Source organism: Lagenorhynchus albirostris, chromosome 1 (assembly GCF_949774975.1).
Source record: "Lagenorhynchus albirostris chromosome 1, mLagAlb1.1, whole genome shotgun sequence".
Classification (NCBI taxonomy): Eukaryota; Metazoa; Chordata; class Mammalia; order Artiodactyla; family Delphinidae; genus Lagenorhynchus; species Lagenorhynchus albirostris.
This window is the reverse complement of record NC_083095.1, coordinates 82860270-83004448: the sequence shown is the minus strand read 5'-3', so window position 1 is coordinate 83004448 and position 144179 is coordinate 82860270.

Here is a 144179-nt window from a genome sequence, read left to right as displayed (position 1 = left end):
CCTTGGACATAGTAGGCCTGTATAGTGTTGTTGAATGAAGAAATGGGGAAAATCACAGAAATGATTCCTTAAACGAGTATGTCTGTAGGTGGGAGCTTGTGGGTTTACTATGGCAGAAATCTGAAACCTAGACAGGGATTCCTAGTAAGTTAGAAAGAAGCATCGAAATCAGGCCTAGAAATAAGGCTATGCATAAGTGAAACTGCTTTTCCTACTAGTGGAAGAGCTCTCTTGGGTTTTGTCCTAAAATTTTTTAGGGAAAGATCTTTACATATGTTTTGTAACACTATTTGAGTTTAGTTATTGTAAGAAAGTAGTCTTTGTGATGCTACTTAAATATAGTAAGTGGAAAAGATATTCATTTTTAGTTCAGTTCATCACATCAATGATCTGTGCAGTGGCAAATATGCTAATTACAGTCAGTTCTGTTACAATGCAGTATATGTGTTCCTATAGCACTCTGCAGAATTGCACAAGAGCCACAGGGCTTGTGGGAAAAATGTGGTTAAGGGCACAATAATCCAAAACTCCACCAGTGACATACAAAGAAGACAAGCCTAATACAAATGGTAATATAGTTTTACGCATGTTAAATGGTTAAGAAATACATAAACTCTACAATAAATGTAGCACTTTACTGTGAAAAAGATTGAAGTTTGCTTGTGGAAGTGGGTGTTAGAAAGGTGGCAGTTGACGAATTACTGTGAAGGGGTAGGATGAGGTTACTGAAGTCAGACCAAAAGTTGTAACAATGGATGTGGATGAATGTGGTTCATCACACACATGGTGAACTGCAGCAGCTGGTAGATATTTCTAGGCATACACTAGGTATGTGCATAAGTGTGTTTTCTGTATTCTTACATAGCTCAGTTGAGCTGGGTGCACATAGCAAACTTAAATTTTGCTTTATGCTCAAATTGTTCCCTGATATGTCCGTTATGTCAGGATGAATACACATTTTCGAAACAAGTGAGTATAGCAGAACCAATTTTATAAACAAAGCAGCTAATGATGATTATAGCTTACACATCATGAGCCCTTGTTACATGCCAAGCTTTTGACATGTAATACTTAACTCATTAAATTTTATTAACAACCCTATGAAGTAGGTACTATTATTACTCCTCGTTTGTAGATGAGGCCACTGAGCCACAGAGGGGCGAAATAAATTGCCCAAATCCACAGGACTAAGCGGGCAGGACTCCAGCTCCTGTTAGGTTAAACTTCTGTTCTTCTTCCCTCTATGCTAAAAGGAAAGTAATTACCTTTGAATTCTAAACCTAAACCTTACAAAGCAGCAAAAACTGCCAGATTTTCCTGGCATATCATTTGCCACCTGATATTAATAGCAGAATGGATGAACTCCTTCAAACCAGTAGGACGGTCACTGAATATGACCTAAGGGGCCTGATGATGGAGGAACTGTTTAAGCTATGTCAGAAGAATTCAATTAACTCACCTTGTGCTTTGTTCTGCCTTATTTCCTAGGCAGAATCTTCACAATGTGATAATGGAAGGCAGTGGGCAGGGGAGGGGCAAATAAACTATTATACAAAGGAACATACCTGTGCTTGGCTAGGGGTAGGTCTCTATTTGGTGAGATTAAACCCTATTACGTTTTCATGATTAACCGTTACAGAATTGAAACTTGTCCCTCAGGACAGGAATTCTCCATTTACATTCCAACATTCTTTGTTTCCCGAGCAAAACCACTGCACTGATGTCATTTAATCCCCCTGTTTTTATATTTTCCCTCTTAGCTTGATACTGGCTTCTTTCTTCTCTAGTCATTCTGCTATACTGTAATGGGGGCTGTTTTTATTTTGTTTTGTTTCCTCCTTCCCTTCCCTTCCCCCTCTTTTGTTTTTGCTTTTGTTGGGTTTTTTTCTTTTTTTTTTGCAAATGAAGAGTGATCTTGGTAGGAAGTGGTATGCAGAGAAGAGTAGAAAAGCAAAACCACTCTAGGCTTTGAGATAATTATAAATAAGTGGTCTTTTCTCACTTACTCTTACTGTTAAAAGTATATCTATCTTTGCAACTGTTATGTAAGTCTCAAATTATTTAAAAATTAAAAGTTACAAAAATTGCATTTTAATTTTATCAACTGAATGTTTATTTCTTTAAAAAAATAAAGATTCTCATGTGCAACCAGAATTGATAACAATTACTCTAGTCCAGTGGTTCTCAACTCTGGTTGCATGTTAGGATCAATACTTGGGGAGAGTTTTTAAATTACTTAAAAACAACAGCAAAGCCCTCTCCATGCCTTCTCTCCACAAAAGAACAAGAAGCTGCAATGAGTGGACCAAGGCAAGGATTTCCACCTCTGTTACTATGTAAGGACTATGCTATATAGCATAGTCATTCATTCATTTATTCATCCATTTATTCATTATTATTTATTTACCTACCAAGTGCCAGGCATGGGGGAGGAATAACGTGGTGATTAAATATATGTTCTGGAGATAGAAGACCCAGAGAGCTGAAGAGTGTGTAGGAATGATTTGGGTATAGGGAGAAGTGGGATGAGGGACTATTATGGAAAGAATTATCTGGACAGAAGGTCAACCTGTGGTGGGAAGGAGACCAAGACTTCGAAGGAAGTTCTCAGAAGGCTGGTGAGGCTGGGGGATGGATGATTGACAGAGACAGTTCTTGTGTGACCTTCCTTTCTAACCTTGGGCAGCCTGAGGCTATGATCTATTGGATATTCCACCCTCACTCTGGCTTACCCCTACCACCTGGCTTCTCTAAGACCCTCCTGCCCACAGCCACTCTCTTCAGTGAATTTACCTCAGTCTTCTTCACTGCTCTGTCTGTATTGGGTTTTCTCTGTGGTCATTTCTGTACAGTGGCATCTTTTCCGTGGCTCTTCAAGAAACTTTGGTCAGTTTAAGGCAGAGAGGAAGGGAATGAGGTCAAGGAAGGCTCTGGGGATTTAGGTTCTGGTCTTGGCTTTGATACTAAGTACCTCTAGCAACTCAGGCAAGTCTTTTCTCTTTCTGGTCTTCAGTTTCCTCACCTATAGGATGAGAAAGTAGGCCACGGCATCTACAAGCCTCCTTCAAACTGAAACCTTATCTTCTTTTTTTAAAAAAACTTATTTTACCGAAGTATAGTTGATTTACAATGTTGTGTTAATTTCTGCTGTATAGTGAAGTGATTCAGTTATACATATATACATCATTTTTCGTATTCTTTTCCATTATGGTTTATCACAGGATATTGAACATAGTTCCCTGTGTTATACAGTAGGACCTTGTTATAATAGTTTGCATCTGCTAATCCCAGACTCCCAATCCATCCCTTCTACATCTGTTAATCCCAGGCAACCACAAGTCTCTTCTCTATGTCCGTGAGTCTGTTTCTGTGAAAACTCACCTTCTAAAGAAGCCCTTTAAGACAAATATCTTCATCTTGAGATACCAGACTGGCTGTTTAGTTAAATTACTCTTTATAAAAGCTATTGCTAGGGCATGATACCAGTTGAGAAATAAACATTTTACTGCAGATAGACTCAGATAAATTTGGGATGCCCTATTTCTAGCTAATAGTATAAATATGAATAGTGTAATCCAGTGACCCTAATTTCACTTTACTTCCATAGATCCAGATGCTGCATTTGTTAAAGTTAAATAATAAAAATTTCCTCAGACATATAGTATGAGAATATGAAATCTTAATGTGTGGTGATATGGTGAGCTCTGAGGTAAGAAGGATCCAGTCACTCAAAATAATGATGATCAGTTTTCACTAAGAAGTAATTTATCTAACTACATTTTTTTTAGAAAAACCTGAAAATACCAAATGTTGGTATTTCTCAGGCATTACTGAGGGGAAGATAAATTGGAACCACTATTCTGGAAAGCCGTTTGGCATCATCTCCTGAAGCTGAATATACATACACCCTCTGAGTCAGCAGACACACGCCCATTGTATATCCAACAGAAGTGAGTACATGTGTTCACTAAAAGACATGTACCAGCATGTTAATAATTAGTAGTAGGCCAAAATTGGATACTATTCAAATGCCCACCGACAGTGGAAGTGATAAATAAAATGTTACCTATTCATACAGTGGGGTCCTACAAAATGAGAATGAAGAACCTACAAAAGCACATCACAATGTGGATGAAATCCACAAACGGAATGCTGAACAACAAAAGACACACACAAAAGAGCGTATGGTGTATGACTCCATTTACATAGACAACAGAAACAACCACAGTGAATCTAGACTGTTAGAAGTCAGAATGGTGGTTACCTCTGGGTGGGTTGGTGGCCATTAGGGAGCATGGTAGGGGCTTCTGGGTCATATTCAGTGTCTTGGACTGTTTGGTGGTTACACTGGTGTGTTTAGTTTGTGAGAATGTATCAAGCTATACACTTAGGTTATGAGATTTTCTGTATGTACATTTTAGTTCAGGAACAACATTTTTAGAAAAGGTTTGCCATTTATTAGTTCATTTGATCCACACGACAATTCTAGAAGATAAGAAGCACAGGTAACTTTTCTCGTTTTGTAGAAAGAAAACATACTCAGTTAAGTCCAAGTTCTCCGGGCCAATTAGTGGTAGAGTTAGGTCAGGTATGTAAATCTCCTGGCCGGGGGGAGATAGTCCCTGTGGGAGGAACCTGCCCAGTGCCTGATGCAGAGTAGGTAGGTGCTCAATAAATGTCCTTTGAAGCTGGATCGTAGACTGGTCCTGTCCAATCTCACAAGGCCACCATCTTGCTCTGGGAGTGATCATTTGCTCTGATGGTCTGATGTCCCTGATGGAGTGAGTGCATTCTCTCCTCAGAGAGGAATGGAGATGAGACATTTGTGTCAAATGTCCCAAGAAACTGCCAAAATACCTGTGGAGAATTGCAGAACTTTGTCCCTCTAGGGCTTAGAAGAGAATGAGTCAGACACTCAGTTCTCAGACATGGTGTCTAGTTAAATGGGAGGAAGGTTAACCTGGGCAGAAATCCATGTATGTGACCTTGGATAAATCACTGAACTTCTTTGGGGGCAAAAGTTTGAAAGACACTTTTGATACACCCTACTTAGGACCATGTGATCCTTCTGTGGTTAACCTTCTGAGACCCCTGAATCTTATGCCCTCCCAAATGTCTAATCAGATTCTCTTTATTTTCAAGGCCATTTGACTATTTTTTTCAAATTTGGGAGTTCCCTTGGTGTTATTTAAAATCAAATTTTGATTAATTTATAATATAAATGCAGATATGCCCAGTTTTCTGCTTGTCATCATAGTTCAGAAAGGAGATGCACCAACAATTTACATAGAGTAACCAGGGTCCTATTCAACTTGTTGACTATGTTTCTTCCAAAAATGTAAAACAGAAGTTTCCTTGTCAACATAATATTCCAGTTATTTATGATGTGGCTCTTAAAGAAAAGAAGTCCTAGAAATGGAGTCTGTTATTACTTGGATAATAAAAACTCAGGACCTTCTTTGGAAAAAATAGAGAATGATAAAATGCTTTGATTTAGGGTTTGGCTGTGATGTCAAGGTCAGCCAATGAGCACAGAGGGAATATGAGAAAAATAAAGAGATTAAAAAAAAAAAAGATAAAGAGAAGCAGATGTTTGGAAAATCTGGACTATCACTAGTGAAGCTGTATGGTTAGCCATCAAAATTTCAGGGTTAGATCTATCATCCTAATAAGGTTATAATGAAAACCATTTAAATTGGTGTTCAAAAACTTTGTTAGAACTATAGTCAACTGTACTTTACCATGAAGTGGCATTTTCCAAATTATGCTAAAAACTTTGTGGTACTTTTGAGCTGAATCCTTGTCAGGGTTTTTCTCAAGGAGATCAGTTGCCATGGACTCCTGTTAACTCAATCTTTATTTCAAATTAATGTAAGACAGAAATCTGATGGGAAGGGGAAAAGAAGTAAATAAAGTTGAGAAGTTTTGGCTTCTGATTGGTCAAGCATCTATGTTTTCAGAAGCAAATTTCTTTTTTACCTTTAGTTGTTTTTGAGGGCAGGAAATAGAACAGTTCTTACATTTAGAGTTACCAAAGGCTGTCATTTAAAAAGTTTGAATAGCCTAACAGAGGAAACAGATCACTAATAACTGAATCAAAAACAAAGAAAGGAGACAGCTTAGAGAAAGGACCCTTGGAGACCCTCAGATGAAAGGCTGGTCAATAGCGTAAGTACAAATGGCTGAGAAGAGCTGTTGACTCCAAGCCAAGATTCAGGGATTTGAGAAAGAAAATGATCAAGATTAGTGAGAAGGGTTTAAAACTAAAATATTGATATTTACTTGACAGTTTGCTCCAAAAAATCATTATGTGATTTACTGATTACTTTTCAAAAAGGGCAACATTTCATAATAGAAAAAGTGAAGAAACCATGATTATTACCATCTCGATATAGAGCCTTGACTTAATTCAGTTGAATTCCTGCCTTAGTGCTACTTGTGCAGCCTTGGGCACATTACTTAGTCCCTCAAAGCCTCACTTTCTTCATCTGTAAAATGGAGAAATAATAGTGTTTACTTCATGGCATTGTTTTGAGGCTTCCATGAGATGGAGGATGTAAATTGTTTATTTTAGAGCCTAAATTATATATTAAGAGCATTAAATGTTTTTGTCTATGGTAGTGATGATGATGAACACCTCTTTCCTTTTCTCTTTCCTCTACCTTGATTTAATCTCTACCTCATTTTAGAAAAGATCTGAAGTTGCTTGAAATGTTGCAAATAAGTAAAATCTTGTTTTGTCTATTTTGTTTATACTATACCTCACTTAAAGGGGAGATTGAAAGAAAATTGTGAGGGTTAAAGTATATTTATATACTATAAGTAATAGTATAAAATATATTTAAGGTTATTTTACTTTATATATACTTTATATAATAGTGTAAAGATATATTTAAGGCTATTTTTTAAAAAGAAGTAGAATTAGAAAGTTTTTAAGAAGAGAGTTGGAACCAGAATAAAAGAGAGCAAAGATGTGAATTAGTGGTCTGTACCAATCAAAGTCTTAATGGAAAAACAAAGATTAATTCAAAACAGTATAATTTGAGGAGAGTTTATTTATAAAGGTGGGGTTGCATGTAAAATTTAAGATAGTATTTACTTAGAGGCCTGAAGGTTTGAGAGAAGGAAGAGGTCACGGGAACCCAGAAGAGAGAGTTTTAGGGCAGGCTGCCTAGGGAGGTCCTTGAGAGGACCGGAGACCTATGTTGAGGGACACAGCCAGCCTGAGGTGACCTCATGGGGACAGAACTGGGGAAATGAAGATACTGAATTCACTCTCCTTCCTTCCTCCCATATCCTTCTGGCTCTTCCCATCGACTAAAGAGAATTGGAGAGCCATTCATGTTATCCCACAGGCCCATCTGTCTTCAGAAGAAGCAAGAGAAATGGGCAAGTGTGTGTGTGGGGTGAACATTTTAGGCAGAGAGGAACATAAAGTTGCTAAATGTCATTGAAATCTTAACTAAAATCCAAAGCAAAGAGGGGATAGAATCAGTTATAAAATCCATGTCATCAACAAACAATAACAAACCATGTCATTTTTCTTTGAAGCTTTTCTAGACAATTCCAGTTTTAAGTGACAGTCTGCAAAACTGTCCAACTTGCTAAACATTTATCTGTTATATGAGATTGTTGGATGTAGATCAATTAAATTTGGGAAACATCTGGGAAAAATAATAATTTTGGTTTTAGAAGTTGGCCCAATCTCTTCTTTCTGAAAATAAATAAAAAAGATAATAAAATGATCTGTAAAGGCAACTCTTAGGTTGAGACAATAAAACGCTTTCATTTTTGTCAAGGAGATTTTTAAAAATCTTCCATCACGAGTGCAAGTAGACACTTTATAAAAAAATTAGCTACAGACCATTGAGATAGGTTTAAAAGAAAGGGGACCAAAGCATATTGATTTATCCCACTCTGAATTATTTACTGATGTGTCAGGAAAATATTCCAGGGCCCCAGTTTCATGGTAGTGAAGTGCAAGAAAAGTATCAGGAATTGGCATTCTAAACTGAGCACACCCAGCTTGGCCCATGAATGGTTCTTGTTCACAGAGGTGGAATCTAAGAAAAGGTGAGGAAAAGCTACAGGTCATCTTATACTGGTCTTGACAGATCTTTCTTCTGGGTGAAAAGACTGTAGGAGGAATTAGTTGTGGAAGCAATATTTCCTGTATCTGTTTTGATATTTTGAAAGCCAAATAGGACAAAGGACACAGACAGTAGTGCAGAGATTTGCATGACTCTCTTTGGAGAAATCTCTACTTTTTTGTAAATATAATTGGATAAAGTGGGGAAAATATGGTACTAGACACATGATTGTTAATAGCATTAACAAACAACTTTGCATATTGTGTCACACTTTATAAACTTCCATGGATGGAATCATGGAAGCCTCACAACAATGCTGTGAGACACTACCCTCTTTGTAGGTTACAAATGGAAAACCAGGGAGATTGAGAGCATGCTCCAGGTCACCAATTGGTAAATATTCTCATGGGGATAGTGATTGGAAGGGGTGAGAAGCAAACATGGGAACATAAAGTGTCCTAAATACATTTTGAAATCAAATCAAACATCTTGGTTTACTAATTTTTATTGAATGCCTTTGGCGTCCATGGTGTGAGCACATAATAAATATTTGCTGATGAATGAATGAGTGATTGCAGGAGAGCAATGATACACACGAGACCTTTGTCCTTTGCTCATTCATCTCTTGAGAATGCATGTTCTTGAGACAACACGCACAAATTTAGAGGGTGTACAGGGTGGGATGCCATGTGCATTATTTCCATCTCCAAGGATGTGTTTGAGTAGGTGGGAAAACTGTGGCTATGGCTCCCTGGTGGCTGGCGGGGTGTGCCAGCTTGCAGGAGTCAGCTTTCGTGGTAGTTTAAGGAAAGTCTACATCTCAAACTGCCTGGGAGGCCTGGAGGCCTAGCCACCCAGGATGACAGGCCTTGACATCTCAAACTGCCTGGGAGGCCTGGAGGCCTAGCCACCCAGGATGACAGGCCTTGACATCTCAAACTGCCTGGGAGGCCTGGAGGCCTAGCCACCCAGGATGACAGGCCTTGACATCTCAAACTGCCTGGGAGGCCTGGAGGCCTAGCCACCCAGGATGACAGGCCTTGACATCTCAAACTGCCTGGGAGGCCTGGAGGCCTAGCCACCCAGGATGACAGGCCTTGACATCTCAAACTGCCTGGGAGGCCTGGAGGCCTAGCCACCCAGGATGACAGGCCTTGACATCTCAAACTGCCTGGGAGGCCTGGAGGCCTAGCCACCCAGGATGACAGGCCTTGACATCTCAAACTGCCTGGGAGGCCTGGAGGCCTAGCCACCCAGGATGACAGGCCTTGACATCTCAAACTGCCTGGGAGGCCTGGAGGCCTAGCCACCCAGGATGACAGGCCTTGACATCTCAAACTGCCTGGGAGGCCTGGAGGCCTAGCCACCCAGGATGACAGGCCTTGACACTCATAGGCAGGCCTGGAGCATCCTTAACCTGAGGGTATACAGCCTCATACTCGTATGTCAAAGGTCAGATGACACCTTGGCAGCCTTGGGCATGCAGTTATCCCTGATGAGTCCTCTGTGGAAGGCATCTTCTGCAAAAGGATCACCCAGTGTCCTTGCCCTTTTCAGAATCTTTGCCGGTGTTAACAGGCCAGTGGGGGTCTACTGAAGCCTCCAGATTTCCTCTGGGAATCCCTCTGCTCCTTTAAACTTGGAACATGCCTTCAGTGACCGGAAATCTTTGGAGAAGAGTTAAATATCTGTCTCAATTAATCCAAAACACTGTCTCTAATGCCCCCATTGTGGATTCAGACATTTCCTTTATGACTCTCAGACTCAGCTTCTGAAGCCCCAGAAGGAGACGACCTGGGAATAGGACAGTGCCTCCTTCACTGTGCTTGGCAAAGCCCGTCTGAGGAACTAAAGCTCTACAGAACCCACAGAGGCCTCAGATCCATTGCCGGGGCCTCCCTAACTCTAGTGTGAATGAGAATGACCACAATGTGACAAAAGTCTGTAGCTACCCCACTGATGTCTCTGGAAGGCCCTGAACCCATGTCAGCCTGAGGAACACACTCTGGGCTCAGTGCAGGCCCTAGACAGGGAACACTGCCACCAGCCCTGAGGGCAGGATTCCAGGAGCCTCACCTGAAACCTTCACCAGATGGAGAGCGCTTTGATTCTGTGACCCTGGAGGACTTGGTTTCCTCCATGGCATGAACATAGGGTTTGGAGCTGGGCTGATCTGAGTTTGAAGCCCTCCACTGATACGTGAGAGGAGTAGGGTTTTAGATGAGTTTTAAAATTTCTATGAGCTTCAGTTTCCCATCTAAACTGGAGGTAATAATAACTACTCGATATGGTTGCTAAGGTGATTATGGACTCAAGTGGGCTCCCTAGGCATTCATAATTATGAAGATAATCTTCTGGATTCCTGAAGCATCTTTCTCGAGGTGCCCAAATGGCTCTGACCTGTGTGGTCTCCGTGCCTCGAAGTAGTCCTGTGAGGGGGTTATGTGAAAAGAAGAAGTATGATCCTGGGAAGCTGTGACTTTTGTCTAAAATCACGCCATCAGGTAGAATCAAGACTAATTGTTCTGTCCAATACTTTATCCAGGAAACTTTGCCAAATCCTATTTCGTAAACATTCTTACAGTGTCTGAACAGAAGAGATTCAGGTGAGACACAAGGAAGAAGAGCTGTTTGTTCTCCCTGTGACTGGTCCCCCAGGGGAAATTACACAATCTCTGGGGCTGAAGGATTTAGGGGATACTAATCACACAAATAGTACTCCTGCTGGAAAAACAATACGTCTACCACCACACCATTAATCTAACTAAATGATGTAATCAGCTTCACTGTTAGAGTCATCAGCTGTGATTGTTGGAGAGAACAGCGTTATGAAATACTTTGAAACCGTTGAAAACAATGAGGCAGCTCTACCTGTAAGTGCTGAGATATGGTTTATCAAAAATGTGCAGAGCAATATGTATAATATTGCATTTTTGAAAAATAATAATAAATGCAGTTTATATGGTATACATACCATATGAGATGAGTAAGATTGCAAATCAAACAATAGACTGAGTTTGTCTCTGAGAGTATATTTGGAAAGGGGAATAGGTAAAGAGCTTGATATTTTTTTTTTGCACATCCCATTTACATTTTTATAATTAAAGTGTATTACTCTTTAAAAATTACAGAATGCCAGAAATTGGGAAAAAGACAATATCTAGTACCATACATACTATCTATCATATACTTAGATAGATATTGAATAAGAACTTGGTGAGTTCCATAATAATTTCCTTACTAAATACTGATAATAATAAATCTCACATTTATATTCTGCTTTATAAAATATAAAGTCATTTATATGCATTATGACATTTGGATTTATCACAAACCTCTGAGCTGGGCCGAGGAAAGCACTTTACAAATTGGGATTTTGAGACTCTCAAAGATAAAATCATTTTCCCAAAGTCATATGTAAGTGATACTGGGACAGTACTCTTGTTACTTGATTTTTCATCTGTTGTTTTACCAAAGATTTTTTGAGTCCCCCCTGTGTGCTACATCCCCTGTTCTCTCTGCTACAGCACAGCCACTGCAACTTGCAAAGAAAGAAATGAAAATATAGACGCACCAACTAAGTCAGTGCCTGAAAATGATACTAAAACTCCCTAACCAATAGATCACTCTCAGATGCAAATTTTATTTTGTTTACTTGCACCATGTGCCTTTCTAATACTTAATAAGCTATGGCAGACTTTATTTACTAAACCGAAGTTTCAGCTTGCTTTTCTGAAGAATGGACTTGCTGGTTTCAACTTCAGCTTTTCTTCCCTATATCATTTACTTAAAGAGAAGGTTATTGCATGGTTTTTTGTTCATCTTCCACTTTACAAAATAATCAAAAGTCCACACAATCCTTTGTTTCTATCTTCCACCGCAGACCATTTTTCCCTCATTGTTTACAGAAGGAGAGGAAAGGATTGAGCTTAAAGGATGGAGCAATCATCCCCAAGACTGGAGAACTCATCCCTGAAGGAAAATTCTTTTTCCATAATGCCTCAATTAGCTACATTTTGTGGTCTGGCCTTGCAATCTGAAACTCAGTCTATGGATGTGCTCAAAGTGAAACACTGAGAAACCGCAAACAAGTGAGGTATAGGTTATTGACTAGCGAGGTATGCACATTCAGGGGCTGGAGGGAGACCTCTGTCCAGAGTTCTCCAAGGGTGAAAGACAATACAGGCTAATGTGATCCCTGAGTGGGGAGTGCTCCAGCTGCAGAGGGATGAGTGGGTAGAGGATAGAGTATTCCAAAGCAACAGAGTAGAGGAGAAATTGATCCTATGGATGGTATCTGTTTACACTTTTATTTTTTCATTCTCTTTACATTTATTGAGTACCTATAGGTACTACCTGTGATACAGATATAAAGATGATTAAAGAGGTAGGTTTCCTTCCTCCCTGGACAGTACTTCTGGGTGAAGATGGGGCAACAAACCAATTTTAAAAAATTAATTACAGATTGTGATAAATGTTAAGCATAAAATAAACACAGTGCTATGATGGTTAACAACAATGGTGGAGTGAAGGTAGAAACACACATAGATAGGGAGATCAGGAAAAACCTACAAGGCAAAAATGATAAGCTCCTGCCAGGAGTCATTCCAATCTCTGCTACAAAGTAGACATAGCCCCATCCCTCTGCCAGACCACAATACTGGTCCCTCCCAAAGACTGGAAGTAAGATGCCTAAAAGAATCATTCCTCCAAGGCCATGCAATCAACTCATTAGGGACATGTTAGCTAATTTTGTGGGTGCCATTGTCATGGAGTGCTTTCTCTAGCCGAGAAAAGGCAACTTCCTACTTCTTGACCTTGACCCTTCTCCTCTCTTCTGAACTGTGGCCCCTTCAATTCCCACTCACCACGGTGGAGACCGCTGTGCAGTTGTAGACATTGGGAGAGCAGCAGGAGGCTGCAGAGTGTGTCACTTTGTCTAGTGGCCTTGTGCCCTGGGAGAAAATAAGGGGCTTAAATGACAACAGGAAGGATTCAAGTTATGAACAAAGGAAACCTTCATGGCTGCAAAGAATCACTGGGACACATGATCACTGTCAGTATATAGAGTTCCTTTACTTAATATTTCAGGCAGTGAACATTCTGGAGTCGTTCCAGTACAGTCCTAACTTGGGGGCAGGGAGCAATTCCCAGCAGACTTCAGATGTCCATTCAAGTCCTAGGAAGCTGTAATATGGAAAGTGTTTTGTTATTTTTTCCCCTCTCCTTTCTTAACATATTATTGTGTTCAAAAGCTTTCTATTAGATATAACCAACAATGCAAAAACTGTGTATATTTGGAATTCCTTCCAATAGAATTTTCTTGGACAAACTATTTAATTGCATGAGCTTTTCCAGATGTGAGATTCATTCTGTGAAAAATAACAAAGAATTTGGGAATTAAATAACTTATTCTGCCTTTGTTATTTTTTCTGCATGGTGTATATCAAGACAGAATTTTGAGGTTAACTGTCAGAATTCGTTAGAGAATGCCCTCTCAGAATTGTTTTGCTTAATGGAAATCAAAATTCTTAAGGATAAAGAAACCAGCTGTTTTACATTTCTGACAAGATTGGGGTTAAATAGTTAAGATGTCTTAAATAGTTATTGAGTCAGTAAAAATAAGGTAAACAGCTCTCTTAGAAGTAAATTGTATATACAAAGCTACAGTAATCAAGACAGTATGGTACTGGCACAAAAATAGAAATGTAGATCAATGGAATAGGATAGAAAGCCCAGAGATAAACCCACGCACATATGGTCAACTTACCTTTGATAAAGGAGGCAAGAATATACAGTGGAGAAAAGACAGCCTCTTCAGTAAGTGGTGCTGGGAAAATTGGACAGCTACATGTAAAAGAATGAAATTAGAACACTCCCTAACAACATACACAAAAATAAACTCAAAATGGATTAAAGATCTAAATGTAAGGCCAGACACTAGGAAAACATAGAACACTCTGTGACATAAATCACAGCAAGACCCTTTTTGACCCACCTTCTAGAGAAATGGAAATAAAAACAAAAATAAACAAATGGGACCTAATGAAACTTAAAAGCTTTTGCACAGCTAAGGAAACCATAAACAAGACGAAAAGACAACCCTCAGAATGGGAGAAAATATTTGCAGACAAAGCAACTAACAAAGGATTAATCTCCAAAATATACGAGCAACTCATGCAGCTCAATATCAAAGAAACAAACAACCCAATCCGAAAAAGGGGAAAAGACCTAAATAGACATTTCTCCAAAGAAGATATACAGATTGCCAACAAACACAGGAAAGGATGCTCGACATCATCAATAATTAGAAAAATGCAAATCAAAACTACAATGAGGTATCACGTCACACCAGTCAGAATGGCCATCATCAAAAAATCTACAAAAAATAAATGCTGGAGAGGGTGTGGAGAAAAGGGAACCCTCTTGCACTGTTGGTGGGAATGTAAATTGTTACAGCCACTATGGAGAACAGTATGGAGGTTCCTTAAAAAACAAAAAATAGAACTACCATACGACCCAGCAATCCCACTACTGGGCATATACCCTGAGAAAACCATAAGTCAAAAAGAGTCATGTACCACAATGTTCACTGCAGCACTATTTACAATAGCCAGAACATGGAAGCCACCTAAGTGTCCATCAATAGATGAATGGATAAAGAAGATGTGGCACATATATACAATGGAATATTACTCAGCCATAAAAAGAAACAAAATTGAGTTATTTGTAGTGAGGTGGACGGACCTAGAGTCTGTCATACAGAGTAAAGTAAGTCAAAGAGAGAAAAACAAATACCGTATGCTAACACATATGTATGGAATCTAAAAAAAAGAGAGGGTTCTGAAGAACCTAGGGGCAGGACAGGAATAAAGACACAGACGTAGAGAATGGACTTGAGGACATGGGGAGGGAGAAGGGTAAGCTGGGACGAAGTGAGAGAGTAGCATTGACATATATACACTACCAAATGTAAAACAGATAGCTAGTGGGAAACAGCTGCATAGCACAGGGAGATCAGCTTGGTGCTTTGTGACCACCTAGAGGGGTGGGATAGGGAGGGTGGGAGGGAGATGCAGGAGGGAGGGGATATGGGGATAAACGTATGCATGTAACTGATTCACTTTGTTATACAGCAGAAACTAACAAAACATTGTAAAGAAATTATACTCCAATAAAGATGTTAAAAAATGTAAATAGTATATTATCCCCAAAGCTATAATATGTAGTAAACACTTTAAAGTAAATGATAGATCTTCAGTTTAAAAAGATTTTGACTATTATCAATTTTCCTTAGAGACCTGTCTGTTTTATCAAAAATTCTGCTCCAGACAAATTTTACTGTATACTACTGACTTGCTTGAACTTTTTTGGCCTGATGTGATGCTAATACTATTAAATTCAGATTTGAAATATTGACATGTTCCTGACCTAAGCCATGATAAATCCTTATTGACCATTCCAAAGAAAAGAGTATTTGGAGCTCTTTCCGTGTGAATTATCCACCCACCTGCTCTAAGCTGTTCCTCCCTGTACTGAGGCTTCTCTTCTCCTTTACCAAGGGCATCTGCTTCCCTTGGATTTTACCTGGAGGCTTTATACTACAATTGGAATCGGTAGCCTATTCAAGCAACACCTCCTTTACAAGAATGCCCAGGTCTTGGGACAAAGGCTTAGTCTCCTGTCTCCCAGGGAGAGGATGAATTCATTCTATGTCATTCCTTAGAACCGTGAACAGACGATCAGCCTGGAGCTGATGCCTTATGGCCGGCTGCTTCCTTCACGCTGGGTTCTGAGAAATATCGGAGAGGTAGAGAAAACATGTGGTCTGCACATACTCCACGAGGAACACTGTTTAGCCAGGGCTGTGATCATGGTTCTAAAAATTTACATTTGCCTGGTGTGGGGATCCAAGTCCTGGCAGAAATCCCGAAGCACCAGCGTAGAGACTATAGGTATAAAATACCCTGATCCACTTTTATACTTTCTCCAGTGTGTTTGCTTGGAGACCTGTATCTGGATATCATGCTCCTGTCCATTGTAATAAGAAATAGAAAAAAGAAGGAGAAGTGGTATCCTTGGTAAAATGGTTAAAAATAAATGCAAGTTCTTTGAATAGAAGATAAGATGTCTGCAATCTGGAGTTTGAGATTTAGATAGAACTGCTGTATTGGAGCTACCCCATGGCAAATATATTCCTGTACCTGCAACCATGTCTTTCTATAGTTTCCTGAGTTTTCTAGTCCCATGAAGGTAAACGTGTCGGCATGTAGTTTAACTGAGGAAAAATGAAAACATTTTTGAGCCATGTTTTTTTTTTTTTACATTTAAAAATAAAATAACTTTATTCAATTCTGTGAAAAAAATGAATATTCTTATAATTTAGATTACTAACTCAATGAATGTGAGAACTTGAATGAGAAAACATTTATTGCTCTTTATTTACAAAATATTAACATTTGGGCAGCTTTAGAAAGAAGTGGTGTAGAGGCAGATTTCTCATCCTTCCTCCTTGTGGCTGGGAGAAGTGCAAACAGCTACATGTGTTCAGGTCGCTCGTTGCCATACTAGCCTTTTCTCCTGTTTCTTTGGTTTACTCCTTTCCTCTCCTGCTCAAGGAGAACTTATAGTCAGACCATTCACTTCACCTCTCAGGACCTCAGTTTCCTCCTCAAAAAAAATTCTTGAGTCCCTTCCATCCGTAACGTTTAGTGCTTCTATAGTTTATGAGGAAAATCCAAGCCATAATGGCCATCATTAGGGCGAGCTGCCTCAACTGGTGTTTACTGAGTGCTTCTTTGGACCCAAGCAAAACAAAGCCCATCTAATTGGGCAAAGAGGGATTAACTGAGGGAAAGTCAGAGAAGAGAGGCTGCCAAAGACCTGCCCAAAGTTAAGGCTAGGACTGTGATGGCAGCCTAACCTTGTCCAGACTCATCAGACTGCCTAGAAGGCAAGCAGACTCACATCCTCCTCCCTGTGCCTGCCTCCCCTGACCCCAGTCCACAGCTTGCCTTGATGATGGTACTGAGATAATTAAGGAGAAACGATATTTTAAATGTCCAGCGATTTGTCGAGACTTTACATATCCATGAATGAGGTAACCTCGATTATTTTTTTACATCTTGAGATGGCAGAAGATGACCAGTGAAATGTTTAAGTGTAGTGCGAGGAAGTGAAGAGAGATTTTTTAATGCTGGAAATGAAGAGAGAGAGCCCTGAAGGGGGAAGTAAAAGGAGATTGTAGTTTGGGACTATGGATAAAGTTACATTTTAGGATACGACTCAATTACGGTGAGAAATTCAAATTGATTACTTAAGACGCATGTAAAACGGATGGTTGTAGTACAGTACATGTGTCCAGCCAGCATCCCTTGAAACATTACCACATGCTGGTTTTTTGCTAGACTCTCGGAAATTAACGACAAAAATCTCTGCCCTAAAGGAATCCCAAGTAATGGAGGAGACACATGAGCAACTGAAGTGACAAGGTAGCATGAGAGGCTAACGTGAAATGCTATGGGACTAGAAGGTTGATACCCAGCTCTGACTGAGTGTTACAGCACACAGGTCTACCAGAAAATAAGAGAGGGCATTCCAGGCAGGGAGAATAGCATGTGGAAAGAAGGAGGCGGGGGATGTTTAAGAAGGCATTCAAGATACTGCAGGCATATCCATGCTTCTTAAATCTATGATATATGTGAGTAAGTGAAGGGATATGCAGTTACAGAGGATGACAAGGTGTTGGTTTGGGAGCCAGGCTCCTGAACTGGGTTGTTTTTGAAATGGTTGGGGTTTTATGGTTTGATGTTTCTTAGGATGATCACACTGACTCACAAGGTGCTGGTTTGACTAAATAACTTGACTTTCTGGGATGTATCCATTGTAATGAGCAGCTCACAGGGTTGCAGCTGTGCTGAGAAATAGGTGAAGGCAAGTACCCGAGAGTCTAACATTAATCCTTCATCTCTGCACACCTACAATCTCAAACAACCTCAAACATAAGGGAAATAAGATGATTCTGAAAAAATGATGATAGGAAGTGGTCCTCTCTCCATCAGGACAGCATGCGTATGCTTTGTCATTGAAAATCCACTAGGGTTGCATGACCAAAGCATAGTTTCTAAGCCCTTATGCCATTGAAATAGAAAAATACTTCTTCCTTTCCTTTCTTTGTAACTGGATAAATAGGATGCCCTTGTAACACTCACACAATAGGCATAACTCATAGAAGCCCACCCAGGGTGAGAAACAGAGTCAAGCTCTTGCCCCAACATGAACTGGAGAAATCACATGAGTCAACATGGCTTGTGCCTGCCTGGTTGGCAGAGTCATGCTCAGATGGCCTTCCACATGCTCTGCTTGTTGGCAAGTTCAAAAAGGCTTGGGATGAATCAGTTATTTTTCACTATAGCTTTCAGCGTGGGCTGGGCAATTCCTTTGAAAAACCTAGGTCTGACTTTTTCCGCATGTCAGTCTGATAAGGTGTTAGGTGCGAACTTGGAGACTTCCCTGCTCATTCAGAGTTAACATGTGCTATGAACTGAATCACTAGAGGAGAAAATCATCCTGAATAGTATTGTCGTTTGAAGTATTACTTATTCAGTTAATGAGGGGAAGACCTGCCTCACCCCTTTACACTCCTGTTTAGCTTTGATTATCTGAAAAGCTGTTTAGCAAAATGACACTTTACAAACTTTTCTAAAATTACTTCCTCTCTGTCGTTGGCTGGTCTTGGTTGCTGAGAGAGTCACTAAATGGATCATTTAGTGACAACCACCACATACTTAGGATAAATGACTCCTTTCTTTACTAGCACTGTGTAGGTAGCCTTTGCAGTGACCAGAACTGATGAGTCACAAGAATGCTTTAAAAGACAAAATTCATTTGACTTGCGATCATTTCTTTTAGAGATAGCACACTGCTCTTGAAGTAGTGAAAACATGCAAAGGTGGGCTTTTTAAAAACAGTGAAATCATGAATTGGTTTAGGCTGTGGGCTGAGCCCCTTATTTCACTGTAAGCAAACCACTAGGTCTCTAAGTTAACTTCTATTTTAGTGGTACTCAGTGTTTTGTTCACAAACCCCTGGATGTCCCAAGCTGCTTCTGCGTGGTTCAGGAGGTCAAAACTCTTTTTATAATCATATTTACATATTATTTTCCTTTTTGACTCTGTGGACTTTTCTACTGACAGTGTGAAAGCAAGGATGTGGGTAAAACTGCTGGCGCCCAAGCAGAAACCAAGACGGTGATACCAAACCATGTTAGCAGTCATTGTATTCTTAACCACTGCAGACTTGCAGTAGAAAATAATTCTGTTTCACACAAAGTTGTTCTAATGCAGCAGGAAGAATGATTAATTTTATTGTCTCGATCTTTGAGTACTTTTCTTTTTTTACTACCTATGTGACAAAATGAGAAGTAACACGTAAAGCACTTCTGTTGCATATTGAAGTATGGTGGTTGTCTGAAAAAGAAAGCATGTGGTACATTTATTTGAGTTCAAGCTAAATTAGACGTGTTTTTAATGCAACACCATTTTTATTGAAAGAATGACAAGTTATAGCTATTCAGACTTGGGTATTCGGCAGACATTTTCTTGAAAAAAATAAAGTCAGTGTCACTTCAAGAAAAACAACTGTGGAATTTGTTGCCAGTGATAGAATCTAAGCATTCAGGTAAAATTAAATTTTTGAAAATTTATACTTGTCACCAGGAGCTTGGCAGCTTCTCAATATTAAACGTCTTTCTTGATAAGATTAGTGGTGATGTTAATTTTTTCCTCTTTAAAACACTTATTATTTTATTGAGATATAGTCGATGTACAATATTATGTAAGTTTTAGGTGCACAACATAGTGATTCACAATTTTTAAAGGTTGTATTCCATTTATAGTTATTGTATGAATGTGATTTTTTTGATATGGTATAATAAAATGTGTCAAAATTTGGAAAACCTACACAACTCAGTGAAAGGTTATTTTCCAAACGACCACTGCATTGTGTTACTCAATCATGCAGGAGTAAAAGTTCCATTCAAAGTGCAAAAGAGACTGATGAATTTTAGTGCTTCAGAGCACACAAGTTTCATTGATATGGTCTTACATTCCATATTGCAACTGATCTTTAAGAAACTACTACTTTTTTCAAGTTAATATATAGTGTCATGATTATCTGAAAAAGGCATCAAAACACTCCTTTTTCCAACTACATATCTGCATAAGGCAGGATTTTATTCATAGGTTTCAACCAAAATAACACAACAGCTTAAATGCAGATGAACTATTAAATAGAGTAAATACCAGATTACACTGATATGAGAACCAGCTGTCTTCTACGAGAATTTTTCTTTTAGAAAATAGTTATTTTCACAAAATATGTTAAGTATGTTAATTAGTTTATTATTGTTATTTTAAAATATATTAATAAATATTTTTTAAAATTTAAGTTTTAGTTTCTAGTATGGTAAATATTCACAGATGTAACCCACATAAACAAAAGTTCTTTGAAGTTCTTAATAATTTTTCAGATTGTAAAGGGTCCCAAGTCCAAAAAATTTGAGGAGCATGGTTTTATTTTAAAAACCAGTTAGAACTAAATTCTACCACAACTATTATCATCAACCTGATAGGAATAACTTGTATTGAGCTGAAATCAGAGGCCCTCTATTGATTGATCATGTTGTATGTAACTGATTTTTTCCAGCTGGTTATGTGACATCTGTTCATTGGAATGTGAAGAATAATCATTTGGGAGACAATTATTGGAAGTAGGGAATAACAAAAAACTCTGATTGCACTTACTTAAAACAGACATCTAAACATAGTTTAAGGCATCTTTGAAACAACTTTCTTAAATTATACAATGAATAACTAGAACTTTGCTGTGGAAGTACAAATAGTTACTAATTTGATATTAAAAATTTTAAAGACAGAAGGTATGTTCTTGATTCAACCCTCATTCTGCATTTCTGATGCTTAATTTCTCTGCTTAATCAGATTCTCTCCACATTGACAGAGAAATGCTGGTCTAAGTTCCTCAGCATGCATTCAAGGACCTTTGCAACCAAGACACAACCCTCACCAGCCTTATTTGCTGCTTTTCTTCTCTCCCTCATCCATCTCCCGTCACTCACACGCTGGCCATGCTAAACTCTCTCTGAACACACCCTTCCCTCGCATGTCCTGTGACTTTTGATTTCCCTATTTCCTCTCCTGGAATGCTTTTATTCCTCCTTTCCTCCATCCAACGAATTCTCACTCATTCCTGAAACATCAAGGTTATATCAACCTCCAGTGAGAAGCCATTTTTCAACTCATTCATTCAGTCAGTCTACTCAACAAATGGGAGCTGCTAGGCAATGGTGAATGGAATCACACATAGTCCATATTTTCGTGTGACATATATATGATCACACAGATGAAAAATGGCAATTGTGATGCCATTTTAGGAGAGATTCAGGATGCTGTGAGAGCCTGTAATGAGAAGATTTGTCCTGGTCAGGGAGGTCAGAGAAGGCCCCCCATGAGGAAGTAGCACTGAATAATGATAGGGATCAAAAGAGAAGAGGGGGGAAAAGTGCCAAACATGGGCAAAGGCTTTGTGGCAAGAGAGAGCATCTGGCTCATCGGGACTGGACAGAGAGCACTGTGGCTGGAGTGGAATGAGGAAGGGAAACCAGAGCAGAGCACACGTGGATTTAGAGGGGAGGGAGGTCCCAAGACAGGCAGGACCCTGTGCGCATGCTAACGAGCTTTGTCCTTAACCTAAGAGATTTATGAAGCCATTAAAAACGGGAGGGATGATCGAGTCTCATATCTGCAATTTGGAAAGATCACTGTGGCTGCTCTGTGGGAATAGACTAAACAGAGTCTGGGGTCCATGGAGGGGAATCAGCCATGAGGATGATATAATAGTCTAACAGCACAGTGGTGGTGGCTGGGATTAGGAAATTGAAGTTAAGTGGATGGATTTTAAGTGATGGGGAAGCAATGAAACTGAAAGGTGATGTACTGGAGGTGTGGGTAAGGGAGAGGCAGGTATCAAGGATGACACCTGGGATTCTAAATTGTGCACCCGCTTATGTTTGGAATCTAAAATATGATACAAATGGACTTATTTACAAAACAGAAACTGACTCACAGATACAGAAGACAAACTTATGGTTACCAAAGGGGAAAGGGGGGGGAGGGATAAGTTAGGACTTCGAGATTAGCAGATACAAACTACTATATAAAATAGATAAACAAGGTCCTACTCTATAGCACAGGGAGCTATACGCAATATCTTGTAATAACCTATAATGGAAAAGCATATGGAAAGTGTATATATATATATATATATATATATATATATATATATCTGAATCACTTTGCTGTATACCAGAAACACAACATTGTAACTCAACTATACTTCAATAAAAAAATAATAAGTAGTGAATGCTGTGGCCCTAACTTCATAGTTCCACTACTGAACCCTCATTTGTATGGATGTTTATCAATTGCTATTGTTGTTGCTGTTTTGGTTGTTGTTGTTGTTATCAGTGTTGCCCTTACTACAGTGGAGCAGTCCACCAACGTGAGAGCCTTCATAGGAGACCGAGAACAACCTCCCAGTACAGAAAAGAGAGTAGACCAGATGTGACTTCTGCCTAACCCTGCCGTCTGCGTCTCAAACAGGGAAACTGAGCTTTGGCACTTATTTGCTTCCATACAGGACTTTGAATTTGGAGCAGGTAGAAAACAATGAGTTTAGAGTTGATTGCCTGGTAGCAGCGTTCAGTGGTGGCCATCGGAGGGACCAGCCGGGGTGGCAGTGCTGTCTAACGTGAGTAGCGGCAGTGGGGCCAGAGCAGCATTCTAATCAGGCTGTGCCTGTGGCATAAACTTTTCTATGGATCCTGCTTCTCAGCCCCTCTTGGTGCCTGGCCATTTTCTGAATCTGCTTCCATGGCTTTTTGGTTGAGGATAAATTGATAATAGTGATTCTCCTGAAGGTTAAATATGAGTCAGGCAATACCCCGATTAGTTCCCATGGATTCAGCATTTTAATCCTTACAAATGGTACATACTAATGAAGCAGCCCTCGTTTGACAAATGAGAGTCTAAAACATAGAGTGGTTAAGTAACTGTTATGCAGGTCCTCCGGCTAGTAACTGATAAAGACAGAATGGAGACCTTAGAGCCTGGCTCCCAGACAGAGCCAGCTGTCTCATTAAAGATGGATTCAGCAGCTTGTAACCAAGAACCTTGACTGGTACCTTTGGTTCTGTGGTCTCTATCCCCCTGGGGGGGGATGTTAAGGGGATGTCCCAAACATGTTAAGGACAAAGATCGGGTGCTGCTCTCAGTGCCTGGCACAGTACAAATGCAGTAGATGTTCAGAGCACGCAGCCTGGCTGCAGGAATGGTTCTCCCAAGGTTCATCTTCCTCCTTTCCCTGCAAGCATGCATATTGCTTCTACTTGCCTCTGCTCAGCTGTTGCATGGGATGGGGTCCCCAGCACCACACTCTGCGAAATGCTTTCTCTATTCCATGGCACTCTTAACCCAGGGGTGCATGTGCCAAAGCAGGAATGAAAGGTCCTATTATGTACCATGCAAGCGAGGGATCTGTGTTGAGGTTTTTGTGGGGACAGGGCAATGCTGAAAGGCAGCTGCCAACACAACAGGACAGAGTGAAACTGTGTAGTTTCAATTCCCTGAGGATGGGAACTTGTTTGTTCAGAGCAGCTGAAACAGCTAAGAAACCATGCAGCGTCCGCATTCCAGAAGAAAGCTCTGTGCACGCAGAGCCAGCAGAGAGGTAGCCCTTGAAGGTGATATGGGCCAAGCCAATTCTGCCATTGCCTGGGGACTTCCTATTGCACAGGAAGCCTTTCAGTGCCAGGTTGGCTGAGTTTGGGATGAAGTCTCTTCAAGGCTTCAGAAGCTCCTGAGGATTGAAAGGCTGGGAAGCAGGGGTCTGGGGTTACTCTGTGGCCTCTAGCTTACAAAAGTGGGACGTCCTACAGCATTGAAGTTTCATCATCAGAGAGTCAGTGTGTAGCTGCCAAGTTTCCCTGACATCCTTGAGTAACTTGTGACCTACAAGCCATTCAAACTGTCTGGAGAGTCGCATTTTTCCTGGCCTAAAATCTCTGTGCAGTCCACAGGGTCCCCTGACTTTAATGTAGAGACTCAAGGCAGTGCTGAGCTGTCCTGCAGGTTTCCTTTTGTTTGTAAGACTAAGGATGGTGTCTGAGAGGGGCCAGACACATCTGTGATCGCAGTTTTTTATTCTCTTTCACCGCCCCCCTCACTACTGTTCCTGCAGGAGGCACAGGCCTTACATTTTAGTGTCTGTGGTGCTCTCTGCTGGCAGCTGCAGTCTTTTTTGCTCCTTGGAACAGGATGCCTCTGTAATCCTGTTCAGGTCTCTCACCCTGATTCCATGTCCCACAGAAAACGACTCAGAGGGGATTTGGCCCACAGCCAGTGTCTAGACACTCCCACTCTCTGAAGCACTTCTCCTGCCTGTTTTTGTTTTTGTTTTTTTGCGGTACGCGGGCCTCTCACTGTTGTGGCCTCTCCCGTTGCGGAGCACAGGCTCCGGAGGCACAGGCTCAGCGGCCATGGCTCACGGGCGCAGCCGCTCCGCGGCATGTGGGATCCTCCTGGACCGGGGCACGAACCCGCGTCCCCTGCAGCGGCAGGCGGACTCTCAACCACTGCGCCACCAGGGAAGCCCCTCCTGCCTGTTTAAGAGTCAGTTACCCTCTAAATTCAATCATGATGGAAACTAACCCCTCATGTGCTCCTCCCAGTAGCTTACTCCCTGGGGTGGTAATTCTGTCTCAACTGGGCCATAGCTGCAGCTCCTGTTTTACAGGAAGGCAAGTCAGTCTTATGATTCTCTGTTTTGTTGTTGTTTGTTTGTTTTTCCAAATGGTAGAGCCAGGTGTGGGGGTACCAGCCAGCCAGCAGGGGAAGTGCTAAGGATTGCCTTGATGGAAAGGGGAGAGGGCAGGTCTTGGCGCTTCTCCCCTGTAACTTTCATCCTCAAACAGTCCCACCCTAAGTAGATATTAAATCTAGGTGAAAACAGGGGGGTTACTGTGCAAGTGTGCTCTAAGCCCTCACCCCTGGCCCCACCTTCCCTACCACCCAACCTCTTGATGCAGAAACTCATGGTGCTGCCACTGCCACTGACATCAGAACGCATTTCAGAAAGTCAGAATCTGTACCATCATTTTCCACGAACTGACTTTGCTAACGCCTGTCAGCCCCATGTTGCCCCCAGAATGGCTATTCTTCCTTAATTTCTATCCCCAAAATGAGAAATGATAGAACAGTATCAGGAAGCCATAGATAACTTTCTGTGAGCAAAGAAGTGATATATTGGAAAGGCTGAGAACGGGTTACTCCAAAAGAAAATGTATTCATGGACTTATCTTCTAATTAAAGTTTCGAGACAGTGATGTGAGAAAAGCAAGGTACAGAATACTATTTAAAAAAAAAAAGAGGGAGAGAAAGTGTATATGTGGGTGCATATATGTGTATATCTTGTGTGTGAATAAAATATCTGGAAGGATACAGAAAACTAATAAAACCAATAATAGTAAACACTTATTGGTACCTATTTGGTGACCAGAACTATTCTAAACATGTTACAGAAATTAATTCATTTAATCCTCATAAAAAGTCTGTGGAAGAGCTATCATTATTATGCCCGTTTTTCATACAAGAAGTAAGGCATAGAAAGATTAGTAGTTTGCCCAAAGTTACTTGTCTAGAGAGGGCAGAGCCACAGTAGACTGAAGCTGTCTGTTGGCTGCCTCTGCTTGGCTCAAGGACAATGAAGGGGGAGACGTTCAGGTTTATGCTTCTCTGTACCTTTCGGTTTTTATAAATATATAAATGTAATATCTATTAAATGCATAAAAGACTAAAATTAGTTTAATAATAAAATGATTTTAAAAATATAAAATTAAGAATTAATTAATTTAAAAAACTATCCTAACTTAGAGAGTCAGTAAGAGCATGGTAGTTAATTGCACAGACTCTGGACCAGACCACCTGAGTTCAAATTCTGCTTCTGTCACCAAACTTGGACAAATTTGTATCCACTCAGTGTCTCTGAGGGTTATATTTTGAGGATTAAATAAATTATTATGTGTAAAGTTCCTAGAAAAGTGTTTGACACATGCTAAGTGCTATATATTAGCTATCATCATCTAAAATTTGAGAACTAAACTCATTCAACAGTCAATGAATATTGACCATTTACTATATACTAGGCACTGTTTTAGGCTCTGGAGATACAGCAGTGAACAGAACAACAAAAATCCTTGCTTTCATGGAGCTCTTAAATCTTCAGAGACCTAGAGAGAGTATTATTTGGATAAAAAAAATAAAGAGGTCTAATAAAGTAGGAGAATAGTGTATGAAAAACGACATAGGATAAATATTATGCATTCAAATCAATAGAGTCCTGTGACACATTAAATCTTAGCCAACAAATGAGATTCATTATTCTTAGAATTTATATAAATCCCAAAGTAACTATAATTTCCTATAACATTTATTTATTTATAACGTCTACCTTATCTACTTCATAAGGGAATTTAAAGTAGAATATAACCAGAAAATCCACTTTTAAAAAGCAAAAGATCACTCATATTGTCTACTTAGGAACGAGAGAAGATTCTGAAAACATTCTGGTAGTTACTGAAATGGCCTTGTGAAAACTAATCTTGTTAGACTAATTCCATTTCTTTCTTTCTGTGTTACTCAATGATCAAGAAAACATTTTAATTTTACTGTAACTCAAAACTATGTCCAGAGATTTTCAATGACCTGGCAGAACAAATAGAGACACACATTCATTAATTTCATAGCTGGTGTTCTCTTGGGCATGGTTTCTAAGCCTTGGAAAATGGGAATAAACTTCAAAGAGAAATTGAAAACATCAGGTTCTAAAGGAAGGGGCTGTGGAAGACAATATCCCTCATCCCTCGGTGGAGGAATCAGATGTCCTGGGCACAGGATGGCTTCTTGCTGCCTTGGGTGGCACAGCTGTCACCCAGCCCCCAAAGCCTTTCTCAGGCTCCTTGGTCTCTCAGATAATCTGCTTCATTGGATACCCAACAGGAGCCGTTGTTAAGTAGTTAGTACTTTGTTAGCTCTTACTTACACTTATGTGGCATCTTTCCAGGCAGGAGTAGGTGATTTTACCCATAGTGTATGAAGAACATCACTAACTAAAGCTCTTTTTCCTGTTGTACTTAGCCTGGCTGAGCTCATCTGCGTAGCAAGTTCAAGGTAGAACATAATGAAGATGTATATGCTGGGTGCATGCTAATTTTTATTCTGCTTTAAGAATAGTTCTGAACATGTGTTGCTTCAGTTATTGTTACCGAAAGATAAGGTGAATCTAAGTTACCTATGTAATAGACTGTATTCTCTCCATGGAAGCTCCATGAAGGCAAGAATTTTTGTCTCTTCATTGTTATATCTCCAGTATTTACAGCAGTGTTAGTACATAGTAGGGGCTTAATAAATACTCATTGAATGACTGAATCGATGAATGAATAAAATAATGATAGAACCCACAGGGTAAATGATGTTAAACTCACTTAAGAGTTGAAGATACTGAGACCTAAAGAGGTTGTTTGACCTACCCCCAGACCGCAGAACTAAAATGCATCCCCTGGTCTGTGTGACTCTGAATCCTACCCTTTTCTCTAATGCCAGATAGAATGATATCAATAACCTCTGACTTAACCTCCAGTCTAGAGGACTAGAAAGCCTACATGGGTTGTGATGCTGCACTTGGGTTCAGTTTGGTTGTGCTGTTTCTTCACAGGATTGAGAATTGTTTATCCCTCGGTTCTGCAGTGCCTAGGGGTAGCTCTTCTTTTCCCCTGTGTGTTCTCCTCACCTGCAAGCGGAGAAAATACAGGTGTCATGGAAGAGGGACAGCACTTGTGGACCAAAGCAACAGAACAGGTGCTTCTAGGAGTCCTTGAACTATAGCAGCACTGCTAATGAAACACGCAGGAAAAAGGAGAATGCAGACTCCATGGAGGCAAGGATTTCTGTCTACTTTGATCACTGATGAATTCAAGCTCCTAGAATATCATCTGGCACTCAATGACTATTTGTTGAAAGGATGAGTGAATAGATGAATGGAGAGAGTGGATGAGAAAGAGGAAAAAAAGGGAGGAAAAAAGGTGGGGAGAGTGGATGAGAAAGAGGCAGTAAGGGAGGAAAGAAGGTGGGGAGAGTGCAAGAGAAAGGGAAAAATGGCTGTGTGCAAGAAGAAGGGTGTTAATCGTGGGGGGGGGTGAATCTTTCTTTTTCTTCTGTTTCCTGAAGGACGTGTATTACTGGCACAAAAGGAAAAAATTGAACTTAAAGACTAGGGACAGTTTTTGACTTGAAATTATTCCCTTTGGTTCTACCTCATTTCCATAGCTGAAACAGCCCAGTTGAATATTCACTCCCCCTCTATGTGTCATTGTCCACAAATTGGCATGATTTGCCATGTATTTGTGAACAACAGAGAAAGGGTCATAGAAATAACTAATGGGAAGGAATAGGGAATAAGAAATCCCTTTATGTTGCTGTGATGGATGATCTTGAAGCACCCACACTGATTTGGGTATATTAGTCATTGACAGCATGACCAGTAGGAGTGTTGCTCAATTTGTACATAATATTTGCCTTAGTCCTTTTGGCTGTGTTGCTTCTGTTTCCACAGAGATTCTGTCTTATAAGCCCAGTAGACCCAAGGGAACCTCAAATGTAAAGTGCCTAGGCCAGAGGGTAGGAATTCATGGGTCACAGCCAACAGTCATTACCTTTGGGTAGAAGTCATCGACATGCTTTAGCTTCTGCTTGGCCAAGATCCTATCACACAGCAGTGAGTTGCTTTTTCCAGCTGTGATAACCAGAACAGTTTTTCCATGCTACCAAGTTAAGGTGCAGAGATCTTAAGAAAAACAAGTCAGGTAACATGACCAGGAGGTAACCTCTGAGCCAGCAGGGGAGATGCTCTGGGCTCTGGTCCCAACTCTGATCCGGACTCCATGTGATTCCAACAAAGGCTTTTTACCTCTTACCTGGAAATAAGTGTGTTTGTTGGAAGAGAGGAAGGACACATGAAGAACATGCAAAAGACTTATAAATTATTTACTCAATAATGAAGACCGCAATTCATTTGGAAACAGAGACTGAGTTCATGTCTTTTAATTTGATGTCCATAGTTATTTGTTCAGAAGACTACAGGTGATGGGACTTCCCTGGTGGCGTAGTGATTAAGAATCCGCCTGCCAATGCAGGGGACATGGGTTCGATCCCTGCTCTGGGAAGATCCCACATGCCACAGAGCAGCTAAGCCCGTGCGCCACAACTATTGAGCCTGCACTCTACAGCCCGCAAGCCACAACTACTGAGCCCACATGCCACAACTATTGAAGCCTGCATGCCTAGAGCTCATGCTCTGCAACAAGAGAAGCCACCGCAATGAGAAGCCCATGCACAACAAAAGAGTAGCTAGCCCTCACTTGCCGCAACTAGAGAAAGCCTGCGTGCAGCAACGAGACCCAAAACAGCCAAATAAATAAACAGATAGATAAATCTATTTAAAAAAAAAAGAAAACAACAGCTGATTTGCTGAAAAGAGTCATGCTTGCTGACAACTGCTTTGCTCAGAAAAATGCCCTGTGCTCCCATTTCAAATATTGCATCAGTAAAAAAGAAAGAAAACATTTCATTGAAAATTCCCTTGCGTTTTCTACTCAGTATTATGATTAATTTTCTTCAGAAAGAATGGGGTGTCACCAAAATTTCAAAAATATTTTCCAAATGTTCTTCATAATGCAAAGGCTAATTTTTCTGCAGATTTTATCATGAATAACGCAAGCTAACTTCCAAATGCATTTTTATGTAGTTTTGGGAGTATCTTCCTCTGCTTTTCATTACATTTTTCCAGTTTTTGCCAAACTGATTTTGAAATTAGAGAGGAAAATCCAGCTACTTCAAAATCAGTTAATGTCTGGCAATATGAGTCATGTAGGCAGGATCTGCAGTAGTTTAGGTTATAGATTGTCTTTTCATGGTGTGTTAACCATGTGTAAACTGGGTACTTGTATCTAGAACAAACATTTTAAGAAGGAAATAATGTGATTAATCTACCTTTTGTTTAAGTTTTTGAGAATTATTACTCTATCCTATTTTTCTTTTCCTCATTCCCTTCTCACCACCTGGAAGTGATTGATAATATTGTCTACTATCTGTTTTCAAGATCTTGAAATTGTAAAATTACAACTTTGTGCTTTTCTGTTTGAGCATAAATACTTCAGTAATTGATGGCATTTTGGTAGTTGTGAAAAATAACAGTCCTGTAACTAGTCTTGTCTTATTATAGTCTATCTGAGGGAATACAGTTAGAGAGTTTTGGATAATCCACAATATTTAAATTTAAATATTTAGTTATTTAATTTGTATAATTATATATTATTTATATTAATATTAAATTTAACTATTTAAATGCCTTCTCCCCAATTTATACCCAATTTATGACTTCTTCCTAATCTATAATGATGAAGAGGAAAGTTGGACTCAACCCCATGTATGTAGACATACAAAACAATTTGTAATATGTCTATATTGTGATCAGAGATTTGACTTATTTAATTTTGACCAAAATGACTAGGAAGTTATAAAAGTAGAAAGAGAAAAGTGACATCATTTCACCTCAGCTCATTGGTATCTGTGCATGTATGAATTAGGAGTGCATTTTTGTTTTGTTTTGTCTTGCTTGCCTTTTCTATATGCTGCATAATTGAGCAACAAAGAGATTAAACCCTAGCCCTGAGTGTATCTAAGTTTCAAGTCATTTCAAATAAAATAAATTTTATTCAGTTATTTTCTTCAAATTCTTATGACAAAGCAAGTGGCCCCTGACAGTCCTATTGATGATGGGAAGACAACAAGGGAAAGAGAAGAAAGCAGATGTTACAAAAGAAATTTCAAGGTCACTCAGGGAAGCTTACCTTTCCCATGTCTCACTCTCTCATTATACTTCTCAAATGGCACCTAAAATAACCAGATGATGAGCTAGGCTCAGGAATGAGCCCACTGAGTTCTCACCAAAGAAGACTTCTTAGGTCATGGACCCTGATGGGGATATTTCAAAGACTAAATCCCATCAGACTAAAGGCTGCATCTTCCTATCAGCTCTGACTTTGCTACTCACATCATGGTCACTGCCACCCTTCTTGGAGAAAATATTTTATTAATTTTCAGTTTGTTTTATTTTTTTATGACTAATAGAACATACCTAAAGTAAAAAAGAAATGATCAAGGATATGAGCATATAATTAATAAATGTAAAACTACAAGGGGCTACAGAATTTTTGAAAAGCCACTCATGTCTGGTTTGAAAATGACAGGTTAATATTGGACATTTCCCCATCTCTCAGAAATCATGCAGAAGCCACAGGGGAACAAATACCTGACATGCTAACATCTTTGATTAAACTAATAGACTTTTTTAAAAAATTGAACTATAGTTGATTTACAACGTTGTGTTAGTTTCAGGTGTACAGCAAAGTGATTCAGTTTTATTTACATATGTATGTATGTATATATATGTATGTATTTATATACATATATATGTATGTATATATAAGAATATATATATTCTTTTTCAGATTCTTTTCTCTTACAGATTATTACAAGATATTGAGTACAATTCCCTGTGCCATACAGTAGGTCCTTGTTGTTTATCTATTTTATACATAGTAGTATGTATATGTTAATCCAAAACTCCTAATTTATCCCTCCCTCACCCCATTTCCCTTTTGGTAACCATAAATTTGTTTTCTGTGTCTGTGAGTCTATTTCTGTTTTGTAAATAAGTTCATTTGTATCATTTTTTAAAATTAGAATCCACATGTAAGTGATATCATGTGATATTTGTCTTTGTCTGGCTTACTTTACTTAGTATGGTAATCTCTGTGTCCATCCATGTTGCTGTAAATGGCATAATTTAATTCCTTTTTATGACTGAGTAATATTCCATTGTATGTATGTACCACATCTTCTTTATCCATTCAAGGGATGGATAGGAACACAATGATAGTAGGAGACTTAAATACTTCACTTTCAATAATGGATGGAACAACAGATAGTAGATCAATAAGGAAATTGAACAGTACTGTAGATGACTGGACCTAATAGACATACACAAAACACTCCACCCAACAACAGCAGACTACACATTCTTCTCACGTACACATAGAATATTCTACGAAGCCATGAAAAAACATGGAAGAAACTTAGATTCATATTTCTAAGTGAAAGAAGCCAATCTGAAAAGTCTACATACTGTATTATTTCAACTATATGACACCTTGGAAAAGGCAAAACAATGGACACAATAAAAAAATCAGTGGTTGCTAGGGGTTGGGGGGAAGATGAATAGATGGAGCACAAAAAAGCTTTTAGGGCAGTGAAACTGTTCTGTGTGATACTATAAAGGTGGATGTGTATCATTATATATTTGTCAAAATCCATAGAATGCACAGTACCAAGAGTGAACCCTAATGTGAACTGTGGACTTCGGATGGTGACGTGTCAATGTAGGTTCATTGACTGTAACAAACATACCACTTTGGTGTGCAGCGTTGGTAGTGGGGGAGGCTGTCTGGGGTAGGGGAGCAGGCAGAGATATGGTACGTGGGAACTCTCAGCACTTTCTGCTCAATTTTGCTGCAGATCTAAAACAGCTCTAAAAATTAAAGTAAATTAAAAATGATACATTTCTCTATAATAACACGCAAATATATCCAAAGTAGGATGTACTTGGGTATATACACATAGACATAAACAGTCTGGAATGGTAAACTCTAAACTTTTCCTGCTATTAAAGTGGGGACATCTGGAGAATGAGTAGGGAGAGTACTTCCATCTTTTTACTTCATACATTTTTATAATTCTTGATGTTTCTATAGTATTTCTATATCACCTTTGTAATTATAAATGTAAGTCTGGAAAAAATTGAGTAACCATTGTTCAATGTAAACCGCTGGAAAGTATAAATAAAAATAAATACAAGTCATCATTATTCCACTTTTCCATCCTGAAATAACCACTTTAAATACTCTGGCATATTTCTTCCCAGTGTTTTGTCTACTATGTCTGTCTGTGTGTATTTATGTATATATGTGTACATTGAGGACATAATGTATATGCAATTTTGTATCAGTCTTTTTTTCACTTGATAGAATATTATAACATATCCTCAACACGTTCAGTATTCTGTAAAAAAACATTTTTAATAACAATGCACTATTTTATTCCTATTGATATGTTTTTATTTACTTAATCATTCCTTTATACTTGGAAATTTATGGTGTTTTGTTTGTTTGCTATCGTATCTAATTCTTAGTAGAGGAATACTGAGACAAAGAATTGAGCATTTGTAAGGCTCTTGGTTTATTTTGCCAAATTGCCTCCCTTAAAGGTACCAATTTATGCTTTCGTGAGCATTACATGAGAATGCCCATCTCAACATACCCCTTAACAAAATCTGAACATTTCTGTGGAGTTCGTCACATATGGAAGTCATGGCTGCAAATATTTAGAAAAATGGAGGAGAAAAGAGAGGGTAGCTTCTTTTCCTGTGAAGGATCTCATGGCTTCAGCCCTATTAGCGTCAAAATCGATTCCACCCTTGCTCACAGATCCTCATGATTTCCTTAAAATATCGACTCCCATGTTCCTTATAATCATCGCATTATCTTGATGATATATCTTAAATCAGAGGACACTCGAGACCCAGATATGTCATGCTAGGGTTTTGAGGTTTTGTCTTTGGATTTCTTGGAACATTTTTCTTGCCTGTCACCAAGTTTTACTTGGTATTAAGCATTAATGTTAATAATATTCCTGGTCGCATTTACTTTCGCATAAATAATAAAATAAAATTTAAAAGTTGTCAGATGCAGTCATCTCACTCCCAACTGAGTACCTGTAAATGAAGAAAAGTAACAATAACTATGACATAAAATCAGTGGGACAAGAGATGGTCCATGTCGAAACACTGGGCATAGCAAGCTAGCTTTTAGGGTTAGAGTTATATTTCTCACTTCCTGAGGTAGCTTCACAGTGACGTAAAGACCAGGGAAGCATCTGCTATAGAGAAATAAAGGACCCTTTTGAGATCAGCCCATAAAAATCAGGCTGCCTTGTTTAGGGAGTCCAGAAGAGTTTCATGTTCGATAAAATTCCTTGTTTAGCCCCAAAGACTTGGAATCCATAAACCATTGAAATTCTCACCCTCTAAATGTGGACATGAAAATTCCACTGGGCATCTGCCCGCTCATCTCCATGGAGATGTTATGATTTACATCTGGTTACAGGCAAGCAGGGCTTTTGCATCAAGAGCTTGACCACAGTTTCACCCTTCTCCTAATCTCAATCATATTTCATGGCTGAACTCCAGGAACTTATTAATTTTGTTTTTTATTTTTCTTCTTCATCTCCCTTTTCAAATATAGGCTTTTACATACAAAAGAACTGACGTGGTCATTCAAATCTGCATCATTTTAAAAATCTTTTAATTGTGCATGTGAATTTGTGGTACGTGTGTCAGGGGGAGTGTGGTTGTACTGTTTGCAGCAAAATGAAGGATGTGTTGGTAACACCAAATGCCTAGATTACGTTGGTCTTCACTTACAAAGAGATTCTTCATTATGCTTATTTTGCATGAACAGAAAATGTTGTCTGTCCTCTGCCAGTTCATAATGTGTTGCAGGCAAATACTAGAAGCCATTTCTTTTTTGTTTGCTTGTTTCAACCCAAAGGCCCTATACTAAATGTTTCCTTTTGCTTGTTGAAAACTGTCATAAAAAATGTTCACTTACTCTCTCATTAGAGAGAGTTAACTTTGGTTAACAATGTTGTAGGCACTGCTAGGTTGGGGAGTAGAAAGGGTGGCAGGTAGAATTTAAAAGAAGGCTATGTTTATAGGTGGTTTCTTTGTAAGTCGGTTTCTAGGTAAATAGGAAGGTAGATGCCATCCAGAGAGACCATGTAGACTCAGTGGATGAATAGTGGTTTTGCAGGACCCTTGTGTCTGTTTCCCCATCATTATGCAAACACTGGGTGAGCAGCATTATTTGACACAGGCTGCTGGAAGGGCCAGTGCATGCATGGGTGCCTGTCCTCTTGGCTTCCTATAGAAAAGAGATGCTTGGACTGGAGCACAGTTGGACACACTGAGGATCTGGGCTTCAGCCTCTGACAACCTGAGCTTAGGTGCCAGCTGTTTAAAGGGGAGCTCTGGGAAATGCCAGCTGCCGTGATCTAGAGATCTTGGGACCCTCAGATCTGGGAGAAGTTGAGTTTGGGCATAGAAGGCTCCCACTTGCTGGCTGGTGAGTCTCGGGTACCAGCTAGCTGTTGTCAGTTAACTGAGAGATAACCCTGGGGTCATGAGAGAATCCTGTCTGTCTGCATACCCATCTCTGAATTGAAATCTTGTTGCTATCTTCTTGATGAACCTATGAGTTGGTATAATAGCATACAACAGATAAATATGATTGCTTTTTAAAAAATTGGCTCAGCTATGATTAAAGTAGAAGTCCGTGCCATGGCGTGTTGGTAAATGTTTAACAACTGGTTGGGGGTGGGGGGTATAAACAGAAAAGTTGTGATTTATGGATTTTGCCAGTTTCCTTGTCTAAAAACTCTGATTATGGCCAATTTCAAGCTGCTAAGTAGGATCACTGAATATAAAATTGGGAAGAGACACACATAATCAGCTCCTGCAAGGTGGTGCTAGCCAGTACCCCATTGATGCCATGCATTAGCTGGGTCATTTTTCAGTGTCAGATATCATCAGCTTCAGCTAGTTATATCTTTATTCACTATGATCAACAAGCCAGGGCAATGTGTTTCCATTTGAATTTTGATGACTTATTTTTGGTGCCCAGCTGTGGGACAATATTTTATAGTTTAGCCTTTTAAAGATTCTACTTTTATAAACATTGAGAAAGGAACAAAATAATACCACTGAGAAGAAATGATTCTGTTCTGCCAACTGTGATAAATATCTTTACATGTGTTAGAATAGAATCATCCTATTTTAGTTGCACTAGGATCTTCATTTAAAAAGGAACGTGTAGGCTGAAACTTTTAGCTCTTATTTAACTACAGCATGTCTTTGAGTATTTTTCAGGCCGCCTCTCTTTTCACTGCAAATCAGGTGAACTCCACCTAGGAGATAGAGTATAGAATTATGAAGGAGTGGATGTTAATCTAGTGTCTAATTTGAGAGCGGCACTTCGGAGGTCTCTACAAATCTCCTCTAATCGTAAAATCCCCAGAGAGAAAGATTACATAATTTATGTTGTTCAGTTAGATTTAGCAGCTGTTGGCCTATTGGGTAGTAAGAGACCTTCGGGAGAAGTTGAGCCAGGAAGGCTTCAGCTATGGCCTAATAACCCCAATGCTGGGCCTCAGGTACCAGCTGGCCTCTGGGAAAGAGAGCTTGCCATTTCTTTTAGCATCTGCTCCAGTGTCAACTCACACTGACCAGTCATTTTAGGGGTGTCTCTCTACTTGGGTGGCCTTGTCCTAATTTTTTTCTTATTTAGGGAATTTCCCTTTTTCCCTCCATTTCCTAACAGGGAAACCTCCCTTTATCCTTGCCCAACCTTCACTGACTTTTTGGAGACAGCTTAACCAACCTCCCTTATCGGTTCTCATTGAAATAGCCTCTCTCTGGGTGGTGACTTATTTGCACGTAGAGCTGACAAATGGCTGTTTGATATTTGTATGTTGTAAGTATTCAGCCCGTAAGTGAGATATTTGAGGGACACAAGTGAGTCTGATTCCTTGGACTGTGACCTGTGTAGGCTAGACCTAGGCATCACTAGGGCTTGCAAGGAATCAACTAGTACCCCAAAGAGAAGGTAGATCAGAGTGAATGACACCCTACTTTAGCGAGTACCAGGAATTCATAAGATCTCTGCAAAGAGGAGGATCCTTTCCTAACTTTGAATTCAGAGTGAGAGCTAATGGTCTGGAAGGGCAGGGAGGACGCAAGGAATGAATTGCTGAGGTTCTGGTGGTATACCAGCTGCCAATATTTTCATGTTAACTTTTGCTCTGAGTTTTCCATCTGGTGACTTCCAGGCCTGACCCCTGCCTTCTCAGCTGTGCTGAGCTGAGATTGCTCACCGCCTTTGCCTTTAGTTGCAGTATGTCAAGATCTTGTGCTCTAGTCGCAAGGTCCCTGGAGTCCTCTGAGCTAGCTGCAGAACTATAAAAAGTAAATGAAAGACAAAATTATAGGGAAACTCATCCTTAGACATGCCTCTTGCCCCACCCCGAGAAGGACTTACTTCACCTCTAGTCAGTGATCACATGTGAGAAAGAAAAAAAGGCAACAGTAAAAACTCCCAGTGCTGACAAGGGTCTTGCAGCACTTGCCCTGCTGATGCTGTCTCCACTTAAGAGTTCAGGAGAAATTCATGGTGGCAAAATGACCTTGCAAATCAAACATTATGTCCAATCTGAGGGATGACTGAGTGAGCGCTGGGAATGAGGTATCCATGTTCTAAACCCGTGAGAAAGTCAGTCAGTTGAACACTTTGGTTTATTTCTCCCAAAGGAGCAAGAAAAACCCATCCCAGTGATCTTTACCCTCAAGCAGTTTCATTGCTTTTTATTAATTGAAGGCCACACACTTAAGTTCCTGGCCTCACTGAACTCAAATGGTCCAGCCATGGGACATATTTATCCAATATGGAAGAGTGGACATCTCGACAAGCCTTTCCAAGCTACAGTGGCAGGGAAACAACCAGAATTCAGACAATCTTGATAATCCAGGACCCCAGACAACCCTAGACAAATTGCATTCTCTGTGGCAGTTTTGCTGTCTCTCTCTCTCCCATCTGCGTCTCTCCAGAATCTTCCTTTTCTTATTTTACTTAGAGTTTACATGTGATAATTCTCAAAACCATATAAATTGAGATATAGATCATTCTTCTAGACAAGGTTATTCACACAAGGTTTCAGGAGCAATTTGAAGTTAAATATTAATTCTTTGCTGTGTATTAACATAAGATTGGAAGGGTGCCTTTTACTAATGTAAAAACTGCTACTTCTTTTGACAAACGTCAGCAACATATGCTCTCCTAGACTTCAAAGAAGGCATGAGCTTTATTTTCAGAGATGCTGCCCTGAATCCTTTTGGGAACAAAGGAGGGTATAAGTAAGTAGAATATTTCCAAGAATCATTAGTCCATCTCAGGAAAAGGGTGTGGTATGTCTGCAGAATTTCTTTCCTAATTCTACCCATTCTAGGTAGAACTTTTTGGTTGGAGTTACTTACAGAAATGCAGTCACTTTGTCCACATGGACATTTACTTGGTGCATGAATCCGGGTATGTGATGGAACTGGGTAGAGTGAAGTAAAACCATCTCAAGAGAGAACCAGAGAAAAGTAAAGGCAGGAAGGGGTGACTTGGATAAGAAATGGGAGAGGGTGGGTGTTGTCTGTGCAGGTTGACTGTCACGAAGAAAATGGTTGGAAATCAGGGAGAGCACTTTCCTCCTAGAGGATGAGTGACTATGAGAAAGTGGTACAGGCCTGAGATGAGACTCAGCCAGGGGCACCATTTGAAGTTTGACAAGCCTAGACTCTGAGCCGCATGTGGTGTGGCTGTACCTTATATGGGGGGGCCTCTGCTTCGTGCCCTCTAGGAAAGGGGTTTTTGTTTGAGAAACAGCTCACAGCATGCATGAAGCTCTGAAAACTCATAGAGGAGACTCACTAAAGAGGATAAACAGAAAGCCCAGTCCCAAGGGCAATCCACAGGAGGAAATCTTGCTTTTTCCTTGTTTGGTAGCAATAGAACTAACCAGAAGCTAAAAGACCAAGTTCCAATATCTGCCTCTAGAGACTAAGTCTAGACTTTTTTTTCCCCCCAGAAACCATAGGTGAGAAACACACATTCTATCTAATGCGGCTGTTGTTTCTAACTGAGGCCAGCTACGCTGAGCAAGCCTTTCCCGTCTAAGTGGTAAGAAAAAGAGTTTATATTATCATTGCTTGTCTTTTCTCGAATTTTAGGGACTTACATATTTATTAGTAAGCTTTAATGTACTTCCATTGCCATTTAGAAAAATGTGCTCTTAATATCTCAATCTTGTAGGTGTGGGGATTAGGAAGTTTTAATAATGTCACCTTCCAACCTAACGATATATCGCTAAGCCTCAAGTTTATTCCTTATAAAAGGGTTGGCGTAAACAAAACAATTACAGAGTCTGTGCACCTCTGCCTGTCATGGTGCCAAGAGGAGCAAAGGGAAGAGGCACTGAGAGTCCTGTAGTGGCATCCCTGTCCATTCCTAAGCAAACTACTAGCCCCATGCTGTGCTCCACTTTCTGTGTTCATGGTGTGGAGAAGAGCTTATCTCTCCTGTAGTATCTCTGGAGTTTATGAATAAGAAAAAGGGTAACAGAGAAGCACTCATTTTAAATTTTACATCTTCTACCAAGTGGCCTTAGTCTTCCTCATGTATATTTGGTTTGCTGCATAGATTAGGAAAGTTATCTCTGATCTCTTTGACTTGTCGACAAACACTGTAAGTAAGTACATTTCTTTAGTGGGAGCTGAGTAAGTATTATGGACTTACAAAATAGGAAAACATGTAATCATGGCTACAATTGCGGGTGAGACCTAAGTGTTGTTACAACTAGTATTTGCAGAGTGATTTATAATCTGTAAAGCACTTGTGTATCCTTGTTTGCATTTTGCATTCAGGTTTCCTGAAGGGTACTCATTTTCATTTAATGCAATATTCCTAAGGGAAGCTTGAGAAAAACTTACTGCCCCTAATGAGATCCAACCACCCTTCTGGTTTCCTGTTACTCCATTCCAACAGCGACCGTGTCCAGAAAAGAGCTGGATTTTTATATCAGTCAGGAAAGACTAAGTTAGCTGCACGGTAACAAACCCCCAAGTCTCTGGTTATTAACAACCAAGACTTTTTCCTCACTTAATGCTTTATGATCATCACGGGTCAACTGGGAGCTCTTCTCTACCTGCTAATTCTCAGGGGCACAGGCTCATGGCAGCTCCATACTGTGGAGCATCATCAGTCGTGGTGGCAGCGGTTGGCATTGTGGAAATTCACACAGTGGCTCTTTAAGGCTTCCACCTGATATGACACATGTCGCTTCCACTCACTTTGTGCCCCCGCCTGTCCTGGTACCTGTTGGTTTCATTGGCCACTTAGCCACCCCTAACTTCAAGGATCTGGGGACTCTAACTCTACCATAGAGTTAGAGGAGACTTACTAAATAGGATAAACAGAAAGACTAGTACCAAGGGCAATCCACAGGAGGAAATCTTGCTTATGAAACCGACTTTCATAAATAGGTCTTGTGGATAACCAGAGACTTCGGGGTTTGTTATATTGCAGCTAACCTTTCACAACTTCTCTACTGCTTACATTCTTAACTGGGCCAAGTTAACTACCTATGAAAGTTGCTGTGAGATTAAATCAAGTGTTACTTGTTTGGCCTACAGTATGCCTCAATGCATGTGAAATACAAACACAGATTCATAAGCATGACTACCAAGGGTGTGGCAGTATATACAATGATAATGATGCTTAATATCCACATAGAAATTTATATCTTCCAGAATAGTTTTAATTACATTAATCTCATGTAATCCTTAGTTAACCTTTGTGACATAAGTTAGAGCTAGCAAAGGGCCAAATGAAAAAGAGACTAGAATGAATTGAGACAGGTGTGACTGTCATGACTACCATAGATGGCTTCAAGGAGGTCAAGTGATCCTTGAGCCAATATTTGATGGAAGACATTCACTTCAGTTCAGAAATAACTACTGAATGCAAAGTGTGTATTGTACGTCTACTATGCAGCCCATGCTGTGTCAAGCCTTGGAATGAGGGTTACAAGTGTTGTCACGGAGAAGCATGGGGTATCAGGCAGTAGAGTGGCATTTGCTTGGCTGGCTTAGTGTCCCACCCATCACTCATCAGTGATATCACTTCTAGCAGCCAGTGCCTCGAAGGTTTAATGTTATCTCCTATAGGAAGGTTGTTTTGCAATTTCAGCAAAAACTTTTCTTCATTGTGTTTCCAAAAATGTGAGTATGTCATTGCTAAGACAAGTTTAGGACAGTTCAAATGAAACTAAGAGACGCTGACTTTGAGTGAATATTTATGCTCATGGTTAATTACATGCACTTTCACATGAGACAGACCAGGGTTCAAGCCCCAGCTGCTTCTACATAAACTGTGTGATCCCAAGAAGGTTGTTTAACTTCAGTTTCCTCCTTGTGAAAGGGGACAAAAATAATACTTACCCTTTTAGTTTGTTTTGACAATTCAAATGTTACCCATTATACTAATTATTCCAATCTGGAACTTTAAAAATATATCAGTTTATTAAAATAACTAGCAAATATTAAGATGACATTTCTTTAGAGCAATTTATTAGGAGAGAGTTTTCTGTTCCTTTGCCCTGTTTCTAAAAACTTCTCCACAGCACATTTTCTCTCTCACATATTTCTCTAATATTTATCTTTGTTTCTTTCTGATCTGGGAAGAAAAATCAAGAAATCAAAAGATGCATCCCTTTGATTTCAGGGGTAAAATAAAGGAAACAGAAATGAAACCACAGGGTCTTAGTTTAAAGAAAAACTTTGTTGCTGTTGTTATTTGTGCTTTATTTTGATTTGCTCCTTTTAAAATAAGTTCAAAATCTCTTGTTTAACACAACCTTACCATGTCTTTCAATTTTAGTTTTTCATTCTCCAGATTAGAAGTCCTTTATATGTATCTCCTAACTGGTGCTACAGAACTTCCCGCTCCTGGCTCCCAGACACTTGCTGAACATTTAATTGCTGAAATTCCTCTTTAGATTTGAGGACATCCATGAGTTTGGACTTCTTGCTTCTTTTGGTGCTTCTTCCTCCCCGACTTTTGCTGCTTTTTATGTAAACATTTCTAGGCTGCCTCACATGGATTCCTGTATGGTTTCCCCCTACAAACTTGTTTTGAACCTGAATACTTTCCATTTAGGACCGTTCCATGTTTCCTATCCCTCGGCCAATTTAGACCCAATGCCCTAGTGTTCTTTCCATTCCGTGAGTTGGGTGAAAGCTGACAGGAGGTGACTAATGGATGGGCAGCTCGCTTCAAACCATACTGTTGCAACACTGAGAGTGATATCTTGCAAAAATAAAAAAATAAAATAACGAGCCTTCCATCTTGTGGGAACCCTCTCCTTTCCCTGGACCTCCTCCTGGGCAATGGAAACCCTCCCAGCAGACTGAGTCGGCTAACACAGCAACTTCTCTATATGCTGTTTCCCGAGTTGGGTTCCCTCTGCCCGTTCCTAACAAAATGTCTTTCAGAGACTAGACGTTGCTCACTGCTCTGCCAGGCTCTGTGTGAATGATACTGTGCATGTGTGTGTATGTGTGTGTCTGTGTTTGTGTGATTTTAAGAAGGTAAAAAAAAGAAGAACCAGAGCCCTAATGGCAACTGGGTAAAGCTCAGTTTGGAGATGTATAAAGGGGTCAGAGGTGCTTTATTCCTTAGTTTTGCTTCTGAAGAGTCTCCTCCATGAGCATTTCATACTGAGTTTTGGAGATGATGCCATGTGTTAATGCCTTAGACCAAGCCTGAACTCCATACTTCAAACCTTCCTCCTCAATCCTGTGTGGATAGAACCAAAACTCAGTCTAATCCTCCCAGAAGCCAAAATGTTTGAGAAGATTCACTTTAGAATTGTTCACAGAAAAATATGAAAGTAGGCCATAGTTTTATGTTAAAAATAAAACCTGCTACGTTTTATTTGGGTACAAATGGGTCACAGTACTGTTTGTTTTTAACTGGCTCACCTTTGAAATAAAGATCAGCTCCATCAGAATACCAGCAACTGTCTCCTTTAGGCTATATAATTTCTTTTAGAATTTAGAAAACTATAAAGGATTCCCAAATTTCCCAAATAAAACTACTTGAGCTTTGAGTTCATTGCTAACTATTGAATCAACTGTGGAAGCAAGTCTTGGGGAAATATTAGAGACAAAATTTGGCAGATGAACTCATAGAAAATATGTGACTTGAAATTTATTCAGAAATTAGAGAGAGAAAATATGTGGCATTTCTGTTGTCCTCCACTACCCCTCACTCATGGAGGTCCTAATAACCAAGCTCCACGCATCTCATGGGCATCCTTCTCAGGGCAGTTTGCCAGTGGTCCAGAGAGGACCACTAAACTTCAAGATAGGCCTGAATTGTTCAGCTGAAGACTTGACGTAATTGTCTCCACAGCAGCTACTAGAAGTTTGTCCTGAAGTGACTTTATCTGCCTTTCCCAGGCCATTACATGGCTATCACAACCCATTTCCAGAAACTGGAGCCCCTGTGGCTCTGGGGCTCTATTTTAATTTCTCACATTTCTCTAATTCATCTTGATTGGGAAGGAGAATTTGGCATCATTGAAAATGAAATGAGAATATAACGTGTTCATGCTTTAAGTATCAAACTGGACACCCTGTCTCCCAGGAAGTCCACTGGGAATCTCCAAGTTTAGTTAAATGACTCTTATGATATAATTTCACTGTATCACTTAGCACAGTACATTGGAATAATTGGTCAGTCTATGTGCCTATCACATCTAGACTACATGGCCTTTGAAGGCAGGTAGGATTGTATTGTTAACCAGGGCCAAGCCAGATCTGAAGCTGTGCTCTCCTTAGAAATCAGGCCTGCTTAGAGAACAAAATGTCAGGCTCCTCAGCTATCTGTTTGCATAAGTGACCAAGAGGACCCTTGGGAAAGAACTTGCCCTAAGAAAAGAAGGAACTAAGATATACCCAGTTCATGCCAAGAGCAGTGATGATTCTGAGCACTGTAACTGAACCACAGATTCTCAGCAACTCCAGGCTTTTGTTTGAGATTTAGGATAAATTTGAGTTAAAAAATAAAAGCAAGCTAAAACCACAAAGAGTTGTTTTACTGACATCTCTTAAGAATGTTGAGGGTTCCAGGTTTTGGTAACATGAGTGCTAGAATCTGGGCATGCCTCCTGTAATACTGGGTACTAGAAGTCTCTGTGCAGGCCTTAGGCACAGGTGGAGATGGGGGACCCTGGCTCTGTGGCTCGGCTCTGGAGAGGAGGAGAAGAACAGACATCACATGGTAGCCCAGATGCTCAATACACAAAACACCTGCCAGTCACCTGTAAGGACTTCCAGAAATGTCTGGGAGGAATTTGAGAGATGTTTGAAGTTCCCCCAAAATGTTAGAGGTCAGAACCAGAGAAGTAGTGGTGTTTCCTCATGTTTATCTTGCGGGTAGGATGGCCTAGCAAATACAAATATTTTGTGGTCAGTTCTTTGGTGTCAAGGACAGCATCTTACACATAGAAGTTTAGAGTTTTTAATCGGTTAATTATTGGCAATAGGCATTATTATTATTTTTTTTTAATTTAGAGCTTTTTTAACATCTTTATTGTAGTATAATTGCTTTACAATGGTGTGTTAGTTTCTGCTTTATAACAAAGTGAATCAGTTATACATATACATATGTCCCCATATCTCTTCCCTCTTGTGTCTCCCTCCCTCCCACCCAACCTATCCCACCCCTCTAGGTGGTCACAAAGCACCGAGCTGATCTCCCTGTGCTTTGCGGCTGCTTCCCAGTAGCTATCTATTTTAGGTTTGGTAGTGTATATATGTCCATGCCTTTCTCTCGCTTTGTCACAGCTTACCCTTCCCCCTCCCCATATCCTCAAGTCCATTCTCTAGTAGGTCTGTGTCTTTATTCCTGTCTTACCCCTAGGTTCTTCATGACATTTTTTTTTTCTTAAATTCCATATATATGTGTTAGCATATGGTATTTGTCTTTCTCTTTCTGACTTACTTCACTCTGTATGACAGACTCTAGGTCTACCCGCCTCATTACAAATAGCTCAATTTCCATTCCTTTTATGGCTGAGTAATATTCCATTGTATATATGTGCCACATCTTCTTTATCCATTCATCCAACGATGGACACTTAGGTTGTTTCCATCTCCGGGCTATTGTAAATAGAGTTGCAATGAACATTTTGGTACATGACTCTTTTTGAATTATGGTTTTCTCAGGGTATATGCCCAGTAGTGGGATTGCTGGGTCGTATGGTAGTTCTATTTTTAGTTTTTTAAGGAACCTCCATACTGTTCTCCATAGTGGCTGTACCAATTCACATTCTCACCAGCAGTGCAAGAGTGTTCCCTTTTCTCCACACCCTCTCCAGCATTTACTGTTTCTAGATTTTTTCATGATGGCCATTCTGAGTGGTGTGAGATGATATCTCATTGTAGTTTTGGTTTGCATTTCTCTAATGATTAATGATGTTGAGCATTCTTTCATGTGTTTGTTGGCAGTCTGTATATCTTCTTTGGAGAAATGTCTATTTAGGTCTTCTGCCCATTTTTGGATTGGGTTGTTTGTTTTTTTGTTATTAAGCTGCATGAGCTGCTTATAAATTTTGGAGATTAATCCCTTATCAGTTGCTTCATTTGCAAATATTTTCTCCCATTCTGAGGGTTGTCTTTTGGTCTTGTTTTTGGTTTCCTTTGCTATGCAAAAGCTTTGAAGTTTCATTAGGTCCCATTTGTTTATTTTTGTTTTTATTTCCATTTCTCTAGGAGGTGGGTCAAAAAGGATCTTGCTGTGATTTATGTCATAGAGTGTTCTGCCTATGTTTTCCTCTAAGAGTTTGATAGTTTCTGGCCTTACATTTAGGTCTTTAATCCATTTTGAGCTTATTTTTGTGTATGGTGTTAGGGAGTGATCTAATCTCATACTTTTACATGTACCTGTCCAGTTTTCCCAGCACCACTTATTGAAGAGGCTGTCCTTTCTCCACTGTACATTCCTGCCTCCTTTATCAAACATAAGGTGACCATATGTGTGTGGGTTTATCTCTGGGCTTTCTATCCTGTTCCATTGATCTATCTTTCTGTTTTTGTGCCAGTACCATACTGTCTTGATGACTGTAGCTTTGTAGTATAGTCTGAAGTCAGGGAGCCTGATTCCTCCAGCTCCGTTTTTCGTTCTCAAGATTGCTTTGGCTGTTCGGGGTCTTTTGTGTTTCCATACAAGTTGTGAAACTTTTTGTTCTAGTTCTCTGAAAAATGCCAGTTGTAGTTTGATAGGGATTGCATTGAATCTGTAGATTGCTTTGGGTAGTAGAGTCGTTTTCACAATATTGATTCTTCCAATCCAAGAACATGGTATATCTCTCCATCTATTTGTATCAACTTTAATTTCTTTCATCAGTGTCTTATAATTTTCTGCATACAGGTCTTTTGTCTTCTTAGGTAGGTTTATTCCTAGATATTTTATTCTTTCTGCTGCAGTGGTAAATGGGAGTGTTTTATTGACTTCACTTTCAGATTTTTCATCATTAGTGTATAGGAATGCCAGAGATTTCTGTGCATTAATATTGTATCCTGGTACTTTACCAAATTCATTGATTAGGTCTAGTAGTTTTCTGGTAGCATCTTTAGCATTCTCTACATATAGTACCATGTAATCTGCAAACAGTGACAGCTTTACTTCTTCTTTTCCAATTTGGATTCCTTTTATTTCCTTTTATTCTCTGATTGCTGTGGCTAAAACTTCCAAAACTATGTTGAATAATAGTGCTGAATGTGGGCAACCTTCTCTTGTTGCTGATCTTAGTGGAAATGGTTTCACTTTTTCACCATTGAGGACGATGTTGGCTGTGGGTTTGTCATATATGGCCTTTATTATGTTGAGGAAAGTTCCCTCTGTGCCTGCTTTCTGCAGGGTTTTTATCATAAATGGGCGTTGAATTTTGTGAAAAGCTTTCTCTGCATCTATTGAGATGATCATATGCTTTTTCTCCTTCAATTTGTTAATGTGGTGTATCATGTTGATTGATTTGCGTATATTGAAGAATCCTTGCGTTCCTGGAATAAACCCCACTTGATCATGGTGTATGATCCTTTTAATGTGCTGTTGGATTCTATTTGCTAGTATTTTGTTGAGGATTTTTGCATCTATATTCATCAGTGATACTGGCCTGTAGTTTTCTTTCTTTGTGACATCCTTGTCTGGTTTTGGTATCAAGGTGATGGTGGCCTCGTAGAATGAGTTTGGGAGTGTTCCTCCCTCTGCTATATTTTGCAAGAGTTTGAGAAGGATAGGTGTTAGCTCTTCTCTAAATTTTTGATCGAATTCGCCTGTGAAGTCATCTGGTCCTGGGCTTTTGTCTGTTGGAAGATTTTTAATCACAGTTTCAATTTCAGTGCTTGTGATTGGTCTGTTCATATTTTCTATTTCTTCCTGATTCAGTCTTGGCAGGTTGTGCATTTCTAAGAATTTGTCCATTTCTTCCACGTTGTCCATTTTATTGGCATGGGGTTGCTTGTAGTAACCTCTCATGATCTTTTGTATTTCTGCAGTGTCAGTTGTTACTTCTCGCTTTTCATTTCTAATTCTATTGATTTGAGTCTTCTCCCTTTTTTTCTTGATGAGTCTGGCTAATGGTTTATCAATTTTGTTTATCTTCTCAAAGAACCAGCTTTTAGTTTTATTGATCTTTGCTATTGTTTCCTTCATTTCTTTTTCATTTATTTCTGATCTGATCTTTATGATTTCTTTCCTTCTGCTAACTTTGGGGTTTTTTGTTCTTCTTTCTCTAATTGCTCTAGGTGCAAGGTTAAGTTGTTTATTCGAGACGTTTCCTGTTTCTTAAGGTAGGATTGTATTGCTATAAACTTCCCTCTTAGAACTGCTTTTGCTGCATCCCATAGGTTTTGGGTCGTCGTGTCTCCATTGTCATTTGTTTCTAGGTATTTTTTTAATTCGTTTTTGATATCTTCAGTGATCATTTCGTTTTTAAGTAGTGTATTGTTTAGCCTCCATGTGTTTGTATTTTTTACAAATCTTTTCCTTTAATTGATATCTAGTCTCCTAGCATTGTGGTCGGAAAAGATACTTGATACAATTTCAATTTTCTTAAATTTACCAAAGCTTGATTTGTGACCAAAGATATGATCTATCCTGGAGAAAGTTCCATGAGCACTTGAGAAAAATGTGTATTCTGTTGTTTTTGGATGGAATGTCCTATAAATATCAATTAAGTCCATCTTGTTTAATGTACCATTTAAAGCTTGTGTTTCCTTATTTATTTTCATTTTGGATGATCTGTCCATTGGTGAAAGTGGGGTGTTAACGTCCCCCACTATGAATGTGTTACTGTCGATTTCCCCTTTTATGACTGTTAGTATTTGCCTTATGTATTGTGGTGCTCCTATGTTGGGTGCATTAATATTTACAATTGTTACATCTTCTTCTTGGATCGATCCCTTGATCATTATGTAGTGTCCTTCTTTGTCTCTTCTAATCGTCTTTATTTTAAAGTCTATTTTGTCTGATATGAGAATTGCTACTCCAGCTTTCTTTTGGTTTCCATTTGTATGGAATATCTTTTCCCATCCCCTTACTTTCAGTCTGTATGTGTCTCTAGGTCTGAAGTGGGTCTCTTGTACACAGCAAATATATGGGTCTTGTTTTTGTATCCATCCAGCCAATCTGTGTCTTTTCGTGGGAGCATTTAGTCCATTTACATTTAAGGTAATTATCGATATGTATATTCCTATTCCCATTTTCTTAATTGTTTTGGGTTCGTTATTGTAGGTCTTTTCCTTCTCTTGTGTTTCTTGCCTAGAGCAGTTCCTTTAGCAGTTGTTGTAAAGCTGGTTTTGTGGTGCTGAACTCTCTCAGCTTTTGCTTGTCTGTAAAGGTTTTAATTTCTCCATCAAATCTGAATGAGATCCTTGCTGGGTAGAGTAATCTTGGTTGCAGGTTTTTCTCCTTCATCACTTTAAATATGTCCTGCCAGTCCCTCTGGCTTGCAGAGCTTCTGCTGAAAGATCAGCTGTTAACCTTATGGGGATTCCCTTGTGTGTTATTTGTTGTTTTTCCCTTGCTGCTTTTAATATGTTTTCTTTGTATTTAATTTTTGACAGTGTGATTAATATGTATCTTGGCATATTTCTCCTTGGATTTATCCTGTATGGGACTCTCTGTGCTGCCTGGACTTGATTAACTATTTCCTTTCCCATGTTAGGGAAGTTTTCAACTATAATGTCTTCTAATATTTTTCAGTCCCTTTCTATTTCTCTTCTTTTTCTGGAACCCCTATAATTCAAATGTTGGTGTGTTTAATGTTGTCCCAGATGTCTCTGAGACTGTCCTCAGTTCTTTTCATTCTTTTTTCTTTATTCTGCTCTGCAGTAGTTATTTCCACTATTTTATCTTCCAGGTCACTTATCCGTTCTTCTGCCTCAGTTATTCTGCTATTGATCCCATCTACAGTATTTTTCATTTCATTTATTGTGTTGTTCATCGTTGTTTGTTTCATCTTTAGTTCTTCTAGGTCCTTGTTACATGTTTCTTGCATTTTGTCTATTCTATTTCCAAGATTTTGGATCATCTTTACTATCATTATTCTGAATTCTTTTTCAGGTAGACTGCCTATTTCTTCTTCATTTGTTAGGTCTGGTGGGTTTTTATCTTGCTCCTTCATCTGCTGTGTGTTTCGCTGTCTTCTCATTTTGCTTAACTTACTGTGTTTGGGGTCTCCTTTTTGCAGGCTACAGGTTTGTAGTTCCCGTTGTTTTTGGTGTCTGTCTGCAGTGGCTAAGGTTGGTTCAGTGGGTTGTGTAGGCTTCCTGGTGGAGGGGACTAGTGCCTGTGTTTTGGTGGATGAGGCTGGATCTTGTCTCTCTGGTGGGCAGGTCCACGTCTGGTGGTGTGTTTTGGGGTGTCTGTGGACTTATTATGATTTTAGGCAGCCTCTCTGCTATTGGGTGGGGTTGTGTTCCTGTCTTGCTAGTTGTTTGGCATAGGGTGTCCAGCACTGTAGCTTGCTGGTCGTTGAGTGAAGCTGGGTGCTGGTGTTGAGATATAGATCTCTGGGATATTTTCGCCATTTGATATTATGTGGAGCTGGGAGGTCTCTTGTGTCCTGAAGTTGGCTCTCCCACCTCAGAGGCACAGCACTGACTGCTGGCTGCAGCACCAAGAGCCTTTCGTTCACACGGCTCAGAATAAAAGGGAGAAAAAGTAGAAAGAAAGAATTAGTAGAAGTAGAAAGAAAGAAAGAAAGAAAGAAAGAAAGGAGAGAGGGAGGGAGGAAGGAAGGAAGGAAGGAGGGAAGGAAGGAAAAAAGAAAGAAAGAAGATAAAGTAAAATAAAATAAAGTAAGATAAAATAAAGTTATTAAAATGAAAATAATTATTAAGAAGAAGAAAAAAAATTAAAAAAAAAAAACACGGATAGAACCCTAGGATCAATGGTGGAAGAAAAGCTATACAGACAAAATCTCACACAGAAGCATACACATACACACTCACAAAAAGAGGAAAAGGGGAAAAAAATCATAAATCTTGCTGTCAAAGTGCACCTCCTAAATTTGGGGTGATTCGTTGTCTATTCATGTATTCCACAGATGCAGGGTACATCAAGTTGATTGTGGAGCTTTAATCCGCTTCTTCTGAGGCTGCTGGGAGAGATTTCCCTTTCTGTTCTTTGTTCTCACAGCTCCCGGGGGCTCAGCTTTGGATTTGACCTCTGCGTGTAGGTCGCCGGAGGGCGTGTTTTTCGCTCAGACAGGACGGGGTTAAAGGAGCAGCTGCTTCGAGGACTCTGGCTCACTCAGGCCGGGGGGGGGGGGGGGGGGGGAGGGGTACAGAGTGCGGGGCGAGCCTGCGGCGGCAGAGGCCGGCATGACGTTGCACCAGCCTGAGGTGCGCCATGCGTTCTCCTGGGGAAGTTGTCCCTGGATCCCGGGACCCTGGCAGTGGCGGGCTGCACAGGCTCCTGGGAGGGGAGGTGTGGATAGTGACCTGTGCTCGCACACAGGCTTCTTGGTGGTGGCAGCAGCATCCTTAACGTCTCATACCCGTCTCTGGGGTCCGCGTTTTTAGCCGCGGCTCATGCCAGTCTCTGGAGCTCCTTTAAGCAGCGCTCTTAATCCCCTCTCCTCGCGCACCAGGAAACAAAGAGGGAAGAAAAAGTCTCTTGCCTCTTCGGCAGCTCCAGACTTTTTCCTGGACTCCCTCCCGGCTAGCCGTGTCGCACTAACCCCTTCAGGCTGTGTTCACGCCGCCAACCCCAGTCCTCTCCCTGTGGTCTGACCGAAGCCCTAGCCTCAGCTCCCAGCCCCGCCCGTCCCGGCGGGTGAGCAGACAAGCCTCTCGGGCTGGTGAGTGCCGGTAGGCACCGATCCTCTGTGCGGGAATCTCTCCTCTTTGCCCTCCGCACCCCTGTTGCTGTGCTCTCCTCCGCGGCTCCGAAACTTTCCCCCTCTGCCTCCCGCAGTCTCCGCCCGTGAAGGGGCTTCCTATGGAAACCTTTTCTCCTTCACAGCTCCCTCCCAGTGGTGCAGGTCCCGTCCCTATCCTTTTGTCTCTGTTTCTTTTCTTTTCTTTTGCCCTAACCAGGTACGTGGGGACTTTCTTGCCTTTTGGGAGGTCTGAGGTCTTCTGCCAACGTTCAGTGGGTGTTCAGTAGGAGTTGTTCCACATGTAGTTGTTTTTCTGGTGTATCTGTGGGGAGGAAGGTGATCTCCGTGTCTTCTTACTCTTCCGCCATCTTCCCCTCGTTCCTCTAAAGCATTTTAACAACTCCTGCTCCAGCCAAACGCCTACTGGCAATAGGCATTATTATGTAAAGCTTTTGTTACTGCTTTCCATTTTGAATAAAGACAACTTATTTTATTTCCAGAGTGATTTCTCTCATGCTCTAGGCAAAGGGATCATGTATATGCATTATGCTCACATTGGGAATATTCTTGGGAGTCAAGACTGCATGACGACTCTGTCAGAAATCCCATTTTCAGAAAGTACATGAAGATTTTCATAAACCTCTACTGTCAACAAGGAAACATCGTTTATTCATAATGTTGGCAAGTGAAATCATTATTTTCATTAAACTACCTCTTTGAATACAGGAACATTTCTGTGCTTGGAACAATCTCACATTACTTTTCAAGGGTTAACTGTAGCAGAGTGAGTCCTCTCATTTTCTGAAGAACTTTGGGTTCTGAAGGTTAAAATACATAGAGATGGTATACTTCCATGTTTTAACCTGACCTTGACTGAGAAGAATGAAGGAAAAAGTTTTACAATTATAAACAAATGTTGGAGTTGTATGATGGTTTGTGGCTTCTTGGGTCTGGCCAACTCTCAGATTCTGCTGAAGTTTACTCTGCAAAATGTCAGATGGTTCAATCTTCTCTCATAGGGAAGCATTCATTGCAAGGTACTGTCATTAAAGGAGTTATTTAATAGTAACCCCTCTAGTTTAAATAATTTATCATATTCATTTCTTTTACATGCCTAATCTCAATTTGACTGGTTAAAATCTTAGTGATCTGTCTTAGCCCTCATACATCTTTGGCTGGGGTTCATTGATTTTCTATGTGCAGACATTTCAGATTTGGATAATGTTTTCTGAGATCCCGTTAAATTTATCTAATTGGTTTAAACACACAAGTTACAAAAGCTATACGTAGTGTACTCAGTAATCATTACATTGCACGTTCTTAATTAGTCTGTAAATTAATGCATGAGGGCTGTCTCTCCAGCTAGCTTATAGTGACATTGTCACATTTTCTATTCCCTCTGGATCGGCATACACTCTGTACCTAACAGGGTCAATAAATTGAGCAGATTGTGTATATCCTTGGCTTTAGGCTTGGGATGTCCCTTGTTGCTGCAAACAGTATAGGGTAGGTCCAGAGTCAGATTCCCCCAGCACTTTATGACATTTGCCACTGAAGCTGGTAAACTTCTACAAGATTAAGGTCTTAAAAAGAATAAGCTCTTTCAAATGAGAAGACATACTCATTTGTTACGATTTTTGCTAAAGGGCAAATGAGAGTTTCAACTAGAGTTTTCTTGGTGTGATCATTCTGAAAATGAATCCATTCAATTGATATCTTTCAGTTATAAAGTTCAATTTTTTTCACTTATCTTTCAATTGAATTTCTCACTGTTTCCCAGAGAGACTATGGAACTGAAAGGACAAGGCCATTAGAACCATTTGGTCTAGAACCATCTGGTCTAGAGTCATCATTTCTCTCATTAAAGAGGTCCAGGAGGATATATTGAAACCCAGTGGAGGTAAAGCAACACCAGAAAGAGTAATAAAGTTATATTTTAACTAATGCCTGTAATTTTATTGTGTGCATTATCCTAAGACAAGTTTATATTCCTAAATGCAAGAGGTAGAAGTGCCTAATGATATGTTAAATTTTATTCATTCAGAGATACCTCTGGGTATACAAAAAAAAATTCAGTCTGAAGTTTAGCCAAGATTCTTTTCTTTTTTACACAAAGATTTGAAAGATTTGGAAGCAAACAATTCTTTTTGGGACAAAGCTTGGCTATAAAAATAACGAAATGTTTTTAGCTTTTTTTCCCCAGTAATTGCCTTATATATGGAAGATCTGATCCTATCATTCTTTATTTTCAGTCCTCACTGGCTCCCTGTTGCCTGCAAGATAAAATTGAAATTTCTTAATATGGCATATGAGAGCCTTTCTGTGCCAGGCATTATACTAGGCCCATCATAGGGACTATCTCCTGTCATTCCTCACAAAATCCTTAGAGAATAATAGTACTATCTTCAGTTTAGATTGAGAAAACAGAGACTCAGAGAGGTTTCCCAAAGGTACTCTACAGTTAGGTGGGCATAGCTAGGATATCTGACACCAAATATTGTCCAACCATACTTTGCTACCCTTCCAGCTTCTTTGCAGAAGTTACATCAAAAATGCCTGGAAAAAGACCGATAGATAGACAGATATATAGATAACATGTAGCAATGATGATATTTTGGATGTACTGGATTAAATAGAGTATATTATTTAAATTAATTTCACATGTTTACTTTATAAATGTTACTGCTATAAAATGTAAAATTACATTTGTGGCTCACTTTGTATTTCTACTGGACAGCTCTAGTCTAGGTAGAAATGAATTCTTTTCATATTACCTTCCCAGGAGGCCTTAGCTTTAGGGGAGTATTGGAAGAGAAAGGCATCTTCCAAAAATGCAGAACAAATTCTCATTTGTTTTCTTTAATCTGAGGTTTACTGGGGATAATATCTTTCCAACACATGTGGCCTGAGAACACAGTTGAACACAGAGCTGCCAGGAGAACTGGCTGTGGCTTTCAAGAGCTGTGATTTCCTAAGGAGAGCAGGCTGTGCGTCCTAGAGGAGCTTTGATCCCATTTTTGTGTTACTATGTGTTCAAAGCAAGGCAGTATCCACAGAGCACAAGAATATAAAGAGCAGTGATGAATGCCCTAGAGCTCTAAGTAGCAGCTTTCTATGATGGATCCTGGGTGAGGCAGAACAACTCCTCTGAGTGAGAGTAGAACTCTGTAGAACCAGGTAGGTGTGCTGTAGATGGTATTCCTGCTGTAGACTTCTTTTTTCCGGGACTCACATTAAACTTGAGAGCTTAATCTCTATATGAAGGTCTGACATAAAACACATAAATACCTCCACTCTAAAGAAATGGCTCACACATGAGAGAAGTCTATTTTTTACTCAAAATCCAAAACAAGAGTTTTCAGTTGATGGCAGGCTCTTCTTCAGGTGGTGATTCAGGAATCGTGGCTCCTTCCTTCTTGTGCCTTCTCTCTATATAACACATGGCTTCCAAGGTCACAGTGCTCATCTTTATCAAGCTGGAAAGGAAAAGACTTGAGGCTCATACTTCCATGACTTAGAATTCAGTTGTAGTCTATTTGTGGGCCTTGGAGGAAGAGGACCATTTGGTGGACACAAAGCATTCTTTTACAGAGTTTATCCGTCTTGTTCATCAAATACTAACTCTTCCTATACCCAAAACACTAATTCTTTCCCCGAGGGAAACAACACAAAGTTCTCTTCAGCCACTGTACCTAGCTCATGTGCAGTCCTGTCATTTTTCGATGTTTTGAACTTTAGGCTCAGAAATTTACCTTAAAAGTAGGCTTTAAACACACACACACACACACATACACACACACACACACACACACACACACATGCAGAGAAGCAGCTTAATGATGGAGTAGTTTCTGATGCCAGAACAGTGGATTTCTTTGACAGGTTGAGTCTAAAACAATTTGACTCAGTTCCTTGATATCACATGGACAAATTATAATTGTTTGGTAGCTTTTCCATTGATTGAGTTGACATCCTACTAAGGATAGCCCCAATGCAATGCTTGTATTTCCTTCCTCACAGGAGCATAGAGAGTCACTAACTTACACTTTCCTCCATATTCCAGTTTCACTGTCATTCTACACATCTCCACTCCAACCTCCAGGTCATTGCCATCCCCAGAAGTCATGACTAAACATGGACAAAAACCTCATCTCAAGGCTTTGTGTTTGTTTGTTTTTTAAACAGTACTTTGCTTTTGAGGAAGTATGTATCTGGAACGCAGGAGCAAAACTGAGCAATCCTTGCTTACGAGGGGGTATCAGCTCTGCCCCTGAGTTTCCATTCAGCCTCCATTCTCAACTAGAGAGGCTTTGAAGCGTCTCCTGAAGCCAAGTACCACCTCCTAAGACCAATGCACAGTATTTCTCTTCTCCCATCTTCTCCAGTCCATACCAAATAGGAATGGGAACAAGAACACACAAAATGAAAACAAATATATTCAAATGGCTGCTCCAAGAAGAAGTGGGCCTAAATCCTCTACTTACTATGTGCAAATATGGTTAATTATTAACTACTCTAAACCTCAGTTTCTTCATCTGCACAATAACAATCATCTCCTTCAGAGATTTGTTGTAAACATTCAACAAGAAATATTGGAAACTATTAGAGCACAGTGCCTAACCCATAAGTACCCAATTCATGATAGTTTCTTTCTAACTTTTCTTGCTTCTGCTTCCTTCCAACACCCTCCCAACTGCAACACATCCACATACCCTGCCCACCTTGACAGTGGTTTTCCATATTCTGATCACTAGCTCAGGCTGCTGACATTGGACATACTTTTTCATACTCTCCTGCTGCCTCAGCACATCCTTAGTCTCCAACTGAAGATGCTTAGGAGATGTCCTTCCTCTCAACGTTCTGTCAATTAGTCCTACCACAGTCTAGTCTATTCCATCTAGCCCCAGCCCACTTTTGTGTTATGCCTGTGGCTATTGGTAGCAAGAAAATCAGTGACCACACTCACTGGAGACTAAATGCCAGCCCAGGGAACCAAGAGTGAACTGAGGTCTGGTGAGCTGACATGAGTGTGTGTGTGAGACAGAGAGAGAGAGAGAGAGAGAGAGAGAGATGTTGAGTGAGAGGAGATGTGCAAGAAAATGTAACTGAGAGAAAGTACCATGAGATTTTTTTAAAATAAGAAGTTTGGATGAAGAAGTATATAAGCCAGAGGATACCTGGGAACAAATGTGTGAGAGTGATACAGAAGGAAGGAGAGAGCAATAAAGAGAATCCAATAGGTTGTGTCATTGAATTAATGTGAAAGAAGGGGAGAAAAAGTCAGGATTATAGTGGTGAATGGAAAAATAGAATTAAAACATGTGGATCTAATCTATATCTATCTATATATATTCAATTTTATGGAATTGTGTCATGAAAATGACTTGCTTCTTCCAAAGCTTAATAATTAGGAGTCAATCCAGGAAGAGAACTCAATGCTCTATAAGCAACTCCCCTTCCCCAGGGTACAAGTATAGCTCTTGTTAAACAATCTAGATATAGAAAAGGTCACTGCCCTTAGGAGATGAAGTCTTGATTCATGATTAATGGTGGCCAGTGTCAAGTCCAGGAAGCCTGCATCTGCCCTTGACCACAATCCTTTAAGGCCATATTGCCATTGCCTTACATGGACCTCTATTGGAAAGGGAGTATCTTTCTGGAGTCCCCACAAATACCGTAAGTGGGATACAGCCCAGGTTCAAGTTAGCTCAAATTCAAAGGAAAGGATTTTTGTTTTGATAGGAACCAACTAGGTCAGAGAGAAGCAAACAGGCGCATAAGCACAGACTTCTTTTTTCTATAGAAAAGAGCCTGTGCTCTTTGGTGGTCCACTTTCTCGTGAAGCCTTCTGAGACCATCTCAGAAGGGACTTTTTTCGTGATATTTTCCCATTATCACCCTGTTAGCACTTGGTGACTCCCAGCAGATGAACTGGCTTTCCCAGAGCTGTGCCTTTATCACCACTGGGAAAGCAGAATAGCTGTCTCATCATCCTGACTTTATCCTCCTGGCGTTTCTCCTGGCCATTCCCAATGTAGTGGAGTTTTTTTTTTTGATGCTAATGGAGACAATTCGCAGGAGAAGAGTTTCTTTGACTACCAAAGCTTCTGGCTCCACAAACTGCCCAGTTCCAGACCGTGTGGAAAACGCTTGGTACAGTAACAATATTGACAACACAAAGGACTACTGCTATTAGTATACAAATGGAATCAGCACCGCCCCATATTTCAAACATTCTCCTGGAATTGTAACATCTGATTTGGAGACATATTTCTTATTCATTGACAAAAGGCAAAGGGAAACTCCAGTAACATCTCTACAACCCTACAGAGAATGAATACAGAATCAGATTTGAAGATCCCACTTTCCTTAAGGTGTACAGCAATGCAACTCAGTTAAATGTGGAAAAGAGAAAGTGGCAGGAAGCTCCAAGAGCAAAACTCCAGCCAAAGTTCATTTCATCATAGCTTTCCCTCTGTCCCACTTGGGGTTTGGGGCATTTTTTTCAAATTGTGTATCCAAAGAACATCCTGGAAGGTTAACAGTGTCTGATTAATCCTGCTAATAACAATTGCACTAACCCCAGGGCATTATGAAACCACTGGTAAAGAAATTGGTAATTTTTAAAAAGTTTTTATTTTGAGATAATTGTAGATTCACATGCAGTTGTACGAATAATACAGAGAGTTCCCCCAATGGTGACATCTTAGAAATGTTATCTTTGCAAAACTGCAGTTAAATATCAACCAGGAGATTGACATTGACACAACCCACTGATCTCACACAGATATTCAGATTTCTCTAGTTTTACTTATATTCATTTATGCATGTATTTAGTCCTATGGAATTCCATCATGTGTAGGTTTGTGAATCCAGCTCCACAGTCAAAATATAGAACGGTCCCATCACCACAAGGATCTCTTTCATATTACTCATATCAAAGTAACATTTCTCACTGAATGGTTCAGGGGAATATTTGTAACTGAGGTACTATAAAAAGAGTGAAAAAAACCCCAACCACATTCTGATCTTATAAACCAGTGATTATTACTCTTTCATGGGAAATGAAATTAAACAGCTGGTTTTCTTTCCATTAAATCCATCTGATGACCATTTTGGGAGATTATGCTAGATACGAAAAAAGACACATGGTCCTTTAAAGAGAGAGATATAAATAACCAATGGTATTTCAATAAATACTATAATAGAGGGACATACAAAGAACCAGTAGAAGAAAAATACTCAGTAAACTAATATTTGTAGCTCTGTTAAATATGCCAAGTACTAGAGAAACACAAATGTGTTAAGATACGTCTAGCTCGAGATTCTCTGGCAGAGACAATTTTCCTTTTTCTCTGCTCAATTCTTTCCATCAGAATAAAACCAGACCAAACATACATAAACAGAGAAATTTAAAATGCTGACATAGGTCATGGAGAAACGTAAAGGGTGGCAGAGCCCTATTTGGATTGGAATGATTTTCTAAGGTCAAAGAATTGTGAAATTATTCAGCAAGGTCCCCACTAATGAATCTGACCCACTGAGAGAACTTTTGTATTTTACCTCCAGCACTTCCACATGACCATCAAATCAGTCAGAACACACATGCTTAGATCATTTAATTAAATGAGCAAAATTTGCTTCTGACTTGTTATGAAGAAATTGTCAATGTTCACACTAAAAATTAGATCAATGAGACCCATATTACCTGGTACATACCTGACAGATATGGTGCTCGTACTCCAGAGGTAACAGTGTTTGTGTGTGTCTGTTTCGTCCCTCAAAACTGTCCTAACAAAATGTCTATTTGTGGAGGGGTTCTTAACTGTATAAAAGAAATGTATACGTGATGCTTCATAATCTAAATGGAGAAAAGAGGTATTCACATAAAACAGTGCGGTAGGTATTGAGAAAAGTGTGATGTATGTATGACTCGTAACAGTGGGTGGATGCAATCTGGAGAAGGTAGAACTTGAATCAGGCCCAAGAGTTGGATAGGTAAAGAGCAAGGAGGAAGTGTGTCCTTCAAAGGGAAAATAGATGGGCAAGTGAGAAAATGAGCATCACATATTCAAGAACAGTGAGAATCCAGGCTAGTCTAGAGTATGAAATTCATACAGGGAATGTGAGAGTGGTGAGCTGTAGGGTCAATGGCCTGGATTAAAATCCCAGATGTCCCACTTACTAGACGTATGAAGTAGGAGGTGAATTAACCTCTCTCTGCCTCTGTGCTTTCACCTATAAAATGAGGAAAATAATTGTACCCCCTTTGTGGTTTTTGGTGAGTGTTAAATGAGATAATTTGTAGATGTTACTTCTCAGGGTGCCTTGCGTAGAAGTGCTTACAGTATTATGACTATCATTTTTACTCTGTTACTTATGAGACAATATTTTGGAGAGCCTTAAATGCCACCTTAAAAAAAAGTTAGATTTTAACCTTAGGCAATGGTGTGCCCACTGTAAACAGAGCAATAAGTGGTAAGATGTAAGAAGGTCTTTAGGTCAACACTCTTGAGAGAGAGTGTGAATTGAGAGAGGGAAAAACCTTAGGAAGGGGAAAAATCATCTCAGCTTGAGTCAAGGAGAGCCTGGTTTGGAATAGCAGAAGACATATTCATATGAATTTCATAGATATATATCATATACATATTATATGCATTTATTTACTTGTTATGTGGAATTGGCTTACACAATTGTGGAGGCTGGCTAGGCAAGCCTGACTTCCAGAGAGCAGGCGTTCAGGAAGGGATGATCACAAACTGGCAGGAATCCCATGAGTTCCAGCAGAAGCTTGAAGTCCACAGGAAGAGCAGGTGTGGGGGAAGGAAAAGCAAAAGCATGCTGGCCTGCTTGGTGTGTCTGATCTTCAGGGAAGGCCTATTCCCTGGATTAAGTGAGCCTCCCCTCCCCCTCCCCCCCAACCCCATCCCACCCCCACCCCCACCCCTAGGATAATCTCCCTTTTGGTAAACTCAAAATCAACTGATTAGAGGCTTGAATTACACCTGAAAATCCCCTCATCATACCTAGACTATTGTGTGATTGAATAACTGGGAGAAGGTATGTATGCATGCAACAGAATGGCTGTTACCTCCTGCCTTCCCTCCAGTTCTCCTTGTGGCCTACCGTAATCAGAAACATAACTTGCCTAATATCACAAGCTGAGAAGTGCAAATCATAGTTTGAACTCAGATTTGTGTTATTCTGAAGTCCCAAGCCCTAAAATACTATGACATTTTTCAGCCAGCCCGCAATTTTGCATATGCCATAACTGTTACTTTGGGAAAAGATGAATGTGCATGAAAGTGACTGAAAGTAAAATGAAAAATTAAAATGTAAAAAAAAAAAAAAGAAACATACTAGAAAGGAGTCTGGGGAATGTAGCTCATCCTAGCCAAGTTCACATCTCACCAAGCCATCCCACATTCCAGTAGAGATGACCTATACGTTATGAGAAAAATAGACTGAAAATGAATGAAAGATGCAGAAAGGTGTTAAGGATTTGAGTTATTAGCAGAGAGGTGCCAGTTGGATTTATGAGACAGGAATTATTCATCAGGAAAGGAGAGAGAAAGGAGCAGCGTCAACTTTGGGCAATGCCCACAAGTAAGCTACATTAAGAAAAACATAAATAGTAAAGTACTAATGTGCTAGTGTGATAAGGAGAGAACAATTAGAGGTTAAACAACACAGAAGAAAAGAACACATATTGTTAAATCACTCTCCTTTTTAGAACATCTAATGGATCCCCATTGCCTACGGAATATAAACAGTACATACCGAAATTGGTATCCAAGGCCCTTCACTAAAGGGCCAGTTTTCTGTTTTCACCTTTAACCACTCATCCACTCATGACCCCTCTGCTCTAACCGCATCAGACTACTAGCTGTTTCCCAGCTACAACTTTCATGCTTTGCTTCTTCTCTTGGAATGCCCTTCCTCCTCAGTTTCACCCAGCATTCACCTATTTTATGTAAGATATTACATAAAATACCTATCCTATTCAGAAATAAGAATTTTGTGTATTCTTCTGCTATAGCAATTATTCTATAAATATTACAGTCCATGGTTTTACTCAATTTTCAATTTCTCAAGGGGACAATTATGGCATATTTATATTTGACCCCTAGCCTGTAGCACAATGCTTGACGAATAGCAGACATTTATTGCATATGAAGGAATGAATCAATTATTGAATAAATCAATACATTAAAATATTTAATAGGGGCCCTCTGGAAATAATGAGTCCCCCCTGCATTGTTTTATAACTCAGAGACTTGAGAAATGGAATTCTTGGCTAGGTATGATAGCACAAGTCTTCATTTATTTATTCACTCATTCGTTCATTTGAAAAAATGTAAGCTATCCTATTAAGAGGCATGATAGAAAAGGTGTTTGGTGGAAGGTCTGGCTTCACATTGCCCCTCAGTTGTCACCTGAACAGTCAAGAAAAGAAAATGAAATCCTCAAGCTTCTTCTTAAGTTCCTACAATAGGTAACTGAATCTGAAATGTGGGAAAAGTGTGGACCACATTTAGATGGGGGAGTTCAGGTGAGGCGAGAGCTCAGACCTACACAATGAGGTCTCATTGGTTCTGGTTTTTGAGGCTGATCACAAGGGACACCAGAAACAATTCTGAGTTGACAGCCTCTACTCACCTTTATGACCAAAATTCAGGGAGTATAAACAAGGTTCTTGCTGATGGCTAAATGCCCACAGGAACCCCTCAAAGGTAGCCACAGTCAGAAGAAACCATTCCTAAGTTGCTACTTATGGGTTGTCCTATTGCATCCATCCCTTCCTGTGGCACTCTCTTGTGCCCAGTCGTGGTCTGTTCTAACTGCTACTAATTACCCACAATTTTACACGTTTTATTTTAGGCAACAGAATGTTGAGATCCTGGTCACCATGCCGTTCTGCTGTCCTTGTCTATTTACTCTCAAAATGGAGCAGGGGGAAACCAAGTGGTGCCCTGTGGGTCACATAGGTACCAAATGTATTTTTCCCTGACTCCACAGTAGTAGAGTAGCCCTTCCTCCTTTCACCCATCAGGTTCATTTACTCCTACTAGGGTGGTGAATCCTTTCCTTGACTGCTGGTCTCTTGGCCAAGGAACCTGAATGGACTGGGTGACAGGCATACCTTAAGGTTTAATACATCTTTTGCTCTGTTTGTCCCCTTATAGAAGTATTCCTCCTTTGGGAAACAAGACCTCCAATTTTGATCCAATCACAATAGTATTGATCTTCTATTTTATTCTTAATATGTTCCAAACGGACATATAAAAACAATTGGTCCAAGGCTATTTTAAAACTGAGAGTCTAAAAAGAACAAGAAATGGAAATTAACAAAAGAAACTCTAGAATCTAGAGAGTGGGGTTGTAGGTGATTCAGTAAGAAGAACACAGAGATATGGATTCAAACCCTGGCTCTGTCACCTACTGTCAGTGTGAGTATGGACAAGTTACTAAACCTTGCTTTAGTCCATTACTAAACATCATCAACACTATCTACTTAACACTGTTTTTGCAAGGATGAAATTAGATAGTTGCATAGAAGAGTCTACGCTACAAAGACATTCAATGCAACATTCAAGACAACACTGCTGGGCCCTTCCATTTTGCCTTCTATAATGACCCAGGGATTTCTCAGCCAAAAGAGAATATTCTAGTTATTCTGCTTCATCTATGCTCCCCTGTAGCTCTTCCTCTCTTAATTACGATCCAGAGTGACCTCTGGAAAAGATAACCTAGGAAACCACAAAACAAATATAGGAGTGTTTAAATTTTCTTAGTAATAAAAATAACCAGAGTGACTGGTCTTTCTCAAGAGTCCTTGATGCATGACTAAGAGAATTTTGAAATGTCTTTTTAAGTTTGCCTACTAGGGATACAGATATTTTCCCAGCAACCCACTTCTATCATCCAAAGAGTTGTGCCTTTTCTCAGAGGATTTTTCAAGCCTTCTTCAAGTGGCTACTTTTGGAAATGAACTAATCTGTTTATAGTGCTGAAACTTGATATGCATGGATTTTAATATGAGCACCATGATGATAGTGAATACATAGATGTGTAGATACCTGTATACATAGGGGTTGCTTGTTTAAGGCTAGAGCAATAGTGAGAGTGAGAAAGCTAGAAAGCTAATGCAAGGGGTTGTGGGGAGAGAGAGAGAGGGAGGAGGCTACAGATGGTAAAGAATTTTCTATGTTGATGGAATAAGTGGTGTAAACTGGTGATGGGAGTGGTACTACTTAGAGGATAAGAACTTTGGCTTTGAGTTTATATCCCAGCTCTGCTTTTCACCTAGGCACACCTCTGAAACTTTCTAAGTTTTGATTTTCTCATCTGTAAAATGGGCGTAATGTTAGTACTGGCTTTATGGAGTTGCTGAGATGAGTAAATGATATGATGAATATTAAGTGCTTTACGTGGTGCCAAACACAACGTAAGCACGAATTACATGGAACTTTCTTTTGCCTTCCAAAAAAGACATCCCAATACTGAACTAGATTCTTGCAGAACAGAGAAACTTTTCCACTTACAGTTTCTCACTACTGGCACCTCTGCAGGATGTTTATTGCACTTGACATCCATTTCTACTCTTTCTTTTACCTGCTTGTATCTGGAAGGCTAAAAATGATATTTCACCCTTTACTACACAACTAGGTTCTGGGTATGACATAGCTCTACCAATGAAATGGACTCACTCAGTATAGGGACAGCACAAAGGGGTCAGCCTCCTGATGCCCGGGGGATATCAGGTAAGATCAGGAGAGCAAGAACATTTTTGGGGGCTGGATTCTGCATTCCAGGACCAGGTGACTGATCTGTAAATGAGCGTCAGGCAATTATGGCAGCAGCAACAGTTAACTCTCCAGAGCTCAGCATTGTTACGGTGATACTACCTTGGAGCAAGTGTCCTGGGCTCCTCAGGCCCTTCCAAGGATTTTGAAGGCACCAGTTACTCTGTATGAAATTTCATTTGCTTAAATACATGGAGCCATTTCCAGTGATTTAGCATTCAACCTTGAGTGGTACAACACCTACCTGAGCTTTTCAATGTCTATTACTTTTCAATGTCTTTTACTTCATTGCTGTAGAATGTCTTTTACTTCATTGTCTTTTACTTCATTGCTGTAGAAGCTGGAGACTTTAGACAAAATGGCTCTTGCCGTATTTTTTGGCTACTAGGTGTAGGCAAATGATGGGTGTGATAAGAAACAACAGGAAAAACAAAACCCAAGCAACAATAAGCATCAAACTCCAATCCCTCCGTTCACAAAACTTTGCAGAAATAAGGCACCAGACACATTAAAAGACTTTTGTGTTTTGACCGAACCATTTGGACTCTTCATTAGCCTTTGAGGATCATCAAAAGATTTGAGTTCTCAGTGGGCCACTCCTATGAATACGATTCAGTCCACGTTTGGAGTAAGAGTGCCTACCAGACAGGATCATTGTCAGTATTTTCATATTGTCTTTCTCTTTTGTTCAGAAAACCTGTATCCTTGGATATATGTGTGTGTGTGTGTGTGTGTGTGTGTGTGTGTGTGTGCGCGCGTGTGTGTGTATAAAATAGTTATTTGCTGAATGCCTCCTAATATAACCAGATAGTATTCTAGGTACTGGACAGAAATGGAAAAATCCTTGCCTACATGGATGTTACCATATAATGGTAAAGACAGACAAAATAATCGTCCATTGATAACAAAAAAAGCAATCCATCAATAATAGATTGTCAGATAGTGGTAGGGGCTATGGAGAAAAATCAAGCAGATAGGGATGGAGTACAGTTTTGTTAGGATGGACATAGAACACCCCTCTGATAAGGTGACATTTGACCAAAGATCCAGATGAAGGAAGGCTGCCAACCATGCATACATTGGGGGAAGAGCACTCCAGGCAGAGGGACAGCAAGGGCCAAGGCCCTGAGTTGGGAAAGTGCTTGCTGGGTAGGTCAGCAGGGAGATCAGGAGGTGTGTGACCAAAGGGAAGAGCGGTAGGTGATGAGGCTGTAGAGAAGGGGGCTAGCCCATGTAGGGCCCTGGGAGCCTTGGTCACTACCTGTGATTTTAAGAGTGATGAGAAACCATGAAGTGGAGTGACCTTATCTGACTTACACTTGAGGATCATTCTGACTTGTGAGTGGAGGAGAAACTTTAGGGACTGAGAGTAGAGGGAAAGAAACCACACATGAGATTGTTGCAATAAGCTTCGTATCAGACAGGAAATAGACTTTGAGAGAAAGATTGAGGGCAGGTGGTTTGTTTGGAAGTGTGTTCAGCAGTAGCACGTGTAAGGGAGTGAGGGAGGCAGGACTGGGCAGGAGAGAGTTTGAACCGTGATTCACTTGCAGCAGAGGCCTCAGCCAGTCCCGAAGGCGGCAGGTTTGTACCTTCAGGTAACTGAGGCAAAGGGGCTCAGGCCTTTGTATCCTCTCATCAAACAATTACTAGATGTTGAATGTCCCTGGGGAGTGGATGTCACCTTGAGTGAGGCAGCTCCCTTTGCTGACAGATTCTGAAAAGGGACTAAGTTGTGAGCCATCAGTAAGCAACACTTCCAATAGTTGTGGAAATGCACACTTCAAACATAAAGGGGGCATCTGTATGTCTACAACGACCCACCCCTTTTGTCATCTGCACCCATTTACTTCCTATTTCAGCCCATCTGACAACAGTTTCTCCAGGAGGCTGATCTATCTATTTTTCTGGAGAAAAGACTTGTCTCATGGCCACAACCGAAACTCACCTTCCTTACTCCCCATTCTAGATTCTCCACACTTGGCTGGTACTGGTAGTTTATGTGGTGGAGTGACCCAGACCTCATCTCTAAGAGATGTGAGCCCTGGTTACCATGCCCTTCTGCTGTTCTTGTCTATTTACTGTCAAAATGAAGCAGAGGAGAAAAAAGAGGTGCCCTATGGATGATGGAGGTGCCAAATGTATTCTTCCCTGATTCCACTGTGGTAGAGCAGCCCTACTTTTTCTTAGCCATCAGGTTCACTTACCTTTACTAGGATGGTGATTCTTTTCCTTGCCTGCTGGTCTCTTGACCAAGGAGCCCAAGGTGACTGAGTAGCAACTCTACTTTAAGGTTTAATAAAACTCTTGTGTTCCCTGGTGGAAATGTTCCTTATCTGGGACATGATCTCTAGACCCACAAAACCTAAAGTTGTAGTGACGGGAAGCACAAATTCCTCAAGTGCATCACTGAAAGTAGAGGGAAGCAGAGTTACTCTTACTTCCACCATCTATTTCCCAACTCCATGTGTTTTCCTTTCTGGTAATATGACACCATAGAATGACCATTGATTTAAGGTAGCTGCTTCTTCCTCATCTCTCAGCTGGCACCAGAGTTGCACCTTCACAGGGACGGTCCATAGCTCTCTCAAGTCAGATGTTTCTGGGTGCTGTGGTAGATCTGGTAGAGCCTGTGGTCCCAAGTGTAGTAATTAGCAGTGCTGGGATTTCATCCAGTTCAGCTCAACAGTAAAGCACATTTCATGGTCATTTTGTCACTGTTTGGCCTCTGTCCTATAAAATGGATTCCCTAATTTGTTGCTATGTGATACCGGAACCCATGCTGGTAGATCAAACTCTGGTTCTTTGAATAGTGATACTGGCTGAGGCCCTGCAGGCAGAGAAGGCAAACCTATAACCAGAATATGAGTTAATTCCAGTCAAGTGAATCATACCCATTTCTGGATGGAAGGGAACCAAGGTAGTTAAATTGCCAAAATGTGACTGATTTGTCTCATCAAGGGATAGTGCCATATTAGGGACTCAGGTTTGGTCTCTGTTCTTAACAGATTGGAAATTCAGTGGCAGCAATAGGCAAAGCAGCCTTGATGAATGGAATCCTGTACTGTTGGGCCCAAGCATAGTCGCCATTCTTGTGACCATGGCTATTCCATTAATACACCCATTGTGCCGGCTTTGGGGTGACCAATGATGGGATGGCTGATATCCTCTGCCCAGTACTTCCTTTGAAATAACGTGTAATGCACACTTTGGTCCTAAAGGGAGCTATCTGAGCAGTGCAGAATAGCATCAACTATACTAGGTAAGAGAAAATAATGGCTTGATGAAGTGCATGTTGAGTGTGAGAGAAAGAGAGAAGTTAAGAAAAACTCCCAGGTTTTTTACCTAAGCATCATGGTGAATAGTGGGACTATTTGTGAGATGAAAAGATGGAGGGAAGTGCAAGTTTGGAAATGGGTAACAGGACAAGAACTCAGGAATTTAGTATAGGACATATTAAGTTTGAGATGCCTATTAGCTATCCAAATGAAGCTGTTGAGTAGGCAAGAGCTACTCAATAAAAAAATAAATAAATCAGTTTGGGTTTTAGGGAGGAGGTTTAGGTTGGAGAAGCAAATGGTGAATTCATCAATATAAAGTCTAAAAGTCAGTAATTAAGATGTTTCACCAGGCAATTTTCTTCCAAATACTCATTTTTAAGAATGAAGAATAAACCCTCAAGGTGACAAGACAAATACAAGACAAAATCCTAACTGATTTTGCTAACGATGGTTTAATTGAGTAAGCTAGATCAGAGATCTCCAAAGAACCATTACTAGAAGAATTGAGACTCCTTGATTTTATTTTAAGCCTTTGCAGAGCCCTTTGTCAGGATAACATAGTATAGCATTGTTAAGCAGAGAGCATTACACAGTTGTTTGGCCTTTTCAAAGTTCACATCAGTCTAGCTTGATCCAAACAAGGCAACTGCTCTTTACCAGAAACCCCATAGCCTGCTCACTTGACGTGGGGAGACGTCAGGAGCCACGGACTGGGTTACCTACACTACAGAAGGTGGGAGGGAGAGATTTCCCCCCTTCTCTGAAGTGAGTTGATTTGCTGCATGATTTCAGAGGCTGAGATTCAGCACACAAAGGTAACATACTATATTTACTGAGTGACTCATTAGGACAAGAATGTGGGTAAAGGGACTCTCTGATGACATTCCACAGCTGTGCTATTGTCTCTTCAGCTGTGGCCTGCACTTGAAAGGGGGCAGGTGGCTCTTACTGGACTGAATCCATGTTCTCTGTCTGATAGCCCAGGCAGGGGCGCATGTGACTTTACGTGACTGAAATGCGTTCTTCCTTGGTCTACTTGTTTTCTAGAATATCTTGCTCAGTGTGAAATAAGCCTCCTGACATTAGAATCTTTAATTTAGTATTTTGCTTCCCCAGGAGTCATTCTTGGTCATTCCCAAACTAATTGCTTATTAGAATAAGTGGGAACATTTTTTTTTCTTTTTTTAGAAAATGATTACAAGTCTAATCACCTTATAAAGAAATTACATTATTATTGACTGTTCTTTACAATGTACTTGTCATCCCCATGACTCACTTATTTTGTAACTGCAAGTTTTATCTCTTAATCTCCCACATCTGTTTCACTCATTCCCCCACTACCCTCCCCTCTGGCAGCTATAATTATTTGCTCTCCATATCTATGACTCTATTTCTGTTTTGTTATGTTTGTTCATTTGTTTTGTTTTGTTCATTTTATTTGTTTCTCAGATTCCATATATAAGTGAAATTATATGGTATTTGTCTTTCTCCATTTGACTTTACTTCACTTACCCAATGTTGTCACAAATGGCAAGATTTTATTCTTTTTCATGTAATATTACATTGAGTAATATTACATTGTATTTATGTATATGTATGTGTATATATATACACACACACACACCACATCTTCTTTATCCATTCATCTATCAATAGGCACTTAGGTTACTTGCATATATTGGCTATTGTGAATAATGCTGCTATGAACATAGGGGTGCAAATACCTTTTTGAGTTAGTGTTTTCATTTTCTTTGGAAAAATACCCAGAATTGGGATTGCTGGATTGCACGGTAGTTCTAGGTTTTTAATTTTTTGAGGAACCTCTGTACTGTTTTGCATAGTGGCTGCACCAGTTTACATTCCCACCAACAGTGCTCGAGGGTTCCCCTTCTCCACATCCTTGCCAGCACTTGTTATGTATTGTCTTTTTGACATTAGCCATTCTGACAAGTGTGAGGTGGTATTTCACTATGATTTTGACTTGCATTTCCCTGATAATTAGCAATGTTGAGCATCTTTTCATGTGTCTGTTGGCCATTTGTATGTCTTCTTTGGAAAAATGTTTTTTCAGGTCCTCTGCCTGTTTTTTAATTGGGTTGTTTGTTTTCTTAGTGTTGAGTTGTATGAGTTCTTTCTATATTTTGGAGATTAACCCCTTAACAGATGTATCTTTTGCAAGCATCTTCTCCTGTTCAGTAGGAAGCCTTTTTGTTTCGTTTATAGTTTTCTTTGCTGTGCAAAACTTTTTAGTTTTACATAGTCACATTTGTTTATTTTTGCTTCTGTTTCCCTTGTCTGAGAAGACGTATCCAAAAGTATATCACTAAGACCAATGTCAAAGAGTGTACTCCCTGTTTTTCCTTCTAGGAGTTTTATGGTTTCATGTCTTACATTGAAGCCTTTAATTCATTTTGAGTTTATTTTTATACATGGTATGAGACAGTAGTCCAGTTTCATTCTTTTGCATGTAGTTTCCAGTTTTCCCAAGACCATTTATGAGAGAGAGTGTCTTTTCCACATTGTATATTCTTGCCTCCTTTATTGTAGATTAATTGACCATACAAGTGTATGGTTATTTCTGGCCTTTTTATTCTCTTCCATTGATCTACGTGTCTGTTTTTGTGCCAGTACCATACTATTTTGATAACTGTAGTTTAAAATGAGGGGGTGTGATACTTCCAGATTTATTCTTCTTTCTCAAGATTGTTTTGGCTATTCAGAGACTTTTATGTTTCCCTATAAATTTTAGAATTATTTGTTCTAGTTCTGTAGAAAATATTATTGGTATTTTGGTAGAGATTACATTAAATTTGTAGATTGCCTTGGGAGTATGATCATTTTAACAATGTTAACTCTTCCAATCCATGAACACAGTTTATTGTTCCATTTGTGCCATCTTCAACTTATTTTATCAGTGTCTTACAGTTTTCAGATTGCAGGTCTCCTTTACCTCCTTAGTCAGATTTATCCTTAGGTACTTTATTGTTTTTGATGCAAGTATAAATGGGATTGTTTTCATAATTTCTCTTTCTGATAGTTCATTGTTCGTGTTTAGAACTGCAACATATTTCTGTGTATTAACTTTGTATCCTGCATCTTTACTGAATTCATTTATTAGTTTTAATTGTTATATATATAATTATATATATTTAATGTATATATATATGTTATGTATATAATATGTCATCTGCAAACAGTGACAGTTTTAATGTTTTCTTTTCAATTTGGATGTCTTTTATTCCTTTTTCTTCTATGATTGTTGCGGCTAGGACTTCCAATGGTTGCATAAAAGTGGTGAGAGTGGGCATCTTTGTCTTGCTCCTGATCTTAGAGGAAATGCTTTCATCTTTTTACTGTTGAGTATGATGTTGGCAGTAATTTTGTCATATATGACCTCTATTATGTTGAGAGTTTTTATTATAAATGGATATTGAATGTTTTCAAATGCTTTTTCTGCATCTATTGAAATGATCATATGATTTTTATTCTTCAACTTGTTAATGTGGTGTGTCACATTGACTGATTTGTGGATATTGAACTGTAATTGCATCCCTTGGGTAAATTCCACTTGATCATGGTATATAATTCTTTCAATGTATTGTTGAAGTCAGTTCGCTAATATTTTGTTGAGATTTTTGCATCTATGTTCATCAGTCATATTGGCTTGTAATTTTCTCTTTTTATACTGTCTTTGTCTGATTTTGGTATCAGAGTGATGTTTGCCTTATAGAATGAGTTTGGAAGTATTTCTTCCTCTTCAATTTTTTGAAATAATTTGAGAAGGATGAGCATTAATTCTTATTTAAATGTTTGGTCGAATTCACCTGTGAAGTTGTCTAGTCCTCTAGTTTTGTTTGTTGGGAGTTTTTTTTCTTGCGGTCCGCGGGTCTCTCACTGCTGTGGCCTCTCCCGTTGCGGAGCACGGGCTCCGGACTCGCAGGCTCCGGACGCGCAGGCTCTGCGGCCATGGCTCACGGGCCCAGCCGCTTCGCGGCATGTGGGATCTTCCTGGACCGGCGCACGAACCCGTGTTCCCTGCATCGGCAGGCGGACCGTCAACCACTGCGCCACCAGGGAAGCCCGGGAGGTTTTTTTATTACTGATTTAATATCATTGCTGATAATTGGTCTGTTCATATTTTCTATTTCTTCCTGATCCAGTCTTAGTCCCTCTGATTCAGTCTAGCTCTCCCTTTGCCCCATTCCAGGCATTATCCTCTCCAAAGTAATCACAATCCTGACTTCCACCCCCATGGATTAGCTTTGTCAGTTTGTGACCTTTATATAAATGGATTCAAGCAGTGTGTATTGTCCCTGACTTCTTTTGTTCAACAGTGTGTTTGCAAGATTCATAAGTCTTTTTTCCTGTGGTGATAGTTTGTTCATTCTCATTTTTTAAATAGTATTCTATGAGTGTACCGTTATTTATTAATCCATTTTGTGGTTGTTAACTTAAAAAAATTTTGTCTATTATGATAGTAGTGCTATGAACATTCCTAGCATGCCTTTGGTAAAATTATGTATGTATTTCTGTTGGTTCTTTTCCTTGAATTACTGGGTCAGATGGTATGCATATGTTCAGTTTTAGCAGATACTGCCAAATAGTTTTCCAAGTGGTTCTACCAGTTTATACTCCCAGCAATAAGCAAGAGTCCAGTTACTCCACATCCTTGCTGATACTTGATAACATGAGTCTTTTTAATATTAACTATCTTGGTGGGTATTAGTGGTATCTCATTATGGTTTTAATTTGAGTTTCCCTCATGAATGTTGAGAATTGTTTTTATCGTTTGGATATCTTTCCTTTGTAAACACCCTGATCAAATCTTTTGCCTATTTTTCTATTGGTGTCTCTCTTCTTACTGACTTGTGTGATTCTTTTGATTATATTTGCATTGAAAAAATCTTCTTCCACACTGTGACTTATTTTTTATTCCCTAGTGGTGACTTTTGATTGACAGAAGCTCTTAATTTTTATGTTGTCCAACTTACCTATTTTACCTTTATATTTAATACTTTATGATTCCTATTTTGGAAATATTTGCCTATCCCAAGGTTATGTTTTCTTCAGAATCCATATTTTTAAAAAGCTTCATGATCCTGATTCATTACTAGGTTTAAGATATTCTAATTTTGAGTATTTGAAATCTATTAAATAATGTTACATACCAAAGAATGTGTCTCAGTTCTGAGTTAATAATAGTGAGGTTTGGACCAGTGTCAAGAATGTCTCCCCTAAAGCATTAAACAAAGGGAGAGGATTTTAAAAATAAGGTTCCATATTAAGGTCTGTGAAGGACAGACGAAGTAGACATAGAGTCAGTGAAAAATAAGCAAGGTCAGGTTTTGTGTCAATATCAAAATCTGTAAGCAGCCTCCAAAGTTCAAGGTCACAGGTTAAAAGGGGAGAGGGCTAGTGGAGCAGAGCCCAGTGGGAGAAGAACTTGGGCCTGAAAGCCTTGGCATGTCCTCTGTGTTCTCCAAGGTGCACGGTTCATCGTGTCACCCTCTCCATAGCCTCCCCGCCTACTTTGATATGATCCTAGGTCCACTGCTGATCGGCATTCTTATCCCATTTTAGAAAGTGATTCTGTTGTTCTCTTAAGGAGAAATACTTGGCTAGACTTCAGTGGGTTAGGCTAGTAAAATATGTTATAGATTGGGACTTATATAGATTGTTATAGTTGGGACATCCCAACTTGACCACTTACATTTTTCAATAAATTCCTAAGCTGATCCTTTTCAAAACAAGTAAAATGACCTTTGGAGCTACTTCTGAGACCTCAGGCTCTGGAGGCAGACTTGTGGGGTTCAAATTCTTGCCCTGTGATCTTGGGCAAATTGCTTAATTTCTCTGTGTTTCAGTTCTCTCATTTATTAATTAGCAGTAATAATAATATCTTTTTTTTCGGGTTTCCATGAGGATTAAATGAGTTAACATATGTAAAGTACTTATAGTTTCTGGCCCATAGGATGTACTCAATAAATCTTAGATACTATGAGCCTGTACTACCTGATTTAATAACATCTGTAATATACTTTGTGTTCCTTATAGCTAAAATTTATATCAGTGCACAATTAAGTAATTACATGTTAAGGTTATATATGCCATATACTCTGAACTTCTCAAATATTACTCATATATTTTGAATAATTTAGTCTCCACCCCTTCCTTATTTACTATTTGACCCCAGAGATCTACAAGTACTATCCAGTGACTATTACTAACTTTCAGGACTTATAGGCCTGAAAATTGCCAGAACATAAGAGAAATCATTATCAGGGAAAATCATTCTTAGCTACAAAGGACAATGAGATGTTCCATATCAGCATTAAAGAGAAGTGGTTGCATCCTTGTCCTTCTTCAGGTAACCAGTGAGCCAGGTCTACATTTTGGCAATGTAGGACACTAAGTTGTAGGAATCTGTAAATTGTGATTCCACAGCTACCAGGAAGGTGTCACCACACAAAACCACAACTACTCCCCCTGATGGCTGGTGCTAAGAATTCCATCCACAGAGCTTTGAAAATCACGTTAGCTTAAAACTACTTTCTTATAGAATGTCAGTCCTTAATATTCTCTAATATTTTCTGAAAGCACTTTTCCTAAGGGGTGGAGAAGAAAGCCTTTGGATATAATCTCAAAATGAAAGTTGAAAGGATACCAGAAAGTTGGGGGGGAAACATTCAATATAAGAAGGAAGATACACTGAAGGCCAGCTTTGCTTGATTTTATAATTCTATGTGAATCTAACACTGGTTACCTGTGTACATTGACAACAATCATATGCTCACCCTAATGTAATATCTGGAATTGACACATGATCTTTGTCTGAGCTGGGAAAGCCATTGTTTGCCCAACTGGAGAATTGTTTTAGCCTCTTTCATGACCTGTCATACCATCTCATAAGCAAAATGTGCTCACCCTACTTCACTGATTCCAACATTTGAAATTTAGAAAATGTCAGAAAAGCCTTAGTTATCTCTAGCTAATTCAAATCTGACTATAAACCTTATAAAAAATTCCAGTTTTCAAAGGGAAATTCTTTTAGGAGAATGCTAGGCAAAATGCTTGTCCAAGTTGAAAGAATGGCCTGACTCTGTAGTCAGGCAAGTGATCTCTTTTGTAAGGGAGGTCGCAGGGAAATCATTCATAGCGCTCAGAGGTCAGCAGCAGAGCTCACTCCTGGCAAGCCTGAAGTATTCTCTGCCCCAGAGATTTACTTTCTAATTACTAAAAACATGATATGGTAGAAACAAATGTTGTTGGCTCCAACTAAGCATATAATTGATTGAAAAGTTCAGTCCCAGTGTAACTGTAAAGAAACAGAGTCTGTGGGACTGTTGCTGGGAATATGAAAATGGGTGGGGGCCAGATTTTCTCCTCCTTGTGGGATTTGGGAGTTAGATTACATGCTTTGTCTTTGGAAATTAAGAACTGTTGATATTCAAGGATAGTAAAGGAAAGGCACTTCCAGGAACGGAAGAGTATGTAGGCTAATTGTATCAATATGGCCTATTGCCCCCAGGGCATTGGCTGCTGCAGCCATTTGATAGGACTAAAATGTTAAAACAGCAGATGAACGTTTACTAGATGGAAAAAGTTTATCCCCATGGCCAGTTCCAGTCTCTCGGTTGGAAAGAATGTTGGCTTCTTTCACTGGGGTATGCACCAGATGGAAAGTAAAATGGCCTCTGTGAAGTGGGTGGGTGGGTGAGGAGGAAAAACCAGTCAAATCAGAAAGGGTCAGAAAGGGTCATGTGAGGAGGTGGAAGAGTTGAATGCCCTTGAAAAGACGGATGGAGGATTTTTCTCAGCCATTGTTGTGCTGTGCTGTGCTGACACTCTCAACTGGGAGCTGCGGTCAGACAGATGCTCAGCCTCGCCGGCTGCTGTTGTCTCTCGGCGTGCCAAATCTCAGAGTGTTACTCAGTTATTCTCTTGGTTTGTCTAAACATGGCAAGAGTTCCTGGGAAACATTGGAGTCCACACGACTTAGCCATTTGAACTGCGAGTCCAAGATACATTTTTAGGCGTTACAGTAGCATATTTATTGTCTTTGCAGAGCAGAGACCAGTCACCAAATCAGAGCATGTCTGTTGCTTATGGCATCATTGTGACACGGGAATGCACTCTTGTCTTGGTTGTGAGAATTGTGGAGTCCCGGTCTGTGCTCCAGCTTCTGCTGCTCTGCCATTGTCTCTAGGATCCTAAGGCTGTACCGTGCCCCTGGAAGTCTTCCCTGAATGGAATCTGGGCTTTGACCTGGGGACAAAGAGTTGTGTTCGTTCCTGCTTCTGCTGTTCCACTGACTATGATGATCTTTATGCTTCTTTCCTACCTCTTCCCTGCTCATTCAGTTCAGCTCATTTCATTTCATCAGGTAACCATTCACCCACTAGCAGGTGCCTGACCTGGGAACATAAGGAAGACCTGTAGTAACTTATTTCTAGCAAACCTCAAGTTTCTTGTCTCTCACTGTGTGGATTTCTTCTTCAGACTTGCTGTATTTGGTTCCTCTCTCTGCCATTCAGTAGCTGTGTGGCATTGGGCAAGTTACCTAACCTTTCTGTGCCTCACTTTCTTCATTTTATGATTATTATGAGGATTAAATGAGCTAGTGAACGAAACGGCTTAGAATAGACCCTATTACACAGTAAGCTCCCCATAAATATTACCTATTATTATCTTGATCCTCTGTTTCATTGCCCAGTAAGGCCCTGTTTTATATTGGATATCCTGTACTGCCTATTTTCACTTCATTTACACATGCATTTTATTTTGTATTGCTTTTCTCCTTTATTGCTCCAGGTTTGGGGCCTTAAAATAGCAGCTGGCTTTCGTGCACTTTGGGAAAAAGAATCACATCTTTTACTCTCTCTGTATACTACACAGCACTACCTACCAATACTAGACATACAAAGGGTGCCCCCCACAATGCTTGTTAACTGAATGAAGTTTTAGTGAAAAGAAAGATCTCTTCTTAGTTATAACTTACGTTGAAATTTCCTCAGCAAAATGGCCCCCATACCTTATAGTTGTCTCCTTGTCTTTCTCTAATAATCTCAGTCCTTCCTCTCCTAAATATTCCTTCTTCCAACCTCTGAGTGTCTTTTCCTATCAGATAGAACCAGGGTCAAGGAATATGCTGTACCACAGTGATACCATTTGCTGTCTTCTTTAAAGCCATAAACCTGCCCTTATGAACTCGCAGGGCTTTCCTTTCACGGTCATTTTAGTCAGACTCTCCATGTCACTGCCATTTATCTTTCCACGTATATATTTCCACATGCTACTGCTCCAGCTGTCACATTTGGGAGGTCCTAATAATAATAATGTACATGGAAATTTCACGCAACAGTTACCTGAAGTTGTAAAAGTTAGAGGCAGATGGAAAATCAGCCTCAGGGTTTATGAAATTTGACCAGAATCCATGAATAAGGGGGAGAACTCACCTCGTCCTCAAACTCCACATCAAGTTCCCTTCCTTCCACGCTAAGCTGTTTCTTCTGCAGTCGAAAAACTTAGATTGTAATAAGTACGAAGAGGGCAGGATCATGTGTCTGCAAAATGACATACTCATCTCTTAAAGTGAGCCTTGCCCAGAATACAGTTTCTCTGCAAACTAGCCCCAGGAAAAATTGTTGAGCAGTCTTAGGAAGTACCTCCTCCAATAGGATGTTAGCAAGTATAATTCCTGAGTCAGCCTTCTCAGGGGTCTGGAGGCAATAGAATTATTTCTGAGAAGGGAAGTCTTCCCTCATCAGTGGAGCTGTGATTGGTGTGGATGACCTGTCATCCACTATCTGTTCTGGTGTGTCTGGGCATCTCTGTCTTAGAAAAAAGACCCATTCCTCAGACATGCATACCCATAGCTGCAGCACACGTAGGGCTGAGTAGACCTGACCAAAGACCAAACTCATGTTTCCCAGAAGTGCCGTGGATCCAGAGTGGGGAGTTATGCTGGACAGAGCCCTTGTGCCCCCATCTCCCTGTCCTCCACCTTTATAATTGCCTAGCTCCGGCCAGAGTGGCCCGCATGCTGGTTCTACAGCTGTGGAGCCAGGTCAACACTGCCACCTTGGCCCACTGCATGGCGAAGAGCAGTGCTGTTCCTTCGTGCTCACAAATTGCCTTTGTGGGATCTGGCTTCCTTGGCTGCTTCCCAGAGAGCCCAGAGATGCTGCCTGAGAGTGGCACGAAGCCAACTTTGACCAACGGATGGTAGGGAGTGCGGTACACTCTCCTCTCTTCTGCCTCCGGAAGAGAGATCATATGATCTCTCTGCCCAATGAGCAGTCAGCTATGCTTCCCACCAACAGCGGCCAGGGGGCTAATGCACATCCTCACCTTTGCTCTCCTTTTTTCTATGTCACTCTCCCTGTTTCCCCCACACTATTCAGCAAAGGGGCAGCACGTGAGTTTTTGCTTTCATCTCTGTTTCTAGGAATCTAAGTACAGAGATACGAGACAAGGTCAGATCCTGAAATAAAATTGTTCAACCCTATTCATTCCAGCCCAGACTGGCTTCCACCCCTACCATGCCACCAGTGGTCTTCATGTCACAAAATCTTCTTCATTTTCTTTGATTTTTAAGCATACAGCTTGAAATGTCTAAACATAAACAGTTGGCCTCGTTTCTTTTTGAAACCACCTGCTTGAAAACTGTACCTACAGGGACATGGAATGCGCTGTCTTCTGGGGAAACTTATTACATCTTTGAACATCCATAAGTGTTACTATGTTGTTATAAAATTTTCATAGCAAGCTAAAATTGTCCTCAACCCACCTGGAACTTCTATCCATTAGTTTAACCATGCCCTCCAGAGTCACAGCAAACAGTTCTTTAGCTTTGTGAAGTCAGTTAGCGAACCTGACCCCATCAAAATTTTTGGTCTCTAAAAAAATCATCCCCAATTTCTTCAACTGTTCCTCATATATTATTTTTTAGAGCACTTTTAGAATTCTATTCTTGGTTTTCACAAAAAACTTTTCCAAGTCTTCAAAATGTATGTGACCCAAAGATGAACAAAATAATGGAGCCTCATGAGAGGAACAGAAAGAAAACTATACCAAGACACTTTTTCTTTGCAAGGTAAACTTCCTTTAATTGGTGGCATGTGTGAGCTTACATGAGGGCGGCAAGATGGGGACAGTGGGTCCAGTGGGCGATAACCTACCCTGGATCTTTGGTTTGGATTTGGGAGAGTAGGCTGAGCGCTCATAGTCTGTAATGCAAGTTTTTCCTGCAAGGAAAGTATATGTGAATCTGGCCCTTAAAAAGTAGTAAGCATTCCGGTTCAATCTTAAGAGTTTATGGTCTTAGAAATCAGAGCAGGAAGCTGGTATGAACTGGAAGAGATTAGGGCATGTGCGATTTAAATCATTCACTGTGAGTTAATCTTGATGGTGGGGAAAGCATCCTTTCTTCCATGGTAAGAAGATAAGAAACAACGTTCTTTTTGTGCTGAAGGAAGGCAAGGTGTTGATAATTCTTCTCCATTCTTGGGGATGGTGTTGGAAGGACATGGGAGCAACCACAGCAGAGTGCCATGACCTTGAAATCACTGCTTGACATTCAAAGCTTAGATACCAGCCAGTCAGGAAAGTTCTGCTCCATTTCACCACATTTAGGGACAGACCTCTGAGCCCAGGAGGAGACGTGTATAAACATAGCAGAGGTAAAGGAGCCCTCGCTCTCAGCGTGAGACATTTCCTTGATGAGGAGTCCACAGGTCTGGTTTATATTTAGCTGCATCCTGCCATCATAGCCTATTAGAAATGAAACTACACCGACAACCAATGTAGAGGCAGCATGCCTCCCAACTGATGAGACATGTCAGTCTGGTGTTTTGCATTTTGAATAAAGGTCTTTAATAGCTACAACATAGCTGGCACTGGTTAAAAAAAATAATAATAAGGGTCCACTGACTACATTTGGTAGCGGAAAAGATATTATATTACCACAAATATGGGGGAGAGGTGATATATTAAAAATCTCCAATTCATAGATTATTTTCTGAGAGTCCTATAAGAAATATCTCCTAAGTTTCCTGGAATAAGTGCTACAGTTTTCTCCATTATTCCTGCAGGTGTTCTTAGGACCATTGCCAATAGTTTAGAAGCCTGGGTTGTGGCCTGTTAGTGGCCTGGTTGGACAAAGTAATCATGTCTCTCCCCTCAACATCCCCAACACTAGGATGGAACCCTCACTCTGGCCGTCAGTTATCTATTCTGTCTCCATACTGCTCTGTTAGGAAAATCCTCCCATGGAGAAAAAACTTGTTTACCTGTAACTCATGATATTTGTCCAGAAAAGGTCAACAGAGATCAGATCAAGTTGGACTCTTGTTTCCCAAGTCACATGGGAATGTCCAGAAACCAGGGTAAGAGCTGTGGGGACTTGCAGTTGGGCTCAAGTTTAGTAAGATCTCCATGGTGCAAGGATGCCACAGCTGACATTTGAGTTACAAAGAGCTCTACCCTTCCTACCTCTGATTTATGCCCTCATCCAATGCACTCATCCTAGCTCTCTCATTTCAGTATAGGAACGGTGACCTACCTGTTTAATCATTATGGTAACTGAGGTCTGTTCTTCACTTGCTTGTTCTAGGCCAATTCCTCTTTCTCAGAGCCCCCTGCTCTTCCTTTCCTCCATCTCCCTTGTATGTCTCTTGGCTTTACCTTTCTTTCCCAAAGAAAATCACACCCGAGGGATCTGCAGTGAAATGTTACTTCGTGAAAAATGAATCCAAGGCTTATATAGCAGGTCCGTGGAATCTTGAGCTGAACAGAAAAGGCATCAGAGCTTACTTCACTGAAGCACTCAAAAATTCTCAAAAACTAGGCGCTCACAACTTTGGCTGGTTCCATCATTTTATCACTGGGCAACTCTGATGGTTAAAAAAAGTATTTCTGATTATTAGCAGAAATCACCTCCCTGTTTTTCTGACTGCTGGGACTAATTCTTCTGTTTGGAGTTATACTGAAATAGTCTGTTTCTGATTCCACAGAGCAGAGAAAACATGTAAAGATAGTCCTAAAGCCACAACTCCCTTCCTGTCATCCCCTCCCCTCCCTTCCCACCTCCTCCCTCTGCACACACGCACACACACACACACACACACACACACACACACAAACTCAAACTGTGATCTATGCTTTCGCTAGGCAAAATAAGCTCAATTATTAAAAATATTTTTCATGTGACTTGATAAACCATCAAGTAGCTTGCCATTTTGGTTGCGGACTCGAAAAAGTACTTGATTAAGCCTTGTTTCTACAGCCAATTTAGCAAAGAGGGTAAGAGTGAGAGAGAAGGGTTGGGGGACTCGTGTTTATAGAATACCAGATTCTTCAAATATTTGGCTCAGTTCAACTTTTAGTGAGTCCCTCCACCCTTGGCCTAATCCACCCACAAATCACAGTTACACCCAGATACATAAAAGCTTCACTGCTTTATCCGGACCTGCTGTTAGGTTAGGGACTCATGGCTTCTCCTGCCATTGTTTTGCTCCTCTCCTTGGATTTTCAGTACTTGGCAGTCATCCTTCCTCTGTAAGACAGTTGGGTTCAGTTCCATTCTTTCTGTAGCTGTACTGGAGATCTGGAGTATGAACTTTCTTCTTTAGCTCCAGGACTGCAGAATAGAATTCACGTCCTAGGCCCTGAGCCAGCAAGAGTTGCTGGGGCCACTAGGAGGAAATATTTGGGGGTCAGGAGAGGTGGGGGTTAAGGGAAGGGTATAGATAAGGAAGGAAAAATCGCTCTGTACTGGCCATGTACTGGTTTTATAGAGATTTATTTCAGAAAATATTGGGTCTCTGATCATCCTGTATTAATTCTTTTATGAGAAGAGCAGTATGGTGTCATGGAAGGTGCTGAATTGGAAAATTTAACTCTGTTCATGAAACTTCTAATAAGTTATCTTGCCTTTCTGGGTCTCCTTTTCCTCATCTACGGATAAGGACAAAGGCACAGACTGGCAGCTCTGTAAGGACGTTGTAGTGCTAAGGCTGTGTGATTCTAAGGTTTTAACACATAGGGACTGTGGGTTAATAAGGTAAATGAAAAGAAAATCTCCAGGACTGAAGTAGTTAAGTACTAATTCCACATTAAAAAGCATTTGTTGAATATTTAACATTAAGTAGGGTATTAGCTGTTAATCTTTAGCCAGGCTGGTTTCAATATTTGACATTTAAATTAAATAATTGTACCGCATTTAATAATAAAGTCACTGTATGTTAAGCAAATCCCACTTGGTTATTGAAACCATATGTTACTCTAACCACTTTGTGAGGGATTCACATGTTTTCAATAACCAGCTGATCTTTATTTCATATAGAGCATAATGCGTGTACTGTACTATGAAGAGTGGAGAGGCTATTTATGTCTGCCCCAAATGGTTATTTTAAAATAAATGTATTGGGTTTGACTTCCCTACTGATCCACCTACCTAATGATCTATTTACCCATTGTACAGGTGCTGTCAGTGAAGGAGTTATGCTTGTAAAAGCCTGTCTTCCTGAGTTATCATGTTGTACCTGAATTGCCCGAGTTGAACAGTGATTACTACTACTGCCAATCGACCCTTCCCTTTGCCCAAGTGACACCAAGAGATTTTATTGAATGGATTGGCAGGAATGCAAACATACCTATTTTTAATGCCTCTCTGGGATCATAAAAGACATTGCTTTAAATGGAATACTTCCATTTCCATTCTTCTCTCACTCTAGCAAAATTAGTAGTAATTCATGCTATCATATCACCAAATATGATAGTATGAATGAATCCTTATTGTTTCATTGAACTCCATTTTCTCAAGTACTGGTAATTTGTGTTTTAGTGTGAATGTATTGACAGTGTACTTGCAGCTCTTGTTTATACCAGTGATGCACCAGTTAGGGGGCAGGGATGAGTGACAAGAACAATATACCTGTGTTAAGGTATTTTAGCAGGTTTCCAGCCTACTCTTGGGTGGAGCCTGTTGGGGAAGGCCGCACAATTGCAGGAGTCAGTTATCTCGCTGAAGTGCTGTGCAAAGGCATATTTTCAAATCTTCTAATCATTAAAATTCTATGAAGTGCATGAGATCAGGGGATGAATGTACATTTTATGCTGTGTTTAACATTAGCAATGACATGCACTAGAAAAAAATCTGTGCGAGGGACTTTCGCCTGCATTTTAAAGATGACCAATAATCCAGAACATTTAAAGGTTTGCCCCCAAATCACATAGCTAGTTAGCAGTAGAATTTGCAGCCAAACCCAGGACAGATCATTCAGTCCTTATACCACATTATATGGCTATCAAATTCTGCTTGTCTTTTTAAATCAGAAGAAAAAAACTTCTTTTTAATCAGCAAGGTAGAAGCAGTTGTAAGTCTTCGTCTTCTCATTCTGCTCTCAGATGAGCTATGAGCACTTTTCTCTGTCTTATAATTGTCTCCTGTTCTATCCCATCCTTGAGATCAGCTGTCTGATTGTGAGAACTTGGACAGAAAGACAGAGAGGTCAACACTGACCGAGGATTGGTTCTTCCTGATATCTTCATTTCTGAATCTCCTTCCTCTATCAAGGAGGCCACATGCTCTGCTTCCTGATATTACACTGTGGCCTGAATTTGTTGTAAATGTGGTCTCACTCATTGTTTCTCTGAGGATGTGACACATGAGTTATCCTAGGACCTAAGGTCATTCTTCAAACTTAATGGGTGAATCCTTCTAGAACTGTTCTGCCTACAAATTTGAATCAAGCTAGTCAGGAAGAGTGTCGACTTGGTGATGTGATTGGAATGACTGATACCTCTAGGATTTTACTCTTGGTATTGCTGAGTAGAACAGAACTAAAGTCAGAATCTGTGTTGAAGGGATGTACCGGAGCCTTTAAATTAATTCATAATAATAATTCATCATCCAGAGCCTATTAATTCATAATAAAGCATAAGGACTACCAGGATGTAATAAAACCTTTTCAGAGAGAAAGGTTTTGATCGACGAAAGAAGAATGTAAAGGATAATGTAAAGAACCATGCTTAAATGGAATGAGAGGCGTCATGAAATCTTTTTGCCAAAAAATACAATCTGGAACTGATCAAGCTTCTTGAACTACCAGTTTATAGGAAAAATGGGGACAAAAGTATGTATTAAATAACTACATAGGCATCATCTTGTGTGTGGGATATTTAACAGCTCAAACGATCCAGTTTCTTCAACAAGTTAAATTGCAAGAAAAACCCTATTAATTAAAAGAGACATAATCAATTATAGCGTATGGACTTTGGGTACTGATTTAAACAAACCATCTGAAAACAAGATCAAACAAAAGAATCTATGAGATGATCAGAGGGGTTTGAACTCTGTATGATGATACTAAGGAACTACCGCTAATTTTTAAGTGTGTGGTAGGCTGATTAATGGTCCCCAAAATGTCCATGCCCTAGGTTTTGGTACTTGTCAATATGTTACCTTATATGACAAAAGGGACTTTGCAGTTATGATTAAGGATTATCCTGAACTATCTGGGTAGACCCTGAATGTAATCACAAGGGTCTCTAGAAGAGGGAAGCAAGAAGGTCAATGAAGAAAATGTGACTGAAGTAGAGGTCGGAGTGATGCAGCCAGCAGCTAAGAAATGTCATTAGCCTTAGAAGCTGGAAGAGGCGAGGAATGGACTCTCCTATGGAGACTTGAAAAGGAACAACTCTGCGTGATGACACCTTGATTTCAGCCCCTTTAAGACTCATTTCCAACTTCTGACGTTCAAACTGTAAGAGAATAAATTTATGTTTTCATAAACGACTATGTTTGTGGTAATTTGTTACAGCAGCAATAGGAAAATAATACAATAAGTGTATTGTGGTTCTGTTTTCAAAGTTTTTATCTTTTTCAGGTTCATAGTACAATATTTATAGAGCATCATAGTACAATATTTATAGAGGAATAAAACAGTGTCTTAGATTTGCTACAAAATAATCCAGTGTGTAAGATGGAAAGAGTGTATATGGGGGGAGTATTGATGAAGCAAAGTTGGAGATGAGTTGATAATTTTGAAGCTGGATAATGGGTACCTGAACATTTATTATCTCTTTTCTTTGATTTTGTATGTTTCTTTGTTTCCAAAAGAAAACATAAAGGGGGTATGAAGATATGTTTTCTAACTAATTCTTCCCAGTGCTGAATTGCCTGGGTTAATCTTTCTGTCTACTCTGATTCTTTCTCTTTCCCCCATCTCAATGTTCTTAATGAATAATGAAGGGAGAGTTCTTGTAGAACTTGTACTGATCTGGAAGAGGTGGTAGAGGGGCGGAGTAGGTAATTATCGTAGGATAGCCACGTCTTATTTGGATAAATCCATCAGACTTGGAACTTGATGGTGCCGATGGATCTTTCATGTAAATGAAAACTGTATTAAAGAGAGAAGATAACAAATGCTACTCTGTCTGCTCTCCATGGTGGATTTATTTAATTTGGCATTTTTCTGATTGTATGACATCTACTAGAAAAACAAAACTAGTCCCACTTCCTTTGTTTTCCCTAGATAAGAATTTTAATGTGTATTATTAGACCAACCTCATGTCTAGTTTGCTTGCCTTTACATAGAAAAGTTTAAAACAGTGGTTCTCAGTAATAGCTGTGGGTCAGAATTAACTGTGGATTTTTGATTTTTAGTATAATATTTAAGGTCACATCCAGTACTAAAATCAGAAGCTTTGAAACAATAGGGAACAAATTTTTAAGTAAAGAAGTGACATGATGAGATTTTGTTATAGAAAGAGAATTTTGATAGCAGTGTGAAAGATGAGCTATAATGGAGAAAAACAATAGAATCCCCAATTAAGGGAGTTTTATAGTAATAAAAGTAAGAAATGATGTGCAACTGAAACAAGGAAGTGTGATTGGAGGTAGAAAAGAGAAGGTGGATTTGAAAGAGATTTCTGAGATAGAAACAATAGATTTAGGTAATTTAAATAATGCGATGAAATGAGTATAGACGACGTATAAGCCAGGGTAATTCTTGGTTCTGCTGTGATAACAAATAGAAACACAGAGAAGACTCTTCTCCACCTTCCCATCATCTCCATCCTTCCAAGTGTAAGGAAAAATATTCCTTCTGAAAGATCCTCATTCCTCTTTTTCCAGTAAGGCGGGAAGTGGGACAAAATTTCCACGGCCTTATGCAATTTGGGTGTCAGGAAGGAAAAAACATAGTAGAGAGGTGCCTGGGAAGAAGCAAAAGGTGTGGAGATACGCCTCTACTAGGTGGCCGGATCTTTTATTCCTCTTAATTCCCTCACTGTTATGATTCCAAATACATACCATTCTGCTCGTGTTCATTCCTACCCACTTGCTATCAATGGAACCTTCCTGGTCACCTAAGTCTCCTGCTGACCTGGAAGATGGTCAGCAGCTTTGTACTTTCTGGATATGAGCATGACTTTGGCCATGCTTTTTCCACCTTCCCCTTCCCCAAGCTGAAAACCAAATGTCTGGTCCTTTTCTATTTCCTAAATAAATCACAATTTTAAGCATGACAAATTTAGAATGAGAATATGCATATTTTATCCCTATATAGGTCGTAACTAAAGAATGTCTAAACAGGGAGTGACTATTCACAACCTAATTAACTAAAGTTCTGGATATTCTTTTACTGTCAAATATATTACCTGAGTTTTCCTTAGTTTATTTCAGCCAGAATATCCTGTTAGGAAGCTATGCTAAGCTTTAAATTCACAAGTACAAGCGTACTGGATCAGTATTTCAATAGAAGCCTATCTTCTGTCAGCATTTTCATGAAAAAGAAGGCTCTCATGAAAGTATATCGTGGTACTTAAGCTCATAATTGCCTATGCTTTGCCGTGAGGACAGGGCTCTGATAAATGATTTCGGTAAACCTGAGCCTTAACACAGACTTCTCCATTTGGGGAAAACACTAAAGCTGTCACTTTTCATGCCGAAAACTGATGATGACTCACCATAGCTGGATGGACACCTTGGGAGTGAGCGGAAGACAGTGAAAGACCGCATGGCTGTATCTTGGGCCATTCCTTTTGAAGCTGGAGATTTTGTTATCGTTTACTGTTAGCCTGTTCTACCATTATTAGTCAGAGCCTGTGTTGACCAACTTTGCTAAATATAACGTTATATTCTTTCCTCGTTTTAGGAGAGGAAAAGTAGAATAGGTAACAGTATTTGTCAGACTACTTGGCTACCAGTTCATCTGCTCTGAGTGAAAATTGTCTAGAACCTTCCTGGCATGCCCTTTCCTCACTTTGAAGGACAAGTGTTGAAACAAGGGGTTCCTTGGGACCCTCTTAACAACAGGAGTGTCTTTGGGAGCACCATGATACCAACTTCTGCTTAAAGCCGCAGCAGCTTGTGCTATGATGCCCCTCGGGTTCTTCACAAAGATTCCCAGTAACATTTTCATGGGAATGGCTTTCACCATGAAGGCAGACCTGGCTTGCTGTGTGCCACTCAAGGCTTTGCACACCAGTGCTTCTGGATGGCCACAGGGGTGATTACAGCCGGCCCCTCCAGCGTTTCTTATTGGTGACCATTTACACAGGATATTCTTTGCCTTCGCTATTCGTCCTGATCCATCACTAGACAGTTTCTTCCTCTAATATCAATGATGGTCTTGCCATTTCTGAAAATGACCCATTTTTCCTATTCTAGTCCTCAAAATACCATGAGTATAGTATAAGTGATTAACATAGTATAGTCATAGGTGATTGCTGTGGTCCCTTCCTGCACTCAACAGTTAATACTCTTTTGACTTTTACTGTTGTCATCAAATAATGGAATTTATTAAGTGCCCAGATATAAAAATGATGCAGCCTCTGCCTATTGATGATTATAACCTAGTTGAAGTTGTTTTGTGTTGTTTATTTCTTTCCTATTGCTAAATCTTTTGATTTATTCATTGGGGAAAGAGCCATATGCATTATCTTGCATTAAAATACAAATGAGTTTCCAGTTAAGTTAAAGCAAAATTCAAGAATATAGAAATATCTGGAGTCTGGTCTCTCATTTTAAGCTTACCTTGCAAGTTTGATAATTGAAGAAAATCATAGCTCTTATTGTATAATTATCAATACTGAATTTTAGGTAATATGTAATCGGATTTTGTTGTCCTATTACAAACACCTTAGCAGCCAATTTTAGAAAATTTTAGTTCATCATATTTTTGCTATATGTGCTCATACCTAATCATAATTCCAACCACACAGCCCTCAATCTCTATAGTGTTCATAGCTGTCAGTCTTCTTTGACCAGTCACTATGTGCCAGGCGCAGTGCCTAGCAACTGAAATTTATTAACCTCCAGAATCCTCACTAAAACCCTATTCAGTAAGTTCTTTTATTATTTCCATTTTACAGGTGAAAAGGTCTTAAAAAAATTAATCAACTTAACCAGGTTTTCATTTCTAGACTCAGGTATGTTTGGCTTTAAAACATATGCTTGTCACCACCGTATTTTACTGTCTAATCATGAAACTAGAAAGTCATTGTCAAGCTAGGATGAACCTTAGGAGTTCTGTCTTATAATCGCTGAAACAACTCACTGGTAAATATTCTTGAGGAGAAGGACTCAATGAGTGTAATCATGATTTTTGGTACCCACAGCAGAAGGCATGTCGTAGTAAAGGTCCCTGGGTTTCAGAACCAACCTAGCTACACCACATCCCTTCCATTGTTAAGTGTCGGTGCGTTCACTGTCAAACCCCTGACCCCTCCCTTCTTCTAAAGGAGCTGGAGTTGGAAAAGGCAGCCTCCAATTGTGGAAGGACAGGCTGGGTTGATTTCACGGTCTCCTGGGATTATTTGAAGTGAGGACCAAGTGGGCCACTAGGTTACCTCTGACTCAGCATTGTCTGCTTCAGATTCATCTGAGCAAATGGGTGCCAAGAAATTTGCAGGACATTTTAACCTACTTTAAAAAAAAAAAAAATTTATTTATTTAATTCATTTAGGCTGCGCTGGGTCTTAGTTGTGGCATGTGGGATCTTTGCTGCTGCATGTTTAGTTGCAGCATGCGGGATCTTTAGTTGCGGCATGAGGACTTCTTAGTTGTGACATGCGAACTCTTAGTTGTGACATGCTCGTGGGATCTAGTCCCCGACCAGGGATCTAACCCTGTCCCCCTGCATTGAGAGCATGGAGTCTTACCCACTGGACCACCAAGGAAGTCCCTATAACCTACATTTTCACAGTTAATGCTCTCAGCAACTCTGTCCTCACTTTAAAGAAGAGGGCATTGAGACTCTGAGTGGTAAGAGGACTTGCCAGTGGTATGATTAGAATTAGGGACTGGCTGACATGAAACATTGGTTCAAAGCCTCGAGTCTTCTCAGGGCCCCTCATAGCTTCCCAGGGCACAAGCACCCCTTCTACACACCTCTGGAACCAGATCTGAACACTGTACACTCAGGTTGTTTTGAAGTTCATCAGACTCTCTGGAAATTCAACATTTTGCTAATTTTCTCAACTACGCATTAGAGGAAGTTAAGGTTTGCTCTTTCCCTTTGAGAATAAAATGCTTCCATCAGGTAGTGTTTTCAGAGTTTCCAGTGTCCTGAGATCTTAAAAGAAACTTTTTGCCATCTTAGAGTGGTCACAGCGTGGACAGCAGGAGCCCTGTCTGGCATTTCCACCTACCATGCTGACTGGGGCCTGGATCCCATGCTCTTGTGATAACAGTCTTTGTTACCATGTCCTGTAGAACTGGCATGAGCTCTGGTCTGCCTTTTGCTTTGGATATTTGTGAATCAGTGGGATTTGTTTTCTGTTCAGCTGCTTGGTCACAAGGGAGGGGTGGGAGACAAGGAAAACTCCCTCGCTTTCCCCATACTGGTCTGACCAGTTTAAGGTGAATAAGCCCAGAGAGATTTCTCACTTTCTACTTCCCACCATCAAAGTAGGCAGTGGATCCAGGGGTATGTTTGCAAAGGGCAGCTGCCTGGTGCCTCCAGGGCAGCTGAGCAGGAGTAGTGAAAGGAGACCCAGCCTGGGGAGACCCACAAGTGTTCCATTTCATCCTGAATTCAGACTGAGCTGTTCAAGGTCATGCACAGAAGCTGAACTAGTGGCCCACAATTTGATTCCTACACATTCAAGATGTTTGAAAGACTTTGCATCCTCTGCTCTCGGCTCCTGCCTAAACTTCCCCGGTACGGTCCTCTCTACCCCCCAAATTTCACACAACACCCAGTCCTTTGAGTTGTAAGAATGGCTTCAGTTTTAGGGGCCTCTGGGTGCCAAGGTGAACAAGGCTTTTGGGGGGATTATTGTCCCCTTTCGGAGTAACATCACCAGACAGTTAAAATAATTTCTTATCGCTAGAAGTATCTTTAATCATTCCCAGCTTTATGCTTAGATGGCAGCTGGAGAGTACGTTCTTCTTAAAAATTTTTAAGAGATGATATTAATGAGATGAATAAGCTAGGTAAGGGTGAGCTTTCTGGAAAGAATGACTAACAATAAAAATATTTTCTCTTTTATCAAAGTGTTGCTGGCTCAGAGGACACAGGCAAGGGAAAAGAAAAGCAATAACAAACTGTAAGCAGGGAGAAACTGACTCTGAGATCACCTTACTCTGAATCACTGCAGAAGGCAACGCTAAATACTCAGAGTAAACACCACCACTAGCACCGATCCCCATGGTTTCTTGGTCCTCCTAGCCAGCACAATCTTTCAGCCTGAGTCCTGACTGATACCCTTTTACCTGTATATTTCTTTTGCTTTTTTAATCTCACGTACTTTTTTAACCTGGTATTATATGTGACATTCTGTTAACTTTTAAATTCTTTTGGAATAAGGTGAGAATATAAATAAAAACCGATACTTTCGTGTGTGTATATATAAATTGTAAACATAAATGATATATTTATATAAGTATAAAACAGATTAACAAATTAATAACATAATAGCTTATTCACCAGTAGTGGACCTTCTCTGTCTCTGAGGTATATTAATGCACTTGTTCTCTACCTGCTTGTAATTTAGAAAAGCTAGGGAAATTTTGAATATATGGTTTCACAGTCCAGACCTACTAAATCAGTATCTGTCTGTCTGTCTGTCTATCTATCATCTATCTTATCTCTGTGGATTTAATCTCTACAGGGGGTCAAATACCACTTGACTCCTTATGAGCAGTGATTGGAAAAGAATCATTGAGGAATTCCCTGGCGGTCCAGTGATAAGGACTTTGCACTTCCACTGCAGGGGGCACGGTTCCATCCCTGGTCGAGGAACTAAGATCCCTCAAGCCGTGCAGCGCAGCCAAAAAAAAGAAAGAGAAAAGAATCATTGTTTCTTGCTCACTTATTCACCTCTATCATTTATTTATTCATTATATGACAAATGATTTTGAAAAATTCAAGGGATATAGAAACAAAGTAAACACAATTTCTTCTTCTTAAAGAATGCATTACTTGATAACTCTGAGTCTTCAGAAAACATAACTGAATTAATGCCAGGGACCCTGCAAGAAAAATCCCTAAACTCATACCCTTGAAGGAATTCCTCCATACTTGGTGAACATGGTAGGGAATATTCCCATGGTTAATCTGCACTCTGGATTTTGCATGGCCCAAGACTTCATTTATAGTGTGAACCATCCTCTTTAATTAGCTCCATATTATTAAATAAGGAAAAATTGATTCCCGTTAAATAAACAAATGGTAGATATGAAAAAAATCCAGACTATAATCTTGTCTCCTAGATATCTTCATCTATGCCTGGAAGAAGTCATTTTATTTACGCATACTATTAGTGTATACTATTTCATGAGAAAATCAAGATTTTCCAGTTTGCTTCTAAGAAAAAGCAAATGGTCTTCACCATGTTTGTATTTTGTTTGAGGGTCATAAGTGCGAGTGGCAGGCGACTCAGATGAGGACGTGTTTACACGTATAAAGTAAATGCAAACTCATTGTCAGAAACAAAGGTGAGTGACAAATTACAGTGCATGAGAGGAGGAGATCATTGAATCTTTTTGAAGTATACTTTACTGGTTCTTCCCCTGGAATGAGTCTTCACAATAGTGCACATTCTTACCCCTGTGCACCTGAGGAAGGCATGCATAGAAATGAAGAACACTCAGAGGAGCACAGTCAGCATATCATCTCTTTCACCACTGCCTTATTGCTTGAGGCAAAGGGAAGAGTAATTCATGTGTTATTTTCTGTCACAGCATTCCAGTCCTGCAGAAATACCTCCCCCTCCCCCTTAAAGATTCACATGGCCCTTCTCCCTCACAGCACTGGCTACCAGCTCCTTGTTTTGGTTGTATGGTGGGGATTAGGGAACACAGATTCATCAATAAATAAATGTTAAGAGCAAGAATAGGATGGATTAGTGCAAGACACTAACAATCCAAAGATATTACAAGCTATAACCCATCTCTGCGGACACATATAGTAGTCCTATTGAAATAACTATCATTTTAGTTAAGAACAATAAATCTCTCCTAGTTTAAGTGATAGGTGGTGGGCAAAAACAAAAAAAAAATTGAGAAAACAGAATTGACATAATTTTGAAAGGAGAGAGTTGGCCAAATTCTAAAATTTAAAATAAAACCCACAATAATTGAACCCTAGTAGATAAAGTCCCTAAAACATCAACCCATCCCGGTGAGACGTCGCCACATAATTTGGGATCTTAGAGTTTACTGGTTCAGGATATCAACTTTCAGTTTAGTCCTTCAGGAATTCCAGGTAAGCATGCTATCTTAGTAACGGAACAGAAGACTCAAGGATTGTATCTGTGGCCTCTGTAGTGTCATATAGGAGTATTTTTAGGAAGAATTCTTTGCATTTTATAGATCCACATTTTAAAGGCATGGCCATGAAAGGAGCAAGAGATTTTCTGATTTCCAGAAAACATCAATAGCTCTGCCGCTTTTGTAAACTTCCGTTCCATCAGTCACTATGCTTCATTTTATTTTCTATTTTTAATTTTCAAGCCACTTTATTGAGTTATAATTGACAGAAAGTTGTTCATATTTAATGTATACAACTTAATGAGGTAGCGATAAGATATACCCATGAAATCATCATCACATTCTGTGCCATGAACATATCCATTCCCACCGACTCTCTTCATTTATTATTAATGTTTTCTGCGATAAGAACAATTAACATAAGATCCACCCTCTTAGCAAATTTTGAAGTATATGGTACAGTTTGGTTAACGATAGGCCCTCATTCACATAGATCACACCTTTTAAACACTTACTGCATTAATATATTCACTTAACTTGTTTTGAGTTATTATACTGTGTTAAAATGTAATACAGTATAATACAGTAGAGAAGACAGAAGTAAGCCTTTTTTTTGAATTCTAAATTCACCATAAATCCAATTCCTAATCATTGCCTTCCTCCATCCCATCCCTAACTCAGCTGTACATTTAGTAGGGCACCAAGACAGTACAGAGTGCTGGCTGGCCTCTCCGAATGGAACTCTCCTAAACTTCAGTTCTCTTCCTGCAAGTCCCACCGCCCCACGTCTCCCACCCAACCCCGCATCCAGTACAAATTATTGGTTATCTCCTCTGTCTCATCCCATTATTGTTAAAGTTTCTGTGGTCCCTTGCCTCTCTTCTTTTCTAATCTTCTAATATTCACCACTCTTGTTTTCTGACTGCCCTTTCTCTCTCTCTTCTTCACTTTTCTTCCTATAGTATTCATCCCCTCCTTCTCCCCACTTCACATCACTGCCCCCTCCTGCTTTTGTGCTAATGCTGTGTGGCTTTTGTAGCCAGCACCTGTTATTAGCAATGTGGTAATCTTTTTGTTTTTTTTCCTGTGTGGTCAGCATAGAGAGCAAAGACATCATCTTATCTTGTTTCTAGTATTTGGCTCAAGAACTGTTTTTGTCATAAGGTCTGGTCAGTGGCTTTAAAGTGTTTTCTTTCCTTATACTTCACCACACACACTCACACACACACACACACACACACACACACACACCTTCAATGAAGAGATACAATTGGAGAAGGATAGAGTGGAGAGAAAAAATAATGTACCGGAACAATATCTAATATGAAGCAATGGAGAGACTAAGCAGTTAGATTACTCAATTATGAATTATTTCACCAAAAGAATATCTCTCAGGAAGATCACAATTTACTTTTAAAAATTCTCACCCACTTGTGTGTAACTGCAGGCTGTTATATTGCCCTGGACGCACTAGTTGCCTGCATCTACTCTCCCGTGCATCCGTTTTCATAGGTCCAGTTATGGAGTCTTACTGGATAGATTTTCATTTCCTTTGTTTTCATGATTATCTGGGGATTTCCATTATAATGTTCGGTTCTGTAATTTTTCTCCAATAAGACGAGTAAGCTATTAGATATTATATACGTATATGTCTATGGATTGAGTGTGATGGATTCCTTTTAATGTTTTGTTTTGTCTTGAAAACAGTTTTGTTTTGTCTTGAAAACAGTTATAGTATGACTCCTTAGAAGGCTCTTTTTAATATGCAAAAACATCTAATCTGCTTGGAAAGGCCCCTAGGAGCAAAGATAAATAGAAAGTTTGTACTGTAAAATGACAGGTAGATGTTTAGTAAAAAACAACAAAATACCAGTTGGTGGAATGAATACCAGGTGGATCTCTGCTTGTGTAAAACCATGATCATTTATAGTATATAGTCCACCAAGGCTCTTTATAATAGCTTAAAAGAAATATCTAAGCTGCTTTAGAAACATAATTGCCTGGAAAAGAATATCAGAATCAAGAGAAAAGTCTAAAAGAGACTTTTGATCCTTTGAATTTTGAAATCTGACCCTGCTATTTATGTGATACCATTCTTTTGACTAAATGTAGCTATTTAGAATTCTTGTCTCTATTCAGAGGAAACCACAAAATAAATATTTCCTATTTACTTCTCTTTATATACTTTTCTCCCCATTTTTTTTTTTTTTTTTTTTTGGTACGCGGGCCTCTCACCGTTGTGGCCTCTCCCGTTGCGGAGCACAGGCTCCGGACGTGCAGGCTCAGCGGCCATGGCTCACGGGCCCAGCCGCTCCCGTGGCATGTGGGATCATCCCGGACCAGGGTACGAACTCACGTCCCCTGCATCGTTAGGCAGACTCTCAACCACTGCGCCACCAGGGAAGCCCGACTTATTTTTTTTTGAAAATACAGTTTATCATTAATTTTCCTTCCATTTCTCTCTCTTTTTTTTTTTTTTGCGGTACGCAGGCCTCTCACTGCTGTGGCCTCTCCCGTTGCGGAGCACAGGCTCCAGACGTGCAGGCTCAGCGGCCATGGCTCATGGGCCCAGCCGCTCCACAGCATCTTCCCAGACCGGGGCACGAACGCATGTCCCCTGCATCGGCAGGTGGACTCTCAACCACTGCGCCACCAGGGAAGCCCTCTTTATATACTTTTCACTTCGCAGACTCTTTGTTGTAAAATCAGTGCTTTCTAAACCTGACATTGGTATCACCTGGGGAGATCTTAAAAATACAGATTCCCAGGGTATACCCTAGCCCTAACTCTGAACCTTCAGGTGGGACCTGAAAATGTTTTAACTTGTTGCCAGAGAGAATTCTTATGGAACCATTCAAACACCAATCTTAATGGTTTAGGAATTAATAAGTGGACCCTGAAGGAGACATGATGAAATGCTAGGAAGAAAAATCAGAATGGCTTCTCTGTCCATATATTACCACACACCCCAACACACACACACACACAAGAACACATAAATATGTGTGATGGCTGTGTGTGCCTGAGGGGACAGTAACTGAGCTAACCCAGAATACCCATGTCTGATCAATTCCAGTTACAGAAATAGCCGTGTATAAATATCCTGTCCCAAACGTGTTTGACCTGCCAAAGTTCGGTTTACTTTTCCAGTTGAAGTCCTCAGAGGACACAGTGCTCTGGTGAGTTTGCTTTGCTTTCAGAGTCCCTGGACTTCAGGCTATATTAGGGTCCTTCTGTCCCTGGGACATTTCCAGGACCTGGCTCCTCCAACAGCATTTTCATCACCATCTGCTTACGTCTCATCTCCTCCTTTGGGCCATTCCGGAATCCTGGACTGAAAAGCACCCACCAGCTCAGGGATACAGACCCTGTTTGTTTGTAGACCTCACTGGAAAGCCATCTCTATTAACACACTGGTATGGATGCCAGGAATAGTGGGAGTGAGTGTTTTTAGTCTTTTCTAACCAGCTGAGTTATCTCATTCTTTTTCCCAAAGAAGATTTAAAAAAAATAAACTGCTGTTTTATAACTTCAATTTGACCTTTGATTTGGTGTAAACAAGAAAGAAAGGTGAGCAGGAGAGCAATAAGTAGCAGTTAGCTTGGAGATTCTCCCCACTTTGGTTTTCATTTGTCAAGCACATTTTCCAAGAAGCTTTTAGGGGCCAGCCTGCCCAGTAGCCAGGGCTGTTGCCCCCTGTGTTGCCATTCCCTCCCAAACCTCACTGAGTTTTTGTCTCCAGACGATTTGTCCCCTCTGCTGAGGAGGGGGGTTAGAACCAACATTATTAATAGAAACATGTAGTTCAGAGTCACTTCTGTGTTTGCTTAGATGCAAGCATTTTTAACAGCAACTCAGTTTAACCCACGTGATGCTATGAGGCTAGGCAGCAAGGCATGATGCCCAGGCAGAAGGCCGTTCCAGGTCGAACAGGCTGCCATCTACAGGCCAGTGAACAGGCAGGAGCCGGTCTGCCTCCAGCAGGGGGTTAGCCACGTGAACACTAGCTCACCAGGGCTGGCTCACAGCGCCCCTGCTGGCACTCCAAGGGGACAGGACCTTTTCTCACTTGGCCTAGCTGAAGGTAGACTGTTAGCTGGGACCCTCAAGGTGGGCCATATCACTGTGGACAGATCTGGCAACTGACCTTAGCTCTGATTTCTCATGTTAGACATATGGGAACATATTTAATTGTCTCTATAGTCAATTTTGGGCCCCCTAACTACAAAAGTAAATTTTGTATTCAATATTTATATATTATATACACAGACTTGCACCCTAATTTATGGATTCTATATAATTAATAGCCATTATGCTATAATTTATCAGAGGGCTGGAGCTAAGACACAAGCTGTGGATTCTACTCATATCTTCTCATAACTGGGACCTGAGGGGACCCCTGTTCTTCATAGCAGCTCAGCTAACATGAAAAACAAAAGATATTTATCTAGAATCAAAAATTTTAAACCTGTCTCTAAATGTTTCTGAATTTTCAGCTGAAAAAGGAAATGTTTAGTTGTACCTATGAGCTATTTGGTTGTACATAAATGGAAAGAAAGCCAAGTCCCTGATAATTCTAAATTTACTTAAAAAATGTAGTTATATCAATGCAGTATGTATGTGTGGACACCAGTATTATTCCACTTCAAATCGTGTGTTCTGTGTATGAACCCAAACACACACCTTGGGTGTTTACCTTTCCTGCTTACCCAGGCGAAGGATCCCCCCACTTCTCAGTCCACTAAGTGTTTGAGTAATTCAGTAGTCCTCTCCTCGGGTTCTGTCAGCAATCAATAGGTTGAATTCTATCCATCTCTCTAATGATCTCATGTGAAAGGCCACATAACACTTTCTCTTCCTTGACCCTCATCCTGGAAGTGATCCACACTTGGTAACTACTAGCACATCTTCCCACAGCATTTGTAATGCAGTGGGCCCAGCCGTGGACAAGCATTTAATTATAGACGACCATCTGTTAAATTTAAACTTCATCTGCCAGCAGGTTCTTGGCAGTCTGAGGAAAGCTTTTTCTAAAGGGAAATGGGAATTGCTCATTGAATGGCAGCAGGGGAAAGACCTTCTTGAATCCTTCCCATTTTGACACATTCAGGTCTTCTGAGTCAATGCTTGAAAATAACTTCAGTGTCACTTGACTTCACAACTCAAGGAGAGTTAAATGTGCCCCAGAAATTTTCATCCATCTGGTATGGATTATTCAGGCGTTTTTTGTTTGTTTGTTTGTTTTCCCATACTAGTTTAGGCTTCAAAGACAGTAAGCTAAACAAATGACCTAAGGGACAAGAACTGACCAAATGTGGGCATGATTTCCCATGTAATTTCTGACTGTAATTTTATAGTTTGGAATCAACCTCATATTGTTAAGTTAGAAAAAATACTCAAGTACACGACAAGGGGTTGATCATTCTTCTTTCTTAATGACACTTGGTAAGTCAATTCTTACCTACTTCCAGAATCTTTCAGTGGAGCTGCCATGCCACAGCTCATCTGGGAACAGCAGCCCAGGCCACTGTGTTTAGTGCTTTTCAGCCTCAAGATATAGCCAGAGGTAAGCTGTATCTTGACTGGATCAGAGGGGAACGCCAAAGCCAGCAGCCCAAGGCTGTCCAGCATTTTATCATCTGGTTGATATAGAAGATGAACAGCCCTAATCCTCTGTGTCCAAATTACCAATCACTCTACTTCTTTTATTCTAAGGTGAACACCTCCTTTGTGGTATTTTACATACTGGAATCAGGATGTCATACAGTCTCTGTGTGTATTTATTGTAATTATATTTCCTTCTCCTACTAGGTCGTATTAAAATGATGGTACATTATATAATCAGTAATGTCTTTGAACCATGGTGATGTAGTAACTAGAAGTGGGAACTGAAGCTTCAGGGACATGAGAAATTCTTTGAGATAGTCAGGACCACAGTGGAGCGTAGGCCAAAATATCAGTGAGAAGAAGGTATGAGTAGGTAAAGGAAGCTGGCCAGTGTAGGAAAAAAAAAAGAGGAAATGAACATGCAGAGGGACACTGGCCACATGGGCCTTAGAGGGAACAGAGGCAATAATAACAGGTTTCCAAGTCCTCACAACAGTTCTTAGCCTTGAAGTTCCTCCAGTAGATTTTTGAAACAAAGACCCCTAGGAGAACAGGGGAGAAGGTAAACTTAACTAAGTCTCTTTTGCTTCTTAGCAAGATTCTGAGATTCATATTCTCAAAAGATTTGGGGGATCTTTGAGAATGATAGACTCCTATGCCCAGCCTCGTCTCTCATTACAGAAAACAATTGAATGCTGGTGGTTCTCTGGGTATTCTGATTGATAAAAAGAGCATAAAGTTGAAGTTCACAGCTGGATTCAATCCCAGTGAAGAAACAAAGACTGAACTTGAAAGAATGGTCCCCTCTGCAATGGTTGGCCAATGATAGGTTGGAAAATGGACTTTCAGGTATGTCAGCATGTATGATGACAGAATCTTTTGGCCCAGATGAGCTCTGTGATTGATAGTTGATGGAACTCTGAGGCTAACTCAGTGAGGTAATTCAAGCTGAATCACACGTGGGTGTTCACAAGTTTCTCTAGACAGTGGCCTCGATTGACTTTCTCCGATTACTCTATTGCAGCACCATGTTAATTGCATTACAACACTTACCACAATTTGTTCTTATCTTATTTGTCTGCTTGGATATCGTCCCTCTCATTAAAATATCTGTCTCGTTCACTGCTGTATTTTCAGCATTGAGTTGCACATTATAGGTACTTAATATATATTTGTTAGATGTGGAAATGATAGGAAAGGTAAGTGTAACTGGTATATTGAACATTGATAGAGAGCAAGTCGAGACCAGTTTTATGGATTAATATATGTAAATCTTTTTAAACATAGTGACCACTGCGTTGAGTGACTAAATAATAATGACCATTATTATTTCTCATTATTGCCTATTCCAACTACTCTCTCAACTTGTTCTCCCCACCCTGGGTGAAACCTGGGACAGGTTTCTTAGATTTTCTGGTAACTCCTGTTTTGGCAGATGTCCAAGTCTGTCTTTGTCATTGGTGTGTGTGTGTATTTTATAAAGACCTCACCTCATCACTCTAACCACAGTTCCCTTGATTCAAGCAATGCCTCCTGCAGTGGTTATTTGTAAGCTGCTCTCCATTCCTGGTTTTTGACCAGTCCCTCCTCTGTTGGGGTGTCTTCACTATCCGGAAAAACTTGGCCTCACTCTCTCTCTGTGACCCCATTCATCTCCTCTTCTCAAGAGTCCACAACTGACACATATCAAACTAGGAGGACAGGCTCTTCCCATGGCAGCCACTTCTCCTGCTACCATGCAAGGCTAGCCATGGCCCCCAGCTCTCCCATTTAGATTTTCCCAAGTAGGAGTTGGATGCAGTTCCTATGTTCTCAAACTCCAAGGGATACATGTCGAGTTCTACACGTGGTTCTCTTCAAGTTTCTCTTCAGTTGACTTGAGATAAGGGGAAGAACTCTCCTGCCCTTCCCCACAGGAGGGGATGGACATCACAGCATACCGGAAATCTTCCCATGACATTCTTCTCTACCAACTGCTTCAACTTCTCGTGTAGGTAAGAGGTAGTTGATAGGCAGATGTTGGCAGGACTGTTTTTAGAATCTCTTAGCTTGCTCTGCATAGATAGTCAAGTACCTGGCACTTCTTTTATCATTCTTGGCCTTTGTATCACATAAAAAGCTGGGAAACCAAGAATCCCAATTTGACATCCTGTTACATGAATATAGATAAAAGTGGTAACTCCTATAAAGTCTTGTTACACAGCAATCTACAGTCAGACTGATCCTCATTAATAAGGGATTATCAAAGCCTTAATTGGTAAATTCTAAACTGTTGTCTATTCCAAGTCCTAAACCTAGGGAGGGTTATGATTTAAAAGGGATGGAAAGCTAAGGTACAGTAGAATTTGAGGATTTCTTTGCAACTGAGATTAGTAGAAGTCAACCAAATTTAAAGGATGAGATACACACTCCTGGTTTGTAAACACATGGCTGATGGAAACATGAAAAATCTAATTTAAATTTCATGAACAAAAACTGCTATAAGTTATTGATGGTGGCCATTCATATTATATAATTCTTTGCTCTTAGGCCTTTTACCAATAACTCTTCTAAAAGCTTGGCCAACCAACTACACTTTTCTATTAAGAGATATATAGAGAGATAACGCTAACTTGGTAACACTTTTTCCTTATAAATTAATAAATTGAAAATGTGGCTTTTTATACTGAAGTTCCTAGATTTGATCAACACCTATCAAACTTGAGTATAAGATAAGTTGACTCTGGCGTAGCCTAAAGAATATAGAGAATTTTGTAGGGATGTCTGATCATGACTTGGAATTGTTGGGTCTGAATTGGGTTTTGGCTTACTTTGCCTGAAGGTACCTGCAAGGAACTTTGAGCACAGATACTTGAGAGGTCAGTGGGAGAGGTATAACCTGGTACCTCACAGTGTTTTGGGAATGGTTTTTGAACACCCTAGCAAGGGTTGGATAAACACTGTCAAGTGGGCCATTTTAAGGGCTAAAAGAAATGCAGGGTTCTGTTGGTGCTTTAAGCAATTGGAAATAGCCCCCAGGGCTAGACAGCTTTCTTCGGTAGGTTGTAAATGGTATATAGAGTGAGAGCTCATGGATACAACAGTTGCCCAGATGAGGTGGGAGATCATGAGCAGAGGTCCAGGGAGAACAGCAGCATGTAAAGGGCCTGCTTGAACACATGTGAGGCTTCCATGGGGAAACCTTGGGGGGACTTTTCAAGGGACCAAGTTCTTACAGTTCTATGAGTGAAGGCAACAAGCCTGCAGAATTTGAGTCATAATGTCAGTGTAAATTATTTTTGCCCACAGTTTGGTTGCATGAAGTTCTGGACCCATGGCACCAGACCCAACATAGTGGTGGTCAACTACTTGGTGCGTTCCTGCTAGAAAAATCCATTGCCCTCGCTCTGATCTTAGCAAGGTCAAGCCTGAAGAAAAATTGTATTATCTTTTTCAACCTATGTCCCATTTTTGAAAATCCTAGCTAAAGCTATTATCCGATAATTAATATTTATACTTTAATAGAAGATACAAAAGAAAAAAGCCCTCAAAGATCTAGAGCTGTAACAGTGGAATGACACCATTTGTCCTGAGCGCCTCTCCTGAGAGGCCAACATAAAAGAAACTCCCTATTATGGGAGCCAGGAGCAAGGAGGAAGGTTGGACATAAGTCCAGGGCTGTCTTGGAATAAGTGAAATAGACTTCAGTAAGTTCCCAACATCGAGGTGCTAAAAGCCACAAAATGAGTCATGCATTCATATATCATCAAAGGTAAACTATTACCAAATGAATCAAAATTCTTAAGCCACTGAGGTAAAAGAACAGTTTCTGAGCTAACACTCTGTCTAGGCAAGAGTTTGAGTTTTCTCTTGGATGGGTTCCACTCTCATCAGCCTGCTTTAGTTGGCAGACTACACAGCTGTTGTCAGAGAGTGGCACAGGAAGGGAGATGCTGAGATTCCTTCTTCCAGTTTGATTGGTATGAGTGGCAAATAGTAAGCAACAAACATCTCACTGACTCCTTTCCTCTGATGGCTTCCTGATGGCCTGAAGCCAGTGGATGATGTGGGCATTGGCTGTTCATCATTCTGAGAGAGCCTTGCCCTGACAGTTCTGCTAATTTCTTCTGCAGCCAGGCTTTCCAAAGATACTCTTTATTGTATGTGTGTGTGTGTGTGTATCTATTGAGGTATAATTTATATACTGTACAATTCATCTGTTTACAATTTAATGTTTTTTACAACAGTATATTCACAGAGCTGTGCAACTATTACCACAACTTTAGAACATTTTCATCACCCCAGAAGGAAACCCCATACCTATTACCAGTCACTTTTCCTTTCCCTTGAACCCTTCCAGCTCCTGGTAACCACTAATCTACTTTCTGTCCTTATGCGTTTACCTATTGCAGACATTCCATAAGAATCATACAACATGTGATATCATACAATATGTGGTATAATTTGTGACTTGCTTCTTTCAGTATCATAATGTTTTCAGGGTTTATCAATGTATGTATCAGTACTTTATTCTCTTTTTTGAATAAATAATATTCCAGTCTATGAATATACCACATTTTATTTATCCATTCATCAATTGATAGACATTTGGATTATTTCCACTTTTTGGATACTATAAATAATGCTGACATTAGCACTTGTTTACAAGTTTTTATGTGGACGTACGTTTTCATTTCTCTTGGTATTCCGAGGAGTGGAATTGTTAGGTTGTATGGTAACTCAACATTTACTCTTTTGAAGAACTGCCAGACCATTTTCCAAAGCAGCTGCAGCATTTTACATCTCTCAGCAGTATATCAGAGTTATAATTTCTTCACATTATCACTAACACTTGTTATCTTTTTTTCTTTGCATTTTTTAACATCTTTATTGGAATAAAATTGCTTTACAATGGTGTGTTAGTTTCTGCTTTATAACAAAGTGAGTCAGCTATTCATATACATATATCCCTATATCTCTTCTCTCTTGCGTCTCCCTCCCTCCCACCCTTTCCCACCCCTGTAGGTGGTCAGAAAGCACTGAGCTGATGTCCCTGTGCTATGTGGCTGCTTCCCACTAGCTACCTATTTTACATTTGGTAGTGTATATATGTCCATGCCACTCTCTCACTTCATCCCAACTTACCCTTCCCCCTCCCCGTGTCCTCAAGTCCATTCTCTACGTCTGCATCTTTATTCCTGTCCTGCCCCTAGGTTCCTAATAACCTTTTTTTTTTTTTTTTTAGATTTCATATATATATGTTAGCATACAGTATTTGTTTTTCTCTTCCTGACTTACTTCACTCTGTATGAAAGACTCTAGGTCCAACCACCTCACTACAAATAACTCAATTTCATTTCTTTTTATGGCTCAGTAATATTCCATTGTATATATGGGCCACATCTTCTTTATCCATTCATCTGTCGATGGACACCTAGATTGCTTCCTTGTCCTGGCTATTGTAAGTAGAGCTGCAATGAACATTGTGGTTCATGACTCTTTTTGAATTATGGTTTTCTCAGGGTATATGTCCAGTAGTGGGATTGCTGGGTCACATGGTAGTTCTATTTTTAGTTTTTTAAGGACCCTCCATACTGTTCTCCATAGTGGCTGTATAAATTTACATTCCCACCAATAGTGCAAGAGGGTTCCCTTTTCTCCACACCCTCTCCAGCATTTATTGTTTGTAGATTTCTTGATGATGGCCATTCTGATGGCCAGTTTTGCTTTGCATTTCTCTAATGATTAGTGATGTTGAGCATTCTTTAATGTGTTTGTTGGCAGTCTGTATATCTTCTTCGGAGAAATGTCTGTTTCGGTCTTCTGCCCATTTATGTATTGGGTTGTTTGTTTTTTGGATATTGAGCTGCATGAGCTTCTTGTAAATTTTGGAGATTAATCCTTTGTCAGTTGCTTCATTTGCAAATATTTTCTCCCATTCTGACGGTTGTCTTTTCATCTTGTTTATGGTTTCCTTTGCTGTGGAAAAGCTTTTAAGTTTCATTAGGTCCCATTTGTTTATTTTTATTTCCATTTCTCTAGGAGGTGGGTCAAAAACCATCTTGCTGTGATTTATGTCATAGATTGTTCTGCCTATGTTTTCTTCTAAAAGTTTTATAGCGTTTGGCCTTACGTTTAGGTCTTTAATCCGTTTGGAGTTTATTTTTGTGTATGGTATTAGGGAGTGTTCTAATTTCATTCTTTTCAATGTACCTGTCCAGTTTTCCCAGCATCACTTATTGAAAAGACTGTCTTTTCTTCATTGAATAATCTTGCCTCCTTTATCAAAGATAAGGTAACCACATGTGCATGGGTTTATCTCTGGGCTTTCTATCCCGTTCCATTGATCTATAATTATGTTTTTGGGCCACTACCATACTATCGTGATTACTGTAGCTTTGTAGTATAGTCTGAAGTCCAGGAGCCTGATTCCTCCAGCTCCGTTTTTCTTTCTCAAGATTGCTTTGGCTATTCGGGGTCTTTTGTGGTTCCATACAAATTGTGAGATTTATTGTTCCAGTTCTGTGAAAAATGCCATTGGTAGTTTGATAGGAATTGCATTGAATCTGTAGATTGCTTTGGGTAGTATAGTCATTTTTACAATGTTGATTCTTCCAATCCAAGAACATGGTATAACTCTCCATCAGTTTGTATCTTCTTTAATTTCTTTCATCAGTGTCTTATAGTTTTCTGCATACAGGTCTTTTGTCTCCTTAGGTAGGTTTATTCCTAGGTATTTTATTCTTTTTCTTGCAATGATAAATGGGAGTGTTTCCTTAATTTCGCTTTCAGATTTTTCATCATTAGTGTATAGAATTGCAAGAGATTTCTGTGCATTAATTTTGTATCCTGCTACTTTACCAAATTCATTGATTAGCTCTAGTAGTTTTCTGGTAGAGTCTTTAGGATTCTCTATGTATAGTATCATGTCATCTGTAAACAGTGACAGCTTTACTTCTTCTTTTCTGATTTGGATTCATTTTATTTCTTTTTCTTCTCTGATTGCTATGGCTAAAATTTCCAAGACTATGTTGAATAATAATGGTGAGAGTGGACAACCTTCTTTTGTTCCTGATCTTAGAGAAAATGGTTTCAGTTTTTCACCATTGAGAATGATGTTGGCTGTGGGTTTGTCATATATGGCCTTTATTATGTTGAGGAAAGTTCCCTCTATGCCTACTTTCTGCAGGGTTTTTATCATAAATGGGTGTTGAATTTTGTCGAAAACTTTCTCTGCATCTACTGAGATGATCATATGGTTTTTCTCCTTCAATTTGTTAATATGGTGTATCACATTGATTGAATTGTATATATTGAAGAATCCTTGCATTCTTAGGATAAACCCCACTTGATCATGGTGTATGATCCTTTTAATGTGCTGTTGGATTCTGTTTGCTAGCATTTTGTTGACGATTTTTGCATCTATGTTCATCAGTGATATTCACCTGTAGTTTTCTTTCTTTGTGACATCTTCATCTGCTTTTGGTATCACGGTGATGGTGGACTCATAGAATGAGTTTGGGAATGTTCCTCCCTCTGCTATATTTTGGAAGAGTTTGAAAAGAATAGGTGTTAACTCTTCTCTAAATGTTTGATAGAATTTGCCTGTGAAGCCATCTCATCCTGGGCTTTTGTTTGTTGGAGGATTTTTAATCACAGTCTTAATGTCATTCCTTGTGATTGGTCTGTTTATATATTCTATTTCTTCCTGGTTCAGTCTTGGAAGGTTGTGCTTTTCTAAGTATTTGTCCATTTCTTCCAGGTTGTCTATTTTATTGGCATAGAGTTGCTTGTAGTAATCTTTCATGATCCTTTGTATTTCTGCAGTGTCAGTTGTTGCTTCTCCTTTTTCATTTCTAATTCTATTGATTTGAGTCTTCTCCCTTTTTTTCTTGATGAGTTTGGTTAATGGTTTATCAATTTTGTTTATCTTCTCAAAGAACGAGCTTTAGGTTTTATTGATCTCCGCTATTGTTTCCTTCATTTCTTTTTGATCTGATCTTTATGATTTCTTTCCTCCTGCTAATTTTGGGTTTTTTTTTTTCTTCTTTCTCTAATGGCTTTAGGTGTAATGTTAGGTTGTTTTCTTCAGATGTTTCTGGTTTCTTGAGGTAGGATTGTATTGCTATAAACTTCCCTCTTAGAACTGCTTTTGTTGCATCCCATAGGATTTGGGTCACTGTGTTTTCATTGTCATTTGTTTCTAGGTATTTTTTGAATTCCTCTTTGATTTCTTCAGTGATCTCTTGGTTATTAAATAGTGCATTGTTTAGCCTCCATGTGTTTGTATTTTTTTACAGATTTTTTCCTGTAATTGATATCTAGTCTCATAGTGTTGTGGTCAGAAAAGATACTTGATATGATTTCAATTTTCTTAAATTTACCAAGGCTTGATTTGTGACCCAAGATATGATCTATCCTGGAGAATGTTCCATGAGCACTTGAGAAGAAAGTTTATTCTGTCATTTTTGGATGGAATGTCCTATAAATATCAATTAAGTCTGTCTTGTTTAATGTATCATTTAAAGCTTGTGTTTCCTTATTTATTTTCATTTTGGATGATCTGTCCATTGGTGAAAGTGGGGTGTTAAAGTCCACTTCTATGATTGTGTTATTGTCAGTTTCATTCTTTATGGCTGTTAGCATTTGCCCACTGTATTGAGGTGCTCCTATGTTGGGTGCATAAATAGTTACAATTGTTATATCTTCTTCTTGGATTGATCCCTTGTTCATTATGTAGTGTCCTCTTTGTCTCTTGTAACAGTCTTTATTTTAAAGTCTATTTTGTCTGATATGAGTATTGCTACTCCAGCTTTCTTTTGATTTCCATTTACATGGAATATCTTTTTCCATCCCCTCACTTTCAGTCTGTACGTGTCCCTAGGTCTGAAGTGGGTCTCTTGTAGACAGCATATATACGGGTCTTTTTTTTGTATCCATTCAGCCATTCTATGTCTTTTGGTTGGAGCATTTAATCCATTTACATTTAAGGTAATTATCTATATGTATGTTCCTATTACCATTTTCATAATTGTTTTGGGTTTGTTATTGTAGGTCTTTTCCTTCTCTTGTGTTTCCTGCCTAGAGAAGTTCCTTTAGCGTTTGTTGTAAAGCTGGTTTGCTGGTGCTGAATTCTCTTAGCTTTTGCTTGCTGTAAAGATTTTAATTTCTCCGACAAATCTGAATGAGATCCTTGCTGGGTAGAGTAATCTTGCTTGTAGGTTTTTCCCTTTCATCATTATAAATATGTCCTGCCACTCCCTTCTTGCTTGCAGAGTTTCTGCTGAAATATCAGCTGTTATCCTTTGTGGGGATTCCCTTGTATGTTATTTGTTGTTTTTCTTGCTGCCTTTAATATTTTTTCTTTGTGTTTAATTCTTGATAGTTTGACTAATATGTGTCTTGGCATATTTCTCCTTAGATTTTCCCAGTATGGGACTCTCTGTGCTTCCTGGACTTGATTGACTATTTCCTTTCCCATATTAGGGAAGTCTTCGACTATAATCTCTTCAAATATTTTCTCAATCCCTTTCTTTTTCTCTTCTTCTTCTGGGACCCCTATATTTCGAATGTTGGTGCGTTTAATGTTGCCCCAGAGATCTCTGAGACTGTCCTCAATCCTCCGTTCTTTTCATTCTTTTTTCTTTATTCTGCTTTGCAGTAGTTATTTCCACTACTTTACTTTTCAGGTCACTTATCTATTCTTCTGTCTCAGTTATTCTGCTGTTGTTTCCTTCTACAGAATTTTTAATTTCATTTATTGTGTTGCTCATCACTGTTTGTTTGCTCTTTAGTTCTTCTAGGTCCTTGTTAAACGTTTCTGGTATTTTCTCCATTCTATTTCCAAGATTTTGGATCATCTTTACTGTCATTACTGTGAATTATTTTTCAGGTAGACTGCCTATTTCCTCTTCATTTGTTTGGTCTGGTGGGTTTTTACCTTGCTCCTCCATCTGCTGTGTGTTTCTCTGTGTTCTCATTTTGCTTTACTTACTGTGTTTGGGGTCTCCTTTTCACAGGCTGCATGTTCGTAGTTCCCATTGTTTTTTGGTTCGTTTGTTTGTTTTTAATTTATTTATTTTATTTATTTATTTTTGGCTGTTTTGGGTCTTCACTGCTGCACACAGGCTTTCTCTAGTTGCGGTGAGTGGGAGCTACTCTTCGTTGCAGTGCGCAGGCTTCTCATTGTGGTGGCTTCTCATTGAGGTCGCTTCTCATTGCGGAGCACAGGCTCTAGGCGTGCGGGCTTCAGTAGTTGTGGCATGCAGGCTCATTAGTTGTGGCTCATGGTCTCTGGAGCACAGGCTCAGTAGTGGTGGCACACGGGCTTTGTTGCTCCGCGGCATGTGGGATCTTCCCCAACCAGGGCTTGAACCCGTGTCCCCTGCATTGGCAGGTGGATTCTCAACCACTGTGCCACCAGGAAAGCCCGTTCCCATTGTTTTTGGTGTCTGCCCCAGTGGCTAAGGTTGGTTCAGTGGGTTGTGTAGGCTTCCTGGTGAAGGGGACTAGTGCCTGTGTTCTGGCAAATGAGGCTGGATCTTATCTTTCTGGTGGGCAGGACCGCGTCCAGTGGTGTGTTTTGTGGTGTCTGTGACCTTATTATGATTTTAGGCAGCCTCTCTGCTAATGGGTGGGGTTGTATTCCTGTCTTGCTAGTTGTCTGGCAAAGGTTGTGCGGCACTGTAGCTTGCTGGTCATTGAGTGCAGGCGGGTCTTAACGTTGAGATGGAGATCTCTGGGAGAGCTTTTGCTGTTTGGTATTACGTGGAGCCAAAAGGTCTCTGGTGGACCGATGTCCTGAACTTGGCTCTCCCCCCTCAGAGGCACAGGCCTGACACCCAGATGGAACACCAAGACCCTGTCAGCCTCACGGCTCAAAAGGAAAGGGAGAAAAAGGGAAAGAAACAAAGAAAAAGTAAAATGAAATAAAATGAATTTGTGAGAATAAAAAATAATTATTAAAAATTGAAAAAAATTAGAAGTAATTAAGAAAAAAGAAAGAGAGAGCAACCAAACCGAAAAACAAATCCACCATTGATAAGTGCTGAAAACTATACTAGAAAAAAACAAACAACAAAAAAACCCAGCCTGACAGAACCCCAGGGCAAATGGCAAAAGCAAAGCTATACAGACAGAATCACACAAGGAAGCATACACATACACACTCACAAAAAGAGAAAAAGAAAAAAAAATCTATATATCGTTGCTTCCAACGTCCACCGCTTCAATTTTGGGATGATTCGTTGTCTATTCAGGTATTCCACAGATGCAGGGTACATCAAGTTAACTGTGGAGATTTCATCCGCTGCTCCTGAGGCTGCTAGGAGAGATTTACCTTTCTCTTCTTTGTTCACACAGCTCCTGGGGTTCAGCTTTGGATTTGGCCCCGTCTCTGCGTGTAAGTCACCTGAGCGCGTCTGTTCTTCGCCCAGACGGGACGGGGTTAAGGGAGCAGCTGATTCAGGGGCTCTGGCTCACTCAGGCTGGGGGGAGGGAGGGGTACGGATACGCGGCGACCCTGCGGCGGCAGAGGCCAGCGTGACGTTGCACCAGCCTGGGGTGCGCCGTGCATTCTCACCCCCGGGAAGCTGTCCCTGGATCCCAGGACCCTGGCAGTGACGGGCTGCACAAGCTCCTGGGAGGGGAGGCGTGAAGAGTGACCTGTGCTTGCACACAGGCTTCTCGGTGGCGGCAGCAGCAGCCTTAGCGTTTCATGCCCGTCTCTGGTGTCGGCGCTGATAGCTGCGGCTCACGCCCATCTCTGGAGCCTGTTTAGATGGTGCTCTGAATCCCGTCTCCTCGTGCACCCTGAAACAATGGTCTCTTGCCTCTTCCTCAGCTCCAGACTTTTCCCCGGACTCCCTCCTGGCTAGCTGTTGTGCACTAGCCCCCTTCAGGCTGTGTTCACACAGCCAACCCCAGTGCTCTCCCTGGGATCCGACTGAAGCCGGAGCTCAGCTCCCAGCCCCTGCCTGCCCCGGCGGGTGAGCAGACAAGCCTCTTGGGCTGGTGAGTGCTGGTCGGCTCCGATCCTCCGTGCGGGAATCTCTCCGCTTTGCCCTCCGCATCCCTGTTGCTGTGATCTCCTCTGTGGCTCTGAAGCTTCCACACCCCCACCCCCACCCCCGCCTCCGCCACCCGCAGTCTCCGCCCTTGAAGGGGCTTCTAGTGTGTGGAAACCTTTCCTCCTTCACAGCTCCCTCCCACTGGTGCAGGTCCCGTCCCTATATTTTTGTCTCTGTTTTTTATTTTGCCCTACCCAGGTACATGGGGAGTTTCTTGCCTTTTGGGAGGTCTGAGGTCTTCTGCCAGGGTTCAGTAGGTGTTCTGTAGGAGGTGTTCCACATTTAGATGTATTTCCGCTGTATTTGTGGGGAGGAAGGTGATCTCCTCCGCCATCTTGAAGGTCTCTCCCTCTATCTTTTTTTATTATAATCATTCTAGTGTGTGTGAAGCAGTATCTCATTGTGGTTTTTATTTGCATTTCTCCAATGGCTAATGATGTTAAGCATCTTTTTATTGGCTTTTTGGCCATTTGCATTTCTTTGGAAAATGTCTCTTTAGATCCTTTTAAAGATACTCTTAAGTCCATGAAAATTCTAATGCTGAGTTTAGACTCTGTGCCTGGCCACAGCACAGCAGCATCATGAAATGCATACCAGTAACAGGACCTGTGAATGATCAGAGCCTCCAGCTCAGCTGAAATGAGATGAACGGGAGAATGTGCTCAAGGACAAAATATCAGAGCCTGAAGAATAGCTTCTAGAACGCTGTGATGGTAAGCATTATGCCTCTAACTAGGCTGCAGACCTTAATTATTCAATCAAACACTAACCTAGGTGTAATTAACATCTGCAGTCGTTTCAAGGAGATTACCTTAGAGAAATTTCATTTATAGTTTCAATTTGTTTGTGAATTGAAGATTGCTCTCTGAAGTTTTTTCAAAGCGTATCATGAAATGCATACCAGTGGGCATGATTTAATCAATTGAAAGGCTTTAAGAACAGAACTGAGGTTCCCTTGAAGAAGAAATTCCTCCCAGGGACTTCAGGTTTGACTCACAAAGAGCTTCAATCTGCCCTTCCTGACAGCCTACCCTAGGGATTTTGGATTTGCCTAGGCAGCAAATTAAAGGGAAAGCCACAGTTATGTAACATATATATATGATTGTTACAAACACCAAGGAGTTTCTGACATTTCTAAAAGGGCTTCTTGTCCTCCCTGGTACAGAAGATATAGGAAATGTGAGTGGTGGAAAACTGTTCTCTGAAAGCAGGTCTAACTCTAGGAAAAATTGTGAATTTGGTTACACCTCCCTTTCATGGCCTCACCTCCCAGATCACAGGTCTTCTTCGGCCAGATTCCTATGCCTCTTATTTTCTAACTCTTGACAGCAGCAGTAATTCTCAACTAGGAACATTTTTACCCCACAGGAGACATTTGGTCACATTTGGAGATATTTGTGGTTATATCAAGTGAGTGGGGTGCTAGTAGTATCAAGTGGGTAGAGGCCAGGGATGCTGCTGGACACACTACAATTTTCAGGAAAGCCCCCATGACAGAATGGCATTAGTGCCAAGGTTGAGAAACCTTGTTCTACAGGCTCACTCAATGTCTCCTGGTCCATAATCTACCTAGGAATTTACCTAGGAACCTTTGATGCTTTCAAGGGGTGTCTGCGCTTTAAAAAAGACCTCAGAGAGCAATCTTCAAGTCACACACAAATTGAACCTATAAATGAAATTTCAAATCTTCTCAAGGGAGATTATTGGTTTGGAACAGAATCTATCTACTGTTTCAAAGACTAGACCAGGTAGTAGGTCTGCATAGAGAGAAACTGATTCCCTGACCCTGTGAACGGTGCTGTACAAAGACCCAAATAATATCTAAATGCCTTCCTTAGGAGGGAAGCCCTTGTTATTAACGATTGCAAGTGGTCTGCTGTGTCCACATTTATTTATGATAGAACCTCAGAGTAGGAAGTGATTGTAGAGGTTGTCGAATATAACTGCCAATTTATTTGAATACCATATCATATCACATCTTATAGATGATATCATATCATAATATAAGGCCTATGTTATTCATTGCAGGTGTTGCTCAGCCTCAGTTCCAGAGCTAGACCACTCACTACCTTCTGAAACAACTTGCCTCTCATCTTCCTAAAAACAACTGTTTGCTAGAAATTCTTCCTAACATTGAGATGAAGTCTTCTTCAATTATGTTAAACCCATAGCTCCTAACTAAGCATCTTAAGTTCTGAATGTGTAATTGTGTACCTCCTATTACAGGGAGATTCAAAAGGATTATGTGACTCCACACATTTTAAGAGTTAAAATTTACTCACAATTACTGTCTCATATGAGAGGTGTTTCAGAACAGTTCTTTTTAATATTGAGGCTTACTGAACAAGGTGGGGTGTGATGGTAGATGAGGTTGAAACGCTACATATAATCAGGCCAGGCAGCAATAGAGGATGACACAGGCTGGGTGACTACTGGCTGGTTCCTAATTAGGTCCTCATTAATCCTTTGATACCTTCAAAATCTTGCTCCAGATATCCTGCCTTGAGCAAAGTATGGAGCATCCTTAAATTTTTATCCCACCTGGCTTTGAAAGGAAAGCCTTTTAGGGGCGGTGCGGGGGATGTTTCTGATCCCCTTACGCTTACCTCATCAAAGTGTGTTTCGCTCTGCCTATTGGATGTCTGAGAGGCCTCATCAGGAGCTCATTTTATTAGCCCTGTTAAAAGAGTTTCTTTCCTATAGAAACAGGAAGTTACATTTTACAGTGTGTATACCCCTAAGGTCTCCAGAATCTAGACACATTTGGAGTTCTAGTCTCCAGGTCTCCAAATGCAGACAAAACTCTTCCCTACGAGGCTCCCCAGTGCTCTGGGGAAATCAGTTCACGCCTGAGGTCGGGCCTCTTGGCATGCCCACTTTATAGACTCTGCTTTTCATGAAATCAGGAGAGTGATTCCACTTTGGCATTTATAATCTGTGCTTTTTGGTAACCTTGAATTCTCTGTCCCCTTTTAAAGGGCTCTATAAAAAGATTGCAGTCTTGTAGGTCATTGGACCTAGTCAATAGCTTCCTGGCTCCTTCTTCAGAAAGGAGAAATGTTGGGAAACCAAAGTCATCGAAGTATTCATGCCTTTCCACTTCTAAAATGGGAAAAATGAGCACTAGGCAACTTTTCAGGATCTAGGATCAAAGTGGTCAGTAGCACCATGGATTCTTCTTTATTCTGCTTTTTTAGATCTGGTCGCTAGATCTTCACGTCCCCCTAGGAACCTAAAAGGGGCTGGGTCATCCTAAGCATTCCCCTACATCCCATCCACCTCTTGGACCTTTTCCCTAGGATCTTTCTTGTGGAGTTTCTTCATCTTATCCATAGCTCCACTCCCTAGCACATAGTTCTTAGCTGAATTGTGTAAAAAGATATATTTCCTTTCAGAAGATGTGGGAGGGGTGAACTTTTCCCCCTCATACTTGATGGAAATAAAAAGAAATTCTAAATTTCATAGTGTAATTTTCAAAGAGTGTTAGCAAATAGGAAATGTCCTACAATGGCAGAAACATGACTGTTGTAGACAGTAGTGAAGCCAGGGATCAAAGTGATTATTTCTAGAGCAGCTTTCTGCTCAAAGTCTAAAATTCAGTTTCCAAGCTTGTCTCTCTTCGGCTCCTGTGTAGGCTGTACATCTTTGATATTGTCCTAGGAATTTGTATTACAGGAGGCAGGAAAGAAAAGGTTGGTACTGATTAGAGCATTGTTTCTTAACCTTAGTCAAACCTTGATGTTACCACACTAGGGGAGAGGAAAATAAACTCCCGACCGAAGCAGCACTTCAACATTGGAAAGGAAAAGCACTAAAGTTGATCCTTCTACCTTGACTCATCCTGTGTCCTACATACTTGCTTCATTTCCTGGCAGAGCGTAAAATTGTCTTGCACTGGAATCTTGCATCTGAGTAAGTCAGAGTTCTCTGCATAAACAAGCTTCCCAAGTCTTATTCTGTACCTTCACAGAGTATGATTATTTATGAGCCAATCGGGTAACACTTTTTTTATCTTCAACCAACAAAAATGACTTCATCTACATAAGGTGGTCAATATATTCAATTCCAATTTTGCATGCCTTCTCCAATTTTTCTTTCCCAAATTTATTTGTCTTCCATTACAAAATGTATCCAAGAGTAAAACTGATTTTTTAAAACATTTTCCTCTCTGAGCTTACGAATTTATAGAAACTTTATGTGTCCATTTGTGTCTGGGAGTTTCCTTCCTATCTTCACTCCACTACCATTTTAGCAGAATCTTTACCTATGCAGGGTCTGAAAAACGGCAAGTCCTGAAAATGTATTTGTTGAATGAATACACATCATCATATGATGTTTTAAAGCAACAAGGAGCTGGCATTGTAGGAGATTCTTATTTGTCTCGGGTAATTGCTTGTATGAATCATCTTAGCAAACATTTATTACATGTCCCTTATGTTTCCAGAGAAGAAAAATAAACAGAAACTAAAGCTTTATGTACTTATAACTTTTTTTTTTTTTAGAGCTATTTTTCTACATTCTCCCCTTGAGAATTTAAGTCCCTGTTTCTTTGGACCACATGGTGTTCTGACTTTCTTCTAATGAAAACAATAACAGCAGCCAGATATTTGTAGTCTGATTTGTCCTTTTTGATGCCTACACTGAATTTCTCCCACCAATCCCGGTGATTAAAAATAATCAGAACCCAAGGTATTGGCAACAACCTGGGCTTTGCTAGCCATTGACCTTTCTCCCACATGATCCAGTGGAAAATGAATTTTCTGCATAAGAACAAAAGACTCTATAACAGTGAACATGTCATCCTTTGATTTTTCTGATATTATGTGGATTTAAACAATTCAATAATTTTATAAAACTGGGGGGAAATGTCAAAGTCCTCATGACTTAAGAGTGTGGCCACTAGAAGTCCTCGTTTCTTCAGACTTTTCTTTTCTGGCTTAAAGCAGAGAGATGTTTAAAATCAGTTTCTTTATTTGTAAAATGGGAATAATGATGGGTGAAGTAGAGCAACATAAGGGGTTAGAGAACTGTGCATCCTAGATTATACTGAAAAGTGTGGTACAGATAATCAGTAGAATGAAAGGATGAGAAGAGTGTTGACGTAGTATTAGTTAAAGGTTCAAGTATTAGTTAAAGGTTCATTAACCATTAAATGGTTAATGACCTTTAACCATTAGTTAAAGGTCAATGAAGACTGGTGATATTTGACACTAACACATTAGGGAGAAACATTCCAAAACCATAAAATAACAATTACCCATAGAGGTAGATGTGTTGAACTTAACTTTGAGAAGTCTTTCACCAGGGGAAAAATGGTTGGCACAAAACATTTTATATCTGTGTAGCTAAAATTAGCTCTTCCTGATAATTCCCTTGGAACATATCAAATATTTCTCCCCAAATCCCATCAGATCAAAGTCTGTTGGATGTTTTCTTTAGGACCAAGTGGATTGGTTTGTAGTTGGTACTTATTAGAAAATCGAGGATGAAGATGACTTACTAAGTTGGCTAATGGACCAGACTAAATTCTTGTAGATCATAATATTTACAGTAAGAATGAGAACTATGGCTTAATTTTTATATAGATAATCTGCATGTTGCCTAAAAAAAAATAGAAAACCCAGTTATTTTCAGGCAGAAAAAGAATTAAAAGGAAAATGAAGCACATTTTCTTTCTGCTTCACTCCTCAGCCTATATCCTCCTTGTTGAAAGCTATGTCTATTGGCCCATTCATGGAAATCCTTACAAAGTGTATTTATTGGGGAATTAACTTATTTCAATTCTATCAATTTCTCTTAGTAATTTAAAATGTAGTCATTTGAGTCTATGTTATATAAAATGTAAATTGTGTGATAACTTCTTTCATCTTTGTTCATATCTTAAATCCTCAGAATCTTGGCTAAGGGACACTCTTAGGTAAAACTAAGTATAATTAAATCATATAGTTTCTGGAGGGGAGTCCAAGATAATTTCCTATTTTTAATAATGCCCATCTTTCAGAGGCATGTGATAGGCCATTCAACAGAGTCCTTTTGACAAGTTTGCTCTCAAATGCAGCTTTTTTCTACAAGAGAAGCAACAACAAACAGCTGGATGTTTTGGTCAGTTTTGTCCAAAGACATTGAAATTTTTCCCCATTTGAGGCTTAGTGTAGAAAGTAAAGTATGAAATTGGATGCTCAAACCTGCAGTAGTGCTAGTTTCAGACTTGAGTAAAACCATAAGAGGAAATTCCCAAGTCCTTTTCCCAGCTGATACTAACTGGCTTTCATTTCCCATGGTTCCTGGAGGAAGCAATTTAACATGCTAAGGAGTAACTTGAACGTTCCATACATATTCGTTTCATTTGAAACCAAGATCTAGGATTCTAACTCATTCCAACATTGTCCAGGTTACTGGGAAGATACTTTTCTTATTTTATTATATTTTAGACGTCTTCTGTAACCAGAAGTACTCCAGGGACAACAGTTCTGTTCATGGACTGGGCAACTACATTAGCCTATGCCAGGCTGACATTTCAGTAGAACCAGTCAAAGCCACCAGTGTCAAGGTAAAGAAACTAACTGCAAACTTCTTTAAATCCATCACCTTGTTGAATCCTAATGCCAAATTTGTCCTTGCTTTTTATTTTGTCCAGAATATCATAGACTAATTGTATAAGACCTACTGTTTCTTCAAGGCCTTCCACAAGTCTCGTCCTTTCACAGTATTTGTCCCAATCACAGCAAATTTGATAACAGCTGCTTCATTTAAACTCAATGTATTATAAAAAATCCATTGACACACATAGGCTACTGCATATTTGTTAAATCTTTTAATATATCTACTTCATTTTTCATTATTTCTAAAATATTTATTGGCTATTAATGTAGCACTGTCCCTATCTCATGGACCATATTGTCTAGTAAAACTTTTAGATGAAACAATCAATAATGAGAAAGTGTGAGATTGGTTCAAGATGGCAGAGTAGAAGGATGTGTGCTCACTCCCTCTTGTGAGAGCACCGAAATCACAACTAACTGCTGAACAGTCATCGACAGGAAGACACTGGAACTCACCAAAAAAATACCCCACATCCAAAGACAAAGGATAGGCTGCAATGAGACGGTAGGAGGGGCACAATCACAATAAAATCAAATCCCATAACTGCTGGGTTCATGACTCACAAACTGGGGAACAATTATACCATAGAAGTCCACCAAGTGGAGTGAAGGTTCTGAGCCCCATGTCAGGCTTCCCAACCTGGGGGTCCAGCAATGGGAGGGGGAATTCCCAGAGAATCAGACTTTGAAGGCTAGCGTAATTTGATTGCAGGATTTCAACAGGACTGGGGGAAACAGAGACTCCACTCTTGGAGGGCACACACAAAGTAGTGTGTGCATCAGGACACAGGGGAAGGAGCAGTGACCCCATAGGAGACTGAACCAGGCCTACCTGCTAGTGTTGGGGGTCTCCTGCAGAGGCAGGGGGTGGCTGTGGTTCACCATGGGGACAAGGACACTGGCAGCAGAAGTTCTGGGAAGTACTCCTTGGCGTGAGCCCTCCCGGAGTCAGACATTAGCCCCACCAAAGAGCCTGGAACCTCCAGTGCTGGGTCGCCTCAGGCCAAACAACCAACAGGGAGGGAACTCAGCCCCACCCATCAGCAGACAAGTGGATTAAAATCTGTTGACCAGGGAAACACCCAGCTCTACCCACAACCAGTGCCTCCCATCAGGAAGCTTGCACAAGGCTCTTAGACAGCCTCATCCACCAGAGGGCAGACAGCAGAAGCAAGAAGAACTACAATCCTGCAGCCTGTGGAACGAAAACCACATTCACAGAAAAATAGACAAAATAAAAAGGCAGAGGATTATGTATCAGATGAAGGAACAATATAAAACCCCAGAAAAACAACTAAATGAATTGGAGATAGGCAACCTTCCAGAAAAAGATTTCAGAATCATGATAGTGAAGATGATCTGGACCTCGGAAAAAGAATGGAGGCAAAGATCAAGAAGATGCAAGAAATGTTTAACAAAGACCTAGAAGAATTAAAGAAGAAACACCTAGAAGAATTAAAGAACAAACAAATAGAGATGAATAATACAATAACTGAAATGAAAAATATACTAGAAGGAATCAATAGCAGCATAACTGAGGCAGAAGAACGGATAAGGGACCTGGAAGACAGAATGGTGGAATTCGCTGCCACAGAACAGGATAAAGAAAAAAGAATGAAAAGAATTGAAGATACCCTAAGAGACCTCTGGGACAACATTAAATGCACCAACATTCTCATTATAGGTGTCCCAGAGGGAGAAGAGAGAGAGAAAGGGTATGAGAAAATATTTGAAGAGATCATAGTCAAAAACTTCCCTAAAATGGGAAAGGAAATAGCCACCCAAGTCCAGGAAGCACAGAGAATCCCAGGCAGGATAAACCCAAGGAGAAACACGCTGAAACACATAGTAATCAAACTGACAAACTTTAAAGACAAAGAAAACTTATTAAAAGCAACAAGCGAAAAATGACAATTAACATACAAGGGAACTCCCATAAGATTAACAGCTGATTTCTCAGCAGAAAATCTACAAGCCAGAAGGGAGTGGCATGACATATTTAAAGTGGTGAAAGGGAAGAAACTACAGCCAAGATTACTCTACCCAGCAAGGATCTCATTCAGATTTGATGGAGAAATAAAAAGCTTTACAGACAAGAAAAAGCTAAGAGAATTCAGCACCACCAAACCAGCTTCACAACAAATGCTAAAGGAAGTTCTCTAAGTGGGAAACACAAGAGAAGGAAAGGACCTACAAAAACAAACCCAAAACAATTAAGAAAATGGTAATAGGAACATACGTATCAATAATTACCTTAAATGTGAATGGATTAAATGCTCCAACAAAAGACACAGACTGGCTGAATGGATACAAAAACAAGACACGTATATATGCTGTCTACAAGAGACCCACTTTAGACCTAGGGACACATACAGACTGAAAGTGAGGGGATGGAAAGATATATTTATATATATATATATTTATAACACTAAATATTTATATATATATTTATAATAAATATATTATAAAAATATATTCCATGTAAATGGAAATCAAAAGAAAGCTGGAGTAGCAATACTCATATCAGATAAAATAGACTTTAAAATAAAGACTGTTACAAGAGACAAGAAAGGACACTACATAACGATCAAGGGATCAATCCAAGAAGAAGATATAACAATTATAAATATATATGCACCCAACATAGGAGTACCTCAATACATAAGGCAAATGTTAACAGCTATAAAAGAGGAAATCGACAGTAACACAATAATAGTGGGAGACTTTAACACCTCACTTACACCAATGGACACATCATCCAGACAGAAAATTAATGAGGAAACACAAGCTTTAAATGACACAATAGACCAGATAGATTTCATTGATATTTATAGGACATTCCATCTGACAATAGCAGATTACACTTTCTTCTCAAGTGCACATGGAACATTCTCCAGGGCACATCACATCTTGGGTCACAAATCAAGCCTCGGTAAATTTAAGAAAATAGAAATCATATCAAGCATCTTTTCTGACCACAATGCTATGAGATTAGAGATGGGAAAAAACTGTAAAAAACACAGACACTTGAAGGCTAAACAATACATTACTAAATAACCAAGAGATCACTGAAGAAATCAAAGAGGATATCAAAATATACCTAGAGACAAATGACAATGAAAACACGACTATCTAAAAGCAATGGGATGCAGCAAAAGCAGTCCTAAGAGGGAAGTTTATAGCTATACAAGCCTACCTGAAGAAACAAGAAAAATATCAAATAAACAATCTGACCTTACACCTAAAGGAACTACAGAAAGAAGAGCAAATGAATCCCAAAGTTAGTAGAAGGAAAGAAATCATAAAGATCAGAACAGAAATAAATAAAATAGAGACAAAGAAAACAATAGCAAAGATCAATAAAACTGAAAGCTGGTTCTTTGGGAAGGTAAACGAAATTGACAAAACTTTAGCCAGACTCATCAAAAAAAAAAGGGAGAGGACTCAAATCAATACAATTAGAAATGAAAAAGGAGAAGTTACAACAGACACCACAGAAATACAAAGCATTCTAAGAGACTACTACAAGCAACTCTATGCCAATAAAATGGACAACCTGGAAGAAATGGACAAATTCTTAGAAAAACACCACCTTCCGAGACTGAACCAGGAAGAAATAGACAATGTGAACACACCAATCACAAGTAATGAAATTGAAACTCTGATTAAAAATCTTCCAACAAACAAAAGTCCAGGACCAGATGGCTTCACAGGTGAATACTGTCAAACATTTAGAGAAGAGCTAACACCCATCCTTCTCAAACTCTTCCAAAATATAGCAGAGGAAGGAACACAGCCAAACTCATTCTATGAGGCCACCATCACCCTGATACCAAAACCAGACAAAGATACTACAGAAAAGAAAATTACAGACCAATATCACTGATGAATGTAGCTGCAAAACTCCTAAACAAAATACTAGCAAACAGAATGCAACAACACATTAAAAGGATCATACACCATGATCAAGTAGGATTTATCCCAGGGATGCAAGGATTCTTCAGTATATGCAAATCACTCAATGTGATGCACCATATTAACAAATTGAAGAATAAAAACCATATGAAAATCTCAATAGATGCAGAAAAAGCTTTTGACAAAATTCACCACCCATTTATGATAAAAACTCTGCAGAAACTGGGCATAGAGGGAAGCCACCTCACCATAATAAAGGCCATATACAACAAACCCAAAGCAAACATCTTTCTCAATGGTGAAAAACTGAAAGCATTTCCTCTAAGGTCAGGAAAAGACAAGGATGTCCTTGTCCACTCACCATTATTATTCAATATAGTTTTGGAAGTCTTAGCCATGGCAGTCAGAGAAGAAAAAGAAATACAAATTGGAAAAAAAGAAATAAAACTGTCACTGTTTGCAGATGACATGATTCTGTACATAGATAATCCTAAAGATGCCAACAGAGAACTACTAGTGCCAATCAATGAATTTGGTAAAGTTGCAGGATACAAAATTAATGCACAGAAACCACTTGCATTCCTATACACTAACCGTGAAAGATCAGAAAGAGAAATTAAAGAAACAACCTCATTCACCATTGCAACACAATGAATAAAATACCTAGGAATAAACCTACCTAAGGAGAGAAAATACCTGTACTCAGAAAACTATAAGACACCAATGAAAGAAATCAACGATGACACAAACAGATGGAGAGATATACCATGTTCTTGGATTCGAAGAATCAATATTGTGAAAATGACTATACTACCCAAAGCAGTCTACAGATTCAATGCCATCCCTATCAAATTACCAATGGCATTTTTTACAGAACTAGGACAAAAAATCTTAAAATTTGTATGGAGACACAAAAGACCCCGAATAGCCAAAGCAGTCTTGAGGGAAAAAAATGGAGCTGCAGGAATCAGACTCCCTGCCTTCAAACTATACTACAAAGCTACAGTAATCAAGACAATGCGGTAATTGCACAGAAAAAGAAATATAGATCAGTGGAACAGGATAGAAAGCCCAGAGAAAAACCCATGCACCTATGGTCAACTAATCTATGACAGAGGAGGCAAGGGTATACAATGGAGAAAAGACAGTCTCTTCAATAAGTGGTGCTGGGAAAAGTGGACAGCTACATGTAAAGGAATGAAATTAGAACACTCCCTAACAACATACACAAAAATAAACTCAAAATGGATTAAAGACCTAAAGGTAAGACTGGACACTATAAAACTCTTAGAGGAAAACACAGGCAGAACACTCTATGACATCAATCACAGCAAGATCTTTTTGACCCACCTCCTAGAGTAGTGGAAATAAAACCAAAAATAAACAAATGGGACCTAATGAAACTTAAAAGTTTTTGTACAGCAAAGGAAACTATAAACAAGACAAAAAGAAAACCCTCAGAATGGGAGAAAATATTTGCAATCAAATCAACGGACAAAGGATTAATCTCCAAAATATATAAACAGCTCATGCAGCTCAATATTAAAGAAACAACACAATCAAAAAATGGGCAGAATACCTAAATAGATATTTCTCCACAGAAGACATACAGATGGCCAAGAGGCACATGAAAAGCTGCTCAACATCATTATTTATTAGAGAAATGCAAATCAAAACTACAGTGAGGTATCACCTCACACCAGTCAGAATGGGCATCATCAGAAAATCTACAAACAACAAATGCTGGAGAGTGTGTGGAGAAAAGGGAACCCTCTTGTACTGTTGGTGGGAATGTAAATTGATACAGCCACTATGGAGAGCAGTATGGAGGTTCCTTAAAAATCTAAAAATAGAACTACCGTACGACCCAGCAATCCCAGTAGTGGGCATATACCCTGAGAAAACCATAATTCAAAAACAGTCATGCACCACAATGTTCACTGCAGCTCTATTTACAATAGCCAGGACATGGAAGCAACCTAAGTGTCCATCGACAGATGAATGGATTAAGATGTTGTACATATATACAATGGAATATTACTCAGCCCTAAAAAGGAACGAAATTGGGTTATTTGTAGAGATGTGGATGGACCTAGAGACTGTCATACAGAGTGAGGTAAGTCAGAAAGAGAAAAACAAATATCGTATATTAATGCATATATGTGGAATCTAGAAAAATGGTATAGATAAACTGGTTTGCAAGGCAGAAATAGAGACACAGATGTAGAGAACAAACATATGGACACCAGGGTGGGAAGGGGGTGGTGGTGGTGGAATGAATTGGGAGATTGGGATTGACATATATACACTAAATGTATAAAATAGATAACTAATAATTACCTGTTGTATTAAAAAAATTAAACTAAATTTAAAAAAGAAAAAGAAAAGATATCTTAAAAAAATAATGAGAAAGTGCTGTAAGTGTTTCTATAGTGAGCTGTGGTAACCCAGGGAAGGAACATATAAAATATACAGGTTCTCAGAGAAGCGTTTTGGGAGACATCAAGTGTCTCCCAGTGAGCTGTATAAATTTGGGAAGGATGAAGGGCATTTCAAAAGATAGAACAGAATGGACAAAGGCATGGAAATGTTTGAAGGATTCATGTATTCAGAGAATGGCAGGTTGTTCAGTGTGGCTGAAGTCATGTTAGGAATTTGGGGAAATAATGGGACAAAAAGAGAGTCAAGCCATTTTAAAGAGCTTGTGCCTTTTGGCAGTTGAGAACACTTGAAGAATTCTAAGCAGATGAGTGATGCTATCATTGTTAGATGTTAGAGGTACTGTGATAACTGCAGTATTATGGGATGGTTTGAAGAGCAGTGAGATTGACAGAAAAGTACTCAAGCAGATAAGACTAAAGTTGATAAGGACCTGATCTAGGAAAAGAGTTAATTCAGGGAAACTTAAAGTGATAAAACAAACAGATTGCTAAAACATTAGCTATTGGGAGTAAGGGAGTGTGCGCGTTCTTGGATGACTCAAGGTTTCTGGCTTTTATCATTGGATCAAATACGTTACATGAAAATAAACAGAATAAAGAATGAAGAATAGAAGAAGGAGCAGAAAGTATGGGAAGGGGGTTTAAAAAATGAGTTCAGTTTTGAACATGTGCTTCCTGATGTCCGTTTTTGATGTCTAATAGGACATTAAAAGTAAATCTCAAGAGAGAAGTCTGACTAGAGCTTCTGTATGTGACTTATTAGCAGAGAAATGGCATTAAAACCATGAAATTGGATAAGATTGCCCAGAGAATGTAAAGTGAGAAAACGGCCAGTGACAGACTTCTGGGGAATGCCATAATGTAAGCTGTTGACAGAGGAAAAGGGTGACAGAAGAGAGTGAAGTGTGGTTGGAGACACAGGTAGAAAGTTGAATGAGAGCAGTGTCTAAAACTCCAGAGAAAGGAGTTAGATGATAGTCTTAGTTTCCTAGGAAACTAAACAAATTACATTAACAAATTACAACAAACTTAAAACGATAGAAATTTATTCTTTAAGAATTCTGAAGGCTAGAAGTCTGAAATCAAGGTATGGGCAGGGCTATGCTTCCTCTGCAGACTTTTGGGAAGAATCCTCCTTTGCCTCTTGTAGTGGCTTTCCAGCAATATGTAGTGTTTCTTGTAGCTGCATCATTCCAGTCTCCTCTGGCTTCACATGGCCTTCTTCTCTTTGTGCATCTCTATGTTTTCTTCTCTTCTTATGAGAATACCAGTCATTGGATTTAGAGTGCACCCTAATCCAATGCAACCTCATCTCCATTCTTTTAATTACATCTGCAATGAATCTGTTTTCAAATAAGGTCACATTTTGAAGTTCCAGGTGGACATGAATTTGGGGGGAATACTATTTAACCCACTACAATGGTCAATGACTATATCTTATGACCTTCACACATCTGTAAGATCCCCTGCCATCATCAGAAACCATGGCTTTTCTCTGGGGATTTCTCAGGTTTATGAAGGAGAAGATGAATTTATAGGGAAAAGAAAGGAAGAGAAAGAAATAGATTCTAGGAGAGAGGAAGCAGAGTTATGCCTACCCTTTACCAGTTTTCTTCCGTAGGGCACATTTAAATGCTCCCTCCTTTTGTGAAGTAGGAGCTGTGCATTGAAAATTGTCCTAACATTCTGATAATATTCCCCACAATATGAGGGCAGACCTAGGAATGTAAATCAGACTTAGGTCCTTATAGCTCAGCAAGACAGAAGAGTCAAAAGAGTTGTGTGGTTGTTGGGTTGGGGCCCTAGGGTTCATATTCCCATGTGATTTCTCCTGGGTGTGGTATCCAGATTGTCCTTTTAAATCACTCTGGTCACTTTGTGGTTTGCCTTCCAGTTATTATAGCTGTATATCTTTCATCAATTAAGTCCAAAGAAGTTATTTCCCAGTAGTATTGAAGTAAGGTTAAATGCATGGCTGTTTTTATGCAAAGATAAACTTGTCTCTGAACTAGTATCTCATAAAAGACAACTCACACAATGCATAGGTAATTGTGGAGAACTATTCATTAAAAAATGAAAACTTTATGGCTGACTGTATTCTCCAGGTAAGTGTATTGAGGTTGCGACACATATTGGAAGAAAAGGTGACGAAGGCACTGAACAGTTACATTTTATCAGAGAGAGAAAATTGGCAGGTTTTCTGCCATTTTAGTAAACATCAAGACTGAGAGAATGTTTCTTTACCAGATATTTACCACTGCCCAATAAAAATTGGGCACCAGGGAAGCCTGCTATTTCCTTAGCAGGCTTCCCTGGTGGCGCAGTGGTTGAGAGTCCGCCTGCCGATGCAGGGAACACGGGTTCGTGCCCCGGTCCGGGAAGATCCCACATGCCGCAGAGCGGCTGGGCCCGTGAGCCATGGCCACTGAGCCTGCGCGTCCGGAGCCTGTGCTCCGCAACGGGAGAGGCCACAACAGTGAGAGGCCCGCATACCACAAAAACAAACAAAAAAAAATCCAATAGCAAGTCAAATCAGTAGGATTAGTCCCAAACAAGTATTGGAATCAAGCCATCCTTTCTCTGCATCTGCTCTTCAATACGTGTCAAGAGCAGTGGTGACCAAAATTTGTGACCAAATATGAATTTCATGGCTATTGCTATGTCTGGGCTGGACCTTGAAGGTAGCTTTGATTCGACAATATTGTTACAAATTTTTCATGACGTTTTAAACTGAAGGGTGCTCATCTGTCAAAGAATCATCATTATTATTGTCACTTATCCTCACCATCCCACCCATTCCTAAAAAAAATTTTTGCTCTGATGTTGTTTATTCTTAATAGAGTGGAAAAGCCCATCATGGACCAAACATAAAGGAATTTTGCTATTAACCTTCCAGAGGAACTCATTACATGTCAGTTTCAAAGGCAACATTACCACATGATTTTAGGAAATGTAGACTTTATTATAAGGACAAAATTATGTCACATATTTAACCACACTATCTAAAACAGGGTTTTCAAAGTTTGTCCACCGTGTCTAAATCACATTATAAATGTATGCTTAACTTTGTAAGAAACAAACTATTTTCCAAAATAATTGTCTATTTTATTTCTGTTTATTTTATAGTGATTGCTATTAATTTAAGTGATTAGGTAATAGTTTAATTTATATTGCCCAAATCACTGTATGATAGTTATAATTGTTCTATCCTGGCCAGCACTTGGTATTGGTAAATTTTAAAATTTAGACCGTCCAGTAGGTGTGTAGTGCTATCTCATAGTGGTTTTAATTTACATCACACTATTGAGTAATGATGTTGACCATATTTTCATGTGTTTATTGGTCATTTGCATATTTTGCTTCTCTCCTCTATTTTGTACTATTGTTTTTTTTAATTGAAGTATAGTTGATTTACAATACTGTATTAATTTCAGGTGTACAATATAGTGATTTAATATTTTAATAGATTATACTCCATTTAAAGTTATTACAAAATGATGGCTGTATTTCCCTGTGGTGTACAATATATCCTTGTTGCTTATTTTTTTATACATAGTAGTTTGTATCTCTTAATCCCTTACCTCTGCATTGCTCCTCCCATGTTCCCTCTCTCCACTAGTAGCCACTAGTTTGTTCTGTATATTTGTGAGTCTGTTTCTGTTTTGTTATATACCTTCATTTGTTTTATTTTTTAGATTCCACATATAAATGATTACATAGAGTATATGTCTTTCTCTGTCTGACTTATTTCACTGAACATAATACCTTCTAGGTCCATCCACATTATTGCAAATGGCAGAATTTCATCCTTTTTTATGGCTGAGTAATATTCCATTGTATATGTATACCACATCTACTTTATCCATTCATCTGTTGATGAACACTTAGGTTGCTTCTATATCTTAGCTTTTGTAAATAATGCTACTATGAATATTGGAGTGATTGTATCTTTTCAAATTAGTGTCTTTGTTTTCTTTGGACAATTACCCATAAGTGGGATTGCTGGATCGTATGGTAGTTCTATATTTAGTTTTTTTAGGAACCTCCATACTGTGGCCAGGACTTGCAATGCTATGTTAAATAGAAGTGGTGAGAGTGGGCATCCTTGTCTTGTTCCTGAATTTAGAGGAAAGGCTTTCAGCCTTTTACCACTGAATATGATGTTAGCTGTGGATTTGTCATAGATGGCCTTTATTATGTTGAGATATGTTCCCCCTATACCCACTTTGATGAAAGTTTTTATCTGTTTCTGTCTTGGAAGGTCATATGTTTCTAAAAATTTGTCCAGTTTTTCTAGGTTGTCCATTTTGTTGGCATATAACTATTCATAGTATTCTCTTATAGTTTTTTTAATCTCTGTGATATTGGTTGTCATTTTTTCTTTCATTTCTTATTTTGTTTATTTGGGTCCTCTCTCTTTTCTTCATGATGAGCCTGGCTAAATGGTTATCAATTTTGTTTATCTTTTCAAATTCCAGCTCTTGGTTTCATTGATCTATTTTGGAAGGGTGTCTCTATATTATTTATTTTCTCTCTGATCTTTATTATTTTATTTGTTCTGCTGACTTTGGGCTTTGTTTTTTCTAATTCCTTTAGATGGTAGGTTAGGTTGTTTCTTTGAGATTTTTCTTGTTTCTTGAAGTAGGCCTATATTGCTGTAAAATTCCCTCTTAGAACTGCTTTTGATATATCCCATGGACTTTGGAAAGCTTTGCTTCCATTTTCATATGTCTCAAGGTATTTTCTGATTTCCTCTTTCATTTGTTCATTGACTCATTGGTTTTTTATTAGCATGTTGTTTAGTCTCCTGTGTTTGTGATTTTCCCATTTTTCTTCCTGTAATTGATTTATAGTTTCATACCTTTGTGGTCAGGAAAAATTGCTTGATACAATTTCTCTTCTCTTAAATTTGAGACTTGTTTTGTGGCCTATCATATGATCTAAACTGGAGAACGTTCCATGTGCACTTGAAAAGACTGTGTATTCTGCTATTTTTGGATGGGATATCCTGTAAATATCTATTAAGTTCACATGATCTAATATGTCATTTAAGACCACTGTTTCAATAGATTTTCTGTTTGGATGATCTGTCCATTGATGTAAGTGGGTGTTAAAGTCCCCTATTCTTATTTGATTGTCGTCAGTTTTACCCTTTATGTCTGTTTATGTTTGCTTTATATATTTAGGTGCTCATGTATTTGGTGCATATATGTTAATGAGTAATATCCTCTTCTTGTATTGATCTGTTTATCATTTTGTAATACACTTCTTTGTCTTTTGTACAGTATTTGTTTTAAAATCTATTTTATCTGATTAAATATTGTTACCCCAGCTTTCTTTTCATTTCCATTTGCCTGGATATCTTTTTCCATTCCTTCACTTTCAGTCTGCATGTCTTTAGATCCAAAGTGGGTCTTTTGCAGGCAGCATATAGATAGGTCTTGTTTTTAATCCATTCAACCACCCTATGTCTTTTACTGGAGCATTTAGTTCATTTACATTTAAAGTAATTATTGATAAGTATGCACTTATTGCCATTTTGTTGATTGTTTTCTGGTTGTTTTTGTAGTTTTTGTCTGTTCCTTCATTCCTCTCTTGTTCTCTTCGCTTGTGTTTTGATGATTTTCTTTAGTGTTATATTTGGATTTCTTTGACTTTATTTTTTTGTGTATCTATTATAGGTTTTTGATTTGTAGTTAACATGAGGTTCATGTATAACAAGCAATATATAAAGCAGTCTATTTTAAGTTGATAGTCACTTGAACACATTCTAAAGCACTACATTACCACTCCCTCTTCCATGTTTTATTTTTTACATCATAATTAACATCTTTTTATTTTGTGTATTCCTTAACTACTTATTATAGTTATAGTTGCTTTTACTACTTTTTTGTTTGTGTGTGTGGTATGCGGGCCTCTCACTGTTGTGACCTCTCCCGTTGCGGAGCACAGGCTCCGGACGTGCAGGCTCAGTGGCCATGGCTCATGGGCTTAGCCGCTCCGTGGCATGTGGGATCCTCCCGGACCAGGGCACGAACCCGTGTCCCCTGCATCAGCAGGCAGACTCTCAACCACTGCGCCACCAGGGAAGCCCTGCTTTTACTACTTTTATCCTTTAACTTCATATTAGTTTTATGAGCGGTTGATCCAATACTTTTCGTATATGTTTGCCATTACTGGTGAGATATTTTTCTTTCATATATTTTCTTATATCTAATTATGGCCTGTTCTTTTCCACTTAGAGAAGTCTCTTTAACATTTCTTACAGTGCTTTAGTGGTGATAAACTCCTTTAGTTTTTGCTTTTCTGGGAAACTCTTTATCTCTCCTTCAATTCTGAATGATAACCTTGCCAGATAGAGTATTTTTGTTTTTAAGTTTTTTTCTTTCAGCACTTTGGATATATCATGTCACTCCCTTCTGACCTGCAAAATTTACGCTGGAAAATCCATTGATAATCTTATGGAGGTTCCCTTATGTAACTACTTGTTTATTCTCTTGCTGCTTTTAAAATTCAATTTTTTTGTTTTTTTGTGGTACGTGGGCCTCTCACTGTTGTGGCCTCTCCTGCTGTGGAGCACAGGCTCCGGACGCGCAGGCTCAGCAGCCATGGCTCACGGGCCCTGCCGCTCTGCGGCATGTGGGATCTTCCCGGACCGGGGCACGAACCCGTGTCCCCTGCATTGGCAGGCGGACTCTCAAACACTGCGCCACCAGGGAAGCCCCTAAAATTCAATTTTTATCTTTAACTTCTGACACTTTAATCATAATGTGTCTTGATGTAGATCTCTTTGGTTTTATCTTATTTGGGACTCTGTGTGCTTCCTGGACCTGGATGTCTGTTTCCTTCCCCAGATTAGAGAAGTTTTCAGCCATTATTTCTTCAAATAAGTTTTCTGCACCTTTCTTCTCTTCTGGGACCCCTACAATGTGGTCAGAAAAGATGCTTGATACAACTTCAATTTTCTTAAATTTTCTGAGGTTTGACTTGTGACCCAAGATTTTATCTATCTTGGAGAATGTTCCATGTGCATTTGAGAAGAAAGTGTATTCTGCTGCTTTCAGGTTTACTATCCTATAAGTATCAGTTAAGTCTATGTGGTCTATTGTGTCATTTAAAACTTATCTTTCATTATTTATTTTCTGTCTGGATGATCTGTCCATTGGTGAAAGTGGGTGTTAAATCCCCCCACTATTATTGTGTTACTGTTGATCTCCCCTTTTATGGCTGTTAGCATTTGTGTTATGTATTGAGGTGCTCCTATGTTGGGTACATAAAGATTTATAATTGTTATATCTTCTTCTTGGATCGATCCCTTGATCATTATGTAGTGTCCTTCCTTATCTCTTGTAACAGTCTTTATTTTAAAGTCTATTTTATCTGATATGAGTATTGCTACTCCAGCTTTCTTTTGATGTCCATTTGCATGGAATATCTTTTTCCATCCCCTCACTTTCAGTCTGTATGTGTCCCTAGGTCTGAAGTGGGTCTCTCATAGACAGCATATATATGGGTATTGTGTTTGTATCCATTCAGCCAGTATGTGTCTTTTGGTTGGAGCATTTAATCCATTTACATTCAAGGTAATTATTGATATGTATATTCCTATTACCATTTTGTTAATTGTTTGGGGGTTGTTTTTGTGGGTCTTTTTTGTCTCTTGTGTTTCCTAGAGACGTTCCTTTAGCATTGGTTGTAGAGCTGGTGTGGTGATGCTGAATTCTCTTAGCTTTTGCTTGTCTGTGAAGCTTTGATTTCTCTGTTGAATCTGAATGAGATTCTTACCAGGTAGAGTAATCTTGGTTGTAGGTTTTTCCCTTTCATCACTTTAAATATATCCTGCCACTCCCTTCTGGCCTGCAGAGTTTCTGCTGAAAAATCAGCTGATAATCTTATGAGGATTCCCTTGTATGTTATTTGTTGCTTTTCCCTTGCAGATTTAACTTCTTTCGTTTGAATTTAATTTTTGTTAGTTTGATTAGTAGTGTCTTGGTATGTTTCTCCTAGTGTTTATCCTGTATGGAAGCACTCTCTGTGCTTCCTGGACTTGGGTGGCTATTTCCTTTCCCATGTTAGGGAAGTTTTTGACTATGAACTCTTCAAATATTTTCTCATACCCTTTCTCTTTCTCTTCTTCTTCCGGGACCTCTGTAATTCAAATGTTGGTGTGCTTAATGTCCCAGAGGTCTCTGAGACTGTCCTCAATTCTTTTCATTCTTTTTTCTTTTTTCTGTTCCTTGGCCGTTATTTCCACCATTCTGTCTTCCAGCTCACTTATTTGTTCTTCTGCCTCAGTTATTCTGCTGTCGATTCCTTTAGTGTATTTTTCATTTCGGTTTTTGTGTCGTTCATCACTGTTTGTTTGTTCTTTAGGTCTTCTAGGTCTTTGTTAAACATTTCTTGTATTTTCTCGATCCATGTCCCCATTGTATTTCTGAGATTTTGGATCATCTTTACTATCATTACTCTGAGTTCTTTTTCACCTAGGTTGCCTATTTCCTCTTCATTTATTTGGTCTTGTAGGTTTTTATCTTGCTCCTTCATCTATAACCTATTTTTTTGTCATCTCATTTTTTTGGTGGGTTGGGCTGTGTTCCTGTCTTACTGGTTGTTTGGCCTGAGGCTTCCAGCACTGGAGTTTGCAGGCCGTTGGGTTGAGCTGGGTCTTGGTGTCGAGATAAGCACCTCCAGGAGAGCTCACTCTGATTAATATTGCCTGGGGTCTGAAGTTCTCTGCTAGTCCAGGGGTTTGGACTCGGCACTCCCACCACAAGGTCTCAGTCCCACCCCCTGACCAGTGAACCAAGATCCTGTCACTCGGGGGTTCTTCCCATCCTCTTAGGTGTCCAAGGTACCCCACCAGCACCTAGTAGGTGCCCTAGTTGTGAGGAGTTGCGAACTCTGAGTCCTCCTACTCTGCCATCTTGACTCTGCCCCTCATGAAGGTTAGAATTTGAGTTGACATTGACAACCAGAAATCAAAAGCATAATCTTGGCCTCTCTGTTGGAGTTGGGGTTCTACTCTGGGTAGTAGATTCCGGTTAGTAACTGGAGTCCTGGAGAAAGTCAGTTCTCAATCACTTAATGCATAATTAGAATGACTATACTTGGTAGGTGGGGTAACTGCTGCCACATGGTGTCCCAGTCCTGTGAGGTAGGAGCCAAAGAGTGGGGACGGCCCAATAACCTCTAACACTTCTCTCCACAAAGACAGTAAAAAAAAAAAAGCTTCATAGGTGCATGGTAGAGAATTTGGCAAATGTATTGTTTTCCATCCTCTAGTACTCAGAATAAACTCTCACTTTGCTTCGTTTTGCAGCAGAAACTACAATGTGAATATTAGTACACCTGATGCTATTTCAGAGGTCCCTTAAACTATCCTCATTTAAATATTTTTCAAATGAAATTTTATTTTTCTGTTCTAATTGGGTGATTTCCACTACCCTATCTTCCAGATTACTGATTCATTCTTCTGTATCATCTAATCTGCTATTGATTTTCTCTAGTGTATTTTTCATTTCAGTTATTGTATTCTTCAGCTCTGATTGGTTCTTTTTTATATTTTCTAACTCTTTGTTGAAGTTCTTACTATGTCCCTCCATTCTTCTCCAAGTTCAGTGAGCATCTTTGTGAACATTACTTTGAATTCTTTATCAGGCAGCTTATTAGTTTTATATCATTAAAGTGTGTTTCTGAGGTTTGTCTTGTTCTTTCACTTGGAACGTATTTCTTCATCTCCTCATTTTGCTTGGCTCTCTGTGTTTGTTTCTATGTATTAGGCAAAACTGCTACCTCTCTTGTTCTTTAAAGAATGCCACTGTAGGTGATGATCCTTCTTATTCAGCCCTGCCTAGCTCTTGGTGGTCTCTAGAATCTTTGTGGTTGTCTATATTGCCTGATTTATTTTTGATATGCTCCTGTTGTTGAGGGTGTGCCAAGGCCCATCAGTGTTCCAAGGAGAGGAATCTGATTTAGCACCTAGTTTCAGGCTGATTGGATGCAAGACCCTTAGGCAAGAGCTTTTAAAGCATGTAGGTATATACAGTCCTATAGGGCTGCAACTGTAATCCCTACTGGCCTCAAAATCAGGAGACCCAGAGTTGTCCTCTTGGTGACAGTTGTAAAACTTGGGATTCCTTTCCAGGGAGTCTTGTCAATCTGTAGCAAGGCCAAGGAGGTGTACTAAAATGGTGTCTCCTTGCTTACATTCCCCAGTAACACCTCCTTAGCCTCTAGATGTGGGGGAAACCTGAAGCCTGTCCCACAGAGTGCAGATCCAGGTTAAGGAATAGGCCATTTTCACAGGAAGACTGGGGTGTTGTTTCAGTGCCTGGAGGTGGTGGCCTGCCAAGAACTGTCTTTCCAATTGTTATCATCCTGTGGAGCTCAGGAACACCAGCTGCCTTGGCCATAATGTCCAGGTGATAAACAGGTGTCCCTTGTATGGATTGTACAGGGCTGCTGGCTATAGCTAGGCATCTGGAGAGCATAGGGAACAGAGCTTTCTCACTTGCTTCAGGAAAGCCACTGAACAGTGATTTGACTGTGTGTGCCCATGAGCTTCAGCAATGCACCATTAGAGTGCCTTGCCTGTATCCTTGTGTAGGCTTTAGCTGGGGGTGGGAGAATACCGTGATAACTCACATTCAAGGATTGCTTGCCCCCACGTCCAGGCTCACCTGCCTCTGCTAGTAGGTCAGGTAAGGAGTGCAACAATGGCATCTGCCAGGGCCTTTGTCTCCAGGGAGCATTTCTGTCACCTCCCCTCCAGCTGATGCTCTTAGATTCTCAAATGACTCTTCTTTGCCTATAGTCTTGGCATTTTTCAAATATCCGTTATTTTACTGGGTCTTGGGGCAACTGAGACCACACATGAGCCCCTTAAGAAGTTTCCTGTAGCACTTTGGGACACTTGAACATCAGCCCCGTTGGTTTTCTAAGCCAGATGTTTTGGGAGCTCCTCTCTTCAGATGTAGATCCCAGGGGCCAAGGGGCCTGACATGGAGCACCAACCCCTCACTCCTCTGGCGGAAGCACCTGTCTGTCGAGATCCTGCCCTATCGTGTGTTGCCCTACCAGGTGAGATTTTTGGCAAGAGTGTTTCTCTTCCTCTCTGACCCATCTTTATATGGTCCTTTTTATTTCTTGGTATAGAGCATGTGTTTCAGCTAGTTCTTAGGTTCTTTTCAGAGGGAATTGATCTGTATGTAGTTGTATATTTGTTGTATCTGTGGGAAGAGGTAGGTTCAGCCTCTTCCTATGCCATCTTCTTAAATGACCCCCCCAAATTTCAATTTATATTTGAGTACATTTGGCCCAAATTCAAATAATTTATTATATGTTATTTTTTAAAACATATACTATCAAATCATATTTTATCTTACATAAGTGATTTAAAGAATATGTATCACTTGTTTAAGTTAAACAATCTTATGTCTATCACTAGCAGTTATTAAAATGAGCTTTATGATATAGTTAATGGTCTACTGATAAAAATAAAATGTACTTATTTAAAGTCACATCACCATGTACCATACAAAAGTAACAACATGATTTTTGAATTCTTTAGATTATTTTATTAGTATATGTTACTAATAGAGGAACTTTCAAATCAAAGAAGGTTTGGAAACATCGTCATAGATTAAGTATGGAGAAGAAAAGAATTAAAATGTTTCATGAGGTAATAATGGCCCCAAATGACAATGAAAATGTTGTTTATCAATACTTATCCCTTCAAGGAGCATTTGCTGATCTTCTTTTCTGTTAGAGGATGACAAAATACCTGAACAATGATGAATAAAATGTGACCATCCACTCAATATCTATGAGATATATATTAGATTCTCTGTCAGTTACATTGTTATGTTCTGGAATTATGATATTTAACAAGATAGGCAAGAGTCACTCCTTCATCAGAGTTATAGTTCAGCAAAAGAGACTGACAAGAAACAAATCAACAACAACAAAAATAACATTGTGAAGAGATCTATGAAGGAAGCTGAATCACAGTAATGTAAATATAATAGTTAGATTTTCAGCATTAGGATTCACCTTAGATATCTCGTGGAAGACTTAACTATACTTACAAATAACTTGTCAATATTACGGATTTTGGCAACATAAATATAAAGCTACAGATAACTGAGGTTGTGAGATGGAAGCAGGATGGGAGGTGAAAAGAAATGAGGGCTAGGGACTTCCCTGGTGGTGCAGTGGTTAAGAATCCACCTGTCAATGCAGGGCACACAGTTCAAGCTGTGGTCCGGGAAGATCCCACATGCCACAGAGCAACTAAGCCCGTGTGCCACAACTACTGAGCCTGTGCTCTAGAACCCATGGGCCACAACTACTGAGCCCATGTGCCACAACTACTGAAGCCTGCGCGCCTAGAGCCTGTGCTCCACAGCAAGAGAAGCCACTGCAATGAGAAGCCCATGCACCGCAGCAGAGTAGCCCCTGCTCAACACAACTATAGAAAGCCCGTGCACAGCAACGAAGACCCAGCACAGCCAAAAATTAATTAATTAATTAATTAATTAATTTTTTAAAAAAGAGATGAGGGTTAATATCCTGATCCTACAAAACTGTAGTTATTTAAAAAATATTATCTGTAGCTTCCCTTTTCAGTACAGTTACCATATGGCTGTTCAATTTTACCTTATTTAAAATTAAATACAATTTAAAATTCTGTTTTTCCTTGGTTGCAGTAGCCATATTCCAAGTGCTCAGAATCCACCCATGAGTAGTGGCTACAATGGTGAACAGAATAGATATGAACATTTCTATTATCACAGAAAGTTCTATTGGACAGTTCTGGTCTATAGTGAGCAGATAAAGAAGTAATGATTTAAGAATGTTGTTTGAAGTAGCAGAGGCAGTCAAAGGTAGAACTGAGACTTGTGATGTAACTAGAATGAAAGAAGATGAGACAGGAAGGTGGTTTCATCTTCATCAGTCGGGTCAAGAATGTCAATAGTAAAGTGACAATTCCTAGTCAATAATTTTATATTCTGACAAAGCACTATATTTAGCATCATTGAGATAACCAATATAAGCACCAATATAACCAATATAAGATAACCAACATAAGCACTGAAAATAGAAATCATTCCTGTACTGAGAGAGGGGAGAAGTGGGCCTGGAGAATATTGGCTTTAATTGTATATCTGTTGGTACTGTTTCATTTTTAATCATTTGCATATATCACTTTACTTTTAAAGCTGTTTTTATTAAGAAATCATTCTAGTTTCTTTTGAGGAAATAAATTGACAGAGATAAGAATTTAAGTAGGCAGACTACTTATGGGGATTTTGTAATAGTTCAGGGGATAGATAATGGTTTTTCTTTGCAGTTAGTAGACAATCAAGTGATCAAAGTCTAAAAAGAGAAGGTGGGAAGACAGCAGTGAAAGGGAAAAAGGAAACAGAACAGAATATTTATGGAGTGAAGATCCTTGATATAGCCAAAAGTTGTTACATACATTAAATTCATGGTATTGTCATATTTGTATACAGTGTTTTTGACCCTTATTCTAGCAATGATTCAAGGACAACACATCTAGTTCAGTTCAGGGCCCAAAACTCACCCAGGGCACGCACACTGACCAAACTAATAAGAGTAGGACATCAGATACACAGCTGGAGGGTGTGAAACCCTATTAAAGAATTCTTAGAATATGGAACAGAGTTAAGCCATTCCATCTATATGCTGGAGGAATAAACAATTATCTTCCCATACAGTGTTCTAGATCCTTCAAAGACAGGCAACTAAGGAAAAACAGTAGATGTTATGTTATCGTGTTTATCATGTTAATGTTCCAACTGGCAGGCTCCAGAGATAATAGGATTTCCTGGAGTGCACCTGTGAATAGACCTCAATGTCCTAGAGAAAATATTAAACACACAAGTTATCAGATTACTTTTACTGCCAGTTGCAAACTTACTGCTCTACATATTCTCAACTTGTTTTTGTTTTCCTTTTGTCTTTTTTAAAAAAAATTTCCCCAAAACCATATTCAGACAAGTTAGACAGTTTGCAGCCTTTAACAAAGACAATTGAATTTTTAAAAATAAATTAAATACTATAATTTTCCCATAAAAACCAAATGTTATGAACCTCTGGTCAGATTTTCTGCTTTGAATTTAAAGCATAATATTTCCTTTCCCCTCCAAACACACAGCAATAATATATGCAAAATAGTAAACCAAAACAATATAGACAGACTCAGAAACAAGAAAGGCTTCTCTGGGGACCAGGAACAGAACTGAAATACAAAGCCATGAGCACGACTGAAGCCACACACATGCTAGCCTTTGAGTACAGAAACAAGCAGTGATAGTAGGAACTCAGCTTCTGTAGGCTTCAGAGGACTAAAATTGTTCCATGTGGGACAAGGGAGCACTGAAGCTAAGCTGCTGAAACCACCCTGCCCTCATAAAAGAAGGTGGAAAAAATATTAGACCGACTTGAGTCTACAACTTATAGCAAGCTGTAGGCCATCACTGCTGGAAGATATGGACAGAGTCCAACAATACTGAGACTGAAATAGGTGTCCACTGCTTAGTGACTGGATCTGAGGTATCCTCACAGTCCACACCATGGAGATACACTCACAGGGGCTCCAGTGCCCTTATGGCAAGCCCATGGGATGAGCAGAGGCAACTGTAGACTCTCTAAATAGGGGTAGTCATGTCCTCAGTAATAACTTATTCTCTGTATCTACTCTGGAGTTTAGCCAAAAGATAGAAAATAAAAAGACATATACACAAATTCCCTTTCAAATTTAAACTAACAGCAAAATTCTAAAACATTAAGGAACCCAGTGTTAAAAAAAACCAACAAACAAAATTAACCATCAAAACCATATTAATTCACTTTGGTTGAAATTAATTTTATGTAAGAATTTGACAAAGACTTTAAAATAAGGATATAGTGTGCTCTGCATTTTAGGTGAAAGAAGTATTTCCTTTTAAAATGAGCAAAAGTTTGAGTTAAAAAGAAACAGAAGGACTTCCCTGGTGGTGCAGTGGTTGAGAGTCCGCCTGCTGATGCAGGGGACACGGGTTCGTGTCCCGGTCCGAGAAGATCCCACATGCCGCGGAGCGGCTGGGCCCAGGAGCCATGGCCGCTGAGCCTGCGCGTCCGGAGCCTGTGCTCCGCAACGGGAGAGGCCACAACAGTGAGAGGCCCGCGTACTGCAAAAAATATATAAATTAAAAAAAAAAAAAAGAAAAGAAACAAATTAAACAAGGTGAGTGTAAGAAGAACTAATTAGAAATCTTGGGATGAAAAAGTACAGCCATTGATTTAAAAGCACTCAAATAACTGGTTAAACTCCAGACTGTATACATAGAATAAGTTAGTACTGAGGACATCCCTAAGAATGAAGATGAGGGGAAAAAAAGATGAAGAATATATGAAGCTCAAGCATACATCTAATAGATCTTCTAAAAGAAATTAATAAAATAAATGGAAGTGAAGTAATATTTGAAGAGGTAAAAGCTGAAGTTTTTTTCAGAATTAAAGAGAAATATGAATCTTTAGATTGAGAGTATACTCTAAGTACCAAGATGTATAAAATAGATCCACATTGAGGTACATTACTGTGAAACTGCAGAATAACAAGGGTAGAGAGAGGGACCCTTAAAAGTTACTAGAGAGGAAAAGGCAGATTACTTATAAAGGGATAACCTTTGCATGTAAAACAGATTTCTTTATTGACAATGATAGAAGCCAAAGTACAATAGGATAATAGCTTCAAAATGCAGAAGGAAAATAACTGTCAATCTAGAATTGTATCAATATATAGAAATGAACTATCATTTAAGAACAGAGGCAAAATAATGACATCAAAATAAAGACATTTTCATTTGTACGAAGCCAAGAGTTTATCATCCATAGCCCTCACTAAAAGTACTATTAAAGGATAAACTTAAACAAGAATAAAAGTGACACTAGAGGAACCACATGATACAAAACACAACAGGATAGAAATTGATAAATTATGTGGGTAATGGTAACAATAGACTGGTTTAAAAAACAACATGGTTTCAAGGTAAAAGGCATAGTAAAATTTTGGCTACTAGACACTTTGTTAAGACCTGTGACAAAATTCTTCTCTACCAGACAATAGCTGTTCTAGAAATATTAAGAGCATGGTCCCACAGAAGCCTGATGTGCCCACGCTCTCTGTAATTTAGTCTAGATAGAGAGAAGCAAGTCTCAAAAGGAACTGTGGTTATGGCTTTTAGCACATGAGACTGACTAGAAGAAAACACATAGAGAACCATAAGATTTTATGAGAGAGTTGCTTTGGCAAAAATGTCATCAGCCTTGAGTAAAAAAGACTGAGACTAATTGAGATGTGAAAAGATACCCATGGGCCCCAACATTCTACAGGCCGGAAGCAAGCTGATACAGCCGCTCAGTTGCCAAGAATGAAATATTCTCCAATGCCCTCTGCGGAAGTGATCAAAGAAGATAGCGGAAAAAGACAGGAGACAGCACAGCCAAGCACCATAGGGGGAAAAAAATGGACTCGGGAGCCATTCCCAGGATTTTAAACTGGAACCTAATCTAGATACATTCCCTAGCCTTAAGGAAAAGGAAACTGGCAACATTTGCCCGTAGGATTCAAATGGCTATGGACCGTTGACTGCTATGTGTCTCCACTTCTTTTCTTTCTTTGAATGGGAGAGTTTGTTGCAGTTATCCTGTCTCTGATTCATCACTGTATTTGGGGTGTGTGGGAGGCAGATAACTTGTCCTTTTAGTTCTAGAGTTACAACCAGATGTGACATAGGTAATAAGATCCTGGGTTTAGAGCCTGATGCCTTGATTGGATGAATCTTTTGGGGTGTAACAGTGAAGGGCTGAGTGAAGTTTGTGTGTGGGAGAAATGTAATAATTGTAACCAAGAGGGTAGCCTGTGGTAGGTTTCATTATTATTGCCAATTTTTCACCCTACCCCTGAGTCTAAACCCATTGTCATAGGACTTTGCAGTTCTTCCTGCTAGAGGCAGAGTATATCCCCCATCCCACTGATTCCGACCTTGGCCATGTGTCTTGCTTTGACCGTTTGGATGTTAGCAGATGTCAAGTGATCAGGGACTAGAAATGTTCTAGTGAGGTTGGGCTTGCTTTTTCACTTTTGTCATTGCCCTGGATAGCCTACTGGTCCCAGAATAATGTAACGTGTGTGAGGCAAGCTTGACCTGAACTCACAGTCTGGAACCAAACCCAGCTAAGCCTAGCCAAGATTAGCCAAACTATAATGAACCCAACAATGTATGATATGTAAATAATTGTTTTTTGCTGTAATCCACTGATTTGTGGATTTTTAAAAAGAAGTATTACTGTGGCACTACTTGACTAAAATATCCTCTTGCTGCACAGAAAAATAAATTTGAGACAGTTTAAAGATCTAAATATAAAATGAAAAAAATTTAAATATCTAAGCAAAAATAAAGGAAAAAATTCTAAGAGTATCTTGAAGAATAAACCAAAAGCCCAAAAATTATTGATTAATTTTCCTACATTTAATTTTAAAAATCTGTTTAACAAAACACATCAAATATTAAGATAAATTACAAGGCACAGACTGGGAGAAGATATTTGAAATGCTTATTGCCTGTGCTCATCAAAATATTATTGTCCAGAATATATATAGGAATAGGACAGTAAGGAAAAGTTACAAAGACAATAGAAAAATGGACAAATAATATGAATATTCACAGAAGAATAAATCCAATAGTCACATGGAAAGATGTTAAATCTCACTGGTAGTCAAGGAAATATAAAATAAAATGACAATGAGGCATCATTTCATATTTATTAGATTGGCAAAATTAAGCCAAAATTAGACAATACTAAATCTTGGTGAAAATGTGGAATGATGGACTCATATAATTATGGTGGGACTGTAAATGGACACATCTACTTCGGAGAATATTTGATATTGTCTAGTGAGAACTGAATTCAACATAATTCCCTGTCCTGGTGTTGAACAACACTGGTACCAAACATACTATTCTGTCCCTGTATTAGACAAGTCTGACAGGCATAGTTTTCTGTCTCTTTGTTAAGAAATACTTAGCTACTTGCTCCAGGAAATATTTTCTCCTGGAAGTTAAGACCATGAAACTACAAAAGTAACTTATGTATCAAGACTAATACCTTGCTCATCAAGGCTTACTTCAAGAGACTTGCCCCGTGGTACCTACCAATTCAAAGCTGCTATGTCACAAACTCTGCCCAATCCAAATTAGTCCCCTGCAATGCAAGACATATGTGAAAATCACCTAGCCCAGGTCCTAAACCCATGCAAATACCATCTTCTAATTTCTCCATTTGGGGGCATGATTATGACTCTGCCATGATAGTGGTTCTTCCAGAATACAGTAGGCCTAAGAAACTTAGCTTTCCTTGATCAACGGTGTTTTTTTCTTTTGGTGGGGGGGGGGTGTATTTCACGGGAGCTGATACTAGTAAAGTTGAAGATTCTTATGGTATATCACTCAGGATTTCCATCTTCACATAAAAAACCTAAAGCAGTATAATTCAAATCATGCGTTTAGACTGATTAGTGAAATGAAGAATCAGTTTGGGGAATCACAACCCACATTTGCTTTTTTCAGAATAGGATAGATCAGACAGGTATGGACAAAAATGGAATGGAATGGAACAAAATAAAATAGAATGAAGAGTAAATAGTAAAAATTAGTAAAATAATAAAAGGTTGGTCTGTGAAACTGGTTTCAGTATCAACTAAGTGTATGTTTGTACATGGTACATGTATGTATTATGCACTGCCTTAAATTAACCCTTTCATATGTATACAAGAAAACCTGTATTTGTTCATTGCACAAAAAAACTAGAAACAACCTCAATGATCATCAAAATATAGATAATAAATATTTATGTAGTAAATATTATACAGAAGTTAACATGAATGAACTCGAGTTATATACATCAACACAAATAAACCTGAAAAACCTGTTGAGTGCAAAGCAATTTATACAATACATACATAATTATAAATAAGAAAACTATACTAAATATTGCTTGAGAATACAGTAATCCAGACAATATGATGCCAAAGTATAAAAATTGGGAAAATCAACATAAAATTCAGGGCAGTGGTATTCTCTGCAAAGAGTGGGAGTGAGAGACTGAGGAAGCAGAGCATTGAGAGGGTAGTGAGAGGGAGTGAGAAAGGGAAGAAGGGAAAGATATCAAGGGGGGATAAATAGGGGGTCTTGAGTGTCTTCGTATTTTGATTTCTTAAAAAAAATCTGAGACAAATACGGCAAAATGTTAAAACCTGATAAAGCTTGGTATGGGTAACAGCAACAAAAATAGTAGCTCACTTAGAGTTTGCTATGGTCCAGACACTGTTCTAAGCACGTTACTTTTTATTTGCAAAGCTACTCACTAAATCTTTACCTTGTACTTTTCAGTGTGGTGGAACTACTTCACAGTTTTAAAAACAAAAGCAGGGACAAAATATTGACATATGAAATCTAAGTGGTGGGTATATGAATGTTCATTATGCTATTTCCTGTAATTTTCTGTATGGCTGAAATCTTTCATTAAAAAGCATGTATTTAAAAAATCAGTTGTTAATACAGGACCGATAGTTAATCCTTAATGAGAGACCATATGATATAGGGAATGCACTGAAGTGTTTACAATGGCCTATGCACACATCTCTAAGGACTGTTCTTTTTCTCACCAGAGTTCCATGAAAATGTTCACTGTCATTTTGTAAAGAACCAGACTGGTTATCTCTAGAGTACAGAGATAGCTGTACTCTCTTCAGAGGGAACACAGGAAGTTGCATGAGAGCCATACTTGTCCAGCCTGTGCCATTCAGCCCTCCCTTTCTTCCCTCCTCTCCTGCAAATAACTGAAAGGAACACCCAGAAATGGTGACAGAGATGGACTTAAAGTTCCCACGCCTTCTTTGAGAAAAGGGCTGGATCTAAAGAAAACAGACATTAGTAATACCACACCGTGTGGGCTGTGGAGGGGGGCGGGGGCGTGGGGAAGAAAAGTGCTTCAGAGTAAAGCTTCATTTGCACAGACCTTTTTGTGGTCTTTATGTCTGGAATGTCTTCACCAATCTGTGGCTTAGATCTCAACTGGTTTTATTAAGAGCTGGAAGCAGTCAACATCAAAATCCTTCATAATCTTCTGATGAGTTAGAACTCGACACCCAGCTCTCTGAGCGGGACATGTAGCCTCTCTTTGAGTGGTTATTTGTGCTGGCACTAGAGGCAGCTTGGCTCCACTAAGGATGAGCCCCCAGTTGGACCATTGTTTCACAGAACTGGCTGGTTGTTTGATGAAACTGGCTGAACTAACCTCTTGCTTTGATATCGTGGAAATAGAGTCCAGTTCTCTTCCCAGCCAAGAAGTTGGCTAAAAGCCCAGCTTTAGATACAAAATTGGAGACGTGGATCCAACTCTTTAAGACTCTAAGCAACATCTTGTGCCTCTTGGTCTTTCTTTTAAATGAGTAAGGATTTTATTTTTTAAGAAAGGATGAAAATAATAAATGGGTTTTTGAAAATGGTTTTAAAGCCCATACTTGAAAGTATAATGTAGGGCTCAATTCACCATAAATCTGAAGTATTTAATAATAATAAAAATAGTAATGCTAATAGTAATACGAATAGCCTTTATGAACTGGTTTCTACGTGCCAAGTATTCTTTCATTTTCCAAACACAAACTTATCCTTATAACAACCCTATGAAATAGATAACTAGTTCTCCCATTTTATAACTGAGGAACTGAGTTCTGGAGAAATTAAATAATTTGCTCCAGATAGCAAAATCAGTGGTGGAGCATGTGGGGCTTAGAGATGATGTAATTCAACCCCCTCCTTTTACATAGGAGGGAACTGGAGTTAGTCTAAGCAGGGTGTCAACATGAGGAAATCCACTTGAGTCCATTGAAATTACATTCTTCTCCATAGAGAGAAGGGGATACATGCCTAGGCCTCCAGCCCAGCTAAGTCGACACTGGGTTCACACCGTTGCCTCTAGATGAGAAAACTTAGGACCAGAGAGGCCAAGTAACTTGCTCACAATCTGGCATTTAGTAAATTGCAGAGCTGAGGTATAAGAGTTCATCTAAGTCTTTCTCTAGACTCTGAGCCTGATTTTCTTCTCTGTGAATTTGGATTTCTCCATCACTTTTTTTCTCTGATTTTAACTTGCTTTATTCTCCATGTTTTTCAGTTTTCACTAGAAATAGGTTTACACTCATATCCAGCCTCTTTTATTTATTTATTTATTTATTTATTTATTTATTT